We start from the raw sequence: 129175 nt of genomic DNA, 5'->3' as shown, positions 1-129175 counted from the left end.
ACTGCGGTCAGCTATTTAAAGGGCCGAATGCTGGCAGCTTGTAGCACCCGCTGTTGCGTCCTCTGTGCACCTGTGCTGTACCCATGCTTCTACCTACCAGCTACTGATACGTGACACTGGCTGAGTCATCATCACCGCCCTAATCTTGCTCCAGAGGGCTCGGAGGATGGAAAGGAGCCTCTAATGTAACACCGAAACTCCTGAGTTTTATATTAAAGGGGCTCCCTATCTTCTTAGCAAACCTGTCAGACAGCTTTATACTTAAAGGAAATTTTTCAAGAAAATAAACATGGAGTCTGCCATTGCTGATCTCTCCTTTTAAATATGATAATCGCCTGGCTGTCATATTCTTGATTTGATTCTGACTGAGAACCAATTTCTGTTAAAGTACTAAAGTATTGGATCAGTATGATACTAGTCAGCATGAACCTTTTCTGTTGACCACAACATTGGAGTTGTCCTTAGCCTTCTCCTTACCACTTTCCCAATCACTTGCAATGATATCAACTGTTCTGCATTTGCCGGGACAGTCCCACATCTTGGACCTGAGTCCTAATGCTGCTGTGTATTGGGCGATGTCCTGGGATCACAGTGTCACCCTTTTTTAAGCTACTGCAAATGCACAGTAACCCAATAAGGCATATTGAGGCCCACAAGTGGATGGTTCTGCATAATTAAAGGCATGGTTTTGGTGGGCCATTCTGGTAAATGGATGGAGTCCGGGTGGGGTTAACTGTGTCCTGGGGACCACAACTGAAATTTTGGTAAGTATGTACTTGTATCCCCCCCACCCTCCCTTGCAATATGTACTTCCCATCACCAGCACTTACTTTTCTGCTCATCACTGCACAGCCCAATCAGTAACCCCCCTCTCCTGCCAACTTCTATTCCCTTTACTATTACTGCTCCTTTTTTACTTGTACTTCCCCTCACTAGTATAGTACCTTTACCTCTTTGCATTGTATGGCACCTATGGTTCAGTGGTAAAGCTGCTGATGCGCAAGTATCAGGCCGTAGGTTTGAAACCACAATGCAGGTTAATTTTGGATTTCCTATTACTTTCAGTCCCAGTGACAATGGGCACCAATATTAATTGAGAGGGTGACTAACACACCTGGGAACTTGCTAGTGTTTGGCTACACATGGCAGCTTTTGCTTTGGTTGGCGGCTGTGATCATTTCTGCGGTTTCTTTCTGATTGGCAGTAGGGCCGGCAGCATCACTCCTGTGAGGCAAAGAAGGGGCCAGGATAGCTCCTGGAGGGATGTTTTTAATCTTCCCTCCCTCCAATAGCAGCCTACTGTGTGCAGAGCAGAGAGAGGAGGGTGCCTGCTGACAACATACCGCCTTCTCAGTATTGACTGGGGAGTGAGGGTGGACTGCTCTTCTACCTGTTTCATCCTGCCATGTGACATACTGTATGACATGACCAGTAATGGCAAAAATGAGAGATGCATTCATTCCAAGGTGGGTGCCACACTCAGAATGAGGTCTATGAGAACTATGGGGAGAAATTCCACCCCAAAGCTATGTACCCCTGAAAGCCTCAAAATTATCTTTAGCCTCCCTACCTCCCTCTAATCCCTTCAGCCCTGTTCCCTCCTCCAGAGCCACACAGAGCATCCTTAGTTGAGTGCACCCCAAAGAACCCCCAAGCCCAACCTAGCCTCCCAACTTCCCTCCATTATCCCACTGACATGGATGCCCAGATGTAGACCCATTTTTTCCCTCTCACTAACACTAAAGCCCCATACACATGATCAGAAATTCTGCCAGCAAAAGTGGGATGTGAGCTTTTGGTCAGAAATTCCGACCATGTGTATGCTCCATCTGACTTTTTCTGGCAGAATTCCAGCCAGCTAAAGATTGAGAGCAGGCTCTCTATTTTTTGGTCTGAAAAAGTTCCAATCGGAAATTCCATTCGGCTGTACAAATTCCGATGCACAAAATTCCTACGCATGCTTGGAAACAATTTGACGCATTCTTGGAAGCATTGAACTTCATTTTCTCGGCTTGTCGTAGTGTTGTATGTCACGCGTTCTTGGCGGTCGAAAGTTCCGAGAACTTTTGTGTGACCGTGTGTATGCAAGCCAAACTTGAGCAGAATTCCGTCAGAAAAACCATCCAAGTTTTTTCCCGACAGAAAATCCGCTCATGTGTACGGGGCAAAAGTTTTACCTCTCACATTTTTTTACTCAAACCGACACAGTGGCATTGTCACCTCCCACTAATACCAATGCAGTGACATTTTTTTCCTCCCACTGACACTGGCACAGCGGCATTTTGACCTCCTACTGACACAGTTGCAACAACATTTTTTCTTCCTACTGACACCAAAACCAACACAGCGGTAATTTTTACTTCCACTGACACTGACATAGAGGCAGTCAAACCTCCCACTGATGCAGATACAGTGGCATTTTTTTTCCTCCCATTGACACCAACACATCAGTATATTTTCCTCCCACTGACGCTGTCACAGCGGCATTTTGTACTCCGACTGTTGAAGTGACAATTTTTCCTCCCACTGACATCGACAATTTTTCCTTCCCTTGACACTGAAACAACAGCATTTTACCTTCCCACAAAATGTATTCCTATCGATGCAGCAGCATTTACAACCATTGGCACCATTATCCACATTTCAGCCCTACTTCATGTCCCAATCCCCTTCTTTTTCCCACTGATTTGATTTTCAAAAATTCCTAGGTATGGTGACTAATGCCCTGTACACACGGTCGAAAATTCTGTTTGAAAAAGTCAGATCAGATCATGTCATCGGAAAATCCGATCGCGTGTGGTCTCTATCAGACTTTTTCTGTCTGATTTTCTGACACACAAAGTTTGAGAGCAGGATCTAAAATTTTCCGACAACAAAATCCGATCGTTTTAAATTCCGATTTTATGTAGACAATTCCGACTAACAAAGTGCCACGCATGCTCAGAAGAAATTAAGAGACCACAGCTATTGGCTACTGGCCCGTTTATAGTCCCGACGTACGCATCGTACATCACCTCGTTAAGAACGATTGGATTTTCCGACAACTTTGTCTGACCGTGTGTATGCAAGACAAGCTTGGCACAAAATCCGTCTGAAAAAAATCTGACGGATTTTCCGTGGTCCAACCGTGTGTACAAGGCATAAAAGTAACCTATGAGAGCAGATGCACTTATAACGAAGTGCTACGGCACATATTTTTTTAATGGGAAGGCCATAATTTAATTTTAAGAAAAGTGGGCAAGAGACCATCACTCTGCAATGAGAGTGTTGGATATGGGAGTGGATTGTTTTGTGGTCCAAAGAACACATTGCCATAAAAATACAGATCCCAAAAAATATATATTTTTTATTTCTTTATTTTACTGTGCTTGTTATGTACACATAAAAATACTTTTTAGCAGAGCACTAGAAGTTTTCTGGTTCCTCTACGTGTAGCTAAGGATAAGGATAAGGATAAATATTTTAAAGCATCATCATCACACGTTCTTTCCTTTCTAATGAGCCTCTTCTTGTAAAAGGGAATGTATTATCGCCTCACTGGAGGTTTTCGCAGGGGAATAATTGTTTGCCTGGGTCCATTCCTGCAATTTTTTAATGTGAAGGTTTGAGATACTTCATACATCTGCACAGGGACATTTCCGTTCTTCAACAGCAGTAAACACGTTTTTATTCAGGGTTATTAAAAATAAGTTTCTGACGTTTATCGCGGTATGAATTTGAGATAACGTTCTAAGACGCAGGGGAGATATGTTTTGAACACATTCGACTTCCTGTCTAGTATTCATACTGAAAACATGTCGGCTTCTTCTCCGCCGCTGATTACATGGGGCACTGGGATACACAATAACTACAATAATATTTTTTGGAAGTTTAAGATCTTTTTAAGTGAAACCATCATTTGTTTTTAGTTTATACATTTTTTTAGTTGATATTATGTATTAATTTTTTTGGTTTACAAATAATTATTTAATATAGAGTGATGCAAATTTAGCATTTTGAGTTTTATCCAAAGCAACAAGATCACTTTTTGGATTTATTGGCTGTGCCCCTTTCCTTCTATCCTGCCCCCCATTTGCCCACAGGAGTGGAGAGAAGAATCCCTGTGTAAGTTCGGGTCAGTTTACAGCTCACACAAGGCTAAGCACTCTTCCTCTGGTCCCAAGCGATAGTATAGGACCTAGCGATTGGTGACCCAACTATTGACGGCTTGGGAGCTCATCAGGTCAGAATGGGCAGAGAGTGACATGCGGCATCAGCTGCGATCTCCCAATATAATCTGCAGGACTGAGCTATCGGTATGACAGCTCAGTCCTGCACAGTGCAGGAGATGGGCCCGAAATGCAGAGGCTACACCAACCTTGGGCTCTTATTACAGCATGGCTCCCACGGTTGACGACTCTTCTGCTACAGGCCCAGCCCTGGGAGCCCTGACGTAGAAGCATTTGTTTTTAAATATTTATAACCCCCAGCAGTCTCGTGTAATGTGTCTGTTTCCTGAAGAATGTCCACACTCTCCAACAACTCCACTAGCAAGTTCTCATTCTCTGACCATCTCCTATAGCATGCCCACAGTCTCTGACCATCTCCTGTAATGTGTCCACAGTCACTGACCATCTCGTACCATGTTTGCAGTTTTTAACTATCTCTTGTAGCATGTCCACAGTCTCTGACCATGTCCACAGTCTCTGGCCATCTCTTGTAGCATGTCCACAGTATATAACCATCTCCTATACCATGTCTACTGTCTCTGGCTATCTCCTCTACTAGGTCCTTAGTCTCTGACCATATCCTCTACAATGTCCCCAGTCTCTGTAAATCTCATATACCATGTCTGCTGTCTCTGACCTTTAGGTAGGGGTTAGAAACCTTTTTACTGAGGTTCCGCCTCTGGGTGATGCTAGTGGGTGGAGCCCTGTGCCCCTTTATAATCTGGTGAGAGGAGTCTTAGGCAGAAGGAACATGGTAACAGGATGCAGTGATATAAATTATGTAGGTCTGTAACTTGGAAAGAGAGGGCCCTTTAAAGGCTAAGCTGCAGAGTGACTCAGGATAAGGACCCACTGCAGAACCTACAGTGAAGGGCAGGAGAGATGGCTGGACAGTTTTGGCTCAGTATTATTACTCTATTGTGTCCTGTTCTACTGCAACTGAAAGTATGAAGAGGAAGGTGTTCCTGTAGAGTCGTGGAAATGTATTTCTTCAGTAAAATGCTAAAAGTCTACTCAAGTCAACATTCCTTCATTCATGAAGGTGGGCCTCAGGGCAGGAAAATGAGTGCTACAATGAAAGTGGGCCTAAGAATGTAAGTACTGCAATAGTGGTAGCCCTAAAGTCAGCAGAATGCGAGTAACGCAATGGAGGTGGGCCTAAGGCCAGAAGAATGCGAGTGCTACAATCGAGGTGGGCCCAAGGCCAGAAGAATGAGGGTACTGCAATGAAGGTGAGCCTAAGGCCAGAGGAACGTGAGTACTGCAATGGAGGTAGGCCTAAGGTCAGTAGAATGCGAGTACTGCAATGGAGGTGGGCCTAAGGCCAGAAGAATGCAAGTACTACAAAGGAGGTGGGCCCAAGGCCAGAAGAATGTGAGTGCTACAATCGAGGTGGGCCCAATGCCAGAAGAAGGCGAGTACTGCAGTGAAGGTGAGTGGGTACTGCAATGGAGGTAGGCCTAAGGCCAGAAGAATGCAAATACTGCAATGGAGGTAGGCCTCAAGCCAGAAGAATGTGAGTACTGTAATGAAGGTGGCCCTCCAATCAGAAGAGTGTGAGTACAAATATGGTAGAGTTTCTCCCTTTACAGGTTTGTGTGTGTACCCTGAAGAAGAGGTAAGGTGCCTTTGGCCAGCTCAGTGAGAGCAGACGGTGAATCAAAGCTACCAACAGACCTTCTCCTCTACGATGTCCACAATCTCTGACATCTTCTATACCATATCTGCCATTTCTGACCATCTCTTGTTGCATGTCTGCAGTTTGTGATAGTTTTTTTTTTATAGTATTACATCTACTAAATATTATATGCAGCCCCCTGGTGATGTCAGGGACCACACTCAAGGCCTCCTATTTCATAAAAGTTGGCCGCCACTGCCTTGGACCATTTTAAAATCAGCATCCCATTTTCAGAAGAGCTCAGCAATGGCATCTTTATATGTTCTTCTCAGCAGATACAATAAAAAACAAAAACACTATACATTCCCTTTAAAGCCTTCTCCTTATAGAAAAAAAAAAATCCTCGGTGAATAACATCAATGTTTCAACGGAAGAGAAAACCCATTTATTTCCATCAGTAATCTACGGTTTTATTTTATTGAAAGAAAAAACATAATTTGTCAGTATGATGGATAAAGTGTTTGTAAAGACTAAAGTAAAGTATACGGAGGACATAATGGCCATGACGGATTGACGGTCCTTGTGTAGTCATGGTTTATGAAGGATTGCACTGTACACGGAGGTTGCCGATTCTACATCACCCCCATCTTGGATATCTTCGTAACCTTTCTGCAAAGTCAATAAATACATATCACATTGAGAATTCCGCTCCTGACGCCTTTTATTTGCTTGATTTTGTTTTTATTTCGTTGTGGATTTGTTCTAGTCTGTCGGCTTATTGTTATTTATTCAGCTTGATCCCAGCAGCACTTACATGCTGTCATATCTTCCCTGATAGAAAGTGAATCAGTGATTCCGGAGAATGGAACAAGTCTGGATAATGAGGAGCTAAAGATACAAACCTGGCTATTGTTTTTCTACAATTAGATTAAAAACGATGCGCTGCACATACAAGTAGAGTTCAAATTAAAGCTGAACTCTGAGCTAGAAGCTAAATACACAGTTAAAATAGCTATAAAAATGTCTTACCTGACAAAAGGTTTGGAATTCAATTCAATCATTCTTATGATCCAAGCGCTCCTGCCAAAACAGCACAGTCAGGGCAGCGACTACACTTTTTTGCTTGCCATTAAAGGAATGCACCTTGGTTACCTACCTGCACCAGGCTGCTGTTTAGACTATGAAGAAGCATCGCCCTGTTTGTGGTATTCTGGCTGTTCTCCCACAGACCTCTTCTTTGGTCATCAAGTGCTAAAATGGCAGCATTGTGTAATGCAAGAGAGCCCGATTGGCTCATAATGTTGATCCAGCTGGATTCTGAGTGCAGAGATTCCAGAAAGCTGCCAGAAATCCAGTATGCTCCTAACTTCTTAGCCCTTGTACACACAGTCGGACATTCCGACGGAAGGTGTCCGATCGGACCGTGTTGTCGGATAATCCGACTGTGTGTGGTCTCCATCGGACTGTTTCCGTCTTGTCTATAAAATTTTCCGACAACATGATCCGATCGGACTTTGTCCGATCATGTGTAGAGAATTCCGATCGGACAAAGTGCCACGCATGCTCAGATCAAATTCCTAGACCAAAGTTATTGGCTACTAGCCTGAATGTAGTCCCGTCCTAACGAAATAACGTCATCACGTTAAGTACGATCGGATTTTCTGACAACCTTGTCCGACCGTGTGTATGCAACAGTTTCGGACAAAATCCGTCGGACAAAATCCGACGGATTTGGTTGTCGGAATGTACGACCGTGTGTACAAGGGCTTAAAGAGGAAGTAAAGCATAATTATGTGTCACTTACCGGACACAGCGAAAGTGCGCCTGCACGCCGCTGTCTACGGCGCATGTGCCTTAGACAGCGTTGCCTGTCTTTTTCTAAATATCTCCTAAACCGTGCACTGGCAGGCATTACCAATGGAGCACAGACTGGCAGCTAATGGGCACAGACTGGCAGCTGATGGGCACCTCTCATGGGGGCTGCACTGATGATCAATGTTCTGATTATCAGCACAGACCCCCCCCCCCCCCCCACCTCTGACAGGGAGAGCTGCTGATCAGTTCTCCCTGTCAGTGCGAACCGAGGAAAGCCATTTACCGGCACTTCCTGGTTCACACTGTGATCCACTGTGATCGGTCATAACTGATCACGTGGTAAAGAGCATCTGTCAGAGGCTCCTTACCATGATCAGAGATGCAGTGTCAGAGTGCCACACAGCACCACAGATCGCTGTGCTGCGTGCCCCCGCGGGTGCCCACTGGTGTGTTAGCCTGAAAAACGTCATATGATAACAGAAGCACCTGCCTATAGCAGAATGACGGCCGGGCGGGAAGTGGTTAAAGTGTGCTGGCAAATGTCTCTTCTGCAGCAAAATCCAGAGGAGTGTTGCCACCCCTGCCTGGATCCTCCCCAACTAGATTACAGTATAACCTACCACCTGCACTTGTTTCCATAACATGGGGGGGGGGGGTTCTGTTGTCCAGCATGGAAGAGCTCAGGCAAGGCTGACAACACTGCTTGGAATTTCAGTGCAGCAGAGCCAGTGTTGTCGGCTCACTACAGAGAGTTAGGAGCTCACTGGATTTCTGGAAGATCAACAGGTATTTTTCTGTAATTGCAGGTCCGGCTTTTCTATTTTCTCACCACCTCAATATTTTTTGTGGGGTGGTTGCATGCTTATGAAGGTGGACATCTGTTAACCATGCTGATATTGTTCCTGTTCCTCTGAAAAATTGTATGTTAAGGCAGGAAATGTGTTAGGAACTCCCATATTTTCTGTACTTTATCCTGTAGATCAAAAAATGTAGGGTGGCAGAGATGTTAAAGGGCAAAACACACACATCATTATAAAAAGGAACTACTTTATTCAAACATGTATTAAGTTGAAAACACATAGAAAACACAGGCTCATATTTAAAGGGGTTGTAAAGGTTCGTTTATTTTCTACATAGGTTCCTCTAAGCTAGTGCATTGTTGGTTCACCTACCTTTTCCTTCGATTTCCCTTCTAAATGTTTTTTTTCTTTGTCTGAATATCTCACCTCCTGTGTGTCTCCTCAGTAAACTTCTCACCATCATCCGAGCGGTGGTTAGTCAGCCAGAACAGCTTACTGAACAGCTTACTGAGGAGGAACAGGAAGTGAGAAATTCAGACAAAGAAAACAAAGAAAAAAAAACATTTAGAAGGGAAATCAAAGGAAAGGGTAAGTGAACCAACAATGCACTAGCTTAAAGGAACCTATTTAGAAAATAAAAAACGAACCTTTACAACCCCTTTAAAGTGTTTGTAAACCCTTACAAACCACTTTGACCTACAGGTAAGCCTAGATTAAGGCTTACCTGTAGGTCCAAGAAATATCTCCTAAACCTGAATGGTTTAGGAGATATTTGCCCGAAAACAGGCACTGCTGTCTACGGCGCACGCACGCACGCAGGCGCACTGAGCGTGGCATTCTCAACGACGGAGCTGCCGCGCGTGTCGGCTTCCATGCGCATGCGCGGGAGTGATGTCATCGCGGCTTCGCCGAATGACAGCGGCGGAGCTGCGAGACCCCACCAAGAAGATGGACGCTCGGAACTACAGGGGACAGCAGTGACATCGCTGGCTCCTGTGTCAGGTAAGTGACACATAATGGGCTACTATGCGATGCATAGTAGTCCATTATGCTTTACCTTTGCAGGGAATGAAAGAGGAAGTAAACTCATCAGGGTTTACTTCCTCTTTAAGATGTGAACAATAACCAAAGGCTCAAACAGAGCCAGTTGACCATATGATGTAATGCAGAACCCCTTAATATCACATAAGACCCGGAATTGGTTATGGTTCCATTACACGATCTGGACCATAACCAATTTCCCAGCCTATGCTTTGTTAAGGGGTTCTAAATTACATCATATAGTCAGCTGGCTCTGTGTGAGCCTTCGGTTATTGTTCACGTTTAAATTATGAGCCTTGTCTATGTGTTCTTAACTTATTTAGAAAAGAAAGAAAAGGTAATTAGTAAAAGGAAATAATTTGTTTAGACCAACTAGGCCCAAACCAACCATTAAACGTAAAAGTAAACCTGGCTTTATGACCTCTCTCCCACAGGCTAGCTGTGGACCTTAAAGCTTCAGCTTTTAGGATGGGCAATTAGCCGATCTTCCTTTCCCAAGCCAAAAGCATGGGAGGCACAGACTGGACATTTATGCAGTTACACTCTCCCCAAACAGCAGGCCTGGGAGGCAAGGACCTTCATGCCTCTCACATAGACATCCTGTGCAGACATAGCCTAGGGGGCCAGGGCCCTTCAAGAATGTCCCTCCAAAGATTTATCCTCTACTCAGCCCCACATCACTGGCATTAACCCCTTAGTAATTGACCAGAGCAGAATAAATATTCACAACCCAATACTTTTTATATTTTCACTCTGTCTACTTGAGAACAGAAGCAGGACTGTCTACTGGAACCTCAGGAGCAGGCAGAAGCAACCAATGCCCTTGGGTTTTAGGAAAAACTTAACAACCTAGATATTGTAGACAAGTGGTCTCCAAACTGCGGCTCTTTGCTTGCCTTTACCTGGCCCTTGGAGCAATATTCCACCCACTGACACCTACAATGGGGCATAATTCCTGTTGCTAACACCACACCAACAATGGAGCACTATTCCTCCCACTGACACCATTAAAAGGGCACAATTCCTTCCATCAACACCAAGGATGGGGCACAATTCATTCCATTGACACCAATGATGAGGCACAATTCCTTCCATTGACACCAATGATGAGGCGCAATTCCTTCCATTGACACCAATGATGAGGCACAATTCCTTCCATTGACACCAATGATGGGGCACAATTCCTTCCATTGACACCAATGATGGGGCACAATTCCTTCCATTGACACCAATGATGGGGCACAATTCCTTCCATTGACACCAATGATGGGGCACAATTCCTTCCATTGACACCAATGATGGGGCACAATTCCTTCCATTGACACCAATGATGGGGCACAATTCCTTCCATTGACACCAATGATGAGGCACAATTCCTTCCATTGACACCAATGATGAGGCACAATTCCTTCCATTGACACCAATGATGAAGCATAATTCCTTCTATTGAAACCAATGATGGGCCACTTTTCCTCCCACTGGTACCAACAATGGGTCATTATGCCTTCCACTGACACTAACAAAAGGACAGAATTCCTCCAACTTACACCAGCAATAGGGCAGAATTCTTACCATTGACATGGATGGGGCACTATTCCTCCAACTGACATCAACGATTAGGCACTAGTCCTCCCAATGACACCAAATTTAGGGCACTGTTTATTCCCACTGGATGCCAGGACATTTTCTACTCTCCCTGGCCCTAGTCCGGTCCCTCTAAAGTCTGAAGTGTCCTAAACAGGCCTTCTTTAGAAAATTTGGAGACCCCTAATGTATACAAAGCTCAGGATGGCTACAGCCTAGCTGCCAAGACAGAATTCAGACAAAGGACATTCCAATTCATGGCACAATTACATTTTAGGGTTTAGTTGAGGGGAGGGTTTAGCATTAGGGTCAGCCAAGGTTGGGGGTCATGGGATTTAGGGTTCACTTTTTCCAGCCCAGTAATGGCTTACTCGCTTTAAAAATTGCAACATATACAGAGACGCTGCATAACTGTTTTTTCCTCTGGCTTAATGAAAAGAAAGTACAAAATGGTTTCTTGTGGAATTTTCAATTTTAATAGCTTTAACAGTTACACGGCTTGCAAGTTAAATTCACTATAGACATTGCATATATAAATAAATGAACACAATGGATTCTGTAACATAGATTAGTTAGACCAATAAAAAATTACAATGCTGTGTTATTAGGAAGGAAAGGTAAGTTCGTGCTGCTGGAGGGAGTCTGGCAGTTAAGGGCGAAGCTCAGGCTGACGTTAAGTTGACCATAGACATTACAATCTTATTGTACCATCTTATTTAGAGCTACCAATAATTATGTTGTGTGAGCATACCTGGGAACTTTCTGAAATGCCCAAGCTTTCTGGAGAACGGGGAGTTGGTTGGCAGTAATAGCTGAAGCAGGTTATGGTGGGTGGATGGTGAAGAATTAGGGGGATGGTGGTGAAGGAAATGTGTTTGTGTTCCCCCTCTCAGCTGGCATGGAGAATCTCCGGGGGTATATCTCTGAGTGACAGTCCTAAGAAGGGAATGCCCTGCCTTGCTTTCAACAAACCCCAGATTCCATCATAACCCACACTGCCCCCTTCTGACCTATAAGCTTCTGTTATATTAAACTTTTTGACTTGTCCAAGCCAAAGATTTCAGGAGGGTGAGGAGTTGCTTGGCGGCAGTAGCTGATGCAGGTGGGTGGATGAGGAAGAGTGAGAGGGGTGGTGATGAAGGTGGGTGAATGAAAAAGAAGGGGATGCGTTAGTGTTCCCTCTCTGTACTAACTTGGCTGGCATGGGAAATTCTGGGGTATGTCTCTGGGTGACAGTCCTAAGAAAGGAGTGATTGGCCCTGCCTTCACCACATGCCAAATCCCATCATAACCCACACTGCCCCCTTCTGACCTATAAGCTTCTGGTATATTAAACTTTTGGAATTGCCCGAGCCAGAGATTTTGGAAAGGTGGGGAGTTGGTTGGTGGCAGTAACTGATGCAGGTGGGTGGACGAAGAAGAGTGAGGGGGGTGGCTATGAAGGTGGCGGTGAAATTTGGTGAATGAAGAAGGGGATTGGTTTGTGTTCCCTTGCCTTGCCTCCACCAATCCCCAATTCCATCATAATCCCCACCACCCCCTTCTAACCTATAAAATGCCAGAATGTTAAATATCTGCGACAGGCCAGTAAACCACACGAAAAGCCAGCATGTCCGGGATGATATCCGGCAAGTTCCCAGGTACGGTACGTGTGTAAGGACTTGCCTGTTTGCATAATTAATTGATTATATAGGCCCTTACATTAGAACTCTAAAGGAGATTACACAATCCCTGTATAATCAGATTCTAATGGATTGGACAGATTTATTCGTGAATCAATAACACAAGATTATCCACATTTCTGACAAATTTACATTGAAAACAACCTAAAGGTTGGAGCTTAATGAAGAATAGGCAACTGGTGAATCCCCCAGCCTGAGAGACATTGTTGGAGGTGACACAAACCGATGCAAAACCTTGCCGCCAACCAGCAGCCACTCAAAACTGACATTGGTATTTGGAAGTGTTGACTTATAAAAGAAAACTACAGTCAAAACCAAAAATCCCTGCAATGAGTACAGAGAGCACACCCTACCTGATCAGTAGTTTCATACAGGCATTGCTGTAGTGTCCCAATCCACCCCAGTTCCTCCCACTCTCTTTTGCCAGCAAGCTGTTGATCTGAGAACAATTATGATGCAGGAAATGAATTGCCATTTCCCGTACACACTCCCTACAGGCTTTTGGTTGTCTGTGCCCAAAAAAAAAGAAATTATATTATATTATAATATATACACACACACACACATTATATTTATATATATATATACACACACACACACACACGCACACATTATATATATATATATATATATATACACACACACACACACACACACACACACACACACACACACACACACACATACACACACATGTATATATATATGAATTAACCAATAAATATGTTATCAAGTACTAATAATTTTACCAGTTTTGTGCCAACCTTCCTCGTTATTTTATTTCAGATACCGGGAAAGAGGCACATGACTTTAGGTATTTATGGCTTCAAGGGATTATAAAGTCTCGTTTTTTTTCTCTCTCTAAAAATAACAAACATGTCATACTTACCTGCCCTGTGTAATGGTTTTGCACAGAGCAGCTCAGCTCCTCCTCTTCTTGGGTCTCATGTCAGCGCTCCTGGCTCCTCCCTCCTGTTCAGTGCTCCCACAGGAAGCAGCTTGCTATAGGGGCACCCGAGCCGAGTCACAGCTCCCTGTGTCCATTCAAACACGGAGCCCCGGTTCGGCCCTGCCCCCTCTCTACTAATTGGCTAAATTACTTTGTTTGACAGCAATGGGAGCCAATGGCGCTGCTGCTGTGTCTCAGCCAATCAGGAGGAGAGTCCCGGTTGGCCGAGGCACTCGTGGACATCGCTGGATAGGGATGGGGCTCAGGTAAGTATTAGAGGGACTGCTGCACACAGAAGGTTTTTTATCCTAATACAAAGAATGCATTAAGAAAAAAAAGCTTCTGACTTTAAAACCACTTTCATTTAAAGTCCCAAAAACCCCCTCTTTTCATTTACTTTGTATTTATCAGAGTTGTCTGATGAGCATTTGGTAGTGGGGACTACAATGAGTACAAGGAGCTCAAGTTACTGATCTGCAGAACAGAGAGTGGCATCCAGCCATTCAGAAGAATACGGCTCACCGTTAGGGATGAATGGGGCCGTGGTCCCGAGGACCCGACAGGGATACACTCTTTGCAAAGACTATGCAGTGCCAGACAGGACCACTTAATAAATATCACTGGAATAGGGAGGCAGGTAATTATTATAACAGGCGGGGGGCGGGGTTGTCCTTTAATTTTTAGAGTCCATATACACATAAGAGATTAAGAAATGTAATATATATGTGCAGTAATGAATATTTCACTGCTCTGATTCAGAATTCAGAAGTAGCCTGAAAGGTGGAGTTACACTATAAGTACACCCTTTAGAACTCAGAACTTAAACAGATGGTATTAGCAGCAATATTTACTGTATGCATGGGCAATTAAAAAGCACGGTAATGGTAATTGACATTGTAAGCAATGTAAAAATACAATTGCAAAGAAACAGTGATTAGTCTGTTTTAGGTGGAGTGGGACAAGGGTTCAACCTCTACTCAGTGGTATGGCTGTGAGGCAAGGCTGTGTTCTCCTTATATTACTATGGAAAACCCATTTAGTAGGTCAGAAATACAGTATCATGTGTCCTCCATATAAATATACAGTGACACGAGTAGCTTGGCTGAAAAAAAGTAAAAATTTTAGATGTGGTGCGAGGTGAGGAAAAAACCTTGCGCCACTCCACCTAAACCAGAGAAGTATATTTTGGGTGAAGTTGTTCTTTGAAAGGTCGGTCCACGCAAAACTGATATTTCAGTTTTTGGTAAAAGCTTATGGGTTAAACCATATTTTAATATATCTCAGATACTCCAATGATTGGATCTCTGCACATCTGCTGTGGTCATTATTGGGGGTTCCGTTCTCTCTCTGTTGTATTTTGTATTTTTTTTCTTTTGTTTTAAGGGGGAAGTAACAGGAGGAGCTGGAACACAAAAAGGTGGGCAAGAACCCTTACTCCCAAGTGGACAGGAACAAATTATGGCAAGGAGATCTTGCATTTAGTTTCCAAAACACATAGTAAACCAGAGGCCTACAAAGCCCACCAGGCTTCACCTGCGCCTAAAATATCCAGTTTGAGTGGACTTAACCTTTAATAACCTAAGCACGTGACTGTGCTCGGGCAAGTACCCGCTGGGCATCCTCTGACATGGCCTGCAGGCAGCGGGTAAGTACTAAATAACTGGCATGGAAAGCGATTCCTCCGGTAGCCAAAGGACCCAACAATGGGAATCTATGTAAAAACACTCCTGCAACTTCCAACCCAATACCCGTGGAAGAGCCAAGCATTTTCCCAACAAGCTCCCGTGTTACTCCTTTTCCCGTGGGGCTCTGGATCTCTAACATAAGTGTGGGCACTGGAACCCCTGACTTATGGGACAGATTAGCTAATGAGTCGGCATCTAGGCCCAGTTCTTGGCGATAAGTGTCCAGACGTGCAGTGAGTAAGGACAGGTCGCATGCAAGTGCTACCCCAGGGATGGGTACGGTAGCCACCAGGCTGGAGAGCAAGGCTACCTTCCATACTTCTTGGGAAAGCGCCTCCATTTTCTTCTGAATGACTTCTGCAGAGAGGTTTGGGAGTGAAAGCATGAAGGCTCGCAGCTTCTGGCTGGAGAGCTTCTTCTCTAGAAAACTCAAAAAACTATAGAACTCAGGACCTGGAATTTTACTAGGAGACAGGACAAAGACTTCACTATCTTTTGCTCCTTGCTGGCTATCATCTTCACCACAGTCCTGGACAAAAGCACTTTTCTTTCCTTCTTTCTTCAATTCAAGAACTAAAGATTTGTAACTAGAAGAGGCCTCTTGCCACGGTGTAAGGAACAGCAGTGTGAAGTCATAGAGGTTGATGTGCACACTTTCTAGGTATTTCTTCGGCTGGGACTCCAGACTCTCCATCCCAGGGAGGTCCCACAGGCTGGCCTTGGAGTACTTTAGACAGGGATATTCTATGGGGTTTTCTGGGTTTCCACCACGAGCTACTCCATCCTCCCCATCGATCACTCCCCGAAGGGAGTTTAGAATTGAGTGACGAAACTCAGGGTTACCACCCATCATCGCAAGGTCAAATCTAGTGTCCAGCAGAGAATCCAGGCTGCTCTGGATGAATCTGACCATCTCTGAAATCCCACCTCTCTCCAATGCAGACTGCAACTCTGCAATTTCTTCATAGCCAATCACTTCATAGCCTTGTTGGGCAAGACAAAGAGGTCTGAGGGAAAAGGATATTGCTGTAGGTTATCAAAAGCACATTTTTTAAAAGATATATACGACATACTAGAAAAAACAAGACAGTTAAATAAAATACATGTTCTATGGTCAAAGCTCACACTTTCATTTTTTTAAATCTGCATTACAATAGTTGGCCAAAAAAAAAAAAAGTTAAAATGGTACTGCTTAAACGTCCCCAGTATGTTGCTTCCAGGTGCTGGTTGGGCTGAACACAGGCTTGTCAGACTCAATCAGGACTCATAGACACGACTAGTGCTATAAAAATGAACTGATAAATGTAAAAATAACACTGGCAGGGAAGGGGTTAACACTAGGGGGTGAAGGGGTGAAGTGTGTTACCTGGGTGTGTTCTAACTGTAGGGGGAAAGGGCTCACTGGGACATGACTGAGATCACTGTTCCTGATCACTGGGAACAGAAGACTTCTGACATGTTCCCTGTCAGAACGGGGATCCGCTTGTTTACATTGGCAGATCCCCGTTCTGCCTCTGTACTAGGTGATAGCAGGTCGCCGGCGGAACATCATGTCCCCCCGAACCACGGGCACGCTCCTTCAGCGTGCAGCAGGAGCGAGAGCGTGCCTCCCGTAACTGAGCGAGCCGCCGTACAGGTACTGCCATTCACGCAGCATTGCCAACCTGCAGCAGTAAATGTACGTGACCTGGTCGGCAAGTGGTTAAAGAGGAGTTGTGTGCCCCTACCAAAGAATTAAAAGTCAGCAGCTACAAATACTGTAGCTGCTGACTTTTAATATTAGGACACTTACCTGTTCAGGGATCCTGTGATGTCGGCACCCCAGCTGATTTTCCGATCGGCTCTCAGGTGCCATTCGCCGGCATTCTTGGTAAGGGAAACCGGGAGTGAAGCTTTGCGGCTTCACAGCTGGTTCCCTTTTGCATATGTGTGAAGCACGCTGCGCTAACTGGCCCGGCGGCGGAGGAGAGAGGGTCCCAACTTCAGATGAATCTCCCCATGATGAGGTATCCTGGAAGTGCGGATGGGTACCTGTCAAAAACAGGTACCTGCTCCCCCCCAAAAGGTAACATAACACCCCTTTTGGGTGGAGCTCCGCTTTAAGGCTCACCAGCCCTTCTGCCGCACATATGCATTGGTCAGTAGGTAAGAAGTGAACACATGTACAGAAGATCACATAAAATCACAAATTAAAATATAGGCAGTAATAGTAGCCAATCATGCATTGCTAGTAGCCAACTATCCTTTGCCACATGCAATCAGACTGAGAAGACCAAAGTGGGTTGCTGTTCCTTCACTCTCCATTTAGAAGGCTGTGGGCAGGGGGTGGCACCATTGTATTTTTTAGCTCTAAAAGAGAAAGAGGTGTCACCTGCAGTGTCAGCTGCTCAGGGTCTGATTTATAAGGGGGCAAAAGGAGCAATTGCCGCGGGCCCCCCTGACAGAAGGGGCCCCCCTCTATACAAAAATGATATAAAAAAAACATATTAAAAAAAAATTTTAATACTAAAATGAAATAAAAAAAGAAGTTAAAATGTATAATAAAAACGTTTTATTAAATGTATCTTGAGAAGTAATATTTTGCCGGCCATCATCTGTAAAACTCTGGACTGGTATATTGTATCCTTTTTCTAAAAAATTATTTTCGAAGGCTTAGGGCCGGTTCACACTGCGGGCGAAGCGAGGCGACACCGACTTGCCTCGCCGCGACCTGCCGCGACCTCAGCGGCAACTTGCAAATGACTTCTGTATAGAAGTCAATGCAAGTCGCCCCGAGGTCGCCCGAAAGTAGTACAGGAACCTTTTTTCTGAGTCGGAGCGACTCGAGTCGCTCCTCTCAGAATGGTTCCATTGTACAGAACGGGGGCGACTTGTCAGATCGCGGTGAGGCAAGTCGTGTCGCCTCGCATCGCCCTCAGTGTGAACCGGCCCTTAGGCAAACCACATATAGAGCTGCATATGTGTGGGCATGTTTGACCTCAGAATGACAATGTGCCATGCATTTAAAATGTGTGACTGTCACTGAGAATGTAAACCAACTCTGTGTATAAGGGGCCCCCAGAACCTGAAGTGCCCCAGGCCCCCCAAAATCTAAATCTAGCTCTGGCTACATTTTCTGCCTGGGGTATATCAAAAAACTAGCTGGACAGAATTGTAAATCCTTTGGCACTACTGCCATTTCTAAGACCTCCACCCTCCCAGTCTTCTTACCTTCCACATTCTCTTGATGTGCTCTCTACCTCAGCCTTCAGCTTTGGGGTGTCTAGCTTATTTGGCTCAAAGCCAGACACCAAGAACAGCGGTGGAGCCTCTTCCTTGGTCATCTTGCTGAAAGGTTGTATGGTGACCATACGCAACGCAGAAAGCACTTCCACCCGGTTGTACTCCTCCTTCATCCTCCTCTTCAGGGTATGGAGGTTGCAGTCCACTTTAGTGCGTACAAGACAGAGCCGTTTGCCCTGGTTGAAGGCACTGCTAGCCAAGTCAACATGAGCTTGTGAGAACTGACCGTCGGTAACCAGAAGAAGAAGGTCCGCTTCAGAGATCCACTTTTCAGGACAGCCGTCTTCTAGAGGAAGCTCCCAGAGAGTCAATCCCGGGTGGGAAGGATGAAGGTAAAGCAATGGTCCACCAGGCCTAGTAGGATGCAGGAAAGCTGCTCTTGAATGTTGACTGTTCTCAGTGAAGCCCAGAAGGGCCTGTATCAGGACAGTTTTCCCCACACCAGGACCACCTGCAACCGCCACTGAAAAGTCCCAGCAATCTTCAGGAGGAGAGCCATCAGGATCATCAGACTCTTCTCTGGTAGCCACAACTATCTCAACTTCACGTTCCGTAAGACTTAGCTCACTGAAAGTTTCCATAACCTGCAAGAAAAAAAAAATTTTTTGCAAAAAAATACTATTTTGGAATAAAACATAAGAATTTTTTTTCTTAGCCATGTTACTGCAACAAATCTGGATAAATACGTTTTTAGGAACAAGAAGATGTGTTCCACCAACAATATTAGAAAAGGTTTAACCAGTTGAGCTCGAGAAGATTTTACCCCCTTCATGACCAGGCTTTTTTTTTCTATTTAGCACTGCGCTAATTTAACTGGTAATTGCGTGGTCATGCAACACCGTACCCAAACTAAATTTATATATAGTTTTTTTTTTCCACACAAATAGAGCTTTCTTTCTTTTTTTGTGATATAAATAAAAAAAGACAAAAAAACAAAATATATATATGTTTAGTTTCTGCTACAAAACATATACAATTAAAAAAATATCTTCATAAATGTTGGCCAAAATCCCACTATCGGGGGGGGGGGGCCTGGCACTCCCAAACTTTCAGATCTACTACTGGGCGGCCGTTTTGGTCACAATTCGGTGGTGGTTCTCCCAGCCCACACAGAACCCGGCGGTCACCCTGGAGGCAGCCATCCTTGGCTCCTATGCAGCTCTGAGCAACCTACCATTTCGGGGGCTTAGAGCGAGCTCTTCCATGACGGGCTTGATGCGTACCACGGTGAGGGTCTGGCGGGAGGCAAGGAGGAGCTATGGAAAGCCCAATCACATCTCCCCACATATGCCCCTATGGGGCAACCCCATGCTCCCTCACCTGAATAGTATCCCAGACCCTTCTCTGTGGGCGAAAAGAGGAATCGTCACTTTAAAGCACATAGTTCATCAGGGTAGGCTAATGACTTTCCAAGAACTGAGACGTACATATGTGCTTCCAATTTCTTTCCAGTTCAGATATTGGCAACTGAAGCATGCCTTTGGGGCTCAGTTTCCTGCCCCTCTGACTCTGGAATCGGACTCCATTGAACGCCTACTGACTTCCAGGGTGATGGGGAGAACCCTGTCGACCTTATATCTTTACCTAACGGTGGAACATGATACTAGTTTGACCAAAACCCGGGAGAAGTGGAGTTCGGACATTCCGTCCCTAGGGGAGGAGGAATGGGAGGAGTGCCTGACTTCTTACATTCCAACAATGATAGCCGCGAAAGACAGGTTTATACAATTTAAATTCCTGCATAGGGCCTACTTCACCCCGCAGAGGCTGGCACGGATTTACCCCCAAAGAGACCCTAATTGTCAAAGGTGTAAACAGGAGGAGGGCACTTTCTGGCACATGGTCTGGTCATGTCCCAAAATCCAGCCCTACTGGGAGGAAGTGGTTTCTACGCTGAATGCTGTGACCGGGTCGAACCTCCAGGTCGACCCTCAAACCCTACTATTGAGCCATTTGGCAGACGTTGAGGGGGACAGGTACTGTAAACTGTGCCTTACCTTCGCATTGTATTATGCCAGACGCGAGATTCTATTGAAATGGAAACTCGAAGACCCCCCTACCCCTGCCTTGTGGAGGAAATCAGTGAACCTGGTGCTCCCCCTGTATAAGTTGACCTATGAAAGCAGACAATGTCCGGGGAAATTTGATAAAATTTGGTCATCCTGGATAGATGCGTCCGCTGATCTTGGTTCCCCCTCCCCCTAACTTTGAGTTGAGCTGAGACGGTGGTGATCCCCCCCCCCCCCCCGGTTGACCGCCCTGTCCTCTCTCTCCCGACCATTTCCTCCCTGGCCCACCCCCTTCCGCGGGCTCGCGCGGATGTCAGGTACCTGTATGATGGCTGTGAAGTTCCGCTGGGGATGTCCTGTATTTATGATAGAGTAATGGATGCTCCTGTTATCTGTACTGCTGGATTATTGATTTAAGAATGGTTACTGGATGAAGGTGTTTTTTTCTTTTTTCCTTTCTACATCTGTGTACTATTGGATACTGTACTTTGCAATGTAATGCTGATTTGTCTAATAAAATTTTCTGTCAAAAAAAAATGTTGGCCAAAATGTATTCTGCTACATGTATTTGATAAAAAAAAAAAAAAAAAAAGGAAAAGAAATGTAAAACAAAATATAATATATATATATATATATATATATATATATATATATATATATATATATATATATATATATACACACTAGAATTTTTATTTAACACTAGTAATGGCAGTGATCAGTGACTTATAATGGGAACACAAACGGACGCTGGGGGGAAATGACACCACCAGTGACACTAATACTGTGATAATACCAGCCCCCAAAATTTCCACTCACCTGCTCTCAATAGGCGAGTGGAAATAAGCCGAGGGCGAGTGTGGAGGCTGGAGCCGCAGGCGGGGTTGCTGATTCTCCTCCTAGCCTCTGCCCTGCCATTCTCTTAGCAAGGCCTGGCATACAGCGGGAGTCTGCAAAGAACTATATGAGGTGGGGGCGGGGAAGGGGGTTGGGTAGGAGCTGCCAAAGTTTACTTTCCCTATTAACAAGCTGGTGATTAGTTGCTCAGACTGCCTAACAACCAATCACCAGATTGTTTGTAGGAAAAGTTAACTTTGGCAGGTCCCGCTCCCCTGTCCAGTGCCATGGTCGGCTCCAAGTCTCTCTGCATCGTAAATCAGTAAAAGTGTCATTTATTGGTTTTAAAGTTTTTAATGCTATATTTAATATAGCATTAAAATATTTACTTAACAAGACAGTATTGATGTATACAGTGCCTATAGTAGCCAATCACATTTTATTGTTATTTTTATTTTATTTTATCCTTATTTTTATTTTATTTATCACAGTCAGATCGATTAAATATCCTTTATGTTAAAATTGTTATTGTTAATATTTACCTATATACGTACCTTAACCACTTGCTTACTGGGCACTTAAACACCCTTCCTGACCAGACCAATTTTCAGCTTTTGGTGCTCTCACATTTTGAATGGCAATTACTCAGTCATGCAACACTGTACCCAAATGAATTTTGTGTCCTTTTTTTCCCACAAATAGAGCTTTCTTTTGGTGGTATTTGATCACCTCTGGGGTTTTTATTTTTTGCGCTATAAATGAAAAAAGACCGAAAATTTTGAAAAAAAAACGCATATTTCTTTGTTTCTGTGATAAAATTTTGCAAATTATAATTTTTTTTTCATAAATTTTGGCAACAATTTATACTGCTACATATCTTTGGTAAAAATAACCCAAATTAGTGGATATTATTTGGTCTTTGTGAAAGTTAGAGAGTCTACAATCTGTGGTGCGAATCGCACAAAATTGATCACACCTGATGTACTGGTGGCCTATCTCATTTCTTGCGACCCGAACAAGTCAGGAAAGTACAAATACCCCCCAAATGACCCCTTTTTTGAAAGTAGACATTCCAAGGTATTTACTAAGATGCATGGTGAGGTTTTTGATGTTGTCATCTTTTTCCCACAATTCTTTGCAAAATTAAGATTTTTTATTTATTTTTTTTCTCACAAAATTTTCAATGTAATAGGTTATTTCTCTCACATGGCATGTGTATACCACAAATGACACCCCAAAATACGTTCTGCTACTCCTTCTGAGTATTACGATACCAAATGTGTGAGACTTTTACACAGCCTGGCCACATACAGAGGCCCAATATTGAAATAGCACCATCAGGCGTTCTAGGAGCATAAATTACACATTTCATTTCTCAACCACCTATTACAGTTTTGAAGGCCCTGGAGCACCAGAACAATGGAAATGCCCACAAAGTGACCCCATTTTGGAAAGCTAACACCCCAACGTATAATCAATGAGGCATAATGAGTCGTTTGAATGGTTCATTTTTTTTTCAGAAGTTTTGGGAAAATGTGGAAAAAAAATGAAAACGCATTTTTTTTTACGCAAAGTTGTCCATTTATAAGATATTTCCAACACATAGCATGTACATAGCAAAAATGACACCCCAAAATACGTTCTACTACTCCTCTTGAGTATAACGATACCAAATGTGTGAGACTTTTACACAGCCTGACCACATACAGAGGCCCAATATTGAAATAGCACCATCAGGCGTTCTAGGAGCATAAATTACACATCTTATTTCTCAACCACCTATTACAGTTTTGAAGGCCCTGGAGCACCAGGACAATGGAAATGCTCACAAAGTGACCCCACGTGGCACTGACAACACGTGGCACTGACAGATGGCACTGGAGGCAGATGGCACTGGAGGCAGATGGCACTGGAGGCAGATGGGGCTGACAGATGGGGCTGGCAGATGGGACTGGCAGATGGGACTGGGGCTGGCACTGGCAGATGGCACTGGCAGATGGTGCTGGCTATTTGCTCTGGCTAATTGCTCTGGCAAATGGGGCTGGCAGATGGCACTGCGGCTGGCAGATGGCGCTGGCAGGTGGTACTGGCAGGTGTCATTGGGGCTGGCGGCACTGGGGCTGACGGATGGCACTGGCGCTGGCAGGTGGCACTGGCGCTGGCAGGTGGCACTGGCGGCACTGGGGCTGACGGCACTGGGGCTGACGGATGGCACTGGCGCTGGCAGGTGGCACTGGCAGGTGGCACTAGCAAGTGGCACTGGCGGCACTGGTGGTGGCAGGTGGCACTGGCAGGTGGCACTGGCACTGGGGCTGACGGATGGCACTGGCGCTGGCAGGTGGCACTGGCACTGGCAGGTGGCACTGGCAGGTGGCACTGGCGGCACTGACGGCACTGGGGCTGACGGCACTGGGGCTGACGGATGGCACTGGCAGGTGGCACTGGGGCTGACGGCACTGGGGCTGACGGCACTGACGGCACTGGGGCTGACGGACGGCACTGGGGCTGACGGACGGCACTGGGGCCGACGGGCGGCACTGGGGCTGACGGGCGGCACTGGCGCTGGCAGGTGGCACTGGCGGCACTGGGGCTGACGGCACTGGGGCTGACGGCACTGGGGCTGAAGGCAGGCGCTGGCAGGTGGCACTGGCGGCACTGGCACTACTGGCAGATGGCACTGGGCTGACAGATGGCACTGGGCTGACAGATGGCACTGGCACTGGGGCTGACAGATGGCACTGGGGCTGACACAGGCACTGGGGCTGACACTGGCACTGGGGCTGACACTGGCACTGGGGCTGACACATAGATCGCTCTCCCTCCTCACACGCTGTCTCTGTGTGAGGAGGGAGAGACACGGCAATGGGAGATGATCTCATATGTTTACATATGAGATCATCTCCCATTGGCAGCTGCGATCGCGCTGTGAACGGCCGCTTTGATTGGCCGTTCACGGCGATCTGTATTTGCCTGTCTCCGGGAGACACGGCAAATACAATACTTCCGCGATGCGCGCCCCCGGCGGCGCGCATTGCGGAAGTAAACACCAGGCCGTCCAGGGACGGCCAGGCGAAGGAAGCCGCCCGCTCTAAGGCCGTCATTCGGGTATAGGGCGGGCGGGAGGAGGTTAAATTCTGCATAAAACATTTAATGCCGCGTACACACGATCGGAATTACGGCCAGAAAAAGATTGATGAGAGCTTTTCATCGGAAAATGCGACCGTGTGCATGCTCCATCGGATATTAACTGTCCCAAGCCAAAAATTGATAGCATGTTCTCAATTTTCCCGATGGAAAAACTTTCTATCGGTAATTCCGATCGTGTGTATGCAATTCCGATACGCCAAAAATCACGCATGCTCAGATTCAACTACAAGACAGAAGCTATTGGCTACTGGCTATTGAACTTCCTTTTTCTAGTCCCGTCGTACGTGTTGTACGTCACCGCATTATAAACGATTGGAATTTGATGTGACCGTGTGTAGGCAAGACAGCTTGAGCCGAATTTCGTCGGAATTCCGTCGGGAAAACCATCAGAGCTTATTCCGATGAGAATTCCGATCGTGTGTACGCGGTATTACAGTGTAATTTCATTAAATAATTTACGAGGTCATATTTAGGGGCGGGATTAGGGGTGGGGCAACTGGTGGCGAGTAACTCTTAAGGCCTGACTAGTAGCTCAGGACTTGAAACTGTGAGCCCCTTGAGCGTTTGGCTCACAGTTGTGGTATACGGCCCTATTGATCCCAATGGTCGAATGAAATAATGCCGTGGATGTGTATAGTCCTGTCAGGCTGTAATGGTGGGTGGTCGTTGAGGTGGTAAAACCGTGGCTCAGCTCAGCCATAACAGGGACTCAGACAGCAACATATACCTGATAGGTGTTCTAATCCCTTGCCACTCCATCCAACACTATAATAAAATTGCCTTTAGTTTAAGTGCCCGCTATATTTTGATAGATAAATTGGCTCCTTGGATTTGTTCACAAGGCAATACATTTTATTTTCCAGGAACCAGGTAACATCTGCTTCCAGCGACGGCTGGAATGAAACAAGTCAACCTACATAATCGTGACTGATGGGTGAAAGCCATAGCATGGAATTTAATTAAAAGTAGCAATCCTCAACTGCAAAACTTCTCTTCTCGTCTTCTCGTGGGATTTGTCCATCTCCGTCTTACACCAGCTACTTCATGACTGGTGGAGCTCAACAGGTTCCGAATTCTCAGAGGGTTTGGCTCATAGTCTGTTCAGTCTATAAACAGGAAAAGCCTGTATATTATATATTATTCCATCCAGAGTTGGACAAATCCCAGGAGCCTAGTAAGCAATGCTCATCAAAAATGAATGCCATAACCTCCTCACTCTTCTGAACCTTACCTATTGTTATCTAAGGTCCTGGTTCATTACAACCACCTGCTGGGTAATCATCTGGACTGAATCATGGTTCCCGTATTCTACAATCATTTTTCCACCTCTGGGGAATTTCTATCCAGGGGAGCAGTTACATTTTTTTTTCATTTTTCGACAGAGCAGGAAAAGGTTAGAGCTCCAGCCAGACATATACCGATCAGCTATAACATTATTGAATAACATTGATTATCTACTGTAGTTACAATGGCATCTGGACATGGATAGTATATATTAGGAAGCTAGTAAACGTGTTGTCCCTCAAGTTGGGGGCTGTGTAGCCACAGACTGGTTAGTGTGCCCATGCTGACCCGTGTACACAGCCAAAAGTGCCTACATTGGGTATGTGAGCATCAGAACTGGGCCGCAGAGCAATGGAAGAAGGTGGTCTGTTCTCATCAATCATATTTTGTGGATGGCCGGGTGCATGTGCGTCACTTACCAAGGGGAGAGATGTCACCAGGATGCAGAATGGGAAGAAGACAAGCCGGAGAGGATGTACACCCTACCTAAACATTGTTGGTGACCAAGTACATCTCTTCATGAAAACGGTATTCCATGATGTGGCCTGTTTCAGCAGGATAATGTGCCCTGCCGCACTGCAAGAATGGTTTGCATAACACAACAATGAGTTTGGGGTGTTGACTTGGCCTCCACATTCTCCAGATCTCAGTCCAATCAAGCCTCTGTGGGATGTGCTGGAAAAACAAGTCCGGTTCATGGAGGCCACAGTTTGTTGTGTATGGAGCCGCATAGCTGCAGAGTGGTCAGGGTCAGGGCCGTCTTTAGGGCAGGGCAAAAGGGTCAGGGCCCTGTCATTGTTGTGGGGCCCAAAGCAGCTGCCTCATATTTGCCAACTATCCCAGTTTACATTCCCTTGAAGTTTTAGTACTGTGCTGCTGCTAATGCTGCCCAGCTCTGTCCTATTTTTATGTACAGATGACTCACCTGCAGACCTGTGTTTACCTATAAATACTGGCATTCATATGTAAATAGCAGTCGCATGCATATGTAAATAGCTGAGGCCAACGGCATTGCTATGTATATAAAGGCAGCATTCATAGGTATATCATGCCCCCCTGCAGTGAGGAGAAGATGTGCTGTAACCTATTGCAACCAGTGAGCAGTATTACTGTACAGTAATCTTTAGCAGCCAATCAACAAGCAGAAATGTGCTGTAACCTCTAGCAACTAATCAGTGAGCCTTAAGGAGTGCTGTAACCTCTAGCAACCAGCCAGTAAGCAGTAATAATATGCTGTAACCTCTGGCAACCAATCGCAATCGCTGCCTGATCTGATACAGTAAACTGATTTTAAGTCTTGCTGCTATTTATTGTATGTCTCAGAGAAGGTGGAGAGCGAAATTGCATGGGGGGAGGCCCTAAGAAAATCTTTGCCCAGGGTCCAATCAATATTAAAGGCGGCCCTGGTCAGGGTGCCCATGCTGACCCGTGTCCACAGCCAAAAGTGTCTACAATGGGCCCGTGAGAATCAGAACTGGACAACGGAGCAATGGAGGAAGGTGGCTTGGTCTGATGAATTACATTTTTTTTTGAGGAACACAACAACGTGAAGTGTTGACTTGGTAACTAAATTCTCAAGATCTCAATTCAATCGATCATCTGTGAGATGTGGTGGAAAAACAAGTCTGATCCATAGAGGCCCCACCTCACAACTTACAGGACTTAAAGGATCTGCTACTGACGACTTGGTGACAGATACCATAGCATACCTTCAGAGGTCTAGTGGAGTTCATGCCTCAATGGGTCAGGGCTATTTTTGTGGCAAAAGGGGCTCCTCCCCAGCCACACTCCCCTCTGATGCGTTTCGTCCAGTGTCAGGGGACGTGGCTGGAGAGGAGCCGAGGCTGAGGTTGTTCATTACTATCCTTTGAGACTGGCAGAAAAGGGGGAACTACTCGATATTAGATGGGAAATAATAATGTTATGTATGATCGGTGTATACTTCCATTGGTCATCCTTAGGTCTAATACACTTGGGCAGGTTTGGCCTATCAGTGCCAAATCCTGGTGTTTTTGGGCGCACGGGAGGCACAGGTGCTGCATCCAGCTCAAATATATGACAGGCTATGTGGGAGCTGGATGGGGCACCATGTGGTATGTGCATTCAGGGCCATGTTCAAGGTCGTATCCCCCCAAACACTGGAATTTGGCTTTCATGCCATACATTGTACATCTCTGATCACATATGGGGTAGGGCGTTGCACCTATGTCGGATCAGGCTCCCAAAACATGGGATTTGGTGGGGACAAGCGAAAACTGCCTGTGTGCCTTATTGGGGGGGTCGAGTTGGTGGGAACTCTCTCCAATGGGGGCCAAAAGTGCATTGAATCCAGTGAACGTCTTAAAACCATAAACCTCTACAAGGACGGGTGCTATGGTGAGCCACTGATGGATGGCACTGTCAAAGGAGTCCAACAAACAAACAGTGAAATGTCATCAGAACGCCACGCAGAATACATAACAAGCTTTTCCTTTATTTATTGTCGCAGACCAAACGGTGATGTTTCGGTCTACCGAGGACCCCTTGCTGTCACTACTGCCGGAGGAAAGGGTCCTCAGTGGCCCCGAAATGTCGCAAAATGTCCCGATTTGTATTCTATATGGCGTTCCGATGACATTTCACTGTTTGATTCTCTGCAATAGGGGCACAGACAAAAAATAAATAAAAACACACAAATTTTGATTTTTAGTAGAGTGATGATGTGTTAGGAATTCTAATATTTTAAATGTTGTCTATGCCTTCTTGTCCTAGTCACTACCTCCCCGAACAGAAAAACAAAACTGGAAGATATTTTCTTCCCCAATTGATCCAATGCCCAAATAAAGTTGGCTGGAAACGTGCGAATGACAGCGGTGCTAGCCATTGATCCGTCCCGAGTACAAATCTGACAGCCGCCATAACTATGTTTTATATACATTGTAACTATGTAACTATATTTGTACACATTGTACCTATATAACTATGTTTGTATACATTGTGTGTACAGCATTGAGCTCCGTCAGCAAAAAACGACTGATTCTCACTGACGGCCACCCATATGAATATAGCTGCACCCTCTTCTACAAGCAATGTAAGACTGCGGCACTCCTGACAGCCCAAACTCAAAAGGATAGTAAGGAACGGCCTCAGCCTTGTTTTCTCCCCAGCCATGCCCACTGACGCATTTCACCCAGCATCGGGGGGGCGTGGCTTGGAAGGATCCAAGACTGAGGTTGTTCATTACTATCCTTTTGAGTTTGGGCTGTCAGGGGTGCGGCTCTCTTACATTGCTTATACATGCTACTTCTGGATGAGTACAAGAGATGCCAGCACCATAGGCGTACGCATGGGGTGTGCCTGGGCACACCCTAATTACCCCCGTGGGCATTAGCATTATTCGTTATCCCCCCGAAGACGTCATTGGACAAAATGTGTTGGGGCGGAGCCTTTGGCAGCGACGTCCTCACGTACGGCCGCAGATTCAAGCAGCGTGCGAGTCTTGTGTCCTATCCTTAACGCCATACTTGTCTACACTATTGGAAGTGCATAAACATTTAATAAATGATTTGTATGCCTGGTAATGCACTATAGTGTGCTTAATTTCTTGCATATCAAAATACCTGTCAACGTGGTTGCATCTGATCGAGTGGTGAGCAGCCATTAAACAGGGGCACTTAATGTCCAATGTGCATTAACCCTCGAGGCTCAGTCTGGCAGAGGTACTGGATGTCATTTGGATGCGAATAAGCATATAGAGCCCTTTTCCTATGTAAATACTCTGGCACGTGTCTATATTATTATTTAAGGTACTTATATAGCGCCAGCGCTTTACATATACTTTGTACATTCACGTCCGTCGCTACCCTCAAGGAGCTTACAATCTAAGGTCCCCAACTCACATTCATATACTGTACTGGGGCCACTTTAGACAAAAGCCAATTAACCTAACAGCGTGTCTTTGGAGTGTGGAAGGAAAGCGGACTACCCGGAGGAAACCCACACAGGCACAGGGAGAACATGTGACATTTTCACTTAGGGGTGTACTCGCTTTTGTTGCCAGCGGTTTAGACATTAATGGCTGTGTGTTGCGTTATTTTGAGGGGACAGCAAATTTACACTGCTATACAAGCTGTAAACGCACTACTTTACATTGTAAACAAGCGTCATTTCTTCAGTGTTGTCACATGAAAAGATAAAATAAAATATTTACAAAAATGTGAGGGGTGTACTCACTTTTTTGAGATACTGTATATATACAGTGCCTTGAAAAAGTATTCATACCCATTGAAATTTCCCACATTTTGTCATGTTACAACCAAAAATGTAAATGTCTTTTATTGGGATTTTATGTGATAGACCAACACAAAGTGGCACATAATTGTGAAGTGGAAGGAAAAATGATAAATGGTTTTCAACATTTTGTATAAATAAATATGTGAAAAGTGTGGCGTGCATTTGTATGGCGCCCCCCTGAGTCAATACTTTGCATTGCATCTTTCATTGCAATTACAGCTGCAAGTCTTTTTGGGGATGTCTCTACCAGCTTTGCACATCTAGAGAGGGACATTTTTGCCCGTTCTTCTTTGCAAAATAGCTCAAGTTCTGTCAGATTGGATGGAGAGCGTCTGTGAACAGGAATTTTCAAGTCTTGCCACAGATTCTCTATTGGATTTAGGTCTGGACTTTGACTGGGCCATTCTAATACATGAATATATGGAAAGAACCGGCACGCTGGAATCCAGACATGTTTCGGTGAAGAGCTGTGAACAAGACTCTTTGCCGAAACATGTTAGCAGTTAGTTTGTACTTGGTGATTATCCAATAAAGAATTTATATGGATTCCAGAATGCGGGTTCTTTCCATAGATCTATATTCCGAGTGTGTGACTAGTGGGAGGTTGTCTGAACCTGACACCTGGAGTGAAGGTACAAGTAACCAACACGCATATTTGGAGGTTTTCACAGTTAGAGCGGTGCTACCCTGTGTGTACATTCTAACACATAAATATGCTTTAATCTAAACCATTCCATTGTAGCTCTGGCTGTATGTTTAGGGTTGTTGTCCTGCTGGAAGGTGAACCTCCATCCCAGTCTCAAGTCTTTTGCAGACTCCGATGGGTTTTCTTCTAAAATTGTCCTGCATTTGGCTCCATCCATCTTCCCATCAACTCTGACAAGCTTTCTTGTCCCTGCTGAAGAAAAGCATCCCCACAACATGATGCTGCCACCACCATGTTTCACAGTGGGGATGGTGTATTCAGGGTGATGTGCAGTGTTAGTTTTCCGCCACACATAGAGTTTTGCTTTTAGGCCAAAAAGTTAAATTTTGGTCTCATCTGACCAGAGCACCTTCTTCCACATATTTGCTGTGTCCCCCACATGGCTTCTTGTAAACTGCAAACAGGACTTCTTATGGCTTTCTTTCAACAATGTCTTTCTTCTTGTCACTCTTCCATAAAGGGCAGATTTGTGGAGAGCACAACTAATAGTTGTCCTGTGGACAGATTCTCCCACCTGAGCTGTGGATCTCTGCAGCTCCTCCAGAGTTACCATGGACCTCTTGGCTGCTTCCCTGATTAATGCTCTCCTTCCCCGGCCTGTCAGGTTAGGTGGACGGCCATGTCTTGGTAGGTTTGCAGTTGTGCCATTCTCTTTCAATTTTCGGATGATGGATTGAACAGTGCTCTGTGAGATGTTCATAGCTTGGGATATTTTTTATTTTTTTTTATAACCTAACCCTGCTTTCAACTACTACACAACTTTATCCTTGACCTGTCTGGTGTGTTCCTTGGCCTTCATGATGCTGTTTGTTCACTAATGTTCTCTAACAAACCTCTGAGGGCTTCACGGTAAAGCTGCATTTATACAGAGAATAAATTACACACAGTTGGACTCTATTTACTAAAAAGGAGACTTCTGAAGGCAATTGGTTCCCCTAGATTTTAGTAAGGGGTATCAGAAAAGGGGGCTGAATACAAATTTACTACACACTTTTCACAAGAAAAAAAGACTTGTGGCTGTAATTGCAGACAAAGGAGGTTCTACAAAGTACTGATATACAAATGCACACCACAATTTTCACATATTTATTTGTACAAAATGTTGAAAACCATTCATCATTTTCCTTTCACTTCACAATTATGTCCCACTTTGTGTTGGTCTATACCAGTGATTCTCAACCAGGGTTCCTCCAGAGATTGCTAGGGGTTCCTTCAGCATTGGGCAATTTCTGCCTCTCAGATATGTTCCCACTGTCATCATTGATCTTTTTAGCTATCTGTAAGGAGGTAATTCTTCCCAATGACCACAAGTGTAAGGACAATTCTTCCCACTGACCATCACACTAATGTATCATGAGTTGTAGATTTCTAATTTTTAGCCAGGGTTCCCTGAGACCGGAGAACTATTTCAAGGGTTCCTCCATGTTGGAAAGGTTGAGAAAGGCTGATCTATACCATAAAATCCCAATAAAATAAATTTTCGTCTTTGGTTGTAACATGATAAAATGTGGAAAATGTCAAGGGGTGTGAATACTTTTTCAAGGCACTGTATATATACAGTATCTCACAAAAGTGAGTACACCCCTCACATTTTTTAAAATATTTTATTCTATCTTTTCATGTGACAACACTGAAGAAATGACACTTTGCTACAATGTGAAGTAGTGAGTGTACAGCTTGTATAACAGCGTAAATTTTCTGTCCCCTCAAAAAAACTCAACACACAGCCATTAATGTCTAAACCGCCGGCAACAAAAGTGAGTACACCCCTAAATGAAAATGATTGGGCCCAATTTTCCCTCCCCGGTGTCATGTGACTCATTCGTGTTACAAGGTCTCAGGTTTGAATGGGAAGCAGGTGTGTTAAATTTGGTGTTATCGCTCTCACTCTCTCATACTGGTCACTAGAAGTTTAACATGGCACCACATGACAAAGAACTCTATGAGGATCTGAAAAAAAAAGAACTCTTGCTCTACATAAAGATGGCCTAGACTATAAGAAGATTGGCAAGACCCTAAAACTGAAAAGCAGCACAGTGGCCAAGACCACACAGCGGTTTAACAAGACTCAGAACAGGCCTCGTCATGGTTGGCCAAAGAAGTTGAGTGCACGTGCTCAGTGTCATATCCAGAGGTTGTCTTTGGGAAATAGATGTATGAGTGCTGCCAGCATTGATGTACAGTTTTAAGGGGTGGGGGGGGGTCAGCCTGTCAGTGCTCAGACCATAAGCCACACACTGCAACAAATTGGTCTGCAAGGCTGTCCTCTCAGAAGGAAGCCTCTTCTAAAGATGATGCACAAGAAAGCCTGTAAACAGTTTGCTAAAGAAAAGCAGACTAAGGACATGGATTACAGTAACCATGTCCTGCTGTCTGATGAGACCAAGATAAACTTATTTGGTTCAGATGGTGACAAGCGTGTGTGGCAAGAACCAGGAGAGGAGTACAAAGACAAGTGTGTCTTGTCTACAGTCAAGCATGGTGGTGGGAGTGTCATGGTCTGGGGCCTCATGAGTGCTGCCGGCACTGGGAAGCTACAGATCATTGAGGGAACTATGAATGCCAACATGTACTGTGACATACTGAAGCAGAGCATGATTCCAACATGATAACGACCCCAAACACACCTCCAAGAAAACCACTGCCTTGCTAAAGAAGCTGAGGGTAAAGGTGATGGACTGGCCAAGCATGTCTCCAAACCTAAACCCTATTGAGCATCTGTGGGGCATCCTTTGTGGAGGAGTGCAAAGTCTCTAACATCCTCCAGCTCTGTGATGTCATCATGGAGGAGGGGAAGAGGACTCCAGTGGAAACCTGTGAAGCTCTGGTGACCTCCATACCCAAGAGGGTTAAGGCAGTGCTGGAAAATAATGGTGGCCACACAAAATATTGACACTTTGGGCCCAATTTGGACATTTTCACTTAGGGGTGTACTGACTTTTGTTGCCAGCGGTTTAGACATTAATGGCTGCGTGTTGAGTTATTTTGAGGGGACAGAAAATCTACACTGTTATACAAGCTGTACACTCACTACTTTACATTGGATTGAGGGGTCTAGTCACTTTTGTGAGATATAGATATAGATATATATATATATATACACACACACACACACACACACACACACACACACACACACACACACACACACACTATATAACAAAAAGTATTGGGGCGGCTGCACACAAGGATTAGGAGTGTGTCTATAGGAATGTTGGCCATTCTTCCAGAAGCACATTTGTCAGGTCAGGCACTGATGTTGGATGAGAAGTCCTGGCCCGCAGTCACCGCTTTAATTCACCCCAAAGAGATTCTATCGGGTTGAGGTCGGGACTTTGTGCAGGCCAAAAAAGTTCCTCCATCCCATCCATGTCTTTGGGACCTTGGTTTTTGCACTGGTCCACATTATTTAGTGGAGGGGGGATTATGATGGAGGGTTGTTTCTTAGGGCTTGGCCCTTAGTTCCAGTGAAGGGAACTCTTAAGGCGTGAGCATGTAAAGACATTTTGGACCATTTCATGCTGCCAACTTTGTGGGAACAGTTTGGGGATGGCCCCTTCCAGTTCCAACATGACTGCACACCAGTGCACAAAGCAAGGTCCATAAAGACACAGATGAGCGCGTTTTGGGGAGGAACTTGACTGGCTTGACCTCAACCAATAGAACACCTTTGGGATGAATTACAGCGGAGACTGTGAGCCAGGCCTTCTCGTCCTACATCAGTGCCTGAGCTCATAAATGCGCTTCTGGAAGAATGATCAAACATCCCCATAGACACGCTACTAAAATTTGTGGACAGCCTTCCCAGAAGAGTTGAAGCTGTTACAGTTTCAAAGGGTGGGCCAACTCAATATTGAACGCAATAGACTAACACTGGGATACTGTGAAAGTGATGCTATAATTTTTTTTTCTAGGGTCCCCCAGCGGCGCTCCTGGCTCCTCCCTGCATCGTGAGACCCGCATTCCCTGGGGGGCACGCATGCGGACACACTCCTGAGTCCTGCTGCTGCGTCCATTGACACAGAGAGCAGGACTTGGCCCCGCCCCCCGTGTCACTGGATTGCACGGAGTCCAGACCTCAGCCCGAGTTGAAGCTGTTATAGCTGCAAAGGGTGGGCCAACTCAATATTGAACCCTACGGACTAAGATCGGGATGCCATTAAAGTTCATGTGCCTGTGAAGGCAGGTGTCCCAATACTTTTGGTAATATAGCATATATCAGAGTATCAAGCATAGATATGAGATTATAGGGTCACCGGAGGAAATGAAGATATGTAATCAGAATACAAGGAGATTATTACAGGCCGGGTACAGGATCACATCAGATTATTGAGTATAGGTAGAAGAGTAAAGCATGCCGAGGAGGAAAACTACATATACAGTATAATATAACACTAATCATAGTCCAGGAGATGGTTACAGGATGAGTGCAGATTACAGCAAATATATCAGATTATGGGATACATGGAAGGAAAAAGGACATATATAATATTGGAGTACAGGGGATTATTACAGGCGGGTGCACAATTATATGGAATAATGCAGATTATGGGATGCAGAGGAGGAAAGGGACATCTATCAGAGTACAGGGGATTATTAGATGCTGGGTGCGGGGTTATAAGAAATATAATATATTATGGGATGCGGAGGAGGCGAGGGATCATATATCAGAGTACAGGGGATTATTAGATGCTGGGTTATAAGAAATAGAATATATTATGGGATGCGAAGGAGGCGAGGGATCATATATCAGACTACAGGGGATTATTAGATGCTGGGTTATAAGTAATATATTATGGGATGCGGAGGAGGTAAGGGACATACATCAGAGTACAGGGGATTATTAGATGCTGGGTGCGGGGTTATAAGAAATATAATATATTTTGGGATGCGGAGGAGGCGAGGGATCATATATTATAGTACAGGGGATTATTAGATGCTGGGTTATAAGTAATATATTATGGGAGGTGGAGGAGGCGAGGGACATACATCAGAGTACAGGGGATTATCAGATGCTGGGTTATAAGAAATAGAATATATTATGGGATGCAGAGGAGGCGAGGGATCATATATCAGAGTACAGGGGATTATTAGATGCTGGGTTATAAGAAATAGAATATATTATGGGATGAGGAAGAGGCAAGGGACATCTATCAGAGTACAGGGGATTATTACAGGCGGGTGCACAGTTATATGGAATAACATAGATTATGGGATGCAGAGGAGGAAAGGGACATATATTAGAGTACAGGGGATTATTAGATGCTGGGTTATAAGAAATAGAATATATTATGGGATGCAGGGATCATATATCAGAGTACAGGGGATTATTAGATGCTGGGTGCGGGGTTATAAGAAATATAATATATTATGGGATGCGGAGGAGACGAGAGATCATATATCAGAGTACAGGGGATTATTAGATGCTCGGTTATAAGTAATATGTTATGGGATGCGGAGGAGGTAAGGAACATACATCAGAGTACAGGGGATTATCAGATGCTGGGTTACAAGAAATAAAATATATTATGGGATGCAGAGGAGGCAAGGGACATACATCAGAGTACAGGGGATTATTAGATGCTGGGTGCGGGGTTATAAGAAATATAATATATTATGGGATGCAGAGCAGGTGAGGGATCATATATCAGACTACAGGGGATTATTAGATGCTGGGTTATAAAAATATAATATATTATGGGATGCGGAAGAGACAAGGGACATCTATCAGAGTACAGGGGATTATTACAGGCGGGTGCACAATTGTATGGAATAATACAGATTATGGGATGCGGAGGAGGAAAGGGGCATATATCAGAGTACAAGGGATTATTAGATGCTGGGTTATAAGAAATTGAATATATTATGGGATGCGGAGGAGGCGAGGGACATACATCAGAGTACCGCCGATTATTAGATGCTGGGTTATAAGAAATAGAATATATTATGGGATGCGGAGGAGGCGAGGGACATACATCAAAGTACAGGGGATTATAAGTAATATATTATGGGATGCGGAGGAGGTAAGGGACATATATCAGAGTACAGTGGATTATTACAAGCAGGTGCACAGTTACATGAATGGTGGGGGAAGGACAGGGACACATACAACACTGTGGTGAGCAGGGTACAGGAAATGATCACATGCTAGGTCTACAATTACATGAAATATAACATATTATGGGATGCTGGAGACACACATAACACCGTAAACAAATTAATGGGAATTATTAGATGCTGGGTGTGGGGTTATAAGAAATATATTATGGGATGTGGAGGAGGAAAGGGACACATATCAGAGTACAGGGGATTATTACTGGCGGGTGCACAATTTAATGAAATATAATATATTATGGGATGCCGGGGAGGATAGGGACACATATAACACCGTAAACAAAGTACAGGCCATTATTGGATGCTGGGTATAGGATTACATGAACTATGGCATATTATGGGATGGAGGGGAGGACAGGGACACACATAACACTGTGATCAGAGTAGAGGGGATTATTAGATGCTGGGTATATATTACAATTACATGAAATATAACATATTATGGGATGGGGGGGCACATATCACACTGTGATGAGAGTACAATTACATGAAATATAACATATTATGGGATGGGGGGGGCACATATCACACTGTGATGAGAATACAGGGGATTATTCCAGAGGAATATATGGGGTGGGATAGGAAGAGGTGATCACAGGGCAGGGTGGGGTGCAGGTTATGTCTATATCAGAGCCCCCCCTCCCCTCCTCACTGGTCATAGGGTGCAGCAGCTGGTCCTCCTGATGGATGGAGGGGCCCCCTGGATTTTTAGGGCCCGGATTTCCTCTGCAGGCAGCTCATATACAGGTTTGCTGTGTCTGTGCTTCTCTCCTCCTCCTGCCTCTCACATGTTCCTGTTTTGCTCCCTCCTCTATGCAGTGTCATTGTATTCCCCCTCCCAGATCAGACCAGGCCTGTCTGCTTCTCTCTACAGTCTCCCCATCCAGCTCTGCTCAGCAGGCAAGTATATGACAAAAACATGCATGCCATGGGAGGGGTATATGGTATATATAGCATCATCCTCATCCTCTTCCCTGTCCCTGCTGCTATAGCATCGCTTGCAGGTTTTTTGAGGCCCATGGCAGGTGCAGATGGGTCCTTTGGTCTGTCTTATGGAGGCCTCTGGTGCTGTTTGCATTTTGCTGTTTCACCCTCCCATCATTGGGGCAGCCCATAGAATTCTGTTGTCACCATAACAGGATTGTTTTGTCTTCCTCTTCCTCTGGATCATCAGAAGGTTTGTAAATATGTAAATATTGTCAGTTGATGTGTGTACCTATTTGTATGTAAATATTGGCATCTAATGTCAATATCGGCACTGGTAACTCCTATGTTGTAGATCATCGCCCCCTTTTTTCACTTAAAGTGACACGAATGCCTCGTACACACGTTCCGATTATCGGATGATAAAAATCGCTTTCGGATCAATCGTTTGATAATCTGATCGTTGGTAACCCAGCTTTCGACAGCCGATCAATACAGTCCGTCCAATAAAATCCGAAGGGACAAACACGAAAATCTTTCTCGGACGACAGCCCATCGTACGACAATTGTTTAATCAGTACAGTATGCGTCCGCTGAAAATCGATAGACAAACACAACGCATGATCGGAAATAAGGATGAGCTCAGGCGTGTTCGCATGCTCCACGTGCGGAGCCCGCCAGGAAGTCGGCGCAGCTCTGCGCTAATCGCAGGCAGTGAGACATTGCCACGATGCCACGGCTGCAGAGATCGGGCAATGTCTCGCTGCCTGTAATAAGCGCAGTGCTGCGCCGACTTCCTGGCGGGCTCCGCACGTGGTCCATGCGAACGCGCCGGAGCTCATCCTTAATCGGAAACTAAAATAAACCAGAGCTATTTGACATCATTTCAAATACGTAGCTACGCACAGCGGAATGTTTTTCCAGAATCGTACGGCAAAAATCGTACTTTTTGTTCAGCACGTTTTCCACTGTTGTATTTGATATTAGTTTTATGCAACAAAATGCAAACGATACATCGTACGATAATCAGAACGTGTGTATGAGGCATAAGGGCCGGTTCACACTGCAGGCGAGGCGAGGCGACTCCGACTTGCCTCGCCGCGACCTGCAGCGGCCTCGGCGGCGACTTGCAAATGACTTCTGTATAGAAGTCAATGCAAGTCGCCCCGAGGTCGCCCGAAAGTAGTACAGGAACCTTTTTTCTGAGTCGGAGCGACTCGAGTCGCTCCTCTCAGAACGGTTCCATTGTACAGAACGGGGGCGACTTGCGGGAGCGAGGCGAGGCGAGTCGTGTCGCCTCGCATCGCCCGCTGTGTGAACCGGCCCTTAAGGTTTGTGGGGGTTTTTTTGTTTCTTTTTTTAAAATAACAAACATGTTATTCTTGCCTCCACTGTGCAGCTCGTTTTGCACAGAGTGGCCCTGATGCTCCTCTTCTGGGGTCCCTCGCGGCTCCTCCCCACATCTGATAACCCCCTAAGAGAAGCGAGCTCCCGAGTCCAGCATTCGGCATCCCTAGAGGCCGAAGACAGGACTAGGCTCCGCCCCCGGTGACTGCCTCATTGGATTTGATTGACAGCAGCGGGAGCCAATGGCTGCGCTGCTATCAATCTATCCAATCAAGAGCCGAGAACCCCGGGCAGAGAGAGAGCGTGTCCCCATAGGTCAAGTGTGAGGGCCTGGTCGCTGACAGGTGTTTTTTCACCTTAATGCATAGGATGCATTAAAGCGGATTTCCACCCAAAAATTTTACTTCCGCTTTTCGGAATCCTCCCCCCCCCTCTGGTGTCACATTTGGCACCTTTCAGGGGAGGGGGGGAGCAGATTCCTGTCTAATCCAGGTATTTTGCTCCCACTTCCAGGCATAGATAGTCGAGCCACCCGCAGGTATCTATGCCACTTCCGGCGCCTTCTGTCCCATTGCCCCAACCCCCCCCCCAGGGACACACACAGGTCCCTGAAGACAGCAGGGACCAGTGGAATTGCGCAGCGCTAGTTGCAAATGCGCAGTAGGGAACCAGGAAGTGAAGCCACTTCCTGATTCCCTTACTGAAGATGGCAGTGCCTCCATCCGAGAGCCGAGGGATGGGTCGGCTTTGGGTGCCGACATCGCGGGGGCCCTGGAGAGGTAAGTGTCCTTATTTTAAAAGTCAGCAGCTGCAGTATTTGTAGCTGCTGACTTAAAAAAAAAAATAATAATTAGGCAGAACTCACGAACCTTTACAACCCCTTTAAATTGTGAACAAGTTAGGCCTTTTTCACACTGGAACTAAGGGGCCAAGCCCAACACCTAGGAAACAACCCCACACCATAATCTACCCTCCAACAAATAATGTGGACCAGTGCACAAAGCAAGGTCCATGTTTGGGGTGGAGGAACTTGACTGGCCTGCACAGAGTCCTGACCTCAACTCGATAGAACACCTTTGGGATTAGGGATGAGCTCAGGCGTGTTCACATGGAACACGTGCTGAGCTCCCCAGGAAGTCGGCGCAGCGCTGCGCTAATCACAGGCAGTGAGACATTGCCCGATATCTGCAGCCGCACATCGGGGCAGTGTCTTACTGTCTGTGATTAACGCAGCGCTCCGCCGACTTCCTGGCGGGCTCTGCACGTGTTCCATGCGAACACGCCTGAGCTTATCTTTATTTGGGATGAATAAGAGCGGAGACTGCGAGCCAGGCCCTCTCACCCAACATCACTGCCTGACCTCACAAAACCTCACAAATGCGCTTCTGGAAGAATGGTCAAACATTTATTTTTATATATATATATATATATATATATATATATATATATATATATATATATATATATATATATATATATAAAAATAAATTTCTCCAAAAAGAAAGTACAGGTCCTAATCTGAACAAACCTCACTAAAGGGATCATTTGAACACTTCAGATATCTTCTAAGGCCTCATGCACACAGGACGTTTAAAAAATGGCATTACTGCTGCCAGGAAAAAGCAGCATTAAAAACACACTGTTTTGTCGTTCACACCCCGGTGTTGTCAAATCACGGCCAGATCTGCGGCAAATCTGCCCGCGGTACCCTAATGTAAATGCAGCCTGAAGGTAGGCCAACTTTTATATTTTTACAGTGATATTTTATTTTATGTTTTACCATATTTTTCTAAGACTTTTTTCATTGATATTTAGTTATGCCTTGTTTGTTAATGTCTAAAGAAAAAAAAAAGGGCCCTGAAGCCCGGTGATCTTTGATCTCTTTCATGCTGTTCAGGTAGATCTCCACCTCTCAAAGGTTGCCTACCCCTGGTATAGATTGTAAGTATGTGTATCCCAAGTATCTCCACCAACATTGCCCAAGTCTTGCTCATTTACTTCTACATGGTAGCTTGGCAGGGTCATGGTTGAGCATACTCTGGAGACAGGGGCGGGCTGACCATTTGGCCACTCGGGCACTGCCCGAGGGCCCCCGGGCCACTAGGGGGCCCCATCAGGGTTGCCAGCCTCAGTAAAAACAGGGACAGTATGTAAAAACCTGTGGGGTTTTTTTTTTCGTTTTTTTTTACATCTGTCTCTGAAATGTCCCTTACCGACATCCTTTTTAGTCTAAAAATCCAGAGATTATAGCTGCCCCACCTCTCCAGTACCTTCTCATCCAATAGAAACATGTCTGTGTATACTATATGTACATGTATGTGTATACTGTGTGTGTATACTCTGTGGCCCCATAATCTCTGATTGCCTGGGGGCTCCATTATCTCCTATTGCCCAGGGGCCCCATGAGTTGTCAGTCCGCCCCTGTCTGGAGATCATACCCTTTCTGTTCCCGGCCAACATCACTTCTTCAACCAAGGCATGCACCGGTAACACCAGGGAGGAGGAGCGGGCTTGAGCCCATAAGGCATGCCGCAGCTGAAAATATTTGTTATGCAAATCTAGAGTACTATGGGCAAAAGCTTGGGCCTAACTGAGAGAAATACATAGGCTGCCATTGCTGACCTCCTTCTGAAAATGCTAGCTGCCCGACTCTCTCTCTAGCTTCAATATTCGCCTTGTATAAGCAGCCACAGAGGTCATAACTCCTGAGCGGCATACATATTCTGGGTCATTGACACAAAAACTCACAAAATCAATTGCTCTGTATGACAGCCAGACAAACAGCATTTTTCAGGAGATCGGCAATGACAGCCTACTTATTTCTTCCAATACAAGTTTACTTTAGATAGCTTCTGCATGTCTTACTACTTGGAAGTGACTACAGGATCAATTGAGGGACCAGGACTTAGCATTGTCATCCTATATCAGGAAGTTCCTGAAAAGGGACCCTTATGCTAGGATCTCCAGGGATAAGTTTAATGGAGGCTACAGATTTTAAGATCTTAAAAATGACATGCAGCATAAAATTTCCCTTTGGCATTAATAAAGTATTCTGAATATATACAGTATGAGGCCTTATTCACATGGACGTATCCATATTTTATCTGTACCTTTGCATCTTTTTGTTCTTATCTTCCAGAAAGGAGTAGACATGGCTGAAGTGGAGATAGCTACAGAGGCGTTATCTGGAGCTCTGGACTCGCCGGCTGCGCCAGAATCGCTCAGTTTAGGTATTGCCATTATCGGGCCACGAGGATCAGGAAAAACCACGCTAGTCCGATCCCTTTGCCACCAAACTGAGCACTTCAGTCCCAAGTTCTTGGACTCCTATTTTAAAGGAAATGAAGGATCTCATGAAGTCACATGCCATACTTACCCTTCTCTACCCAATGTAACTCTTCTGGATTACCCAGGGTATAACCCTGGCGATTCTCCCACTGCGTACCTGGAAGGCATTAAAACTGAAAACGTCCACTGCCTGGTGATGACAGTCGGGGAGGTCATCTCTGATGCTGACTTGCAACTTTTAGGAGCCCTAAAACATTTAGGGAAACCCTATTGTGTGGTGCAGACCCATGTTGACCTGATATTGCACACAGAGAAGAGACAGCAGGGGAAGAATTACTGGAGAGGCCAAACGCTTTTGGGCCTAAGGGGGGCAACAGAAGAGAGGCTGGGTGGAAGTGGGCCTCAAGGAGCCCACATCTTCCTGGTGGCCTGCCTGGAAGCCCAGAACTATGACTTTGTGGAGATGGTGGATTTTATTGAGAGGGAGTTGCTACAGTGGAAGAGGTAAGAGATTAGATTACACTGGCAGAATCTTTTTTTTTTAATGTGTGTCGGGGTGGCCCAACTGGGTGATGTGGGGAGGACAGAGCAGACACAACAGGCTTCAGTACTAGCAAGGTCCAATTCTCGTTGATTAGGAAATTGTAAGTGGTAGCAGTAGTTTTGGTGCAGGTGCGTACGTACAGGGGTTGCGACCAGGCTTCATGCACCAGGGGCTCATGTGGCCCCCTTGTATGCCAGGATAGGAGGGCAGCGGCATGTAGAGTAACCAATCCTTCCATGTAGGCACTGAATGCCCGCTTCTCCTCCTTCCCATCCCACAGACATTCGGCAGCTGTAGGTGGGAAAAGGAGGGCGTTGGTTCTTCTACATGCCGCTCCTGAGGCCTCCCTATACCTGTCCTGCTGCCCTGGACCCCTGTGTGCATTACTGCCCTCCCGCTCACAGGAGAGTGGGGAAGGGGCCAGTAAATGTATCATTTACCAGTCCCATCCTTGTCTTAATTAATGGAATGGAGTACCGATCACTGACTGTGTTTTTTTGTTTTGTTTTTTGGGGGGGGTTATTCCCTCAAAGCTGAGGCATAGTAACTGTGTTTTACTACTCTTCAGCATGTGAATGAATGGGAATCTCTGTACAGAGCTATTCCTGTTCATTCATTCTGTGCAGCTGAGGCTGAGGAATCTGTCCTTCAAAAGTGAGACATCAGGGGTCTGTTTAGGCCCCTGATATTTCACCAAAGCCCCCCAACGGGTGTCCTAAAAATATGTAAAAAAATAAAATTTTAAAAATAAATAAGAAAAAATGAAATAAAGCGGTAAAAAAATAATAGGAAATAAACAAAAATAATAGAAAGCACCTGTGTTACAAAGGTCGCACTTAGGCCTGGCATTCCGCCACTGTTGAGGGACCCCAAGATGGCAAGAAGTTGGCCCGCTGCGGGACCATACTAAAGGGTCCCATGATGGTAGTAGAGGGCCTGATATTCAGTGGGAAGGGCCCTTGTCAGGGGTCAGAGGAGCTCTTCATGGTTTCTTGCGCTGAGCCCTGAAAGTTCTAGTTACACCTTTGGTTTGGTGGCCATTTTTCTGCTTCCACAATGGATAGAAGTATATAACTTTTAATTTCTATTCTGTGGTCACCAGTTTGCCAGATCTTGGTCATTAGCTGGCTTTGGACCTCGGGGTGCCTAATGAGGCCAATAAAAATTGTATAACATAGTGCAGGATGTATTTATAGTGTACCAATAATGTAAAAAATGTAGGTATTCTTGGGGTTATGCCTTAAGCTCTCATTAGACTACAATGGCTACTTACATAGGTCAGTAGACCAGCTTCTGTGCAATTTGAATGTTAACATACATATATTTGTGATATTTGACAGGTAAAAACAGAAAATGTTGCCATTATCCCTAATTCAACAGTTGCATTGAGTAGTGACTTCCATTTTTTTGTAGGCAACATAGTAAAAATATATAAAAAACATATCAAACATTATTATAAGAGAACATGATAAAAGTCTATTGGAAAAAATACAATAGCGACTGTATATATTTGAGATACATATATAACATGGTGCTACAAGGTTTCAATACAGATGGTACCCCTCATCCCTATAGCCAAACAATATGCTAAAGTTGTAGCTTGTTGGTAGGGAAGATTCAACGCATTTCAGAAAGGTTGCATTCCTTCCTCAGGGATGTACAAAATAAGGAAGTAGGGTCCTTTGTGTTAAGAATTAAGCTACAAAATGTACAACCCTCTCTCTCATGAAATCAATATGCTGCCATGCATCTGTGCAACCCCAGGTTGTCGCCACCACTCCCAACCGGAGAAAGAGAGGACACGCTGAGGCCACCTAATATACGCTGCCCAGGGTGGCTTGCCCGTTGAAGGAGTGCTATGGAAGCAGCCTCAGTTCTCTTGCATGTCACCCTATATGGCCCTTATAGAGGCGTGTGGTGTGTTCTCTGCTCCCATAGCTCTCTTCTCCTTCAAAGGGCATTCCACCCTGGGAGGCGCATATTAGTTGGCCTCGGTGTGTCCTCTCTTCCTTCGGGTGAGGGTGGTGGCGGCAGCGACCCTGGGTTGGACTGATGCATATTGATTTTATTAGAGAGACGGCTGCACATTTCGTAACATAATTCTTAACACAAAGGACCCAACTCCCCTATATTGTACACCCCCCCCCCCTCAATCTATCTGAAATGCATTGGGTATTCCCTACCAAACTACAACTTCAGCATATGGTTGGCCATAGGGATGAGGGGTACCGTCTATAATGAAATCTTGTAACACCATGTTATACTATGTTATAATGTTTGTCAAATATACAGCCGTAATTGTCTTTTTTTCCATTGCACTTTTATAATTTTTCTATTATTATAATAAAGTTTTTGATACTTTTTTTTTTTTTTCATATATTTGTACTCTGTTGCCTCCAAATCTCATAACTGGGGTCACTACATAATGCAAAAAAAATTTTTGTTATGATATTTATAACTTTTATATTTGATTGTTTACTACTTGTTTATTCCATGTCCCGACGATGTGAAATATTATTATTTAATTTATTTATTTTTTGCATGGGAAATTTGAATTTCTAACACAGATATCTACTTTTGGTTACAGGCCGGTTAGTCACACAGCAGATCCTAAAACTCAAGAACTAGCGTCAGTATTCGAAGTACAGTGCGATCAAGAGGGACTTTCAGAATTCTGCTCTCTCCTCAGCATCTTTATAGACAACCCTCCTCCGGTGTCTGCTGTGGTTGGCGTAACTGGCACTGATAAAGATGGTATTCTTTGTGCCCTTTGTGAACCCCCACTTTCAGGACTTATTGTGAGATCCCTTCCAGGTCCAGGTACCCCACCGATGTCCGTGGAGCAGTACTTGCAAAACCTACAGACAGAAGCTTGTGATGTCTACTTGATTGTAGGCTCAGGGATGGACAACAGCTCTCGTGCCACCCTGGTTGAAGCCTTGGTCGCTGCTGGCAAACACTGTATGCTGATTGGTGGCGATGAAGAAAGGAAACATAGACAGGAGGCCAAAGGGCAGGTAGAAGGAGGAAAAAAGTCAGAACGCCATGGGTCTGATTTTCCTGGTCTAAGGGTAGCTTTAGAGAAGGGAGCTCCTCAGTTAGTTAGAGAAAGGCTTCTGCATTCCATCCCACCCATAATTGTTCAGCTAGTAAGGAGAGAGCGAAGAAGAGTAATGATGGGCATATACGATCTCTGCCTGGACATATGTGCCCAGTCATGTCAAGGGGAGCTTCCTGAAGCTTTGTGCAAACTTTTGTCCAGTCTTACATCGTTCCGTGCCCGCTTCGGGCTAGATGACGACTCACTAACCCTAATATCACAAGTGACTGGATGCAGCTCTGAGGATTTGCGCACCGAGATACAATGCCCCCTGGCACAAGACCCAAGTGCAGAACAACTGCTGCAGATGGCATCCCAGCCCCTTTCTTTATCTGAGCTGGTCTGGAGCTACATCCCACACTGGGGAGGAGGAGAGGAGGCCCCCACCAAATTGTCTCACGAACGCACCTACCGACTTCTGGTGGAAGCCGTCTGGGGGATGGCAGAGGATGCCGAGAGGGTGCTGCTTCATGGATGCACCAACCAGAAGGTGGCCAAAGAACGGACTGCTTTCTGTCACTGGCCCTGTGTGTGATCTTCCAAGACCACTCCTGGACCTCCACCTTGCTAGGTCAATGCACTTGCACACCATTATACATATATGCTTTGGTGCATTTTTGTCTAGGTGGGAAGCATGGCGCTGTCCTTCACCCCGAACTATGTGGTAGTTTTAAAAAAAAAATAATCTTAATCGGCAGTTTTTGGGTGCAGATTGTTTTCTCAGCCTAAAAGTATATTGTGACAAATATTGATGTATCAAAATAAATGGTCTATCGTAGAATTTCTATTAGATGAAGTGGCTCTTTGTGTAAGTTAGGGCGTGCCACCTATAGGCAAGGAGCTATCTCCCTTTGGCAAGAGGGATTCCTCTTGGTGGTAAAGAAGCTCTCTCTGGGCAAGAATCTTCTCTTATAGACAGGATAACTCTTCCTGTAGGCCCTCTTTATAAAAGTAGTAATGTACCTGTGAATATAGGAGCTCTGCTGTGAGCAAGGGCATTATCTTGTAGGCAAGGTAGGTCCTAATGAAGGAGTTGTTGAAATTCAATTTAACAGTAGTTGGGGCTTCAAATTTCTATAAGGGCTTATTTACACTTGCTTCAAAATGTGGCATTGGACACACTTTTTTAAAGCCCTCTGAATGCCAATCAAAGCCCCTGTCACTAAATAAAATGGTAAGCTTGCAGTCCTGTTTATGCGTTGTGTTTCTTTTGCTTTTCTTCAAAAATTATACCCCATCTCGTTTTCTTGTTGCTTCTAAAGCCTCCATAGAAGTCTATGACAAAGCTGGCTTACAGCACCTGAAGCTTTTAAGGGGCTTTTATTCAGCATGAGCTTGACTTTGTTTTGGAGTTATTGCAGATATGAGATATCCCAGGATGCACTGGGAAACCAACAATCAAATCAGAAAGACGCCATCAGCAGTCACTTTTGGTTCCTGTCTGGTCTGGTGTGGAGCAGCAGGAAGGTGAGTGGGGTCCAGACTGGAGTGGAGAAACCAGCAGACGACACATGTGGTGTGTAGCATGGGAACACTATAGCAGAAGGTGAGCAGCAGAGGATCAGCAGAGCTGGGGGACCAAAGCAGAAGAAACTAGCAGATGTCACATGTGTTGAACAGCATGAGTACAATATAGTGGGAGGTGAGCGGGGATTGAAGAGAGAAGAGTTGAGGGTTACTACTGTGGGGGCGATCAGCAGACTTGGGGGTTACTACTGAGGGGGCGATTGGAAAAGTTGGGGGTTACTACTGACGGGGCAATCGGCAGAGTTGGGGAGTTACTACTGGGCAGGGATTCTACTGAACTAGAGTACTAATAGCCTGAGGATATGCTACATGAGGGTACTAATAGGCTGGGGATCCGCTCAACAGGGGTACTAGTAGGCTGGGAATCTGCTGAACAGGGGGTGCTAATAGGCTGGAAATCTGCTGAACGGGGGTACTAGTAGGCTGGAAATCTGCTGAACGGGGGTACTAGTAGGCTAGGAATCTGCTGAACGGGGGTACTAGTAGGCTGGGAATCTGCTGAACGGGGTTACTAGTAGGCTGGAAATCTGCTGAACGGGGGTACTAGTAGGCTAGGAATCTGCTGAACGGGGGTACTAGTAGGCTGGGAATCTGCTGAACGGGGTTACTAGTAGGCTGGGAATCTGCTGAACAGGGGGTACTAGTAGGCTGGGGATCTGCTGAACGGGGGTACTAGTAGGCTGGGGATCTGCTGAACGGGGGTACTAGTAGGCTGGGAATCTGCTGAACAGGGGTACTAGTAGGCGGGGGATCTGCTGAACAGGGGTACTAGTAGGCGGGGGATCTGCTGAACAGGGGTACTAGTAGGCGGAGGATCTGCTGAACATGGGTACTACTGAGTTGGGGTTCTACTGGGCCCCTTTAAAACAGAAAATCAAAACACGCACAGGGCATTTGCCAAGCTTTATTAAAGCTTCACAAAGCATCAAAAACACATTAAAAAACACGTTGAAGCGGTAGACGCTTTAATGTGTTTTAAAGTTGAAGCAAGTGTAATTGAGTCCCTAGGGGGATCCTAAATGGGTGGGGCTTGTATATAAGTACACAGGGCCTTGTGTGTCTAATAAGACCTGTCTGTATTGGCCAACGATATCCAAGCTATTACTCTACGGTTGTCCTTTTCTAGCACAAGTTTCATTTTTAAAATAGTTCTGTCAATTCAGTATAAAAATTAATAAAATGGCCCATGATGAAAGGTGGGCAAGAAACTCAAGTCATTATAGCTTGCGGAAAAACTAACTTAAATAGTGGATACCCCAAAAATTCAGTTGAACCTCTAAATCTATATGTGTGGGTACTTAGGGACCCAGCTAACCTTTATTTTGCACCTGAGCATGTATGACAATGGTTATATGTTTGCACTTTTAAGTCTGTAAATAATATTTCTGCAATACCCTGTGTCTGGAATAGTGGATGAGGAACAGCAGGCAGATGTAAAAGGCCATATAAATTTTTTTTTTTTTTTTTTTTTTTTTTTAAACTGATATCATTTTTTAATAGCGGCATCAGCCAATTAGTTTAATGCAGTTTTGAAATATATATACAGAAACGGTTTCACCTGCAACGATAACTGCTTTACTTTCACATATATACATCCTGCCCACCACCATATGAAAAGGACACTCCCACTGCAAGCCAGATATTAGACATGTGCACCAACACTGGTTTGAACTGTAAGGCCCCTTTCACACTGGGGCGGTGCGGGCGTCGGCGGTATTTTTAGCAGCGCTTTACCGTCGTTTTAGCGATAGTGGGTCGGTTTTAACCCCCGCTATCGGCCGAAAAAGGGTTAAAACCGCTGGCGGTATAGCCGCGCTGCCCCATTGGTTTCAATGGGTAGGAACGGTTTAGGAGCGGTGAATACACCGCTCCTTCACCGCTCCAAAGATGTGGCTAGCAGGACTTTTTTCACCATCCTGCTAGCGCACCGCTCCAGTGTGAAAGCCCTCCGGCTTTCACACTGGAGTGAAAGAGGCCATTTTTTTTCAGGCGCTACACAGTCCCTATTTTTAGCACTGTAGCGCCTGAAAACTGCCTCGGCGTGAAAGGGGCCTAAGCAAAAATTGTATCCAGAGTGTGTTTTATTTATTTTTTTGGTGCAAACCACAACCTCCTCTTTTTATTTATTTTATTTATTTATTTCAGGTACTTATATAGCGCCATCAATTTACGCAGCGCTTTACATATACATTGTACATTCACATCAGTCCCTACCCTCAAGGAGCTTACAATCTCTTTTTAGCCACATACAGTCCCTCCCACCAACTATAATCTGCCTGCATTACATAAAGAAGCACAGAGACTCAGTTTAGGCCGATATGTATTCTTCTACATATTTTTGGTAAAAAATAAATAAAATAAAAAACGCAATAAGCGTATATTGATTGGTTTAAAAGTTATAGCGTCTACAAACTAGGGGAACGTTTTATGGCATTTTTATTTATTATTATTATTATTATTATTATTTTTTTTTTTTACTAGTAATGGCAGCAATCTGCATTTTTTATTTATTTTTATTTTTTTAAATCGTGACTGCGACATTATGGCGGACACATTAGACACTTTTGACACATTTTGGGACCATTGGCATTTATACAGCGATCAGTGCTATAAAAATTCACAGATTATTGTAAATATGTCACTGGCTGTGAAAAGCTCAACACTACTGGGGCGATCAACACGTAGACTAGTCTCTCCTGTATACAGTAAATACATCTGTGTACAGGGCTTATACATACCTCCCAACTTATTGAGATGGGAATGAGGGATACCTATCGGCAAAAGTATGCAGGCATAGGACACGCCCCTTGTCACGCCTCCATAAAGGAGAATTGTACAAAAAAAAAAAAAGATTGGTTAAACCCACAAGTGTGTTTTTTTTGTTGTTTTTTTACCACTACTATTCCTTTTATATTGGCTTTTGGAATTTACAAATGCAGCAAATTAGAAATCAGATGAAAGGTTTAGCACTGGAAAACGTTTTTTGATAGATAAAAAGTGCAATTTATATACAACTATATAGATCAGACCAAAATGAGGGGGAATGGGGGACAGAGGGACATTGCTCCAAATCAGGGACAGTCCCTCGAAATCAGGGACAGTTGAGAGCTATGTGATATCAATAAGTCTAAAAAAAGAGATGTAATAAAATTAGAAAAGTTTTATTTAACAATAGCATGTTGATGATGGTAGAAAGTGGGAACCAGAGAAGGCAAAATACAAGCAGATTAAACTTTGCTTTAAACTGTTATATGAGAAACTACCCATAATACTCCTTCAATTGGATTCCCAATTCCCATGATCACTTGCAAACCGGCTGAAGTTTCCTACTAGCAAGTGGAATGTCTATATATTGGTTCATGAAATAAAAGAGAGCACAAACGTCCATCTGCCGTTTATTTTTCCTGTATGTGGCATCATATGTCATGTTGTAAAGCGCTGAGCAAACTGTTGGCGCTATATAAATCCTGTATTATAATAATAATATGTCCTCAAAGTTCAGGAAAATTAAGTTTAGCTATAGAAAAAATTCACAATGATAGGCTATGGTATTATTATTTATTTTTTATTATATTATTATTATTATTATTATTATTATTATACAGTTTGCTCAGCACTTTACAACATGAGGGCAGATAGTACAGTCACAAAGCAATTCAATACAAGAGGAATCAGGGGGCCAAGAGCTTACAACCTAAAAGGGAGGGTGAAGCTATACAAAAGCTAATAACTGTGGGGGATGAGCTGATGGAGAAAATAAAAATACAGTTGTTGGGTGGAGGCAGGATAGGCTTCTCTCTAGAAAAGGGTTTTCAGGGGGGGCCTTAAGGTGTATATTTTTATAGGCAAACGAGGAACCCCTTAATAATTCACTGGTATGGCTGACCAATAATTGCCCACTATTGTTCTGCATCTTTTAATCCTCACTTGCATACATCGGCACCCACCTTCCATTATAACGGCTCTATAAGATGAGGGCAAAGCCACCAGATTTAAGTAGTAGAAGGTTCCCAGCTGAACCCCCTTCTCGTATACGTGCCCCTTAAGCCCCGATCACACGGGCCGAATGTAAGGAGACATCAGCCGGTTCAATAAAAACCAGCTGACATTCAGCCCGTGTGTATGTCAGTGGGTCAGACAGAAGCTGGTCGCTTGGCTGGCTTCTATCGGAGCATGCTGGAAAACCAACAGCCGACCGACTCCTAATTCAGCACCCTCAGCGAATGGCTAATAATGCTGATCGGAGTATTCTGGTGGGGGGGGGGGGGGGCAGAACAGCTCAGCGAGGGGGGATTACTGTACTAATGTTGGAATGTTAGTACAGTGGCTCTGACCGGAGCTGTCAGGTTGTTTTTTTCGGGTTGAACCAAAAATAAATAAAATTGTTAGTGTGTACCAGGCTTAAGTTTTATTTAAAGATCAGAGGAAGTTATTCTCTGTTACTCCATGTAAAACATCACCTAACAAAGGGGAAGGAGGAGACTGGAGCGGTCCAATGAGTATGACTTTTATGGCCCTTTTAAAGTATTTATTATGATTATTATTGTTTTTGATTTTATATACTGTATTTTGACAACTATTGAAAGGGGGGGGGGGGGCTTAGATTTAAAAGTATATCCCTCACTGGAGTAATGCTTTAAAAAAAAAATTAAATTAAGCTCTACAAGGGCCCCCCCATTTACATGTCTTCACTTTACACAGTATTTATTCATTTATTTGCTTTGTATACAATAGGGAAAAGTTAGTAACCTTTTTTTATTTTATTTTTTGGTCCATGACCCCCAAGAGTCACGCTTTTTGGCCTGGTGATCATTGTCAGCGGGACTAAAGGTGAAAGAATATCCAGAGTTTTGAGTGGTTTTGAGTGGTCACCAGAACGGGTGGTGAAGTGTAGTCTTCGGAGAAACTTTTTGCAGCGAAGATTCTCTCACTTCGAAGGGCTTTCCTCTGACTTCCTGTAAACATACATAAAGATATTACTGCTCTGGGTAGTCTTGCAGGTCATCCACTGCATACCTACAATACCGAGATCAATTTCCTCCCCGTATATCCAGATACCCTATTTTTCATATATTTTTTTTTATTTTTTTGATACACAACAAGCTTTATTGCAAGAGCTACAAACTCACACAGCCAGACTGTAGCACATTGCTCACAGCCAGACCCTCTCTTATTGGTTCCATGTTTTTCTCTAATAGGTGCTTAGTCATGAAGTAAATAAGTAATAAGTAAAAAAGATCTTGGCCATAATTATGCCCCTATTGGAGAGAAACAAGTGGAAATAGTAGGAAAGGGTCTAGGTATGTGCTACAGTCTTAATCGTGAAGTTCTAAGTTCTAATTCTAAATCTTCATCTTGGCCATGAAGGCTTTAGTCATAACCCCTATTGCAGAGAAGCAAGTGGAAGCAGTATGAGAGGGTCTAGGTATATGCTACAGCCTTGGCCATGAAGGTCTTTGTCATAACTGCACCCCTATTGGAGAGAAACAAGTGGAAGAAGTCGGAGAGGGTCTAGCTATGTGCTACAGTCTTAGACATGAAGTTTGTAGTCACAACTATGATCATATTGCAGAGAAACAAGTGGAAGTAGTAGGAGAAGATCTAGCTATGTGCTACCATCCCAGTCATGAAGATCTTCGTCATCTAGCTATGTGTCTTGGTCATGAAGGTCTTGGTCTTAGTCATGGAGGTCTTAGTCATAACTACGCCCCATTTGCAGAGAACCATGAGGAAGTAGTAGGAGAGGGCCTAACTATGTGCTACAGGCTTAGCCATGAAGGTCTTTGTCATAACTATGCCTCCATTGGAGAGAAACAAGTGGAAGTAGTAGAAGAGGGTCTAGCTATGTGCTACAGTCTTAGTCATGAAGGGTGTAGTCATAGCTATGACCCTATTTTAGAGAAACAAGTGGAAGTAGTAGGAGAGGATCTAGCTATGTGCTACCATCCCAGCCATGAAGGTCTAAGCCCTTGTACACACGGTCGGAGAATCCGTCGGAATGTGTCCTATCGGACCGTGTTGTCGGATAATCCGACTGTGTGTGGTATGCATCGGACTGATTCCGTCGGAATATCCGTTGGACCCAATTTTCCAACTTGTTGGAAATATTTTCCGACCAACTGGTTCGATCGGACATACTCCAATCATGTGTAGAGAATTTTGATCGGACCAAGTGCCATGCATGCTCAGATCAAATTCCTACATCAAAGCTATTGGCTACTAGCCTGAACGTAGTCCCATCGTAACGAAATTACGTCATCACGTTCTGAATGATCGGATTTTTCGACAACTTAGTCCGACCATGTGTATGCAACAGTTTCGGACAAGATCCGACGGGCAAAATCCGACGGACAAGATCCGACGGATTTGGTTGTCGAAATCTCCGACCGTGTGTACAGGGGCTTAGTCTTCTAGCTATGTGTCTTAGTCATAAAGGTCTTAATCATAAATATGCCCCTATTGGAAAGAAACAAGTGAAAGTAATAGGAGAGGGTCTAGCTATGTGCTACATCCTTAGTCATGAAAGTCTTCATCATAACTATCTCTCTATTGGAGAGAAACAAGTGGAAGAAGTTGGAGAGAGTATGTGCTACAGTCTTATTCATGAAGGTCTAAGACATAACTATGCCCTTATTTAAAAGAAGTAGGAGAGGGTATAGCTATGTGCTACAGTCTTAGTCATGAAGGTTGTAGCCGTACCTATAACCCCATTGCAAAGAAACAAGTGGAAGTAGTAGAAGAGGATCTATAGCTATGTGCTACCATCCCAGTTGGGAAGATCTTGGTCATCTAGCTATGTGTCTTGGTCATGAAGGTCTTTGTCATAACTAGGCCCCATTTGCAGAGAAGCAAGTGGAAGTAGTAGGAGAGGGTCTAGTGATGTGCTACTAAGTCATGAAGGTCTTAGTGATGTGAGTTTGCATCCTTCTGACTTGTATATACACACAGACAGCAATAAAACAAAAAGCAAGCTTGACAGGGTTTTTAATCATTCCCTACTCTAGCCAAAAAAAAAAGAAAATGTTTTGGCTTCAGATATACCTTTTTATAGTAGCTCTAAAGGTAACTTTCTTCTAGGCCCCTCGTCTGGTATTTAAACACAGCGGTATAAGTGGCACCCTACCCTTTCCAGTAGCCTGATCCATTTCCTCCAGGTCACAGCCACAGCAAGTGGTAGAATTTACGTGCTATAGAGTCACCAATTGGCTGCCTTGCATAAATCCAGTCGCTGCAACTCTAACCAGGAAGGATTGAGCCACTGGAGACATGTCTTCCATTGGTATGAATGACACTGCATGTAAAAATTGCATTTACCTGCGCCTTAAAAATTGCAGCTGCATGCAAAAAGTTTGGTCACCTCCTTCCCAAGAAATGCCCGTGACAATGCACAGAATAAGGCACAAGAAACAGTATATTAAAAAGGCACGCATTTTTTAAGTACAGAATGTAAATGGGCCCAGTACATGTGTGACACGCCTATTATTACTGCTCTTTCAATACGTGTCTCTGTGTTTTCTATATTAAAGATTGTCTCTCTACAACAGCATGTCCGTGTAGGGGGGCTGGGAATATCGCTAGCAAACAGATGTGCGCTGTTGTAAGTACGCCGACGATATGGCTGTCTGGTTTTCGTCATGTTTCTCGTCATGGTAAATTGCTTAATAAAGAAGTTGCTGTTAAACATGACATGACTGCGGTGTTTACATTCTGTATGTGTGTATAGCATGTTTAGGTGTGTGATTCCGGTGTGTAAGCATATCATTAGACTGCTTTCAGGGCAGCACAGCGGTTTATTCATTTCTGCCTTGCAGTCCTGGTATCCTCACTTCGAATCCCAGGTAGGATGCTATCTGCTCGGAATCTTCATATTCTGCCTGGGCTTGTGTGGGTATCTGCCATTTCCTAGCCCTTGGCCCAGTAAGGGTTTGCTTACATGAGCGTCACTCTGAAAAGCGATTCGCAGTGTTCACTTTTCAGAGGATGGCAGAGAAGTGGCTACTGCTACAGTGATGTTTTCCGCCTACTGAATGCCTGGTTATATAATTAATAATAATAAAAATATATATTATGAAATATATTATAGTGAAGGGAAAAAGTATTTGATCCCCTGCTGATTTTTGTGCATTTGCCCACTGACAAAGAAATGATCAGTGTGTATAATTTAAATTTTAGGTTTATTTTAACAGTGAGAGACAGAATAACAACAAAACTATCCAGAAAAACACATTTCAAAAAAGTTATAAATTAATTTGCATTTTAATGAGTGAAATAAGCATTTGACCCCTTCACAAAGCATGACTTAGTACTTGGTGGCAAAACCCTTGTTTGCAATCACAAAGGTCAGACATTTCTTGTAGTTGGCCACCAGGTTTGCACACCACTCAGGAGGGATTTTGTCCCACTCCTCTTTGCAGATCCTCTCCAAGTCTTTAAGGTTTTGAGGGTGGCGTTTGGTAACTCAGACCTTTAGCTCCCTCCACATATTTTCTATGGGATAAGGGTCTGGAGGCTGGCTAAACCACTCCAAGACCTTAATGTTCTTCTTGAGCCACTCCTTTGTTGCCTTGACCATGTGTTTTGGATCATTGTTGTGCTGGAATACCCATCCACGACCCATTTTCAATGCCCTGTCTGAGGTTAGGAGGTTCTCACCCAAGATTTGACATTACATGGCCCCGTCCATCGTTTCTTTGATGCAGTGAAGTTGTCCTGTACCCGCAGAAAAACACCCCCAAAGCATTATGTCTCCATGTTTGATGGTGTTCTTGGGGTCCTAGGAGGCATTCCTCCTCCTCCAAACACGGAAAGTTGAGTTGATGCCAAAGAGCTTGATTTTGGTCTCATCTGACCACAACACTTTCACCCAGTTCTCCTCTGAATCATTAACCACTTGCCGCCCGCCCTATAACAAATTGGCGGTGGCAAAGTGGTTGCATAATCCTGATCGGACGTCATATGACGTGATCAGGATTATGAGCCGATGCGCACCCCCGGGGGCGCGCATCGCGGCGATCGTTGTTGCGGGGTGTCAGTCTGACACCCGGCAACTACGATCTCGGTAAAGAGTCTTCGTCTGAGACTCTTTACCACGTGATCAGCCGTGTCCAATCACGGCTGATCACAGTGTAAATAGGAAAAGCCGGTGATCGGCTTTTCCTCACTCGAGTCTGTCAGACGCGAGTAGAGGAGAGCCGATCGGCTGCTCCTCTGACAGGGGGGTCTGTGCTGATAGATTATCAGCACAGCCCCCCGGAGGATGCCCACACTGGACCACCAGGGATGCCACCAGACCACCAGGGATGCCCAGGACAAGGTATGCCACCCTAGACCACCAGGGATTCCAGTCAGTGCCACAATGGATGCCAATCAGTGCCCATAATGGATGCCAATCAGTGCCCACAATGGGCATCACTGATTGGCATGCATTATTGTTTGGCACTGATTGGCATCCATTAGTACAATATATTTTAATACAATGCCGCCTATCAGTTCCCATGTGTGCCGCCTATCAGTGCCCATCCATGCCACCTATCAGTGCCCATCCATGCCCACCTGTGCCGCCTACCCATGCCCACCTGTGCTTCCTACCCATGCCCACCTGTGCCGCCTACCCATACCCACCTGTGCCGACTAACCCATGCCCACCTGTGCCACCTATCCATGCCCATCCATGCCAATCCGTGCCAGCTATCAGTGCCAATTTGTGCCACCTATCAGTGCCCATCCGTGTGGCGCCCATCGGTGCCGCCTATCAGTGCCACCTATCAGTGCCACATATCGGTGTCCATCAATGCCACCTCATCAGTGCCACTTCATTGGTGCCACCTCATCGGTGCCCATAAGTGCCGCCTTATCATTGCCCATCAGTGTAACCCCATCAGTGCCCATCAGTGAAGGAGAAAACTTACTTATTTGCAAAGTTTTGAAACTGAAACAAAAAGAAAACATTTTTTTTTTCAAAATTTTCTGTATTTTTTTATTTGTTTAGCAAAAAATAAAAACCGCAGAGGTGATCAAATACCACCAAAAGAAATCTCTATTTGTGGGAAAAAAATGATAAAAATGTCATTTAGCTACAGTGTAGCATGACCGCGCAATTGTCATTCAAAGTGCGACAGCGCTGAAAGCTCAAAATTGGTCTGGGCAGGAAGGTGTTTAACCACTTCAATACAGGGCACTTAAACACCTTCCTGCCCAGACCAATTTTGAGCTTTCAGCGCTGTCGCACTTTAAATGACAATTGCGCGGTCATGCTACACTGTACTCAAATGAATTTTTTTTCCCACAAATAGAGCTTTCTTTTGGTGGTATTTGATCACCTCTACGGTTTTTATTTTTTGCGCTACAAATAAAAAAATACCGAAAATTTTGAAGAAAAAAATGTTTTTTTTTTGTTTCAGTTTCAAAACTTTGTAAATAAGGCGGCACTGATGGGCACCAATGAAGTGGCACTGATAGGCGGCACTGATAGGCGGCACGGATGGGCGACACGGACGGACACTGATAGGTGGCACAAATTGGCACTGATAGCTGGTACGGATGGGCGGCACAGATGGGCGGCACAGATGGGCATGGATAGGCGGCACAGATGGGCACGGATAGGCGGCACAGGTGGGCACTGATAGGCGGCACAGGTGGGCACTGATAGGCGGCACAGGTGGGCACTCATAGGCGGCACAGGTGGGCACTCATAGGCGGCACAGGTGGGCACTCATAGGCGGCATTGGTGTTATACTATAGTAATGGATGCCAATCAGTGCCAAACAATAATGCATGCCAATCAGTGATGCCCATTGTGGGCACTGATTGGCATCCATTATGGGCACTGATTGGCACCCATTGTGCTGACTGGCATCCCTGGTGGTCTAGGGAGGATTACCTTTTCCCTGATGGTCTGGTGGCGTCCCTGGTGGTCCAGTGTGGGCATCCTCGGGGGGGCTGTGCTGATAATCGATCAGCACAGACCCCCCCCTGTCAGAGGAGCAGCCGATCGGCTCTCCTCTACTCGCGTCTGACAGACGCGAGTGAGAGAAAGCCGATCACCGGCTCTTCCCATTTACACTGTGATCAGCCGTGATTGGACACGGCTGATCACGTGGTAAAGAGTCTCCATTGGAGACTCTTTACCGAGATCGTAGTTGCCGGGGGTCAGACTGACACCCCGCAACAACGATCGCCGCGATGCGCGCCCCCGGGGGCGCGCAGTGGCTCATAATCCTGATCACGTCATATGACGTCCGGTCAGGATTATGAAACCACTTTGCAGCCGTCAATTGCCTATAGGGCGGGCCGCAAGTGGTTAAGTGCCCTGTATTGAAGTGGTTAAGATGCTCATTAGCAAACTTGAGACTGGCCTGTACATGTGCTTTCTTGAGCATTGGGACCTTGCGGACACTGCAGAATTTTAGTCCTTCATGACGTAGTGTGTTACCAATTGTTTTCTTGGTGACTATCGTCCAAGTTGCCTTGAGATTATTGACAAGATTCTCCCATGTAGTTCTAAGCTAATTCCCCACCATTCTCATAATCGTTGAAACTCCACAAGGTGAGAGCCTGCATGGAGTCCCAGACCGAGGGAGATTGACAGTTATTTTGTGTTTCTTCCATTTGTGAATAATCACACCAACTGTTGTCATCCTCCCACCAAGCTGCTTGGTGATGGTCTTGTAGCCCATTCCAGTCCTGAGTAGGTCTACAATCTTGTCCCTGACATCCTTGGACAGCTCTTTCGTCTTGGCCATGTTGGAGTTGTTAGAATCTGATTGCTTCTGTGGACAGGTGTCTTTTATACAGGTAACAAACTCAGATTAGGAGCACTCCCTTTTAAGAGAGTGCTTCGAATCTCAGATCGTTACCTGTATAGAAGACACCTGGGAGCCAGAAATCTTGCTGATTGATAGGGGATCAAATACGAATTTCACTCATTTAAACAAAAAAACCTGCAGTTGTCCTCACGAGACCAGAACCAGAAGACCAAACGAGCACACAGAATGCAATGTATGAGAAATTGAAAAATGTATTGGTTTATTAGTAATAAACTATCATAAAACTCCACAATAGGAGACAAAATTCTAAAGAAAGACACTGGAAATTTGACAAAAAAACAACCAGAAACATCAGCATCAAGGAATGTCTCTGGTTGTAACCATTAACAATACACAGCACAGGACAGGACACACAATAATGGGGTACACATAAACATTCGTCCGGACGCCACAAATCTATACATGGGTGGTCATGCCATGGCAAAAATGCCGTATAATGTGTCCTAATAATTAGTATAATAAGGCATGGACATCCATGTAGAGGTTTTGGCACCTATTGTGGAGTTTTCTGATAGTTTTTTTACTAATAAACAAATACATTTTATAATTTCTCATACTTTGCATTCTGTGTCACTCATTTGGTCTTCTGGTTCCTTCTCGTAAGGACAACTCCAGGTTTTTTTGTTTATATGCAGTATTTTTTTGACTAGAGTGATACTACCCATATGGGTATACAATGTCTTTGAAGAGGAAGTAAACCCTGATGGGTTTACTTCCTCTTTCATTCCCTGCAAAGGCAAAGCATAATGCATCGCATAGTAGTCCATTATGTGTCACTTACCTGACACAGGAGCCAGCGAAGTCACCGCTGTCCCCTGTAGTCCGGCGCATCCATCTTTTCGGTGGGGTCTCGCAGCTCCGCCGCTGTCATTCTGCGGAGCCGCGATGACGTCACTCCCGCGCATGCGCACGGGAGCCGACACGCGCGGCAGCTCCATTGTTGGAAAAGCCGCGCTCAGTGCGCCTGCGCGCCGCTGTCTACGGCGCATGCGCCGTAGACAGCGGTGCCTGTCTTCGGGCAAATATCTCCTAAACTGTATAGGTTTAGGAGATATTTCTTGGACCTACAGGTAAGCCTTAATCTAGGCTTACCTGTAGGTCAAAGTGGTTTGTAAGGGTTTACAACCACTTTGAGAAAACAATAGTGTGTTATTTACACACATATACATATGCCCTTCTTTTTCTTTTTTGTTTGAATTATTTCACTTATTAACCACTTAAGGACCGAGCCTCTTTTTGAGATGCGTTGTTTACAAGTTAAAAGCAGTTTTTTTTGCTAGAAAATTACTTAGAACCTCCAAACATTATAAATTTTTTTCTAACACCCTAGATCAGGCTTTCTCAACCTTTTAACCCTAGAGGAACCCCAAAAATAATTTTGAATTCTCGAGGAACCCTTACTAAAACCAAATCATCAGGGCTCAATAAGAACAATGCTGCTTATATTTGTGGTCAAAGGAAGAATGTCCTCCTCAAAGTGGTGTTTAGAATGCCACCCTTAAAGCGGTTCTTCACCCTAAAGGGGAAGTTCCGCTAGTATTATCCCTCCCCCCCTCCGGTGCCACAATCGGCACCTTTCGGGGGGGAGGGGGGTGCAGTTACCTGGATAATCCAGGTATCTGCACCCACTTCTGGCCAGACCGCCGCATGGCTCCACCCACCGCCGCATGGCTCCGCCCCCCGTTGTGTTCTGGGAAACACACAGTTCCCAGAGACACAGCGGGGAACCAGCGCAGCGCGACTCGCGCATGCGCAGTAGGGAACCGGGCAGTGAAGCCCTCTTGCTTCACTTCCCGATTCCCTGACAGAGGATGGCGGCGGTGGCTGCAGCGAGACGAGCGATCGCTCGTCATCTGCCGCCGACATCGCTGGAACCTGGGACAGGTAAGTGTGATATTATTAAAAGTCAGCAGCTGCAATATTAGTAGCTGCTGGCTTTTAATATTTTTTTTTTTCGTGCAGCTCCTCTTTAAAGACAGCTAAAAAGATATTTGGTGTCATGCTGCTGGCTTTGCTAAGTGGTGCTGAACCTTGAACTCTGTAGGCATCATCAAATAGGTGGTTCATCAGCCACAGCTCAAGGAACCCCTAGCAACCTCTGAAGGAACCCCAGGGTTCCAGGAAACACTGGTTGAGAATTGCTGCCCTAGAGAATAAAATGGCAGTCATTGCAATACTTTCTGTCACACCGTATTTGCACTTACAAGAGCACTTTTTTTGGAAAAAATACACTTTTTTGAATTAAAAATAAGACAACAGTAAAGTTAGCCCATTTTTTTTATACTGTGAAAGATAATGTTACGCCGAGTAAATTGATACCCAACATGTCACGCTTCAAAATTGCACCCGCTCGTGGAATGGCGACAAACATTTACCCTTAAAAATCTCCATAGGCGTTGTTTAAGCCCTTGTACACATGAAAGTGGTGTTGCATACACACGGCAGGACAAAGTTGTCAGAAAATCCAATCGTTCGGAACGTGATGACGTTCGGTCGTTGCGACGGGACTACGTCGCGACTAGTAGCCAATAGCTTTGGTCTCGTAATTTGAGCTGAGCATGCGTGGCACTTTGTCCGATCGGAATTCTCTACAAACGATCGGACAAAGTCTGATTGGATCAAGTTGTCGGAAAATTTTAAATCCAGCTCTCAAACTTTGTTGGTCGGACATTCCGACGGAAAAAGTCCAATGGAGCCCACACACGGTCGGATTATCCAACAACGCGGTCCGATCGGACTGTTTCTGTCGGAATGTCCGACCGTGTGTACAAGGGCTAAAAAATTCTACAGGTTGCATGTTTTAAGTTACAGAGGAGGTCTAGTGCTAGAATTATTGCTCTCACTCTACCGATCGCGGCAGTACCTCACATGTGGTTTGAACACCGTTTTCATATGCGGGTGCTACTCACATATGCATTCCCTTCTGCACACATTCTGTAAACATCCCTTGTAATAAAAAAAAGCATGACAGGACCTCTTAAATATGAGATTGGGGTCAAAAAGACCTCGGATCCCATATTTACACTTGAATGCAATAAAAAAACAAAAAAATTCCCATTTAAAAAAATAATTTAAAAAAATGACCCTTTAAGAGCTGTGAGCGGAAGTGACGTTTTGACGCGCTGCATTGGTATGAAGACGGGTGGGGGCTATCTTCCCTTCACTCGTCTCAACGCCAAGCCAGAGTGAAGATCCGATTGCCACCGCCACCGTGAACAGATCCGGTAAGTGGCGGATGGCCCACTTACAAAGAAATTAAAGTGGAGGGCCACCCTGAAAAACAAAAATACATTAAAATTTAGCAAAAAATCAGAAAAAAAAAATGAAATTTTTTTTTTTTTTAACCACTTTCAGACCGGACCATTTTGCTGGTAAATGACCAGAGGTCTTTTTACACTTTGGCACTGCGCTGCTTTAACTGGTAATTGCGCGGTCATGCAATGTTGTACCCAAACAAAATTTGCGTCCTTTTCTTCCCACAAATAGAGCTTTCTTTTGATGGTATTTGATTGCCTCTGCGATTTTTATTTTTTGCAATATAAACGTAAAAAGACCGCAAATTTTGAAAAAAAATGATATTTTCTACTTTTTGTTATTAGAAAAATCCAATAAACTCAATTTTAGTCATACATTTAGGCCAAAATGTATTCAGCCACATGTCTTTGGTAAAAAAAAAGTCAATAATTGTATATTTATTGGTTTGCGCAAAAGTTGTCACATCTACAAACTAAGGTACGTTTTCTGGAATTTACGCAGCTTTTAGTTTACGACTGCCTATCTCATTTCTTGAGGTGCTAAAATGGCAGGGCAGTACAAAACCCCCCCAAATGACCCCATTTTGGAAAGTAGACCCCCTAAGGAAATTGATAAGAGGCATGTTGAGCCCATTGAATATTTTATTTTTTTGCCTCAAGCGATTGAATAATGACAAAAAAAAAAATTTTTTTTTTTTTTTACACAAAGTTGTCACTAAATGATATATTGCTCACACATGCTATGGGCATATGTGAAATAAAACCCCAAAATAAATTCTGCTGCTTCTCCTGAGTACGGGGATACCACATATGTGGGACTTTTTGGGAGCCTAGCCGCGTACGGGGCCCCGAAAACCAAGCACCGCCTTCAGGCTTTCTAAGGGCGTAAATTTTTGAGTTCACTTCTCACTACCTATTACAGTTTTGAAGGCCATAAAATGCCAAGATGGCACAAAACCCCCACAAATGACCCCATTTTAGAAAGTAGACACCCCAAGCTATTTGCTGAGAGGCATGTTGAGTCCATGGAATATTTTATATTTTGCCACAAGTTGCGGGAAAATTACAAACTTTTTTTTTTTTTTTTCACAAAGTTGTCACTAAATGATATATTGCTCACGCATGCCATGGGCATATGTGAAATGACACCCCAAAATAAATTCTGCTGCTTCTCCTGAGTACAGGGGTTACCACATATGTGGGACTTTTTGGGAGCCTAGCCGCGTACGGGGCCCCGAAAACCAAGCACTGCCTTCAGGCTTTCTAAGGGCGTTACAGTTTTGAAGGCCATAAAATGCCAAGATGGCACAAACCCCCCCCAAATGACCCCATTTTGGAAAGTAGACACCCCTAAATTTAGGGGTACACTAGTGAGACTAGGTAATAAATGGCGGGTGCCCTGAAACTATAAAAAAATAACTAACCAACCAGCGTCACCTGTAACAGTTATATGGTGATCACTGGTGAATGGGTTAACTAGGGGCAATCAGGGGGCTTTATGCGGTAGTATATGGGGGTCCCTGGCGGGTGCGACACGAATTCAGCCATACTATCTGTATAGCTGAACTCGAATCGCACAGAGATCGGATGTGATTTGCACTGCAGTGCGGTGCGAATCACATCCGTTCTCATAAACCGCTGCAATGTGAACCCAGCCTTAGTGACACTGGCGACGGGGGGTGATCACGGGGTTAAACCTTTATTGGGGGGGTTAGGGGGGTACCTTAGAACTAAAGGGGGCTAACCCTAACTGCCCTAACAGTTATTAGTCACAAATGACACCCGCCGGGTGATCAGGGGGTTAAACCTTTATTAGGTAATAAATGGCGGGTGCCCTGAAACTATAAAAAAATAACTAACCAACCAGCGTCACCTGTAACAGTTATATGGTGATCACTGGTGAAAGGGTTAACTAGGGGGCAATCAGGGGGCTTTATGCGGTAGTATATGGGGGTCCCTGGCGCTATAAAAAGCTGCGGCGAACCTAAATACCTACCTGCCTAACTAGCGTCACCTGTGACACTAATACGGCGATCAGAAAAATGATCGCTTATTAGGCTGGGTTCACACTGGAGCGATGCGGAAACACCGCGAATCCGCGGCGGGTTCCCGCATCGCATGCCTCCCGGCGGCAGTTCACACTGCCCTATGCGAACTGCTGGGAGTGTCAGTGAAATGTTACTGACACCCCCAGATCAGTTCGCATATCGCAGTGCGATCTGCAAACTCGGATCGCATGGTGTGAACACCCATGCGATACGATTCTGCTGCGGGCCAAAAAAAGGGTCCCGTGCGAATTTGCGGCGGGTGCGGCGGGTGCGGCGAATGGCTGAACTCGAATCGCACAGAGATCGGATGTGATTTGCACTGCAGTGCGGTGCGAATCACATTCGTTCTCATAAACCGCTGCAATGTGAACCCAGCCTTAGTGACACTGGCGACGGGGGGTGATCACGGGGTTAAACCTTTATTGGGGGGGTTAGGGGGGTACATTAGAACTAAAGGGGGCTAACCCTAACTGCCCTAACATTTATTACAGTCACAAATGACACCAATGCAAAAAAAAAAAAAAATGACATTGGTGTCACTGTGACTGGGGGGCAGGGGTAATTGGGGGGTGATCGGGGGGTAAAGGGGGGGTGTGAGTGTGCCTGGCATGTTCTACTGTGTGTGTAGAGTGTTGGTGCAACTCACCGATCCGCTCTCCTCCGTGTCGGAACGAAAAATACCGACACGGAGGAGAGAATACATCACTTCCTCTCCTGTGTTTACATTACAGGAGAGGAAGTGATGTCACGGGGGATTTCTATTCGTCGGGAGCGATCGCGAGGGGGTGGCCATGAATGAATGGCCGTCCCCTCGTCCGGGATCGCTCCCGAACGAATACCGACCGCCGCAGGCACCGGGCGGGGGCCCGATCGGGCCCCCGACCCGCGGGAGGCAAGGGACGTACATGTAAGCCCTTATGCCTGCCCGTGCCATTCTGCCGACGTACATCGGCGTGCGGCGGTCGGCAACTGGTTAAACTTACCAGAAATGCCTGTTGCCAGGCATATCGTCCTAATCTGCCTCTTCCTCCTCCGCGGTGATCTTCGGTCTTCTCTCTTCCGTGCGGCATCTTCTGGGTAATGGGGCGCTGTGTGTTCTGGGAACTGTGTGTCCCAGAACACAGCGCGCCCCATTCACAAAGCGCCCGAGAGCCGAGGGATGGGTCAGCCGAGGGCGGCCGACATCGCGGGCGCCCTGAACAGGTAAGTCTGCTTATTAAAAGTCAGCAGCTACAGTGTTTGCAGCTGCTGACTTTTAAAAAAAAAATGTTTAAAGCTGGCTCTCCTCTTTAAGGGTCTATAATTTTATTGTAGGTGTATAATAAATGATAGAGACAGAATATCAACCACATCAAGAAAAAACACGATAGAAATGTTATAAATTGAGTTCAAATTTGATCCCTGAGCAAAACATGACTTCGTACTTGGTGGGAAACCCTTGTTGGCAAGCACAGAGGTCAGACGTTTCTTGTAGTTGGTGACAAGGTTTGCACACATCTCAGGAGGGATCGTGGTCCACTCTTCTTTACAGATCTTCTCTAAATCCTTAAGGTTTCTTTGCTGCTGCTTGGCATCTCAAAGTTTCAGCTCCTTTCATACATTTTTTATAGGATTATGGCCTGGAGACTGACTAAGCCCCTCCATGACCTTAATGTGCCTCTTCTTGAGCCACTCCTTTATTGCCTTGGCTTTATGTTTTGTGTCATTGTCATGCTGGAAGACCCATCCATGACCCATCCTCAGTGTTCTGGCTGAGGGAAGAAGGTTCTCATCCAAGATTTACAATACATGGCCCCGTTCATTGGCCCCTCAATGCGGCAAAGTTGGCTTGTACCTTTAGCGGAGAAACAGTCCCAAAGCATCATGTTTCCACCTCCGTGCTAGACTGTAGGGATGGTGTCATAGCTAGCATTTTTCTTCCTCCGAAACACAGCAAGTCCAGTTAATGCCAAAGAGCTACATTTTTGTCTCATCTGGCCACAGCAATTTCTCTCAATTCTTCTCTAAATTATTTAGATGTTCATTGGCAAACTTCAGACGGGCATGTACATGTGCCTTCTTCAGGAGAAGTATTTCAATCCATGGTGGTGTATTGTGTTACCAATGAAGCAGCATTGATGGTTACAGGTAGGGTGCATTGTTGGACACAGGTGAAGCCGCATTGATGGACACAATTAAGCGTATATTGAGTGGTTTTCTCAAAAGTTATAGTGTCTACATACTATGGGATATATATATATATATATATATATATATTTTTTTTTTTTTACTAGTAATGGTGGCAATTAGTGACTTATAGCAGTACTACAATATTGCAGCGGACAGTCAGACACTAACTGACACTTTTTGGGGACCAGTGACCCTAATACAGTGATCAGTGCTAAAAATATGCACTGTCACTGTACTAACACACTGGTTGGGAAAGGGTTAAACAGAGGCAATCAAAGGGTTAACTGTAAACCTAGCCAGTGTTTTAGTATACTGTGTCTTACTAAGGGAAGACATGGATCCTAGTCCCTGCTTTGCAGCAACACAGAATCCATGCTTTCCCTCCTGTCAGGCTAGCTGCTAAAATCTGTTTACATAGGCAGACTTCCATTCTACCTCTGTGCTGGATGATCGGCGGGTGGCGGCAGTACATGCAGGTCAGCTCCGCTGTGTAAAATCACAGCGGTAGTGGCCCGCCAGTGGTGTGCGTGTCATAGCTTCCAACAGTCCCAATTTTCCCGGACATTCAGGCCCTTTTCCCCGGTCTGTCTGTGTCCCGGGAAAAATCAGAGGGAAATTGGCATTGTCCCGTCAATCCATCACCGGCCGACCAGTTTCCAGCTGTAATAACATGGTCACCGGGGATCTTCCATGTGGCTAGCAGGTCTCTTCCGTGTGTTTACTGTGGAGAGGGGATGGGCCTCCGACCAGGGCAGCTAATCGGCTACTCTCTTCAGAGCAATTTACTTGTACACTGCAGCTGATTGGCTCCAAAGGTCGGAGGCCTCTCCCCTCTCCACTGTACACATGGAAGAGGCCTTCTAGTTGCATGAAGAACCCTCAATTCTCAGTGAGCTGTCACCCAGAGGTGCAGGGAGGGAGGCTGCAGGCACCAGGATGTTGCAGGTGAATGGCCATGTCTGGGGTGATGATGATCTGCTGGACAATCTGTGTGTTGGGGGAGTACAGAGCGCTGTGTTGGAGGTGCACATCATGTCCTGTACCATGTCTGCACCCTCTCACCCACCATGTCTACACCCTCTCATCCCCTCACGTACCATGTCTGTACCCTCTCACGTACCTTGTCTGCACCCTCTCCTGTACCATGTGATACCATGACATCATATAATACTGCATGACATCCTGCAATACGCCGTGACATCATAGAATATTGCATGACATTCTGCAATACGCCATGACATAATAGAATATTGAATGACCATGTCTGCACCCTCTCACCCACCATGTCTGCACCCTCTACCCACGTCTGCACCCTCTCACCCACTATGTCTGTACCCTCTCACCCACCATGTCTGCACCCTCTCTCCCACCATTTCTGTACCCTCTCACCCACCATGTCTGTACCCTCTCACCCACCATGTCTGCACCCTCTCTCCCACCATTTCTGTACCCTCTCACCCACCATGTATGCACCCTCTCACCCACCATGTCTGTAGCCTCTCACCCACCATGTCTGCACCCTCTCACCCACCATGTCTGTACCCTCTCACCCACCATGTCTGTACCCTCTCACCCACCATGTCTGTACCCTCTCACCCACCATGTCTATACCCTCTCACCCACCATGTCTATACCCTCTCACCCACCATGTCTGCACCGTCTCTTGTATCATCTCCACACACTCTCTGGCCCTCTCCCTTTCTCCCTCCCTCTCTCTCCCTCCATATTGCTTTCATCTCAGACTCTTACTACACCCTCAGTTTCCAGGTCAGCTAGGCGTCTCTTAGCGACGTCCTAGAAGTTTTCCAGTGAGGCTTCATGAGGTAAATAAATGGCCTATACCTATAGCAGGGGAATTATTCAACTTTGGTCAAAGTCGTACAGCTTTTTCTTTTTTTATCTTCGCTGCACCTCAGGCATGTCCATTAGGCGCAGTAGAATTCGCTTCTATGTGTATTACCTGCTAAGTGCATAATGACTTATTTTTTTTACTCTGTCGCTGCGCCCAGTACTGGTGGTGTGTATGCGTACATCCAGCAGCACTGTGCCAGGTTTTGACACGCAGATGAGGCACCTGGATTTGCCACACGACTGTGCCCACATGAAAGGAGGCCTTGCGGAGGCTTTTGGGCCCATGCTTGGTGGACGCTCGCTGCAATGCATGACACATCACTTGTTTTTATTTAAAAACTTTATTACAAATCTAATGCCCTAAATAGAATGCTGCCAGACACCACATCTCTCCTGCCTATATCGTATTTTACAGCCTATGTTCTGCACAATACAAATTTCCCACAACCAAGATGGCCGCCGAAGCCGGACGATCGCAAGACGCAGAGCCTCTTTACGGCGTGCGGCGTGACGTCCCGGGCGCTGCCAGCACAGTCCCGCCCACCGCCGAAAAAATCGGCTCAGGAGCTGGAGAGGTAAGAAGGGCGGAGTCACGTGATCTGGGCTGTCAAACCGTGGGATGTCAGAGGGCGCGAGGTGATTGGGAAAAAAGGGGGCGGGGTCACAGCGCTGCTCTGTACTAAGTGCTCATCAGCGGTCCGCCCTGTGATCAGTCACGTGATCCTTGGAAAGGTGAGTGTGTAGGGTGCATAGTGGGATGTGACAGGTGACAGCTTACTGTGTGATAGTCTGCAGTACTGCGTGACATCATAGAATACTGTATGATATTCTACAATACTGCATGACATCATTTAATACTATATGACTTTCTTGAGTATGACTTGACAGCTTATAATACTGCAAAGCATGCTGCAATACACCATGACATCATAGAATAATGCATTACATTCCGCAATACGCCATGACATCATCCACTATTGCATGCCATTCCGCAATATGCCATGACATCATAGAGTATTGCATGACATTCCGCAATAGGCTGTGACATCATAGAATATTGCATGACATTCCGAAATACGTTGTGAAATCATAGAATATTGCATGACAATCTGCAATTCGCCATGACATCATAGAATACCGCATGACATTCTGCAATACGCCATGACATTCTGCAGTACGCTGTGACATCATAGAATAATGCACAACATTCCGCAATGTGGCGTGACATCATAGATTAATGCATGACATTCCGCAATACGCTGTGACATCATAGAATAATGCATGACATTCCGCAATACGCTGTGACATCATAGAATAATGCATGACATTCTGCAATACGCCGTGACATCATAGAATATTGCACGGCATTCTGTAATACAATGTAACATCTTAGAATAATGCACAACATTCCGCAATACGCTGTGACATCATAGAATAATGCATGACAACCTGCAATTCTCCATGACATCATAGAATATTGCATGACAATCTTCAATTGGGCATGACATCATAGAATATTGCATGACGTTTTGCAATATGCTGTGACATCATAGAATAATGCATGATAATCTGCAGTTCTCCATGACATCATAGAATATGTCATGATATTCTGCAATACGCTGTGACATCATAGAATATTGCATGACAATCTGCAATTCTCCATGACATCATAGAATATTGCATGACATTCCGCAATGCACTGTGACATCATAGAATATTGCATGACATTCCGCAATACGCCGTGACATCTTACAATATTGCACGGCATTCTGCAATACGCCGTAACATCATAGACTATTGCATGATATTCCGCAATACGTCATGACATTCTGTAATACACCGTGACATCATAGAATATTGCATGACAATCTGCAGTTCTCCATGACATCATAGAATATTGCATGACATTCCACAATATGTCATGGCATTCTGCAATATACCGTGACATCATAGAATATTGCATGACGATATGCAATTCTTCATGACATCATAGAATATTACATGACAATTCACAATATGCAGTGACATCATAGAATATTGCATGACAATCCGCAATACGCTGTGACATCATAGATTATTGCATGACAATCCGCAATACGCCGTGACATCATGGAATACTTCATGACATGTAATATTGTATGGCATCATACAGTACTGGATTACATTTTACAATAGGCCATAACATCATACAATACTATATGACATATTGACATTATTTGCTAAGATGCATGCCTAATATTTCAGGTTCCTAGGGGAGGAGGCAGACCTTGCTACCTAGCATCCCTGGTGCTAGGATGCGGGCTTAATGTCCCTGGTTGTTACGGAAGGAGGAAAGCCTTGCTATCTAGCATCTTTGGTTACTAGGATGCAGGCCTTATATCTCAGGTTGTTAAGGAAGGGGGCAAACCCTGCTGCCTAGTGTCTTTGGCTACTGGCCTGCGGGCCTAATGTCCCAGGTTGCTAAAGAAGAAAGCAGACCCTGCTGCCTAGCATCCTTGGTTGTTAGGGTGCAGGCCTAATGCCCCAGGTTGGTAGGGAAGGAGGCAGACCCTGCTGCCTAGTGTCCTTGGTTGCTAAGGTACAGGCTGAATGTCCCAGGTTGCTAAGGAAGAAGGCAGACCCTGCTGCCTAGCGTCCTTGGTTTCTAGGATGCGGGCTGAATGTCCCAGGTTGCTTAGGAAGGAGGTGGACCCTGCTGCCTAGCGTCTTTGGTTGCTAGGATGCGGGCTGAATGTCCCAGGTTACTCAGGAAGAAGGTGGACCCTGCTGCCTAGCGTCCTTGGTTGCTAGGTTGCAGGCCTAACGTCCCTAGTTTCTAGGTTAAGGAGGTGGACCCTGCTGCCTAGCATCCTTGGTTGCTAGGATGCAGGCCTAATGTACCCGGGTTATTAGGGAAGGAGGTTGACCCTGTTGCCTAGCGTCCTTGGTTACTAGCATGCAGGCCTAATGTCCCAGGTTTCAAAGGAAGGGGGTAGACCCTGCTGCCTAGCATCATTGGTTGCTAGGATAAAAGCCTAATGTCCCAGGTTGCTAAGGAAGGAGGCAGACTCTGCTGCTTAGTGTCCTTGGTCGGTAGGATGCAGGCCTAATGTCCCTGGTTGCTATGGAAGTGAGTGGACCATGCTGCCAGTGAAGTTCCATGTGTACTTTGAGTTTGGTTATACTAGGCACATGTAAACATTGCAAAAGCATTACATATATACAGCATACTGAGAAGATTTTACCCTGCTGCCAGGGTAAATAAATATACCTGCCTAAATGGGCTCTTGAACAGCAGCTACCCTACTGAGGAAGTCCACCCAGTCACGTGACCTGTGTTAGACAGAGAGTTCTCCGTGAAGTACTACAGGCTCACTACTGCCACCTACATTTTATGAATTGGCCGCAAAATGCGGGCTGTGGGATTGGACTGTAGAGTATAACTAAAAGCTGATAACGATATCTGCTTTACTTTATAAACTGGCTCCTTAGTCACTGACCTGGACCAGATATATATCCAGGGATCTCACTTCACTGGTCGCATGCTTGTTTCAGGTCATTGACTCAAAGTATTGACAACACCAGATTATCTTGATAGGCAGGCAACATGCAATACGGGCCCATTCACACTCTCACATCCAATTCAAACAAATCCATCCTGAAAGGCATCCCAATGCACCTTGCCAATGGACGTGCGTTGCCGCAAACATATCATGTAGCAGCACACTAACGTGTTGAGTTGCACTACACTGTTGAAAATACTACATGCACTACTTTTGGCCCGTGATGAATTACATGAGTTGGTGCGACGCTGTATCCTAAACTTTTACACCTGCAGTCTACTGCACAGTCAGTACCACAGAGCTCACGCTGGGGGATGAAGAAGCAGCACAAAGAGCCAATCGGGTGCGTTGCTTTACAAGGAACATGCTGATAGGAGGATTGAGCAGAGTAACAGAGAGATGAGCCCATCGGCATGTTGCTTCTTCCTTCACTGTCCAGTAAAAGGGTTGGAAGGGGGCCTGTAAGCGAAAATGAAACGGCAGAGAAAGATCAGGTCCCAACATTTTGCAGGAGTGTCAATCTCCAGTGCCCACCTGTTACAGTACTGGATTCCTGCCAGGTCTTCCGGGATTCCTCACAGGATCCCCACCAGAATTCTAACATCCTTAAAACCTCCAGAGCTTCCAGAGTTCCTAGTAACAATGCTAGATGTGTCCACCGACCAGAAGTGCTCGTGATGTATCTTCTGGCCAGCTACCTGAGAGCAAAAACACTCTAATGCCCCGTACACATGATTGGATTTTCCAACAACAAATGTTGGATGTGAGCTTGTTGGATGAAAGTCCGACCGTGTGTATGCTCCATCGAACATTTGTTTGAGCTTTGAATGTTGGCTAGCAGGTTCTCAAATTTTCCGCCAACAAAACTTTGTTGTTGGAATTTCCGATCGTGTGTACACAAGTCCAAAGTACAAAAGATCACGCATGCTCAGAATCAAGCAGAAGAAGCCGCACTGGCTATTGAACTTCCTTTTTCTTGGCTCGTCGTACGTCACCGCGTTCTCGCGTACGGAATTGTTGGCCAACATTTGTGTGACTGTGTGTATGCAAGACAAGTTGGAGCCAACAACCTTCAAACAAAAATCCACGATTTTGTTGGCGGAAAGTCCGATCGTGTGTACCGGGCATAATACTTACTTGCCAGTTGCCTGTTTGTTCTCAATCTGGATTGACCGGCCTATTTGCTTGCCAACTGTGGAACCTGACTATTCTACTCTCACTTGCTGCTGGCCTAGACCTCTGCTCTGACTTGACTACTCTCCTGCCTGCCACAACCTTTGTCTGGACCTGACTACTCTCTTGTCTGGCACAATCTTTGCCTGTACCTGACTACTCTTTTCTGTGAGGCCTGCCATGACTTCTACCTGGACCTGACTACTCTCTTGCCTGCTGCCTGTGCCTGGATCTGACTTCACTCTTGCCTGCTGCCTGCCACAACCTCTGTCTGAAACTGAATAAGCTCTTGTCTGCCATCTGCCACTACCTGTCTGGACCTGACTACTTTTTTGCTTGCCAGGTCTCCTGCCTGGAGCTGGCTACTCTTATCTGCTGCCTTAAATGACCTCTGCCTGAACCTGACCACTCTCTGCCATGACTTCTTTCTGGATCTGACTACCTTCTTGTTTGCCGTCTGCCATGACCTCTGCCTGGAACTAACTACTCTCTTGTCTGCTGCCTGCCACTATCTCTGCCTGGACCTGACTACTCACTTGCCTGATAGTGACCTCTCCCTGTACCTGACTACTCAATTGCATGCTGCCTACCACAACCTTTGTGTGGACTTGACTACTGACTTTCTTGCTGCCTGCCACGATCTCTGCCTGAACCCAACTAATCTCTTGTCTACCACCTCATAAAAAGTCTCTACACCATAGCCCTTCTGTTCCAGCAACCCCTTGGTGGAGTTATCCCAGGGGCCACGACCTGCTGCCCTTTTCCATCAAAGAAAACCAGGGCCCTCTAGGGTTTCCAGCCCATCTCCACCATCAGGAGCTATGGTGAAGACCAACAGGTAATGAGACTCCACAGCTTAGATGGGGCACTATAATACCTTGTAGCTCTCATCGGTATCTTCCTCTGACCTCCACCCATTACAGAAAACCGTAGTGACTGAATGACACCGTGCCAACAAATGGAATGTATCACAGTGCCACCTTGGTGCACCATGCCAACGAACAAATGATGCAGCTCAGTGCACTAATCCGTGCTGTTCAAAATGCTGCTTGCAAAAATGTAACCCATTCAATATATCGGATTGCCCCAACACAACGAGCATGCGTTTAACCCACCACAGCGGACGGGGCTGGTGTAAAGGGGCCTTTATAGAATCCGGTCTGCAGTGCATCGTCCTCCCAGCACAGACTGCAACATAGCTTTTTTCAGCAAAGCGCCCAGACTATTGTAATGTTATGAGTTGGTGCATTTTTTTTTTTTGCTTTTCCGTAAAACATCAAATTAAAAATATCCCCCTAAATGCAACAAGCTTGCGTTTATAGCGGCTCTTAAATATCCATACAATTCCCAATAGAGGCTCTTTCTATAAGCAGAATGCTGATTTTATGCGGTTCTGCTGGCGATTGTATAAAAGATTTATGCGGATACTTACACGCCTTATGTCCTCACATCAAACAGGTTCTCGGAAGCCGCGGCACCGGGCCGCCAGCGCTCGGAGTGAAGTCTAATTACAGCGAATGGGAGACGGTGAGGAATTTTTGCTGCTACATTAACATTCTCGGGGAAATTTTCACAGCTGTCTGCCGCTTGTCAATATCCAGATCACACAGTCTCCACTAAGCAAATGTTATTTTACTAAATGGGAGGCGGCATCATTACCGGCTCGCTTCCTGCGCGCACAAACATCTTCTATAATTGGAACGTACGTGATGGGGGAAAAAAAATAAATGTTATGCAAAATAAAATGATCTGCACCTTTTTCGGCAGTGCTGCAGAGCGGGGATTAAAGGGAAAGTCGGAGAGAGGATGATTGTTCAGTAGATGTAATGACCATCGTAATCTCAATTGTTCGGTTGGTGTACGCTTTTAAGGAGACCTCTGTGCTATAGAGCTGCTTTGCCCAGAAAGTGAGACTCACTATTTCTGATCCTGTAGTTTTTTGTCGTGTTTTTTTTAATTTTTTTTTTAAATCTGACACCTACAAATATAGATGAAAGTATAGTCAGGGGGATTTGTCTCTGTGAGATAATCAATACCTGGATGTGGCTTCAGAAAACCAGAGATGCAGCTCCAGTCTCCTTCATCCCCATCTGATGGCTCACACTGTGGGTGCTGGCTGCCTAGAGCCCGTCCTGGCTCTGTGTACTTAATCTAGCTAGATGTCAGAAACCATGAATCAGACTGAGACAGAAGTACAGTTAAATCACACTTGTTTAATAATAATAATAAAAAAAGATAAACAAAGTAAATGTAGTCCAAACATAGCCAAAGTTCAGGAACCAGAACGGATAGTCAGACAAGCCAAAACGTCAGGGAGCCAGAGAACAGCGTAGTAGAACAGCAAGCAGGATCTGGAGCCAGAAGGAATGTCAGCCAAGCAAGTCTTTAACAGGAACACAGGAGAGCGTCTCTAGAGATGTGACCAAGAGATCATCTGGACTGGACGGTTTAAGTAGACAGGACTGACGAGCAGGATATCATCAACAGGTGAGTCACTGTGGAGAGATAGGAGCTGGCAATTAGCCGACAGCTGAGTTGCCAGCTCAGAGAAGGAAGGGCTGAGCCCAGCTTTGACACTAGAGAAATGTCCTAAACGCTGCACACCAACAAGCCCAACAGTCACCTTAGTAAAGCAGCCTCAGCCCAGCTCTGTTCAACCCACGCCTCCGACGTGTTTCGTCTTGACCACAGGGCTTAGTCATGGAGGTCATGAGTAAGCCCTCGTAGGTGGGGGGAAACACATTGGGGGAGTGGCCTGGACTGAGCAGGGCTGAGGCTGGTTTACTAAGGCGACTGTCGGGCCTGTTGGTGTGCGGCGTTTGGAACATTTCTCTTGCTTAATACAGGAATGTGTTATACTTACACGTATATTATTTAACATGTATGCTCGGTCCACTTTAGCTCTCCTCCAGTACAGGTAGAGCTGCACGATTTTTCGTTAAAAAAATTGCAATCTCGATTTAACCCTCACGATCCTAATCTAGCATTTCCACGATTCATGAAAACGGTGCAGTTCTCCTGCTCACAGCTGTCAAAAAAAAAAAAAAAAGCAGCCGGCAATGTTTGTTTATCAACAACCAGAGAGAGAGAGATAAAAAGAAATATTTTATCTTTCTGTTCTTTTAGAGATCAAAGGAATGAACTTCGGTCTGCAAATGAAGTCAATTTAGCCTAAGCCTTTTTCTGATACTTGTTGCTTACAAGTTAAAATGTGTATTTTTTGCTAGAAAATTACTTAAATAAATATATATATATATAATTTTTTTTTTTTTTTTTAGCAGAGACCCTAGAGAATAAAATGGCGGTCGTTGCAATATTTTGTCACACTGTATTTGTGCAGTGGTCTTTCAACTTAATTTTTTTGGGAAAAAATATACTCCAATTAATAAAAAAAACAAAAGACAAAACTCTAAAGTTAGCCCAATTTTTTTGTATAATGTGAAAGATGTTACGCCACGAGAACCGTGAGAGAATTGTGGTCTTTATTCTAAGCAAAGAAAATTGTGATTCCCATTTTTATGCAGAATCGTGCAGCTCTAGCAGTCCGCAAAGCGGTTAAAAAAAGCATGGTAATCAGACTGCGTGGTACTACTGTACCATGTGATCTGGTGCAGGCAAATGCAATGCGATTGCAACCTGCATTTTGGGGTGTTATTAAGCTAACATTGACACCCACTACACATCACAAGTGCAGTGCGTTTTCAAATACAGACAGAATGCTGGTTTCCTGCACTGCGTTCTGGTGCGATTGGGCCCTAAATCCATTGGTTATGTGTATTCTTCCTGGAATCTTGGTTTGCTTTGTGTATTTCTTCCAGATCTGTGCTGTGCTCACTGCTGCTCTTTTTCCTTGTGCAGGGTGACTGGTCCTGTCTCCGCCCCCTCCTGCTGTTTTCTACAGGCAGCCTGTAGTGGGTGGAGCCTGCTGGGCCCCTCTCACAGCTCTGCTCGCTCTCCTTGTGCAGGGAGACTGGTCTTGTCTCCGCCCCCTCCTGCTGTTTTTGGCAGACAGCCCTAGTGGGTGGAGCCTGCTGGGCCCCTCCCACAGCTCTGCTCTCTCTCTTCTTGTGCAGGGAGACTGGTCTTGTCTCCGCCCCCTCCTGCTGTTTTTGGCAGACAACCCCTAGTGGGTGGAGCCTGCTGGGCCCCTCCCACAGCTCTGCTCTCTCTCTTCTTGTGCAGGGAGACTGGTCTTGTCTCCGCCCCCTCCTGCTGTTTTTGGCAGACAACCCCTACTGGGTGGAGCCTGCTGGGCCCCTCCCACAGCTCTGCTCTCTCTCTCTCTCTCTCTCTCTCTCTCTCTCTCTCTCTCTCTCTCTCTCTCTCTCTCTCTCTCTCTCCTTGTGCAGGGTGACTGGTAGTTTTCTGCAGGCAGCCTGTAGTGGGTGGAGCCTGCTGGGCCCCTCCCACAGCTCTACTCTCTGCACTGGCTATGTACAGCCCAGTGATGATGTTGCAGTTCTTTTTGCATTGGGTACATACAAAGTGGATTTATATCCCCTGTGGCTATTGAAGAATATATTTTAAATGATTGTAATCTCTAATGAGCAGAGCCCTCTGATCTCTCCTGTATTGATTTGTATAAGTGTACTGTCTGCCCTCGGTTTGTAAAGTGCTGCGCAAACTGTTGGCGCTACATAAATCCTGTATTATTATAATAATAATAATAATAATAACTAGAAAAGCTACAATTTCTGAGGAAATTGTGTGAAGTGTTCTTGCCTCCACCTACATTTTTGGAAAAAAATTTGATTTTTTTTTTTTTTTCAAAAATTTTTTATTTTTCAAAAATTATTTTTTAAATGAAAGAATTTTTGAAAAATTATTATTTTTTTAATTATTTTTTATTATTTTTTCCCAACAGAGCTGTGTGGGACTAGCTATAATTCCCATCAGAGCTGTGTGGGACTAGCTATAATTCCCATCAGAGCTGTGTGGGAGGAGCTATAATTCCCTGCAGGGCTGTGTGGGAGGAGCTATAATTCTCCGTAGGGCTGTGTGGGAGGAGCTATAATTCTCTGCAGGGCTGTGTGGGAGGAGCTATAATTATCCACAGGGCTGTGTGGGAGGAGCTATAATTCTCTGCAGGGCTGTGTGGGAGGAGCTATAATTCTCCTCAGGGCTGTGTGGGAGGAGCTATAATTCTCTGCAGGGCTGTGTGGGAGGAGCTATAATTATCCACAGGGCTGTGTGGGAGGAGCTATAATTCTCTGCAGGGCTGTGTGGGAGGAGCTATAATTATCCACAGGGCTGTGTGGGAGGAGCTATAATTCTCCGTAGGGCTGTGTGGGAGGAGCTATAATTCTCTGCAGGGCTGTGTGGGAGGAGCTATAATTATCCACAGGGCTGTGTGGGAGGAGCTATAATTATCCACAGGGCTGTGTGGGAGGAGCTATAATTCTCTGCAGGGCTGTGTGGGAGGAGCTATAATTACCATCAGGGCTGTGTGGGAGGAGCTATAATTACCCTCAGGGCTGTGTGGGAGGAGCTATAATTCTCCTCAGGGCTGTGTGGGAGGAGCTATAATTATCTGCAGGGCTGTGTGGGAGGAGCTATAATTCTCCTGGGGGCTTTTGTCACCTCCCCACTGTAGTTTTGAACATTTCTCCATTCATTCCTATGGGACAAATTTTGGCGCAAAAATGACGATATTTGTTCCACAAAGTAATAGCACACCAATCGGGAACAACCCGCACGTTTCGGTATATTTAGTGTAAAAGCTGTGGGAGGAGTTGGGGTGGTAAATTTGGCTATAATAATAATAATAATAATAATATATATGTGAGATAACAATAAGTGGTCTTGCTATACAAGACCACTTAATAAATGAAAATATTTGCGCTCGGAGTTCAGCTTTAAATGAAAATGCACAGTAATTCCTTTCCATCCCGTTTTTGGGCAAACATTCAAAGCCCGCTCTCTTCTGCTTGTCGGGCCGAACCCAAATCTCCATAAATCACAAATACATGTGTCACAATAGCGCGTTCACCCACCGCCATGATCCACCGCCGCCCAGGAACCACTGTACTGGAGCCGGGCGCTGTCACTCACAGCGTGATGACTCCATTAAAGACCTGCAGATCAATACCCTTGTGTGTGAATGTGGTCTTCATTAGGTCCAGGGTGAGACAGCACTGTGCTGGCAAATGAATGGATCTTCAAAACTCCCTTCTAAGCCGAGCGCAGCTGACCGGGGCGCCTGACATCGCAGTGATCATCGTTTTAATGATAACGAAGAAAAGGCTAATTGCTCCGAATGCCTCGTAGGACCCGATCTGTTTGGTAACTAATCGCTTTATAAAATATTGAGGTCTTTCTTTTTTTCCTTTGATTGTACAGTTACTTTTTGTTTTGTTTTTTGCTGTACAGTTCTTTTTTTTTTTTTTTTTTCTACTGGCCTGTAAGGGCCCCCGTTTACACTTGTGAGTGTGTTTTTGGTGCATTGATAAGGTCTGCATTCATCATACTCATTAACAAGGAGCTGCAGTCTGCTCACATAATTTGTAATAAAAACATCTTTGCCATTCTGAAGCTTCCCTCCAACCACTTTGCATATTATTTTATATATACTGTGATTCTGTACTTGCCAAATATGCTGCAGAAATCTCCCTCCACTGAGTCTGGCTGCTGCCATTTTGACTGTGGGCAGCTGAAGCTGCTGCCTGTTCACTTCCTAGATTGACACACAGAGGCACACCTCCAGCTCTGCAGCTCTCATTAGCCCTCTTATGACTCATGCCCTCTCCCTTCTTGGCAAACTCCCACAAAAGTGAGAGAGAGAGCTGTGCATGATGTCATAAGCCTAGGCTAATGACCAGACAAGAAATGGGAAGTGAGCTGTATAAGGGATTTACTGGCAGAAAAAAAAAAGTTTTTATTATCCAAAGCTAAAACAACAACAAGGGCAGAGGATTTAATAGATGGAAAGTTGAAAAAACGACTGAAGTGATACTAATGTCTCATGTTTTAAATAATAAAAAAAAAAAAAAAAGTTATATTTACCTGTTCGGTGAAGTGGTTTTGCACAGAGCAGCCCTGATCCTCCTCTTCTCTGGTCCCTCACCAGTGCTTCTGGCCCCTCCCTCCTGCCCCCACAGCAAGCAGCTTGCTATGGGGGCTCCCAAGCCGAGTCGCTGTTCTGTGTATCCATTCAGACACAAAGTTCGGCCCTACCCCCTCTCTCTCCTCATTGGCTCACTGACTTTGATAGCAGTGGGAGGCAATGGCTCCCCGCTGCTGTCTCAGTCAATGAGGAGGGAGAGTTCCCAGCAGCCGAGACTCTTGTGCAACCTCACTGGATCAATAGGGGGCTCAGGTAAGTATTAGGGGGGCTGCTGCACACTGAAGGTATTTTATTTTATTTTTATTTATTTTTTTATCCTAAAGCATAGAATGCATTAAGATAAAAAAAAAAAATCATTCTGACTTTAAAACCACTTTTTAAGGTTTTTCACCTTAAAGCAGATGTAAACTGTTTTTTTTTACCTGCAAGGCAAAGTCATAATGTACTAGTATTCATCACATACTAGCACATTATGAACGTACCTCATAACGCAGCCTTCTAGCACTGGAGACGGTGTCTATCTTCACCCCGTCTACCTTCCGGGTTTGTGGCATGCGCGCGGGAGCCACCGGTCACGGGACAGGGCTCTGAAGGAACAGCATTGGGCGGGGGCTGTTCCTTCAGAGCGCATGCGCCAATGATGTCACTGGCTGCTTGTACTGTAAATATCTCCTAAACGGTACACTTTTAGGAGATAATTACACTACTTTATTATAGGCTTGCCTATGGGTAAAACTTAACCACTTGCCGACCAGCGCACGACGATGTACGTCGACAGAATGGCACGGGCAGGCAAATGGGCGTACATGTACGTCCCTTTAAATTTGCCGCCCTGCCATCGGGAGCACGCCGGCGGCGGCGCGCTTCCGCGCTGGTCAGGACCTCCGTGAGTCCGGTCGCGGGATCTGCGGGCTCGATCGCCGCGGGCATCCCTGCGATCGTCTCACGGAGCGGCCGAATTAAGAAATGCCGTTGTAAACAGCATTTCTCCATTCTGCCTAGCAACTAGTGACACTGATCTCTGCTCCATGTGATTGGAGCAGAGATCAGTGTTCACTAAATGAAAGCCCAACCCCCCCACAGTTAGTAACACACCCCTAGGAACACTTAACCCCTACACTGCCACCCACTGGTTAACCCCTTCACTGCCAGTGTCATTTACACAGGAATTTATATAGCAGCGATTACTGTATAAATGACAATGGTCCCAAAAATGTCCGATGGGTCCCCCACAATGTCGCAGTCACAATAAAAATCGCTGATCGCCGCCATTACTAGTAAAAAAAAATAATAAAAAATTATTAATAAAAATGCTATAAAACTATCCCTATTTTGTAAACGATATAACTTTTGCGCAAACCAATCAATAATCGCTTATTGCGATTTTTTTTTTTTACCAAAAATATGTAGAAGAATACATATCGGCCTAAACTGAGGAAAAAAATGTTTTTCTTTATATTTTTGGGGGATATTTATAACAAAAAGTTCAAAATAATGCGTTTTTTAAAAAATTGTCGCTCTATTTTTGTTTATAGCGCAAAAAATAAAAACCACAGGGGTGATCAAATACCACCAAAAGAAAGCTCTATTTGTGGGAAAAAAAGGACGTCAATTTTGTTTGGGAGCCACGTCGCACGACCGCGCAATTGTCAGTTAAAGCGACACAGTGCCGAATCGCAAAAAGTGGTCTGGTCTTTGACCAGCAAATTGGTCCGGTCTGAAAGTGGTTAAAGTGACACTAAAGGTTAGTTTAAAAAAAATAACAAACATATAATACTACTTACTTGTGCAGCTCATTCGTGTCCACGTCTTCTGGGGTTCCCCGGTGGCTCTCGCGACTCCTCCCCACATCAGTGCTTCTCCGGGGGGGGGGGGGGGGGGTGTTACCTTGCAGGCGCGCTCCCGAGTACAGCATTCGGTGTCCATAGAGGCTGAATGAAAAACTTGGCCCCGCCCCCGGAGTCTGCGTCATTGGATTTGATTGACAGCAACAGGAGCCAATGGCTGTGCTGCTATCAATCCAGTCAAGAGCAGAGAACCACGGGCAGAGAGACAGGGCGATGCATAGGATGCATTAACCACTTACAGACCGGACCATTTTTGCTGGCCAAAGACCAGAGCACTTTTTTTGCAATTCGGCACTTTGTCGCTTTAACTGACAATTGCGTGGTCGTGCGACGTGGCTCCCAAACAAAATTGATGTCCTTTTTTTTCCCACAGATAGAGCTTTCTTTTGGTGGCATTTGATCACCTCTGCTGTTTTTATTTTTTGCACTATAAACAAAAAAAGAGCGACAATTTTGGAAAAAAACGCACTTTTTTTTACTTTTTGCTATAATAAATATCCCCCAAAAATATATAAAAAAAACATTTTTCTTCCTCAGTTTAGGCCGATATGTATTCTTCTATGTATTTTTGGTAAAAAAAAAAAAAATCAAAAAAAAAAAATCGCAATAAGCGTTTATTGATTGGTTTGCGCAAAAGTTATACCGTTTACAAAATAGGGGATCGTTTTATGACATTTTTATTGATCTTTTTTTTTTTTTATTACTAGTAATGGCGGCGATCAGCGACTGATCGTCACTGATCACCGCTCCCGATCACAGGGATCAGAGATCAGTGACAGTGTCAGTAGGGAGAACGGGAAATGCTTGTTTACATTACATCTCCCCGTTCTTCCTCTCTGTGAGACGATCACAGGTATCCCCGACCCGACTCACGGAGCTTGCCGCAGGCACGCACGCAGGCCGCCTCTTAAAGGGCAAAGTACAGATACGTTAGTTTGCCTATATGAGCCATTCTGCCGATGTATATCGTCGTGAGGTGGTCGGCAAGCGGTTAAAATTTAATTGAACTAATAAGGAAAAAAATCCACATTTAGCTAGAATAATTTACAGCGACTTTTCTGTCCGATTCACGAGTCTCTGGCATCCTTTGTATAAAATGTACGGCGTGAATTATAATCCGGTTATTGTATCGCTGAAAGTAAATCCAAACCAGGCAAGTCTCCCCCTTTCTCTGCCTGATGGTGGACATTTGTTCAATTCTAATATTCTTCAACGACTCTTGTATTCTCTTCTGCCCCTCCTCTTTTTGATTTCTCCGTTACGTTTTATTGAAATTCAATAAAGTAATTTCTCTGCTTTTATTGCAGGAAAGACGAGCAAGGATCCGTAGGAGGATTCCTCATCCTGGAACGGTAAGAAGTGAGAACAATGGTTGTTATCTGTCGGAGCCGGTGCCATGGTAAGAAAAAGTTTTGGCCATGTAGCCCGTAGCATGACACGCGTGCCATCCCTAACAAGGCTTCTAAGGGCATTTTCACTCCAGCAATTGTAGGGCAGTAAAACCTTGTGGTTGAGCCTCAGTTTTAATGTGGTCTTGTAGCCCATTTCAGCCTTGTGTAGGTCTATAATCTTGTCCCTGACATCCTCGGAGAACTCTTTGGTCTTGGCTATGGTGGAGAGATTGGAATCTGATTGATTGCTTCTGTCTCGTAGGTGTCTTTTATACGGGTAACAAGCTGAGATTAGGAGCACTCCCTGTAAGAGAGTGCTCCTAATCTCAGCTTGTTACCTTTTTATAGAAGACACTTGGGAGACAGAAATCTTGCTGATTGATAGGGGATCAAATACTTTTTTTCACTCATTAAAATGCAAATCAATTTATAACTTTTTTTGAAATGCGTTTTTTTGGATATTTTTGTGTTTGTTCTGTCTCTCACTGTTAAAATAAACCTACCATTAAAATTATAGACTGATCGTTTCTTTGTCAGTGGGCACATTTAGAAAATCAGCAGGGGAACAAATACGCCACTAGGGGCGAGCACGCCCGCTGCTCGCCCCCAGAGCATTGATTTTTATCCACCCTGGTGGGCACTGATAAGGCTGCATTTGATGGGCACTGATCAGGCTGCATTGATCGGGAGCATCGATTCACGCTCCCATGCCTCCGGCTGCTGGGGAGGAACTGGAACGAAGCCGTAATCGGCTTCGTTCCAGTATCCTAATAGTAAACACGGAAGCGACGTCATGACGTCACTTCGCGTTTACTCGGCTGCCAATGGCGCCGGTTTTAAAAATATATACGGTATTCTGAATCGCAGTTTTCGGCGATCTAAATACATTGAAGTGTAAAGGAGGGGTGGGGGGTCTTTTAGACCCCCCGATCCCTCCATAAAGAGTACCTGTTATTACTGTCACAAGGGATGTTTACATTCCTTGTGACAGCAATAAAAGTGATCAAATTTTTATTTTTTTTTAAAAACAATTTATTCATTTTCAAATAAATAAAATAAAAATTTTTTTTTTTTTTAAAGCGCCCGCCGTCCCCGCGAGCTTGCGAAGCAAAGAAAACGCATACGGAAGTTGCGCCCGCATATGTAAACGGTGTTCAAATCACACATGTGAGATATCGCCGCGATCGTCAGAGCGAGAGCAATAATTCTAGCACTAGACCTCCTCTGCAACGCTAACCTGGTTACTGTAAAAAAAAAAATTAAAGCGTCGTCTATTGAGATTTTTAGGTACCGTACTTTGTCGTCAATCCACGAGTGCGTGCAATTATAAAGTGTGACATGTTTGGTATCTATTTATTATCTTTATTATCTTTCACATGATGCAAAAAAATTGGGCTAATTTTACTGTTTCGTTTTTTTTTTTAATTCATGAAAGTGTCCCTTTTCCCAAAAAGTTGCGTTTAAAACACCGCTGCGAAAATACCGTGTGACATAAAATGTTGCAACAATCGCCGTTTTATTCTCTAGAGTCTCTGCTAAAAAAAATATATAATAATATTTGGGGGTTCCAAGTAATTTTCTAGCAAAAAATATGGATTTTAACTTGTAAACACCAAATGTCAAAAATAGGCTTAGTCATGAAAGGGTTAAACCCACAAGTGCTTTTTTTTTTTTTACCACTGCTATTCCTTTATATTGGCTTCTGGAATTTAAAAAATCAGCAATTTAGAAATCAGATGAAAGGTTTAGCGCTGGAAAACACTTTTTGATAGATAAAAAGTGCATTTTATATACATCTATGTTGATCAGACCAAAATGAGGGACAAATGAGGAGGACAGAGGGACATTGCTCCAAATCAGGGACAGTTGGGAGCTATGCATTTAACAAGTACCGGCTTCTTCATATGTATTTAGCGGTTTGCCTGGAGTTTTACTTTTAAGCTCTTAAACATTTTTATTTATTTATTTTTTAGGCCTGTCCCCGGCGCTGGGAGTCCTCAGAAATGTCCTTGTCATTGGAGGATGCTTCGGAATCTTGCTGGGAAGAGAAATCAGATGGACAGAGAGACACCACACCAGGTGAACTGACACACTGTCAGTGGAATCCACACTTGTAGGCTGCATGACTGGGGGTATCCTCGTTTTGGGGGGTATCTTCCTCTAGAGGGGTATCTTGCATGATTGAGTGAGATAATGCCATAGATGGAGCCATACAGGGGAGGGATGTACAGCCAAACAGCACTCAATACATTGAATGGAAAGAAAAACCCAAATGCCACATACCTACTGGAGCCCAGGTATCATATGGGCAAAAGCAGCTTCAGCCTGGATCCATCCAGGCAATGCCCTTTTCAACGCGTTTTGTCCCACCCACAGGGCTTAGTCATGGAGATGAGGATCCACCCTTTGGGCACTTTACACAATATTGGGTTTGATTTACTAAAGCTGGAGAGTGCAAAATATGGTGCATGGTAGCCAATCAGCTTCTAACTTCAGCTTGTTTAATTTAAGTTTTAACAATAAAACCTGGAAGCTGATTGGTTTCTTTGCAGAGCTGCACCTGGTTTTGCACTCTCCAGCTTTAATAAATCAACCCTCATTGTCTTGACTTGGCAACAGTGTTGTATCTCTGCATTATAAACTTTCATATTCAGTGTGCTAAACATATGGCCCTGTCTCCTGGATTTAGTACATGGACCAATAAAGGACAAGAGATAGGCTGAAATACTTATTTTTTGGGGGGAAAATGCTGCTATAGTCTCCCTATAGTGTTTGTCACCAAAAAAAAAAAACTGGGCATTTGGTCACATGACCAAGTGAAATCTGGCAGCCTTACTCTGATACTCTTTTATCGCAGGGAATACATAATCAATAACCAAGGCTGTTGGCTTTGGGGGCAGTACTTGAGGGAGCCAGGAACAGCATTGTCTCCAGCAAAGGCATTTCGGCCCATCTTCCTCTCAATTAGGCTGCATGTTGTATTTAAACCAATCAGCCATAACATTATGACCACTGACCAGGTAAAGTGACTAACATTGAATTTCTTGTTCCAGTGACACATGGACGTGGGTGGGATATATTCGGTAGCAAGTGAACATGCTGTCTCCGAAGTTGATATGCTGAAAGCTGAAAAAAAGGGGCACGCGTAAGGATTTGAGCGACTTTGATTAGGGCCAAATTGTAATGGCTAGATCAGGGGTCTCCAAACTTTCTAATCAAAGGGCCAGTTTACTGTCCTCCAGACTGTGGCCATTGGGAGGAGAAATTATCCTGGTGTTAGTGGAATTAATGCATCTTTGGTATTAGGGAAAGAATAGTGCCCCATCGCTGGTGTCAGTGGAAGGAATAGTTCCCCATCATTGGTGTCGGTGGGAGAAATGTTGCCCCATCATTGGTGTCGGTGGGAGGAATGGTGCCCCATCATTGGTGTCGGTGGGAGGAATAGTGCCCCCATCATTGGTGTCGGTGGGAGGAATAGTGCCCCATCATTGGTGTCGTGGGAGGAATAGTGCCCCATCATTGGTGTCGTGGGAGGAATAGTGCCCCATCATTGGTGTCGGTGGGAGGAATAGTGCCCCATCATTGGTGTCGGTGGGAGGAATAGTGCCCCATCATTGGTGTCGTGGGAGGAATAGTGCCCCATCATTGGTGTCAGTGGGAGGAATAGTGCCCCATCATTGATGTCAGTGGGAGGAATAGTGCCCCATCATTGGTGTCAGTGGGAGGAATAGTGCCCCATCATTGGTGTCAGTGGGAGGAATAGTGCCCCATCATTGGTGTCAGTGGGAGAAGTAGTGCCCCATCATTGCGGACAGTGGGAGGAATAGTGCCCCATCATTGGTGTCGGTGGGAGGAATAGTGCCCCATCATTGGGGTCGGTGTGAGGAATAGTGCCCCATTATTGGTGTCAGTGGGAGGAATAGTGCCCCATCATTGGTGTCAGTGGGAGGAATAGTGCCCCATCATTGGTGTCAGTGGGACGAATAGTGCCCCCATCATTGCGGAGAGTGGGAGGAATAGTGCCCCTTCATTGGTGTCAGTGGGAGGAATAGTGCCCCATCATTGGTGTCAGTGGGAGGAATAGTGCCCCATCATTGGTGTCAGTGGGAGAAGTAGTGCCCCATCATTGGTGTCAGTGGGACGAATAGTGCCCCCATCATTGCGGAGAGTGGGAGGAATAGTGCCCCATCATTGGTGTCAGTGGGAGGAATAGTGCCCCATCATTGGTGTCAGTGGGAGGAATAGTGCCCCATCATTGGTGTCAGTGGGAGAAGTAGTGCCCCATCATTGCGGACAGTGGGAGGAATAGTGCCCCATCATTGGTGTCGGTGGGAGGAATAGTGCCCCATCATTGGGGTCGGTGTGAGGAATAGTGCCCCATTATTGGTGTCAGTGGGAGGAATAGTGCCCCATCATTGGTGTCAGTGGGACGAATAGTGCCCCCATCATTTCGGAGAGTGGGAGGAATAGTGCCCCATCATTGGTGTCAGTGGGAGGAATAGTGCCCCATCATTGGTGTCAGTGGGACGAATAGTGCCCCCATCATTGCGGAGAGTGGGAGGAATAGTGCCCCTTCATTGGTGTCAGTGGGAGGAATAGTGCCCCATCATTGGTGTCAGTGGGAGGAATAGTGCCCCATCATTGGTGTCAGTGGGAGAAGTAGTGCCCCATCATTGGTGTCAGTGGGACGAATAGTGCCCCCATCATTGCGGAGAGTGGGAGGAATAGTGCCCCATCATTGGTGTCAGTGGGAGGAATAGTGCCCCATCATTGGTGTCAGTGGGAGGAATAGTGCCCCATCATTGGTGTCAGTGGGAGGAATAGTGCCCCATCATTGGTGTCAGTGGGAGAAGTAGTGCCCCATCATTGCGGACAGTGGGAGGAATAGTGCCCCATCATTGGTGTCGGTGGGAGGAATAGTGCCCCATCATTGGGGTCGGTGTGAGGAATAGTGCCCCATTATTGGTGTCAGTGGGAGGAATAGTGCCCCATCATTGGTGTCAGTGGGACGAATAGTGCCCCCATCATTGCGGAGAGTGGGAGGAATAGTGCCCCTTCATTGGTGTCAGTGGGAGAATTATTGCTCCATTGTTGGTGTCAGTGGAAGGAATAGTACCTTGTATCAGTGGATGGAAAAGTGCCCTAAGGGCCGGATAAAGGCAAGCAAAGGGCCGCATCTAGCCCCTGAGCTGCAGTTTGGAGACCCCTTGGGTAGATGATGGGTCAGATCAACTCCAATACGGCAGTTCCTGTGGGATGTTCCCAGTCTGTAGTGGTCAGGACCAACCAAAAAGGGTCCAAAGAAGGAAAACTGGTGACCGGGTCATGAGCGGCCAAGGCTCATTGATGCACATGGGGGGGGGGGGTCTGGCCCTTGGCCCTTGTAGTCCTATCCAATAGAAGAGCTACCAGAGCTCAGATTGCTGAAAAATGCTGGTTCCGATAGGTGTCAGAACACACAGAGCATCACAGTTTGTCGTTTATGGGGCTGTATAGCCACAGCCTGGTCAGGGTGCCCATGCAGACCTGTGTCCACAGCTACCAGTGCCTACATAGGGTAAATGATCATCCAAACTGGACCATGGAGTAATGGAAGAAGGTGGCCTGGTCTGATGAAACACATTTTCTTTTACTTCATGTGGACAGCCGGGTGCGTGTGCGTCATTTACCTGGGGAAGAAATGGCACCAGGATGCAGTATGAAAAGGAGGCATGCCAGCGGAGGCAGTGTGATACTTTGGTGGAGTCTATGCCTTGATGGGTCAGGGCTGTTTTGGCGGCAAAATGGGAACCCGCTGATTAATTACTGGGTGGTCATAATGTTATGGCTGATCGTTTCACCTTTTCTGGATTTACCCAATAAAGTCCATAGTCTTGAAATATCATGGAGAACCTGAGAGGCCTCCAGCTTGCCTTGCTACACTTTGGACAGTTTGGCAGCTGATCCTAAACCTAGTTTTGTGCTGCTGTGATCTGGTTGGAGGGTGGCTTTGTTTGTTCTCTATGGTCCCACTGTATGTAGGAACAGTCCTAGCCCACTGTCGACTGATGTCACAGACCCAGTCCAGGCTATTCGGGGGATCCCGATGATAATGTCGGGATCCACCAAGGTGCATGGCTGATGCACTGCTGAGATTCTGAGCCAGCTGCTCCCGCCCCCTCCACAATCCAGGGCTCCAGTGAGCTCTCAAGGGGCAGAGCAGAGAGTCGGTGACTTACAGTCACCGGCTCACTAAAAAACATGGACTGAGCGATCAGTGGTCTTTGATTGCTCAGTTGTCGGTGTAGAGCCATTGGGGAACAGCACTTCTCTTTTAACCACTTCTTGACCATGCTATAGCCGAAAGATGGCTACAGCATGGTCGTCTTGGACGTCCTCCCAAAACCATGCTGCGGGGGGGGGGATCCTTCAAACACAGCTGATTACAGGTAAGGGTAAAGTGCCAATCGTAATGGCCCTTTACCATGTGTCCAATCACAGCTGATCACATGTAAACAAATGTGCAGATTTGTTGGCATTTCTTTACTCACGCTAACCGGCAAGCACGACAGGACATTTACACTGATTATCGGGGCACTGATCATCAGTGTCTTGATGATCAGTGCAGCTCCAACAGTGCCCATCAGTGCCGCATATAAGTGCCTCCTCATCCGTGCCCATCAGTGCCGCATATAAGTGCCTCCTCATCCGTGCCCATCAGTGCCGCATATAAGTGCCTCCTCATCCGTGCCCATCAGTGCCGCATATAAGTGCCTCCTCATCCGTGCCCATCAGTGCCGCATATAAGTGCCTCCTCATCCGTGCCCATCAGTGCCGCATATAAGTGCCTCCTCATCCGTGCCCATCAGTGCCGCATATAAGTGCCTCCTCATCCGTGCCCATCAGTGCCGCATAGAAGTGCCTCCTCATCCGTGCCCATCAGTGCCGCATAGAAGTGCCTCCTCATCCGTGCCCATCAGTGCCGCATATAAGTGCCGCCTCATCAGTGAACTTATTTGCAAAATTTTATAACCGAAGCTAAGAAAGAGAGATCAAGATAAACTTTTCATTTGGGTACAGTGTTGCATGACCGTGCAATTGTCAAAGTGTGACAGTGCTGAAAACTGTAAATTGGCCTGGGCAGGAAGGGGGTAAAAGTGGCCAGTATTGAAGTGAATAAGCAACACTGCTTGATCACCTCCCTGCCCTCAGCCTGTGATTGGACAGTGGGATCGGATCATCCCTGTGCTTTCTCCTCCTGTCAGCATGTTTCTTATTAGCACATTTGCACACAGTATACCTGATTGTCTCCTGGTACTGCCCCTCACTCTTCCAGCCATAATGTGTTGTCGGTATATAAATGTATATATGGCAAAATATGAGATAAACAAACCCAGACAGGGAAAGAGGGATGGGAGGAGGGACTGAGATTATCCCTAATATAAAAGGTTCCATCATTTTTATTATACAGGAGCTGTATAGGGGAGCTTGCTGATCATTGTAGTTCCTCCTGTACTAGGCAGTCAGCAGGTTCCCTGTGTCTGATTTACAGTAAAAAAAAAAAAACTCCTAATTAGCATTAATGAATTCAGGTTCTCGCAGCATTCCACATTCTGATGAGCATAATTGCAATCTGTTCTTATTATCGACTGCTAAATTCTGCTTGACTGCAGATCTCGACGGAGGGCCTTGTTAATTCCACCGAGTGACATTTAAACAAAGAAGTAGTTTTAAATAATTGATGTCTTTGTTTATAAAGTTTATCCTGGGTAACGATGTCACGGGACACATTGTTAATCGCTACCTGAAATATGAAGTCATGGCGCTCAGGTTAGGAAACTCTGCTCTAATTATGGTACACAGCAGGATGTTGTTTTAATATGGAGGCAGCCTGGATTGCTAAAATAGTAGCAACTAATGGTTTTGCCTTGCAATATTAGGGCGGCTAATGAGCAGATCTGACACCCTTACTAAGTATGTGTCCATGCATATGACTGGGGATGAGCAGGCTGATTCTTGAAAATTGAAGCTCAGTTCCAGGCTACACTTTCATTTTTAAAAAGGTGCTCCAGGTGCAGCAAGCTCTGGCTGCAGTACTTTCTAAAGTGGAACCTCATTGGTGTCTGGATGTGAAGCCACACAGACATGCAGTAGATGAGCTCCGCTTCTACCTAATCCTTCTGACCATCCTGCTACACTGGCTGACGCTTCTATACTCACATAGCGGTGTCCGAATGGTGCTTCCCTGGTTTCCAGCTACTCCTGTCCTCCTAGATGGCTCCGGGTAAGAGAAAATATGGCAAGTACACAGCGTCCCAGGCCCGGTCTCCTCTTATGGTCGCCATCTTGCCCACGCGCTCTGCCCCCTCCTCCCCATCCTGTCTGACTGCGAGCACCCAGACAGCACCTGCAAGAATGGGAGACTCGGAGCCTTCCTTGGCGGACCCGATGGCGGCTATCCCCTCCCTGAAGGAGACCCTTACCGCCAAGATTGACACAGTGACCACAGAGGTCAGCCTAATTTGGCACGATATGGACAAATTCCGGTCCTGGATGTATGAGGCGGAATCCCGCATATCTCAGCTAGAAGACACGGTGCACAAGGACTCCAAGGAGCTGAGAATCCTCCAAAAACAGGTACTATCCTTACATGAAAAAACAGTGGATATGGAGAACAAGCTCCGTCGTAACAACCTGCAGGTGGTGGGACTCCCCGAACATGCGGAGGCGCCAAACCTGCTGAATTCGCTGAGGGGTTCCTCGCCACTCTGCTAGGCCTCACAGATCTCCCACCCACATTTGTAGTGCCCACTACACCATCTATTCCTGGGGCTCCACCTAGACCCTTCCTGATTAAGCTCCTCAACTACTGTGACAGGGATAGACTGCTGGCAGCCGTCAGAAATGCAGTAGAGCTATCCTTTGAAAACGCCAAGATCTCCCTGTACCCAGACTACTCACCTGAAGTGCAGCAACGTTGTTGCTCCTTCATGGAGATCCGCAAGCACCTCCAGGAGAACGGCCTGAAATGCAGCCTCCTGTACCCCAGCAAGCTCAGGGTGGTGGATGGTAGTTCCACCCGCTACTTTGAAACCCCTGCCACAGCTGTCTCTTGGTGCGATGTCCACTGATTCTTTGCGTGACAACCACACTGAAATACAATTCTGCCTAATACTGTCATTTATGGAGGCTGGGATCCTGATATTAGCCACATGTTCCAGAAGTAAAGCACTTACTCTACGAGACACACTACTAAAGTTCACCCCTTTTTTCCCCTCACCCACCTTGTGTCTGGATCTCACCCAGGTACTGTCAGAAGTTTTGTTGGGATGTGCTCCATTTTGCTCCAGCCCTTTGTACAAAGTTTCTCGAGCTCCTAGTGGCCTGAAGCTCTTCACCTTGTTGGCAAGTTATTGGAACATACCCTGCATCAATTTGTGTTTTTTTTTTATTTAATTTAATTTTTTTACTTTTTCTTTTTGGCCATTCTGCTCTCTTGTTTTGTTTTTTTTGATGCTAGGGTAGGGAGTTATTTTTTGGGAGGAGAGGAGGACGTATGTTTTAGAGATGTAATTACTATTGCTTAAACACGTGTTACTTTGAAGACTCACACAGGCAATGCTCTTATCTATGATGATTTTACTGCGGAGAGGCATGCCGATCTCATCCTGGTCCTGCGCCCCCCTGGCATTCAATGATGTCTAACTCTGGCAAAGAGTCCTTGATTGTCTTGTCGTGGAATGGCAGGGGGCTCAATTCCAAATACAAGAGGTCACTACTGTTTCAATATCTGAAAATGCACAACCCCCCCCACATAGTATTGCTGCAGGAGATGCACTTAATGGGAAGCAGAGTAACGCCTCTTAAGAAACCGTGGGTACAAAAAGCATTTCATTCAACCTACTCCACATACTCCCGTGGGGTGTCTATTCTGATCAGTAAACGATTACCGTGTATAATACATGATGTACATCTAGACCAGCATTTCTCAACCTTTTCAACACAGAGGAACCCTTGAAATAGTTCTCTAGTCTCAGGTAACCCCTGCTAAAAATTTGAAATCTACAACTCATAATACATTAGTGTGATGGTCAGTGAGAAGAATGGTCCTTGCGCTTGTGATCATTGTGAAGAATTGCCCCCTTACGGATAGCTGAAAAGATCAGTGGTGTCGGTGGGAACTTATACGAGAGGCAGAAATGTCCCAATGCTGAAGGAACCCCTAGCAACCTCTGGAGGAACCCTAGGTTCCACAGAACCCTGCTTGAGAATCGCTGATCTAAACCCTCATGGGAAATATGGTATGTTGGTACTGACCATATACAACAAGAACTATGGTTTTGTAAATGTCTACCTGCCCCCTCCTAGTCAGGTGCATTCCCTCTACACTCTATACGAAAGGTTGGCTCCACATTGCCCTGCGCAGATTCTGTTCATGGGCAATTTCAACGCCACCCTATCATGAGATTTGGATAGGTCCTCACCTCAAGCTAATTTTAACTCCGATTTGGGCACCTGGGCACATGCCACAGACTTTACTCAGATATGGAGATGTTTACATCTTCATGATAGACCTTACTCCTGTTTCTCTACCACCTTTTAAGACCTCAGCCCGTATAGACCTGGCATTTGCAAACACTGCCCTCCTTAGTAAGATCCAAGAGGCATGTTATCTTCCCTCTGGCCTCTCAGATCATAATCCGCAGAAATTGACCATTACAACCCCAAAAATGCACAATGGAGCCCTTTGGAGACTGTAACCTCATTGGATCAAACATGAATCAGTTCAGGACCGAATCCCCCCCCCCCCCCAATTGAAGGAATACTGGGTGGCTTACCCATTGAATTCTATAGAGACCACATCGAACTGCTTGCCCCAAAATTAGCTGAGTTGTTCTGTTCATATCCTGTTTACAAACAGGCTCTTTGCCCCCATCCATGAAAGAAGCCCAAATTATCCTAATGTCTAAGCCCAATAAGGATCCCAAGCTGTGCGCCTCATACAGACCAATTGCACTTCTCAGTTGTGATCTGAAGATCTTACCAAGTTGTTTGCCACCAGGCTGAACAAAGTTATAAAAGCCCTTGTAGATCCAGATCAAATGGGCTTTATGCTAGGAAGGTCCACATCAACATACGCAGACTATTCTTCAATATCCATGCCCCCCACACAAACCACTGCAACAGAATGATTGCCATCCTAGATATAGGAAAGGCATTATTGACTAGGTATGAACGCTCTACAAGGGCCCCCTGGCAAACATAAGGCTTAACGGATTGCTATGCTATGCCCCTTTCCCCTGCAGAATGGTACTAGACAGGGATGCCCACTCTTCCCAGGCCCTCTTCGCCCTGGCCATGGTACCCATCGCTGAAGCCCTCAGAATTTCACCTGAGATTCGCGGCCTTCGGGTGGGATGGCTGGAGGAGAGAGTGGCTCTCTATGCCGACAATTTATTACTCTTCTTGAACGGTGCTGGAGCTTCTCTGCAGGGTGCCCTCAGTATAATGAACACCTTCTTAGCCTTCACAGGATTACGGGTGAATTGGCACAAATCCCAGTTCCTGGTGGTCGAGGGCTAGATCCTCCTCATCCCCATCTCTCCCGCTGTAGTGGGTGGATCACTTTACTTATTTGGGAATTGTGATATCCAGATATAGTAAGGACTATGTGAGCCTCAACCTGAATCCAGTAATAGCTGGGATTAAAACGAAATTAAAAGCATGGAGCAACCTCCCTCTCTCACTAATTGGACGTATTAACCTCCTAAAAATGAAGGTCCTCCCCAAATTCACATATATTTTTAGGAACTCTCCTCAGTGGCTCTCAAAATACATTTTAACTCAATCAAACAACTTTTCATGTTCTTTATCTGGGGATCAAAACCTCCCAGATACAAATGCACTACTTTGACCAGGCCTGTGGATGGGGGGGGGGGATGCCTTTCCCGACTACTACAAGTTTTTCCTGGTTGCCCAGCTGCTGACTGCCCATTGGTGGCTTCAACCTGACCTAACCAATACCGCTATAGTGCTGGAGGCAGCCATAGTCAAATCCCTGGAGGGCTTACAGGGGTTGTTGTTTAGGGGTCTACTGACCCACCATTCCAGAGCATCAGAGTTCAGTTCAGAAAGACTACTTGTAAAGTTGGAGCTGTAGAAGGGAACAAGAGCCACATAAGCCAATGCCTTCTCTTTCTCTGTAGTGCAGGCTCCTGTCCCATGTGGAGTGATGCCAATTGCACTCCACCTCTTATCCCAGCTAGCGGTCTCCAGAGTGGTGACAGCAGCTAGAAAGAAGAGATCTTCATATCAATGTGAAGCAATACACTGGGTATAATGGCATAGGGCTGCTTTCACATTGATGCACTGCGGTTTAACCACAAAGCGGGTGCAGTGTACTTCCTGCAGGTTTGCTGCACTTAGCCATAGACTTCTATTATATCCTGCTGTTTTACCAACCCCTAACTTTAGTGTGAACGAGCTCTAAGGGTGCTGCTGCCAAATGCAACTAATGGCTCAATTAACAAGTGCAACAGACACTGCTTCTCCTCTGAAAAGTGATCTGAGTTTGTGCGTTGACAGGTGGTGAGAAGGCAATATATTGCTTCTTCACCACTTGATTTAAATCCATGAATGTTGTGCAATGCATGCAATTGCAACATGGCGGTACGGCAATTGGAGGCTTAAATCAGGTGTGATGAGGTCAGGGTTGGTGCTACCACTAGGCAAACAAGGCAGTCGCCTAGGGTGCACTGCTGCCTAGGGTGCCCGGCCACTGGTGTTCCTACTCTCTTCTCGCTGAAGCAAGCAACTAAGTCTCAGCATCAGCAGGCTGCTGCTGCTCCGTTTGCACATTGACAGTGTCGGAGGCACAGCGGAGGACTGTGTCTGTGTCCTGACTCCCAAATGAATGGAATCAAGCAAGCATTCATTGATGGGCTCTGGTGAGGCTGCTTTTGATGGGCGCTGGTGAGGCTGCTTTTGATGGGCGCTGGTGAGGCTGCTTTTGATGGGCGCTGGTGAGGCTGCTTTTGATGGGCACTGATGAGGCTGCGTTTGATGGGCGCTGATGAGGCTGAATTTGATGGGCGCTGATGAGGCTGAATTTGATGGGCGCTGATGAGGCTGAATTTGATGGGCGCTGGTGAGGCTGTGTTTGGGCGCTGGTGAGGCTGCGTTTGATGGGCGCTGGTGAGGCTGCAATTGATGGGCACTTCATTAAAAAGGTGGGGTATACATGGGCAGGGCAAAGGGGGTGTAGTCAGGGTGGAGCAAGGGGGGAGGGGTTGACAAAAGCAGGCTTCGCCTAGGGCAGTGATGGCGAACCTTGGCACCCCAGATGTTTTGGAACTACATTTCCTATGATGCTTATGCACTCTGCAGTGGAGTTGCGCATCATGGGAAATGTAGTTCCAAAACATCTGGGGCTCCAAGGTTCACCATCACTGGCCTAGGGTGTCAAAAATCCCTGCACCAGCCCTGGATGAGGTGACACTGTGCCCGGTGATCTTTTGACTTTCCCGTGTTGTTCAGGTAGATCGCCACCTTTTTAAGGTTGCCTACCCCTACTGTAAACCATCAGTAATTGTAGATTTTGACCACTTGATATTTTGACACGACACCGGCAACTGTATACACTCCGGTACATGATATTATGAGCGGACATTGTTAGTCCGCTCCGATACAACAAAATGTCTGCCTCCGAGGCTGCTACAACCTTTCCCTCATTAGCCGCTGTTATGTCAAAACACCAAAGTCTTCGTGTACTGAAGTGTATACGGTTGCTGGTGTTGTTTCAAAACGGCAAGTCGTCGAGATCTGCAATTACTGATGGTTTTCAGTAACAGGAACTGATGTAATTGGAGATCTCGATGAACTGACTATTTTGACAGAACACTGGCAATTCTTTGGTTTACATTCAGCTGTCAGCAGGAAACAACTGACAACGGTTACTATGCAGAGTTGCAGCAGGTTTTGCACTCCCCAGTTCTATTAAATAAACCTTTGTTCTGTCATGCCTCAGCATCAGGACCTTTCCAGCCCAGGGAAGAGGTGGAGATGAAGAGGACCCTGCAGTGTTACTTGACCGGCCTGAACACTTCAGAAAGGGTAAGTATAAAAATGAAAATAGCATAAAATATGGTCAACAGGGGCCACAAAGGCAGGAGAAGGGTTGAGTAAGGCGGAGCGTGATAAAAGGCCAGAGTTTAGCTTTAACCTCTGCTTGGAAAAGTTGCCTTTAAAAAAAAAAAAATGTTCCTTGCACCATAGAAGATTAAAATAAAAGTTTTGGATATGGATATATATATATATATATACACATACATACCTTATCTGTGTTTGTTTTGGCCTTAGTTGTCATTTGGCTGTCCATTTGTTTTGTTGCAGAACTATTAATGGACCATCAAGATGGCCATTTGGCACCAGAAGACTCCCCAACTCATCCTTGCCCTGACTGCGGTCGGACGTTCCAAACCCTTCGGGCCCACAACCTTCATCGGCGCAACCACACCGCTGACCTCTCCTACACCTGCAAAGACTGCGACACAGCTCGGGCCGGTGCTACAGAAGGCAGTGAAAAGCCCTATGCCTGCTCTCATTGTGGACGGCGTTTCTGCTGGTTACTAGCTCTACACAGCCATCATGAACAGCAACACACGGGACAGAGAGGCTACCAATGTTCACAGTGTGGCAAGCAGCTGCCCAGCCAGCCAGCATTCCGTAGACACCAGCAATCTCACCGCAAAGACAGGACATGCATCTTCTGTGCCAAAGCTTTCAACTGCTCGGCAAAACTAACAAGGCATATGCGTATTCACACGGGGGAACGACCCTATCAGTGTCCAGACTGCCCTCAGGCGTTTACGCAGCTTGAGACCCTCCGTGTTCACCAGTGGACTCACGAGGATCCCAAACCCTACCAGTGCAAGGACTGCGGGCGAAGGTTTCGGGCCCAATGCACTTTCGAGAAGCACAGAAAGTTGCACATTTCGCGGAAGCCGCACACTTGTCCCGTGTGCGGCAAAACTTTTTTCTTCTCCTCTCGCTATAAGCGGCACTTGCGTGTTCATACAGGGGAAAAACCCTTTCAGTGCCAGCAGTGTGGAAAGCGATTTAACCAACGGTCCAATTATCAGCGGCACTGGGCTATTCATGTAGGCAAGAGGCCATTTCCATGTGACTTGTGCGAAAAGAGTTTCAGCCAGGCCTCAAATTACCGGCGGCATCTGAGAACTCACCGCAAGGAAACGGATAGGTGGGAGGAAAAGGGGGACTTTAAATGTATTGAGTGTGGGGTTCACTTCCAGCATGAAGGTGGGCTGCATGAGCACTACATACAACATGCCAGAGGGGAGGTGAGACCAGCACACTGAGTCGTTGTCTTGCCCACTTTCTGTACACCCTATTTAATGTTCTGTACCACCCAGAAGGATATTTCAGGTCTGGTGTCATGGACTTCAAAAGACCTACAGGGTCAAATTAACAGACAGGTGCTAGAGCTGTAAAAGTCCTCAGATGGATGGTCAGAGCTGGCGCAGACAAACCAATCCTAAACAGATTTTAACTACAAGACAGGTAAGGGTGGAAGGTCTGAGTAGTGGCCACCTAACCATATTTAGGATAGAAGGTTTGGGTGGTTTCCAACCACTTATATTTGGGGTGGAGGATTGGTGCCAACCTTCAGGGGGCAGATTTGGGTGGCAACCACCCAACTATATTCAGAGCAAAAGGTCTGGGTGGTAGCCAACCACTCATATTAAGGATGGCAGGTCTGGGTGGTTGCCAACCACTTATATTTGGGGTGGAATGCCTAAGTAGGGGCTACCCAACCATATTCGAGATAGAACGTCTCGGTGGTTGCCGACTACTCCTATTCAGGGTGGAAGGTCTGGGTGGTTGCCAACCACTCATATTCAGGATGGAAAGTCTGGGTAGTTGCCAACAACTTATATTCAGGGTAGAGGGTGTGGGTGGTTGCCAACTACCTATATTCAGGGTGGAAGGTTGGTGCCAACCCACACATATTCAATGGGGAAGATCTGGTTGGCAACCACCCAATCATATTCAGCATGAAAAACCAAATGCTTATATTCATGGCAGAGGATTTGTATAGCTGCCAACCACCCATATTCAGAATGGAAGGTTTGGGTGGATTCCAAAGACTTTTATATTCTTGATAGAAGGATTGACTGGTTGCCAACCACCTATATTCACAATACTAAATTCACTCATACCATTCAGGAAAAAAGTAAGAATGGCTATTCAAAATCCACATATCAGACAGATGCCAATAGACCTCAAAGGTTATGAGCAGCCTAAAAACATGGTGGCTGGTTGTATGAACAGGCAAGTTGTAGCAAAGAATTTCTAAGCCGACCTTTCAGATAGTTTGTCATGAATCAGTCTAGACTGTCTAGGCATAAACTCAACACCTGCCAAACAGATGTCCCTGTCGGGGACCTGGCTCGGCAAGAAAACCACCTGGTATCACATCTTATTTCTTTGGGACTCTAGTAGGGATTTCCCCACTGAAGCTTCCGACTGTTCTCACCCGCACCATGGAGGCTTACCGTTTCTGCTGAATTATTGTAAATATAAAAAAATTCAAAGGGAACACAAGGCCTCCTAATGATCAAGGCAGTTGGGTGAAGCTGGGAACTCGAGTTCAGAGACCTCCTCTCAGGAGAGAATGGAAGCTGGTAAGATACTAGAAGTGATATTTTGTTTATAGATGAAGTAGAGTTACCTAAAGCTCTCCCATCTCTTAAAATCTTGCAGTCCCTGCCCACCCTCACTTTTGACCAAAGTTCCTAATTCTTTCCTGACCCACCTTAAAGTTCTGGGCATTCCTGTCCCACCTTGGGTTGTTCCCATGCTTCCTGGTTCTTCTCATCTAAAGTGGTTGTAAACCCTCACATCTACTCAGTGAAGTGACTGGCCTCAGGTGATACACAGAGATGAAACAAATAAATTGTACCTGTGTATCTACTGCCATCTTTTTCCTACATCCATTCAAGGTGCAGAATTTACACAGGATCTCTCAGCTATAAAAAGCAGCGGATGGGGAGCCGAAAGTTACATCAGTGAGGATAGCTGATTGGAGGCAAGACCCCCCGCCCCCTTTCACACAGCACACAGGAACAGAGCTGAGGCTGTCAATCACATACTGTGCCCTCCCCTGTCACCATTTTTCTCTTGGTGTCAGGAAAACTCATTAGAAGTGACTAATACTGATAGCAGAGGAAGGAGGCAGCAGACAGAAATTACACTCAGTGCTCTGGATTGAGACAAGTACACACTATAGAGCAATCTTTCTCAACCTTTTCAACAGAGAGGAACCCTTGAAATGGTTCTCTGGTCTCGGGGGAACCCCTGCTAAAAATTAGAAATCTACAACTCGTGATACAATAGTGTGATGGTCAGTGGGAAGAATAGTCCTTACACTTGTGGTCATTGGGAAGAATTACCTTCTAAAGCCCCATACACACTATCAGATTGTCTGCTGAGTTTTTCCTTCAGAATTACCAAAACCATATAATATGAGGTCAAACCTTAGGAGTTTCAATGTGTATGTAATCAGGTAGGCCCTTCCACTACATGGTTTTGGTAAATCTGAAGGAAAAACTCAGCAGAAAATCTGATAGTGTGTATGGGGCTTTACAGATAGCTAAAAAGATCAATGGTGTCGGTGGGAACTTATCTGAGAGGCAGAGATTGTCCAATTCTGAAGGAACTCCTAGCAATCTTTGGAGGAACCCTAGTTGAGAATCACTGCTATAGAGGGATATGTTTTATTCATATATCATGACTGAGGTTTACAACCACATTAAGTAAATAGGCTGTAGAACAGGGAGGGGACCCTCTTATGATGGCAGAGTCACTTCGGCAAACCAAAAGTTGAATGGCTGAGTATTATAAGAAGATGTAAGGGATTTGTTGCTCCAGTTACCAACCAAAGACTGAAATATCACATTTTGGGTGGACTGACCAGCTAAAATGGCACTACCACTCCTGCCCGTTCTGCACCTCCTCATTGTATAGAAGATGCATATAAGCACACTGTGTCAAGTGAAATTTGCACTGCTATTGTCTGTACGGTTTACTGTATTTCTATGCCAATTGAAAAATTGATACAAAATAAATATGTAATGTGTAAGAAATAAAGTCAAGAAATCAGATATTTGAGTTACTCATTTTTATATATGTAGTCATTTCCTGCACCTTGTCATAAGCTGATACTATTGAAAAGCTTGATTCAAAGGATACAATAACCCGACATTTCATATTCCTGATATGTGCCTGCTGTACCATGTACTTGTATGAACAAGTCTCTTTGTATTGCTTCCTTTGTTTGAAATCCCTGGTGTTTCTTCCAGTCCCTCTGCTTTCCTATTAACCACTTGACCACCGGGCACGGGAGTCCGGGACTCCGCGTTTTTTTTTTTTTTTTTTAAAGTCAGCAGCTACAAATACTGCAGCTGCTGACTTTTAAAATAGTGACACTTACCTGTCCAGCGCGCCCGCGATGTCGGCACCCGAAGCCGATCTCTAGATCGACACTCGAGTGCTGCCGCCGCCATCTTGGGTATGGGAATCAGGAAATGGAGCCTTTCGGCTTCATTTCCCGGTTCCCTACTGCGCATGCGCGAGCCGCGCTGCGCAATGAGGACGGTCCCCGCTGCCTCTGGGATCTGTGTGTTTCCCAGCAGGCAGCGGGGCACTTGCGGAAGGGGGCGGGCACTTGCGGAAAGGGGCGTAATGTACGCCCCTTTCCGCAGAGAGCTAGCCCGGAAGTGGGTGCAGTTACCTGGATTATCCAGGTAACTGCACCCCCCTCCCCCCTGAAAGGTGCCAATTGTGGCACCGGAGGGGGGGAGGAATCCGATGAGCGGAAGGTCCATTTTAGGGTGGACCTCCGCTTTAAACCCCCTTCCTAACCAGACCAATTTTCAGCGTTCGGTGATCTCACATTTTGAATGACAATTACTCAGTCATGCAACACAGTACCTTTATTAAATTATTGTCCTTTTTTTCACACAAATAGAGCTTTCTTTTGGTGTTATTTGATCATCTCCTAGGTTTTTTTTATTTGTATCCAAATAAAAGAAAAAAGACCAAAAATTCTGTAAAAAAAAAAACAAAAAAAATAATTTTCTTTGTTTCTGTTATACATTTTTGCAAAGTGGTAATTTTTTCTTTATACATGTTGGCCAAAATTTATACTGCTACATATCTTTGGTAATAATAACCCAAATTGGTGTATATTATTTGGTCTTTGTGAAAGTTAGAGTCCGCAAGCTGTGGTGCCAATCTCTGAAAAATGATCACACCTGATGTACTGAAGGCCTCTCTCATTTCTTGAGACCCCAACAAGCCAGGAAAGTACAAATACCCCCCAAATTACCCTTTTTGGAAAGTAGATATTCCAAGGTATTTAGTAAGACACAGGGGCGGACTGACAACTCATGGGGCCCCCAGGCAGTCAGAGATTATGGGGCCGCACAGTATACACAAACACACACAGATACAGTATACAATCACACAGCAGGGGCGGACTGACCACTCGGGCACTGCCCGAGGGCCCCATGCCACTAAGGGGCCCCATCAGGGTTGCCAGCCTCAATAAAACCAGGGACAGTATGTAAAAATCTGTGTGTGTTTTTTTTTTTTTAATCCCAAGATTATAGCTGCCCCGACTCTCCAGTACCTTTTCAGTGTGTGTGTTTCATAGTTTCATAGTTAGTAAGGTTGAATAAGGACACCAGTCCAACCTGATTGAGTGTCTACAATTGTCCCTGTACATTGCACACTCACATTGATCCCTACCCTCAAAGAGCCCACAATCCAAGGTCCCCATTCATATACTAGGGCCAATTTTGGACAGAAGCCAATTAACCTACCTGCATGTCTTTGGATTGTGGGAGGAAACCGGAGTACCCAGAGGAAACCCACGCAGGCACAGGGAGAACATGCAAACTCCAGGCAGGTAGTGTCTTGGTTGGGATTTGAACCAGTGACGCTTCTTACTGCTAGGTGAGAGTGCTAACCACTGCACCACTGTGCCGCCTGTGTGTATATTGTGTATCTGTGTGGATACTGTATGTGTGTATACTGTGTGGCCCCATAATCTATTGCCTGGGGGCCCCATAATCTTCTCCTATTGCCCGGGGGGCCCCATAATCTTCTCCTATTGCCCGTGGGCCCAAAAAATCTCCTATTGCCCGGGGGCCCCATAATCTTCTCCTATTGCCCGGGGGCCCTATAATCTCCTATTGCCCGGGGGCCCCATAATCTTCTCCTATTGCCCGGGGGCCCCATAATCTCCTATTGCCCGGGGGCCCCATAATCTTCTCCTATTGCCCGGGGGCCCCATAATCTTCTCCTATTGCCCGGGGGCCCCATAATCTCCTATTGCCCGGGGGCCCCATGAGTTGTCAGTCGGCTCCTGTCACACAGTATAAACAGACATGTTTCTATTGGCTGAGAAGGTACTGGAGAGGTGGGGCAGCTATAATCTCAGGATTTTTAGACCAAAAGGATGTCGGTAAGGGACATTTCAGAGACAGATTTAAAAAAAAAAAAAAACACTAATTTTTACATACTGTCCCTGGTTTTACTGAGGCTGGCAACCCTGATGGGGCCCCCTAGTGGCATGGGGCCCTCGGGCAGTGCCCGAGTGGCCAAATTGTCAGTCCTCCCCTGGTAAGACACATAGAGGGGGTTATTTACTAAAGAAAAATCCACTTTGCACTGCAAGTGCACTTGGAAGTAAAGTCGCTGTAGATCTGAGGGGGACATGCAAGGAAAATAAAAAAACAGCACGTTAGCTTGCACATGACTGGATGAAAAAAGTTGCAGAGCTTCCACTCATTTCAGATCTACCCCTCAGATTTAGAGCGACTGCACTTCCAAGTGCACTTTCAGTGCAAAGTGGATTTGCCTTTCGTAAATAACCCCCATGGTGAGTTTTTTGAAGTTGTAATTTTTTCCCACATTGAGACACCTGCCTTTAGAGGGCTTTCATACTGCGCCGCCCATACCGTCGGATTTGCGGCGCATTTCGGCCGCTAGCGGGGTGCTTTTACCCCCCTGCTAGTGGCCGAGAAAGGGTTAAAACCACCCGCAATAGTGGCATTTTGCCAGCGGTATTGCAGCGCTGCCCCATTGATTTCAATTGGGAGCAGCGGTGGAGGAGCGGTAAACACACCGCTCCATAGAAGGTGCTGGCAGGACTTTTCCTGACGTCCTGCCAGCGCACTGCTCCAGTGGGAAAGCCCTCGGGCTTTCACACTGGAGACAATGGTGCAGCAGTTTGAGGGCGGATTGCAGGCACTATTTGTAACGCTATAGCACCTGCAAAACGCCCTCGGCGTGAAAGGAGTCTTATACGCACATAAACTTTAATGGCGTCCCAGTCTTAGTTCATAGGGTTCAATATTGAGTTGGCCCACCTTTTGCAGCTATAACAGCTTCAACTCTTCTGGGAAGGCTGTCCGCAAGGTTTAGGAGTGTGTCTATGGGAATGTTTGATCATTATTCCAGAAGCGCATTTGTGAGGTCAGGCGCTGATGTTGGACGAGAAGGCCTGGCTAGCAGTCTCCACTCTAAGTCATCCCAGAGTGTTCTATCAGGTTGAGATCAGGACTCTGTGCAGGCCAGTCAAGTTCTTCCACCCCCAAACTCGCTCATCCATGTCTTTATGGACCTTGCTTTGTGCACTGTTCTAAATCATTTGGTGTGTGTATGTGTGTGTGTGTGTGTGTGGGGGGGGGGGGGGTTATGGTGTGGGGTTGTTTTTCAGGGGTTGGTCTTGGCCCCTTAGTTCCAGTGAAGGGAACTTTTAAGGCGTGAGCATGTAAAGACATTTTGAACAGTTTCATGCTCCCAACTTTGTGGGAACAGTTTGGTGATGGCTCCTTCCTGTTCCAACATGACTGCACACCAGTGCGCAGAGCAACTTCCATCCAAACACGGATGAGTGAGTTTGGGGTGGAGGAACTTGACTTTCCTGACCTCAACCTGAAAGAACACCTTTGGGTTGAATTAAAGCGTAAGCCAGGCCTTCTCTCCAACATCAGTGCCAGACCTCACAAATGCGCTTCTGGAATAATGATCAAACATTCCCATAGAGTCTGGAAAATAACAAATATGCAAAAAATAAATAAAGATTTGCTTTTTATGTTTAATGATCCATAATGGACTTGCAATCAACTATTTGCATGTATAGACAGTGCAGCGTAATCTCCCAAAACTCTTCTACCGTGCTACACCTCGAGTCCTCCACCATATCTACTCCTGAGGTTCACCAGAGGGTGTGAGACACCTGAGAAGTCAAACAGCGCTTGTTAAAGAGAATGTCGAGATAGCACTCCAAAGCTTATATCCCCACTTTTCCTCCAGTGACACAGCAGCATAGAAGGCAATATACAAAGAGCAAAATGCTCCCAATAGTGTAAAATCAGCATACAAAAATGTTATACTTATACACGTGAACTGTATACAGCGTCCTACAGAAATGACAACTGCCAGAAGTTTGAGTATTGAAGCGCGCATGCGCAGTGACATCAAGGCTTCCGGCTCCACCCAGAGCGTTTGGTCAGATTTGATGTCATTAGGAGCCAAAAAACTGAGCAAAGCAACAGGTTTGCTTTAAAGCTTCCTCCTCCAGCTACCCAGACTCATCTTTCCTGTGCCTTGTTCAACGCCATTGTTGGGGCATAGAAGTTCTAGGTTAGCTCCAAGTTGCTCGGTTTGGACCTTACTTGGGGACAGGGGTCAAGTCCTGGGGAAAAAAGTGTGGGAACTCTCACCCAAGATCCACTCCCCCACCGAAAAAAAAAATGATACGCTCATATGCACAAACGCTTCAAAAGTGGTATTTTTCATCCAATTTTCGTATTGTGTTTATGAAGCTTAACTGTTAGTACATAAAAAAAACAATCCTCAATAAACATAAATACGGTAATTCTCTGAATAATCAGCATTCATTCAATTGTGCTTCCATGCAAATGTGAACATCGTGTTCTGATCTTTATTGGGGAATTTTATTTTGTATATAGAGTGTTTATGTGGTGAGTTTACACTTTTCATACAGACAGAGTTTGGATAACACAGGGTTAAATGGAAAGGACATAAATTAACTGCACATTATCTGGACAGAATGCTTGGGGAGATAGTGATGTGTTCCTGCTTAGGAGATGTATGTTAGTTTGGGGGCTGCAAACTCTGCAGGGCTCCAACACACACTCGCTGCTATTCCAACCCTTCACATATTTCCACATAAACTTCCCTCCTGGCATTAAACTTTGCCAGGTATTGTGCTCAGCTTACCACCCCAAACTGATGTTCCTCCCTTAGCTCAACTCTCTCCCTGCATGTCCTGTGAGCAGAATAGCTGTGCTCCTCCTCTGGGTTCTCTCATCATATGGCACTGAAGATAGAGGAGGAGGGGATTCAGCGGGAAACACAGAGCAAGTATGCAGGAGACTGGTGGGGGGGGGGGGATGAGTAGACAGAAAATCAGGAGGGGGCGGCGGGGGGGGGGGGGTGCATCACAAGAGGTCTGACTAAATACAATCTCTTAGCAGCAGGGACCTGATCTACCTGTCAGCTAGCTGCGATTGACAGGTAGATCGAAGCGGAAGGTGTCATGGGGCCCCCTACTGGCAATGCCTGAATGGTCAGGTGTGCGGCACTTACTATTGCAAGCTGTGACGGTGGCTGCTGGTGTAGCACCTGCCATACAGCTCGCATACTTCAAAGTCTTGCAGGACACGGCTGCTAATGGGAACTGAGTTCCTGTTGTGGAAAAAGTACAGGAACTCCGTTCCCGTGAGTTCCCAAAGGACTTGAGCCCTGCTTGGGGATGATGATTTTCTCTGCCCCATGTGACAGCGATGAGCCAATCTTGAAGCACCAGTGCTGTCAGATGACAGAAAAGAGCATGAGTAACCTACTCCTCTCTACCTGCAAGTGCCAGGTTGTCTCTGCTCCCAGTAGCTGAACAGAATAGAGGGGAAGTAAAGTAAAGGTGAGCTTGTACAGGTTGGGAGGGGGGCATTAAATGAAGCCATTACTGTACCCTGCAGGATAGCTATAAGCCATGCACAGAATGCAAATAGCAGTTCAGCACAGGTAATCCCAGAACTGAAACTGCTCCCTGTGAGCCTGGTGTTGAGGGTATGTTCTTGATGCTAGATGTCAGACTTCCAAGGTTCTGCTTAACAGTCTAATAGGAACCCTTCCATCTATTTGGTTTGGCCCCAAAATGTGCTGAATGTCTTCTTCTTCTTGTGATTTGAATTGTAATAACAAATAAATGGTATGGACTGTTAAGAATGCTGTGTGTTGCTCTTTGTTTATCTCACTTGGATTTCCTAGTGGAGGCCCTTGCTCGGTATCTGGGAGGCACACACATTGTGGTAGAGCTGCCTAGGTGCAGTCCTCAAGTTTTATCCACTCCCTTGGATCCTGGTCCCTCATCCAACTTCTTGGATCCTGGTCCTTCACCTTCTTGGATCCTGACTCTTCATCCACTGCCATGGATCCTGGTCCTTTAAACCACCTTCTTGGGTCCTAGCCCTTCTTTCACCTTCTTGGATCACAGCCCTACATCCACCTTCTTGGAACATTACCTTTTAATCCACCTTCTTGGTTCCTGGTTCTTCATCCACCTTCTTGGTCCTAGTCCTTCACCCATCTTCTTGGATCCTGGTCTTTCATCCACCTTCTTGGATCCTGCTCCTTTATCCACCTTTCTGGTTTCCGGTCCTTCGTCCACCTTTTTGGATCCTGCTCCTTCATCCAGCTTCTTGGATCCTGGTCCAGTAATATTACTGTCACCAACAGGAATTATGCCCCATTGTTGTTGGCAGTGGATGGAATAGAGCCCAGAGGGCTGGTCCTTCATGCACCTTCTTGGAACCTGGTCCAGTGGTATTAGTGGGAGGATTTGTGCCCTTTCCTTGGTGCCAGTGTAAGGAATAGTGGCCCATCATTGGTGCCAATGGAAGGCATTGTGCCCCATCATTGGTGTCAATGGGAGGAATTGTGCCCCTTTGAGGGCATCAGTGGGAGGAATAGTGCCTCATTGTTAATGTCACCAACAGGAATTATGCCCCATTGTTGTTGGCAGTGGATGGAATAGAGCCCAGAGGGCTGGATTAATGCAAAGGGCCACATCCAGTCCCCAGGCCGCAGTTTGGAGCCCACTAGTTTAGGGGTTAGCACTCCTGCCTTACAGCACTGGGGTTCTAGGTTCAGATCTCAAACAGCTGCTACCTGCTTGGCGTTTGCCTGTTCTTCCTGTATTTATGTGATTTTCTTCTGGGTACTCCAGTTCTCCCCCAGCCCCACACTCAAAAGACATGATTGGAGGGTTAATTGGCTCCTGTCTAAATTGGCCCTAGTATGGGAGATAGGGATCTTAGATTGTAAGCGGATGTGAATGTACAGTATGCATAGCACTGTGTAAATTTTTGGTGCTATATAAATACCTGTAATAAATAATATACTATACATATACCTCCCCCCAGCACCAAGTAAAACATTCATTTGGACACAAGTGAGAATACAGTAGTCTCTTGCTCAAATAATAATCTGCAGATCTTTCAAAATTTTGAAACATCATCCATGCGGAGGTGCAGATCAATGACAGAGTTAGCTCCAAGCTGCTAGGTGACCACGGCTGCCTGTGGTGTCTTTTGAAATGTAAACTCGGCGTCTGGTGTGAGTTTAGTGGATTGCGGATCTCTAGTCTCCAAATGACATCAAGGTGAGTTTAAAATTAGATAAATGCCTGGAAGCATCAAGAAGGGCGGTTTGAAGTCCCAACTCGCACTGACCAGCATTAAAAGGGATACACGGTGTGTCTTCTTTACACCAAGCCCTCCCATGATGCCGGGGCGGAAGGTTGTATTGATCCAAGCCATTAAATGCATGGAGGCTTTAGCAAAGCTTTGACACTGCAACACCTATTGTTTTTACCGACCCACATGTGCTCTTTATTCTCCATGTGGGGAATCGGGGACCAAAAATAAAGCGGGCAAATATGTCCTTGAACATTAAAGGCTAAGGTAAGCTTTGTAATAAATTGCACTGTGCAGGAGCTTCACAATGTGGAAGTTAATGGAAGGGCTGTGCCTGTAGGCCCATTGTCTTACCCACAGCCTGGCTGAAAACAAATAATGGGAGAGATCGGTACCGTCCTACCTATGATCTGGGAAGCTCCATACATGGGGCGCACTCCCAGCATTACTAGAAAAAGCCATTTCTGTCTTTAGTTCAGGGGTCTTAACAAAGAGCCAGTTTACTGTCCTGATGACTTTAGGGATGCCAGTGTTCTGCCATATAGTGTCCTGGCATCGGATACTGTCCGCCCCGTACTGCGCATGCGCAGCACGGAGCAGAGGAAGCTTCGGAAAATCTCCGAAGATGAACAGCGCCTGCGTATCACCATCCAAGTGGACATAGGGCTGGTGATATTAGAGGGCCCCTTGCGAGCTCGCTTCGCTCGCCACGCTTCGGGCTCGGCCTCGCTGCACTCGGCTCTTTTATATTCCAACTCTATGGGCGGCACAGTGGTGTAGTGGTTAGTACTCACACCTAGCAGTAAGAAGGGTCGCTGGTTCACATCCCAACCACAACACTACCTGCCTGGAGTTTGCATGTTCTCCCTGTGGCTGCGTGGGTTTCCTCTGGGTACTCCAGTTTCCTCCCACAATCCAAAGACATGCAGGTAGGTTAATTGGTTTCTGTCCAAAAATTGGCCCTAGTATATGAATGGGGACCTTGGATTGTGGGCTCCTTGAGGGTAGGGACTGATGTGAGTGTGCAATGTACAGGGATAGGGACAATTGTAGACAATCACTCAGGTTGAACTGGATGGACTGGTGTCTTTATTCAACCTTACTAACTATGTAACTATGTAACTATGTCCACTTGGATGGTGGGGCTAGAACCTGGACTCATGGCGCAGGCGCCGTTCATCTTCAGAATCTGTGTGTGCTGTGTACTGCGCATGCGCAGTACACAGCGGACACTATCCGATGGGGGACTCTATATGCTCTACACTGGACTGTGGCCATTAAAAGTAGAAACCATCCTGGCATCAGTGGGAGTAAACAGTGCATCTTTGGCATTAGGGTGAGGAATAGAGCCCCACTCGTCGGGTGTCAGTGGGAGAAATAGTGTCCCATCACTGGTATCATTGGGAGGAATAGTACCCCATCATTGCAAATATATATATATATATATATATATATATATATATAAAAAATATATATATATATATACACATACACATATTTTTTATATATAAGGGCACAAAGGAATCAGTAAAAAAAAATCAAATGCCAAATAAATAATATACACTCTGTATCTAATTAACCGGTTCCCGACCAGCGCACGTCGATGTACGTTGGCAGAATGGCACGGGCAGGCATATTGGAGTACAGGTACGTCCAATCTTTAATGCCGCCCTGCCATCGTGCCGGTCGGGACCCCCGTGAGTCCGGTCGCGGGTCCTGCGGACTCGATCGCCACGGGCATACCCGCGATCGTCTCACGGGGCGGCTGAACGGAGAAATGCCGTTGTAAACAGCATCTCCCAGTTCTGCCTAGTAACTAGTGACACTGATCTCTGCTCCATGTGATTGGAGCAGAGATCAGTGTTCACTAAATGAAAGCCCAACCCCCCACAGTTAGTAACACACCCCTAGGAACACTTAACCCCTACACTGCCACCCACTGGTTAACCCCTTCATTGTTAGTGTCATTTACACATGAATCACTGCATTTATATAGCAGTGATTGCTGATCGCCGCCATTACTAATAAAAAAAATTATTAATAAAAATGCTATAAAACTATCCCCTATTTTGTAAACGCTATAACATTTGCGCAAACCAATCAATAATCGCTTATTGCGATTTTTTTTACCAAAAATATGTAGAAGAATATGTATCAGCCTAAAATCTTTTTTTATATATTTTTGGGGGATATTTATTATAACAAAAAGTAAAAAATAATGCGTTCTTTTCAAAATTGCAGCACAAATGGGCACTGACAGGCGGCACAGATGGGTACTGATAGGTGGCATGAATGGGCACTGATAGGTGGCACTAATGGATGGTACTGGTGGATGCCAATCAGTGCCAAACAATAATGCCTGCTACACAGTGATGCCCATTGTGGGCACTGATTGGCATCCCTGATGGCCATGGGTGGCATACCTAGCGGTGACTAGTGTTGGGCATCCCAGGTGGTCCAGTGTGAGCATCCTCGGGAGGGGGGGGGGCTGCGCTGATAATCGATCAGCATAGACCCCCCCCCCTCCCCGTCAGAAGAGCAGCCAGTCGGCCCTCCTCTACTCGTGTCTGACAGATGCGAGTGCGAAAAAGCTAATAAACAGCTCTTTCTGTTTACATCATGATCAGCTGTGATTGGACATGGTTGATCACGTGGTAAAGAGTGCCTGTCAGAAACTCTTTACCTAGATCGGAGTTGCGGTGTGTCAGACTGGTCTAAATTGATGAAGAAATTCGATTTTTTTTTATTGGGTATGTTTTACTTTTTTCTACTTTTAATAAGTAAAAAATACTTTTTGTTTTTTTTAGCGCAAAAAAAAATAAAAAATGCAGAGGTGATCAAATACCACCAAAAGGAATCTAGATTTGTGCCGCATGTTCCATTTCTGCCCAGTTGCCAACGCGGTACGTTGGTGGAACTGGGACTATTGGAAACAATGGATTCCGGCTTGTCATTGCATAGACTGAATATGCATTGAGCAACGCAGCCCTATACACATGGTGTGAATGAGCCCTTAAGCCCCATGCACACTTGCACATGGGACCATTTGCGATTATCCGAGGGAGACTCAGCAGGGATCCCTGTGATAAGTCCACAGAAAAAGCTGGCACTCCGATAAGTCATCACAAATTGTTATTCTTTATAGTCTAGTAAAGTCGATAAAAAAGCCAATGCGTTCCAGATCCAGCCATGAGGTCTGAGCCACGACTAAGACCTGACGGCCGAAACGCGTTGGTATTTTTATCATCTGTACTCCACTATTTTGTAATAAAGGATAACCATTTGCGCTGACTTATCGGAATGCCAGCTTGTCCTATGGACTACATAGTGCTGGAGGTTATCAGTGCAGTACCTGGAGATGTGGATGGAAGAGGTGGTTGTAGCACTGCTTCCTCTATTCTAGTTCCCTGTGACAAGTTTTGGGCAGGAAACCCCACTGAGTCAATGGGAGCCTGACATCACCTGCTGGTGATTGGCCCTAGAAGCAGACTGTCTCCATTCAAGTCCGATCATCCACAGCTCATACAGCGATTACCTGCGGATGATTGGCCCTAGACGTAGGCCAATCATCTGCAGGTAATAACTACATGAGCAATTACATGCAAATGGCCGCAAATTGCTGCGGGACCTGTCAGGCCCTTATTGCTTTCAATAGGGCTTTCCTTTCACAGGGAACCCTGCTGAGTCTCTTGTAGCCATTTGCATGTTATTTGCTCATGCATTGATTATCTGCAGACCGTCAGCGTCCAGGGCTAATCGTCTGCAGGTAAGCGCTACATGAAAATGGCCACGGGAGCTGTTAACCCCAATTGCATTCAATAGGGCTTCTTATGCCGGCCATACACGATGCGAATTCCGAACGAAAATCCGAGCGAAAGTAAAATCGACCGATTTTCGTATCGTTAGTGTGGTATGCGCGTCATGCGATTTTCGTACGACAGGGCAAATTGACAAATCCAACATGTTGGTTTTTTTTTCAAAAATCGTCCAAAAATCGTATCGTTAATGGCAGAGTTGGACGATTTGACATAAGAAAATGAACTGCGCACGATCTCTGGAAAGTTTGAACCAGAAGGAAACCATATAAAACAACGAACGAATGGTCGAACGCAACACGGAATAAAAAAAACCCGTTAAAACATAGTGTTTTAACGTACGATTTTCGTACTTAATTGATGGCACATTCGCATGTTGTTGTGAGTGCCGCTTTCGTTTATCGTTCGACGGGTCGTTCGGAATTCGCATCGTGTATGGCCGGCATTATTCTCAGGGAAACCTGCTGAGTCTCCCTCCGGTAATCCCAAACAACCCAAATGTGAATGGTTTCTAGGAGCAGTTGTAGCCTATTACCTGTCTGTGTGATCCTTCCCTGCGTCCCATGAACAGTAGGTCACCCTACACTATAATTTTTTACCAATTGTTCTGCCTAACTTGCAGTTTTTCCTACTGTTATTGAATATTTGTACTTCTTAAGGACTCAGACCTTAAAAATATCCTTTGGAGCTGAAGTGTGTTTTAAGGGCTTCATAAGAGCCATGTGGAGCTCGATAAATGCTTTGTAATTGCAGGCTGAATCAAATGCTCAGCAAACTAGCCTTTGCAAGCTGACATTAAACAATACCTGTGTCTTACTAATGTACCTGGGAGTCTTGCAGCTTTTACCTTAAATTATTTTGGTTGTAGACAGAAGAGTATAATTGTAAGGTTGGATGTCAAGGTACCAGTCTTACCACCCTTTGTGTACAGTGTTCTCCATTTATAGCTCTGGAAAGTGATGGACAAGCTCTCTAAGTGCAGAAGTGCAAAATAGGCCTGGGTGGGTCTTGCTGATAGTATGGGAATCCATTCCTTTTGTTGGTAGCCATCCATTAGGGTGTTGAGAGGTCTAACCAGGAAAAAATAATGACCATATGGATGGCAGAGGAAGAATGTGTGCCCACTGTGGGCAAGCCCAAGGAGGAAGGCTTTGGTAGTGAATTTGGGCGGTGACTTAAAGGACCAGGATCCAAGAAGGTGGATGAAGGGCCAGAATCTAAGAATGTTGATTAAATGACCAGGATCCAGGAAGGTGGATGAAGGGCCAGAATCCAAGGAAGTAGAAGAAGGACCAGGATTCAAGAAGGTGAAAGAAGGACTAGGATCCAAGTAGGTGGATGAAGGACTAGGATCCAAGAAGGTGGAAGAAGGACTAGGATCCAAGAAGGTGGATGTTTGCTCAGTCTGCCTTCTACTAGTACCTCCAGATTCTTCTCCATGCTGGAATCCACCAGAGGTTATCCCCCTAGTGAGAACCTCTGGGGAATTAATTCCACCCTGTCTCCACCCAAAGACTGACCACATCAATCAACTTGCAGGTCGACATGCAGAGAGGGGAAATGTATTATAGCCAAAACCAGGATGTGTCACGTACCTGGTTGGAGGCCGAAATGCCGAGAGGGCTCCCCTTGCGGCTGAGTGCAGTACACCCCTAAAGTTGGGTACAGAGGGTGTAGTGCCCAGAGAAGCACAGGTTGCCAGATGGATTCCGGAGATAAGAGCTGGTGGGCACCTGAAGGACACCAGGTAATGCAGGAAGCACAGCAGAGTTAAAGTCTATAAGAATCCAAGGTGTGCGTAAGGAGCAGTAGTGGAAGCCAGGCCAGGGGTCAAACACAGTAGATCGAGCAGGAGGATGAGGCAGGTTGCAGAAATGGGGACAAATCAAAGGTCTGGTATCAGGAAGCAGGCAGGAACAGGCAACTGTAGCAAAGTCCGTGATACTAGCCGGGATCAGGTATAGGAGAAGACAGCAAGTCGGTAAAGCAAGCCAGGGGGTCAAAACCAGAAGAGCAGATCAGACAGGTCAGGAACAAGCCGGGTCACAACAGGAATCCAAATAGTACTTTCACAGAGGTTCAGGAACACAGGAAGACTGACAAACCAGCAACTGCAGACACCAGCAGACTTCCTTATATAGGCCCATGTGACCTGCTGGTAGAGATACTGGGTCCTAAAGTCCTTCTCCTGCCAGAGATTCTGGGTCCTAGAGCCCTTCTCCTGCTGATGGCTCCCTGACAATTGACACTATAGCCCGTTCTCCTACGGCCATTTCCCTGACAGTGCCCCCCCCCCCCCCAAGGGGCAGCCTCCGGATGCCCCAACGGGCCAATGCATCGGGATGTCTTCTGTGAAAGTCTCGCACAAGTCTAGGAGCATGCACATTGTTTTCAGGCTCCCAGGAATTGTCTTTGGGAGGGTACCCCTTCCATTTGATAAGGTACTGAACCTGTCTACCCCTCCTCCGGGAATCCATAATGGCTTTGATCTCAAATTCTGTTTCCCCTTCTACCAAGACTGGAGGTGGAGGTGGCTCTTCTCTTCCAGGGAAGGGACTGGGTACAGCTGGTTTAAGCAGGGATATGTGGAACACTGGATGGATCTTGTAAGTATTGGGTAGTGCCAGCTCAAAATCCACCGGATTTATCTCTCTTTTGATTTCAAAGGGACCGATGAATTTGGGTCCGAGCTTCCAGGAGGGACATGAGAGCTTGAGGTTTACTGAAGAAAGCCATACCTTGTCCCCAATCTTAAAGACAGGATTCCTTCTTCTTCTTTTATCATGGAACTTTTTATAGTCCTCTTGGGCTTTTCGCATGGCCTCCTGTAGCAACTTATAGTTGGATTGAATGAACCTTAATCGATCCTGGACAGCGGGAGCAGAAGTTTCAGGTATAGTATTTGGAAGGAAGGAGGGATGGAATCCATAGTTTGCCCAGTAAGGGGACTGATTGATTGCTGCATGCAAAGAATTATTGTATGCAAACTCTGCACAGGGAAGAAGGGAGATCCAGTCATCCTGCGAGCAAGTACAGAAACACTGAAGGTACTGTTCTAAGGTCTGGTTAGTCCTCTCTGTTTGACCATTGCTCTGAGGGTGGTAAGCTGAGGAAAGACACACTTCTATTGATAGAGATTTGCAGAGATCCCTCCAGAACCTGTAGGTGAACTGTACCCCTCTATCGGAGACAATACTATCGGGTAATCCATGTAATCTGACAATCTCTTTAATGAACATGTTTGCTGTGTCTGAGGCGGAGGGTGTGCCACTCATCGGAAGGAAGTGTGCCATTTTGGAAAGGCGGTCTACCACCACCATGATGGTGGTGCATCCCCCAGAGGGGGGCAGGTCTACTATAAAGTCCATGGATATTTCTTTCCAAGGTTGTTCAGGAATGGGTAATGGCCTCAAAAGTCCCCATGGCTTGGCATTGCAACCCTTGCTGCGCTGGCATATGGTGCAAGAGTTCACATACTTTCTGCAGTCCTGTCTTAGGCTGGCCCACCAAAATGAGCGCTGAACGAGTTCAGTGGTTCTTCGTATCCCAAAATGCCCAGCAAGTTTATGGTCATGTGACATTTTTAGAACCTGGAGTCTGACTGGCTGGGGAACAAAAATTTTATCCTGGTGCCACAAAAATCCATCTTGATTTCTCAGTGAGGACACTTCTGATCCAGAGCACTGGGTTGAGGCTTGCTTGATTAAGGTCTTTAAGTCAGGTTGGATAAGCAAAATATTCTGGGTAGATAGGATCGTACTTGGCTCTGTCATTTCAGGGGTGTCCGGAAACATTCGGGAGAGTGCATCTGCCTTCCCATTCTTGGAACCTGGCCTATATGTAATATGGAAATTGAACCTGGAGAAGAACAGAGCCCAGCGGGCTTGCCGAGGTCTTAAACGCTTGGCTGTCCTGAGGTACTCCAGGTTCCTTTGGTCTGTAAAAATCATAATGGGATGAGCGGCGCCCTCCAATAAGTACCTCCATCCTTCTAGGGCAGATTTAATGGCCAGAAGTTCTCTATCTCCCACGTCATAATTTCTCTCTGGTGGGCTCATCTTTTGAGAGAAAAAGGCTACGGGGTGAAGAAGAGCCTTAGGTCCCTGCCGTTGGGACAGGATTGCCCCTGTAGCTACTTCAGAGGCATCCACTTCCAATACGTAAGGCAGGGTTGGATCTGGGTGCCGTAGGATTGGGGTGGAAGTGAACAGATTCTTTAATTTGTCAAAGGCTGTCTGGGCTTCTGGAGACCACTGGAACCGGACCTTCTGGTGGGTCAGCTGAGTGATGGGTGCTATGGTGGTGGAGAAATCCTTCACAAACCTCCTGTAGAAGTTAGAGAACCCCACGAAGCGCTGAACACCTTTCTTGTCTGAAGGAGCTGGCCAGTCTAGTATTGCTTTCACCTTCTTTGGGTCCATTGAAATTCCTTCTGTGGAGATAATGAGACCCAGGAATTGAATAGATGTTTTTTTCAAAATCACATTTGTCTGCCTTAACATATAGTCCATGTTTTCTCAAGGTTGAGAGCACCTTTTTTACGTGGATTCGATGAAGCTCCAAAGAGGCAGAAAAAATTAGGATATCATCGAGGTATACGATTACAAAGTAATCCAGGAATTCCCGAAAAATGTCGTTCACTAGATGCTGGAACGTGGCTGGGGCGTTGCATAACCCGAACGGCATCACAAGGTATTCAAAGTGGCCGAACCGTGTCCGAAATGCTGTTTTCCACTCATCACCCTGGCGTATGCGGACAAGGTTATAAGCGCCCCTCAAATCCAATTTAGTGAAAATCCGGGCGGTTCGGAACCTTTGAAAGAGTTCAGGAATGAGAGGGAGTAGGTATCTGTTCTTTACAGTGATTTTATTGATTTCTCTGTAATCTACACACGGCCGCAATGTACCATCCTTCTTCTCCACGAAGAATATACCTGCCCCAGCAGGAGAAGAAGAGGGTCGGATAAACCCCTTTTCTAGGTTCTCGTGAATATATACTCGTAGGGTCTCCAGCTCGTATTCAGATAGGGGGAAGATTCGTCCAAACGGGATCTCGGCCCCCGGGAGGAGTTCAATTGGACAGTCATAAGGCCGGTGAGGTGGGAGGACATCGGCCTTTTTCTTGTCGAAAATGTCTATAAACTCATGATAAGCTGGAGGAACATACTGGAGATTACTGAGAGCAGGTTGCACCGCCAGACAGCTAACAGGCTTACTGGAGCTGGGAGTAAAGCAATGCTGCAGGCAATATACTGAAGAAAGAGAGATTTCCTTCTTGGCCCAATTGATCTGTGGGTTATGTGCCTGCAGCCATGGAATTCCCAAGATGATGGGAAACATGGGGGAACATAGGACATCAAATCGGACAAATTCTTGATGGCCGGTATCTGTGGTAGTGAAGATGGGCATGGTTTCCTGGGTGACAACTCCAGAACTGGGCAGGGAACCATCAGCCAACAGAACCTCAAGTCTTTGCTTTTTTTCGTAGAGAGGCACACCAAGTTTCTTAGCCAGAGATAAGTCCATAAAACAGCTACATGCCCCAGAATCAATGATTGCTTGTAGCCGAATCTCCCTTTCTGCCACTTGTAAGGAGATGGGAAGAACAAGGTAAGAATGGCAGGATCCAGAGACTTGGAGATACAGTGGTGTGAAAAAGTGTTTGCCCCCTTCCTCATTTCCTGTTCCTTTGCATGTTTGTCACACTTAAGTGTTTCGGAACATCAAACCAATTTAAACAATAGTCAAGGACAACACAAGTAAACACAAAATGCAATTTGTAAATGAAGGTGTTTATTATTAAAGGTGAAAAAAAATCCAAACCATCATAGCCCTGTGTGAAAAAGTGATTGCCCCCCTTGTTAAAACATACTATAACTGTGGTTGTCCACACCTGAGTTCAATTTCTATAGCCACACCCAGGCCTGATTATTGCCACACCTGTTCACAATCAAGGCATCACTTAAATAGGAGCTGCTTGACACAGTAAGGTCCACCAGAAGATCCTTAAAAGCTACACATCATGCCGAGACCCAAAGAAATTCAGGAACAATTGAGAAAGAAAGTAATTGAGATCTATCAGTCTGGAAAGGGTTATAAAGCCATTTCCAAAGCTTTGGGAATCCAGCGAACCACAGTGAGAGCCATTATCCACAAATGGCGAAGACATGGAACAGTGGTGAACCTTCCCAGGAGTGGCCGGCCGCCCAAAATTACCCCAAGAGCGCAGCGACGACTCATCCAAGAGGTCACAAAAGACCCCACAACAACGTCCAAGGAACTGCAGGCCTCACTTGCCTCAGTTAAGGTCAGCGTTCATGCCTCCACCATCAGGAAAAGACTGGGCAAAAATGGCCTGCATGGCAGAGTTCCAAGGAGAAAACCACTGCTGAGCAAAAAGAACATCAAAGCTCGTCTCAATTTCTCCACAACACATCTTGATGATCCCCAAGACTTTTGGGACAACATTCTGTGGACCGATGAGACAAAAGTGGAACTCTTTGGAAGGTGTGTGTCCAAGTATATCTGGCGTAGAAGGAACACTGCATTTCATAAAAAGAACATTATACCAACAGTAAAATATGGTGGTGGTAGTGTGATGGTCTGGGGCTGTTTTGCTGCTTCAGGACCTGGAAGACTTGCCGTGATAAAAGGAACTATGAATTCTGCTGTCTACCAAAAGATCCTGAAGGAGAATGTCCGACCATCTGTTCGTGTACTCAAGCTGAAACGAACTTGGGTTCTGCAGCAGGACAATGATCCTAAACACACCAGCAAGTCCACCACCGAATGGCTGAAGAAAAACAAAATGAAGACTTTGGAGTGGCCTAGCCAAAGTCCTGACCTGAATCCTATTGAGATGTTGTGGTATGACCTTAAAAAGGCCGTTCATGCTCGAAAACCCTCTAATGTAACTGAATTAGGACAATTCTGCAAAGATGAGTGGGCCAAAATTCCTCCAGGACGCTGTAAAAGCCTCATTGCACGTTATCGCAAACGCTTGGTTGCAGTTGTTGCTGCTAAGGGTGGCCCAACCAGTTATTAGGTTTAGGGGGCAATCACTTTTTCACACAGGGCCATGATGGTTTGGATTTTTTTTCACCTTTAATAATAAACACCTTCATTTACAAATTGCATTTTGTGTTTACTTGTGTTGTCCTTGACTATTGTTTAAATTGGTTTGATGTTCCGAAACACTTAAGTGTGACAAACATGCAAAGGAACAGGAAATGAGGAAGGGGGCAAACACTTTTTCACACCACTGTATGTGGAAGTTGGTGGGTAGACCTTACTGGGTCTTATGGGGCAGCTGCGCAAAAAATGTCCGGCCCCTCCGCAGTACAGGCAGAGATTGGCCTGCTGGCAGTGTTGTCTCTCCTCAAGAGTAAGGGAGGAACGGGCCAGGCCAACTTGCTTTGGTTCCCTTTCAGAAATTGCAGGGCAAACAGATGTGGGTGCTACAGCAGGAGAAAACTTGGGTAGCATCTGTGTAGGCTGGAAGGATTGAGCACGTTCAGACCGCCGCTCCCTCAGGCGCCTGTCAAGCTGAATGGCTAGGCGAATAAGTCCATCAAGAGAGTCAGGAATAGCAACTCGAGCCAGTTCATCCTTCAGGATCTCAGACAGTCCTTGGCGGTACTGGAACCTGAGTGCTGCCTCATTCCAGTTAGTGTCAGTGGACCATCTGCAGAAATCCACGGTATAATCTTCCACTGGGCGTTTTCCTTGCCGTAGAGCAACTAAGGCAGATTCAGCGGAGGCCGCACGCTGGGGGTCATCGTACAACAGAGCCATGGCCTCAAAGAAAGTGTCCATAGTATTCAAAGCAGAATTTTTTTGTTCCAGCAGGTTATGAGCCCAGGCTTGGGGTCCCTCAGATAATAAAGAAATGACAAATCCTACTTTCACAAACTCAGAAGCAAAAGTTCTAGGTTGGAGGGCCAGGTACAGTAGTCAGGCATTCTTGAAGGCCCTGAACTTTTTCCAGTCACCGGAGAATCGTTCGGGTGTAGGTATCCATGGTTCAGGAGGCAAGGAAACTGGAACCGTATTAGAGGAGGAAGAACTAGAGTCCACCAAGGCTGGAGCAACAGGCAAATGCTGCAGCCGATCCTCCAACTGGAAGTAGCCGTCCTGGAGCTTGTGTAAGGGTGGTGACTTGTTGACACATCATTTTGAGCGGGGAAGCACCTCCGTCGGCCTCGGTCATGGCTGGTTTGTACTGTCACGTACCTGGTTGGAGGCCGAAATGCCGAGAGGGCTCCCCTTGCGGCTGAGTGCAGTACACCCCTGAAGTTGGGTACAGAGGGTGTAGTGCCCAGAGAAGCACAGGTTGCCAGATGGATTCCGGAGATAAGAGCTGGTGGGCACCTGAAGGACACCAGGTAATGCAGGAAGCACAGCAGAGTTAAAGTCTATAAGAATCCTCGGTAATACTTGGCAAGGTGTGCGTAAGGAGCAGTAGTGGAAGCCAGGCCAGGGGTCAAACACAGTAGATCCAGCAGGAGGATGAGGCAGGTTGCAGAAATGGGGACAAATCAAAGGTCTGGTATCAGGAAGCAGGCAGGAACAGGTAACTGTAGCGAAGTCCGTGATACTAGCCGGGATCAGGTATAGGAGAAGACAGCAAGTCGGTAAAGCAAGCCAGGGGGTCAAAACCAGAAGAGCAGATCAGACAGGTCAGGAACAAGCCGGGTCACAACAGGAATCCAAATAGTACTTTCACAGAGGTTCAGGAACACAGGAAGACTGACAAACCAGCAACTGCAGACACCAGCAGACTTCCTTATATAGGCCCATGTGACCTGCTGGTAGAGATACTGGGTCCTAAAGTCCTTCTCCTGCCAGAGATTCTGGGTCCTAGAGCCCTTCTCCTGCTGATGGCTTCCTGACAATTGACACTATAGCCCGTTCTCCTACGGCCATTTCCCTGACAGGATGCTAGAACCAACAACTATGATGAAGCAGGAGCACACATGCTCCTGGCAGATCCATTGGATGGGACTCATGGACTTCACGCTTTATGCCACTGGACTTTGATTGCCACCTACTAGACTTATAAGTAATTGACCCACCTACCCATCACGGAGTTTTGGTCCTTATACTTTTTGCAATGCTCTACCCCAGAATCCCACCCCTCTTTCCATTTCCCTTCACTTTACTACTTCAGTACATCCTCTATGACCCTCAGTTGAGGCTACTTCAGAACTCCAAGATGTCACATTATGCTCTTCCTAGTATGTTGAACTTTCCTAGGCATCTAGAACTGCTGGAGATTATCAGATGTCCAGTGCCTGGAGATGTGGATGGAAGAGCTGGTTGTAGCACTGCTTCCTCTGTTCTAGTTCCCTGTGATATGTTTTGGGCAGGAAACCAAACTGAGTCAATGGGAGCCTGACATCACCTGCTGGTGATTAGCTTTAGAAGCAGACTGTCTGCATTCAAGTCCAATCATCCACAGGATTCCATGTAATTGCTCATACAAAGTTTACCTGCAGATGATTGGCCCTGGACGCCGGCCAATCATCTAGAGGTAATCACTGCATGAGCAATTACATTTGAATGGCCGCAAATGGCTGCGGACCTGTCAGGCCCTTATTGCTTTCAATAGGGCTTTTCTTTCACAGGGAACCCTGCTGAGTCTCCTGTAGCCATTTTCATGTTATTTGCTCATGCATTGATTATCTGGGGATGATTATCCCTGGATGCAGACAGTCAGGAACGGCCCGGGCACAGGCACTAGGGGGAGGGCCCGGCATGACGAGGGGAGGCAGACGTGAGGCGGCGGAAGCAAGGTGAGTATGCTGTGACGTGACGACGTGCGTCGGGGTGGGCGGAGCTTGCGCGCACGCGCGAACAGTCGGCGCCATTTTAGTGATAGTGAAGGAGCTGTTTCCGGAGCTCCGGCGCATCCGACTGTGTTCGCCCCCCTTCCCCCCCCTTTATTTCGGCGTACGGTGGCTACGGGACTATGGGGGATATTGAGGCCCTGTTTCTAAGGCTCCGGGAGGAGGCCGCGGCGCGGGGTGCTGGCTGGCTGCAGGCCTCAGTTGACGGCCTACTACAGGCACCCAGCCAGGCCTCTGCTAGTGTGCCCGCCGGCCCCCCTCCCCCGCCTAGGACACGTGCTCGGAGGTCCAGGCCTCCAGAGCGATACAGCCCGGAGGCAGCCAGCGTGAGGGATGGGGTTGGGAGCCAGGATCAGGCCCTGCAGACCCCGCCGGCCAAGCGGAGGCATCCTGGGGCTTGCTCGGCGGCTGGTCGGACCCCCCAGAGGCGCCGGACGCGTGGTGGTCCAGAGGACGACGGGCCTGCACCCCTTTATCCTGCGGCTGATGGTGGACGGGAGGCGGCTGTCTCGGCGGGTCACCGACCTGGCCCGGGGGCGGCTCGGCGGGGGAGAGGTGCCTCGGCGGGTGATGGCCACGCTCTCGGAACGGCCAGGGCCTGTATTCCGGCGGAGAGAGGGAGGAGGAGGCCTGAGGGGACGCGGCCGCGTAGTCGTAGGGACCTAGCCGAGGTACGGTCCAGAGAAGCGGCCAGGCGGGCTTCACCTGCCCGGCCCAGGGCTCAGCGTGGCGTTGATCCCGAGCGTGTGGCGCGGTTCAGTACGGCGCGCAGTGAGGTCGTCTCTGCTGAGCGCCCGGCGGCCGTTGAGGATCCAGAGCGGCGGCCTGCGGAGGAGGATCTGAGGGAGGCCGGGAGTTCCCAAGACAGCCTGTCGGAGGGCGAATTGGTCGAGCGGGACGAGGACGAGGTGCCGGAGATGTCGCAGGGAACGGGACATACGGCTGGATGTCCGTTGGGGCACCGACAGCCAGGTAAGGTTTCTTCTTCTGCTCTCTCTTCTCCCTGTCCTGTGCTAGATAAGGGGGTTTCTGTGGGTGGTTTTCGGGTTTTGGACGCACCTGTAGTGCGGGGGGTGGGCGCTGGCGGGGCAGGTTCTGGTATTGGTGCCGTATCCCCTGGGACTGCGGGGCCCCTTGATGGGGGGATGATTCAGACTTTGCTGGCGGGCCTGCGGGAGGTTCTGGCACGGTGCGAGGCTGGTGCGCTGCCTGCGGCTGACGCTGCTCCGGTGGCGGCGTGGGCTGCTGCTCATACCTCTGCGGCGCAGGGGGCGGGGTTGGGCCAGGCTGTGGCGCTGGGGGCCGCTGTGGGCACTGCGGCGGCAGGGGTGGCCGCTTCTGGGGCTGCGTCTGCGTCCTCGTCGGCTGTGCCGGTGACACCAGCGCCTGTCGGGGAGGTCGCGGCGAGTGGGAAGGCGGTTGTTGGTGCTGATGGTGTGCGCCTGGCGGACGCCGCAAAATGCGAGGTCTACGTCTGTTTTGAGGGGCCTTTGGGCGCTCACTTGAAGACTGAAGTGAAAGACCGCATTTGGAAAGGGGAGTATGTCGAGATTTTCTCCTTATTGCCTTTGGAAAAGTTTAACTTGGATAAAGTTAAGCCCGACGAGAGCAAGAAGGAGGAGGAGGAGAAGCGGCGCTACCGTCTGATTCCGCGTACGTTTGCTAATTGGCTGCAGGCGTTTGCGATATTGGCGAGTGTTATCGGTGAAAAGGCGCCGGAAAAACTGCTCCCCCCTTTTTTGCTATCTCGATTCCATCGGGGAGGCCCAGAGAGTTTATGGGGGTACCGCTTGGTTGCGCTATGATGAGCAATTCAGGCAGAGGAAGGCGGTGCGTCCGTCCTTGCGATGGGATCACAAGGACATTAGTTTGTGGATGAAGTTAATGTCGTCTCCGCGCAGTGTGTTGTCTCCCTTTCAGGGGGGGGGCGGTGGTCAGGCAGCTGCCGGACAACCGGCCGGCAATCGCCTGGGTTTCTGCTGGCAGTTTAATGCAGGTTCCTGCAAATTCGGGGCTAAGTGTCGGTTCCGACATGAGTGTTCCTCCTGTGGGGGCTCCCACCCGCAGTCTAGGTGTTTCAAGCAGGGTCGCGGGAGAGGGGGTGATTCTGGAAAAAGGGAGGACGCCGGTGAGGGTAGGAAGGATGGTTCCCTTCCTAAGGCGCTACCCTGATCGGGCTGCGGCACAGTTGCTGGAGTTGGGGTTTACCGAAGGCTTTCGGTTGAACCGTCAACTCCGGGTGGTCCCGCCGGTGGCGGATAATTTGAGGTCGGCAAGGGAACAGGCTGGCGTTGTGACTGAGAAGTTGCTAAAGGAAGTTGCTTTGGGGCGCATGGCTGGCCCCTTTGGGCGGCCGCCGCTTCCTGATCTTGTTATTTCACCGTTGGGTGTGGTTCCAAAGAAGGAGCCGAACAAATTTCGGCTCATTCACCATTTGTCTTACCCGCGCGGGGGTCGGTCAATGACTCCATTGATCCGGGCCTTTGCACGGTGTCGTATACTTCTTTTGACACGGCGGTCGCTTGGGTCCAACGTTTTGGCAAGGGAGCGTTGCTGGCGAAGACGGATGTTGAGTCGGCCTTTCGCCTTTTGCCGGTTCATCCCAGCTGCTGCCGTTTGTTGGGTTGTCGGTGGCAGGGTCAGTTTTTTGTTGACTTATGTTTGCCCATGGGGTGCGCTATTTCTTGTTCTTTGTTCGAGCAGTTCAGCTCGTTTTTGGAATGGGCGGTCCGGGATGTCGCAGGCTTGCCATCCGTCATCCATTACTTGGACGATTTTTTGTGTATAGGGCCGGCAGATAGCCTGGTCTGTGCTTCCCTGTTGGCGACGGTTCAGCAGCTTTTCGATGTTTTCGGGGTACCGTTGGCTCCCGATAAGACTGAGGGTCCGGCCACGGAGCTGCGTTTTTTGGGGATAGTGATTGATACAGTGAGGATGGAGTGCCGTTTGCCTTTGGACAAACTGGAAGGTCTGCAGTTGGAGGTTGCGGGGGCGGTGAGGGTGAAGAAATGCAGCTGCGGGATTTGCAATCCCTTCTCGGGAAGTTGAATTTTGCTTGCCGCATCATGCCGATGGGGCGTGTTTTTTGCAGGCGCTTGGCGGCGGCCACGGCCGGTGTTAAGGCGCCGCATCATTTTGTTCGGTTGGGGCGGGAGCATAGGGCAGATTTGAGGGTGTGGGACTCCTTCCTTGCGACGTATAATGGCCGCTCTCTCTGGTTGGGGCAGGTGGTGTCGAATTTTGATATGGAATTGTTCACCGATGCGGCTGGTTCGTGCGGCTTCGGGGCTTTTTATCGGGGTCGGTGGAGTGCGGGTGAGTGGCCGGAGGCTTGGAGGGTGGATGGTTTGACTCGCAACTTGGCGGTGTTGGAATTGTTTCCCATCGTGCTGGCGGTTGAGCTGTGGGGTGAGGAGTTCCGGGACCGCCGCGTGCGTTTTCATTGTGACAATATGGGGGTGGTGCAGGCCATTAATAATAACACGGCCTCCTCCCCTCCGGTGGTGCGCTTGTTGCGACACTTGGTTCTAAGGTGTTTATGCATTAATTGTTTTGTGACTGCTGTACATGTTCCGGGGGTTGATAATTCAGTGGCTGATGCGTTGTCTCGTTTCCAGTGGGACAGATTTCGTCAATTGGCTCCGGATGCGGAGGTGAGCGGGATTCCTTGCCCGGATTGGTTATGGGACATCGTGTTGCCACAGCCCAGATGTTGATTCGCAGATCGGTTTCCGAGGCTACTTGGAGGGCGTACAGCAAGGTTTGGCTGGAATGGGTGCCCTGATGCGGGAAGTGGGGGACTGTGCTCTCGATGAGGACAGGGTTCATGTGCTGCTATATTTTGTGGTAGGAATTTCGAGAGTGGGGTGTCGGCATCCCATATGTCCAAAAAATTGGCCGCTTTGGCCTTCATGTTCCAGTTGGCGGGTCAGCGGGATGCTACTAAGGCTTTCATGGTCCGGCGCGCCATGCGTGGCTATCGCTCGGGTCGCACGGCAGCTGACAGGAGGCGCCCGGTTTCTTTTCGGATTTTAGGGGAGGTGGTGGCGCAGTTGGGGGTTGTTTGTTTTTCGCAGTTTGAGAGGGTTTTGTTTCGGGCTGTCTTTGTACTGGCCTTTTTCGGGGCCTTTCGGGTGGGCGAGTTGGTGAGTAGGAGCAAGAAGGGGGTAGGTGGTCTGGATGCGGGGGATGTGTTGGTGCGTGACGATACGCTGAGGGTGTTCTTGAAGAGGTCAAAGACCGATCAATTGGGCAAGGGGGCCTGGGTGGAGCTGAGGTCGATTCCGGGTTCTCCCTTGTGTCCGGTGGCGGCTGTGGGGGAATTTTGTCGGCTCAGGCCTCCGGTTGGGGGGTTTTCTTCCAGCACGGGGATGGCTCTGCTGTGTCCCGATTTCAGTTTCAGGCGGTGTTCAAGAAATGCTTGGCGGCTGCGGGATTGCCGGCCGCGAATTACTCTTCTCATTCGTTCCGTATCGGGGCAGCTACAGAGGCGGTTCGGTGGGTCTGGATGACAGGGTGGTTCAGAAAATCGGTCGCTGGGAGTCAGCGCGGTTTAAATGATATGTGCGCCCCCATTTGTTGTGAAATCTTACGTACGGTCGGGCACGGGGGTAGGAGGTGCTTTCCGGTTGTGCATTTTTTCACCTGGTTTTTCCTTCTTTTTGTCTCTTCCTTTTCTGTTTATGTTGTAGCGGGTGGGAGCTGCCGTGTGACATTCCCCCCCCCTCCCCCTCCTCCCCCGTCCTATTTCTGTGTTTTTCTTTTTTCTTGCAGATTCAGACTCCTGCCTGGTTTGGATCATGGGACATTCTTACGTCTATTGGGGGTGCCAGGAGGGCGGATGTCAGAAGAGATGGCAGGCTGTTGGGTTTGTCCAGGGAGGAGGGCACGGTGCGCTGGTTGGGAGTCCCGGGTATGTTGTGGTCCAGGGTGGTGCCCGAAATGCACCGGTACGCACGGTTGGACCGTCCCCCTGATGTGGTTCTTTTGCATGTTGGGGGTAACGATCTGGGTTTGCGCTGCGCGCGGGAGTTGGTGCGGGACATCAAATTTGATCTATTACGGCTGCAATCTTCTTTTCCAGACACTATTTTTGTATGGTCTGACATTGTGGCCAGGACTGCTTGGCGCTTGGCTCGCTCTGTTGCGGGCCTGAACAGAGCTCGGGTTAAGGTGAACAAAGCGGTGGCCAAGTTCTTTGCGCGGAACGGGGGTTTGGCGGTTCGTCACCGGGATTTGGAGGAGGAGACTTGGCGTTTTTTGCGTACAGATGGTGTACACCTGAATGCCATCGGGATTGATCTTTGGCAGCTGGGTTTGCAGGATGGCATTCAGCGGGCGTTTAGGATGTGGAGGGCGACACGCACGTAAGGTTTTCACGTGCGCGTGCTGTGGCATTGGGTCTATGGGGTCTTTGAAGGTGGTGCTAAAAAATAATGGAGGTCTAGGGGAGTTGGGCTCATATGGAGATATGGGTGTCCATTCCCTTAAATGGTAAAGATGGTGCAGAAGGTTGTATCTGGAAGGAAGTTGATGGTTTTTTGTCCCCGAGCTTTCGTAATACGCGGCGGGGGGCCTGTTCATGGGTGTACCGATACAACTAGTTGGTTGAAAATGATAATTTACCTTCAAAGACCTCTAGATCAAAATGTGTAATACTGGGTTATTTATATATTTGGTTTATAATGTTTTTGTTGTAAAATGTATTTATATGCATTAAGTTATGTTTTTTATAAGATTTTTGTATTTTCATATGTTGATAATAATAAAAAGAAGGCTGCTATGGCCATTCGACTC

General features: G+C 46.2%; 3 protein-coding genes and 1 long non-coding RNA gene across 6 annotated transcripts; 2 read left to right on the top strand and 2 right to left on the bottom strand.

The window, feature by feature from the left end:
• Positions 1 to 11519: 11519 nt before the first annotated feature.
• Positions 11520 to 37821, bottom strand: LOC143933703 (interferon-inducible GTPase 5-like). Its single transcript, XM_077456692.1, has 3 exons — positions 37686 to 37821; positions 18593 to 19248; positions 11520 to 16389 (listed from the first exon to the last, which is right to left on the bottom strand). The coding sequence occupies exons 2-3, from the start codon at positions 19243 to 19245 to the stop codon at positions 15276 to 15278; spliced, it is 1767 nt and encodes a 588-aa protein (XP_077312818.1). The 5' UTR covers positions 19246 to 19248; positions 37686 to 37821; the 3' UTR covers positions 11520 to 15275.
• Positions 37721 to 49374, top strand: LOC143933702 (uncharacterized). The gene is made up of 3 exons (XM_077456691.1): positions 37721 to 37933; positions 42444 to 43096; positions 45724 to 49374. The coding sequence occupies exons 1-3, from the start codon at positions 37721 to 37723 to the stop codon at positions 46769 to 46771; spliced, it is 1914 nt and encodes a 637-aa protein (XP_077312817.1). The 3' UTR covers positions 46772 to 49374.
• A 1534-nt stretch (positions 49375 to 50908) lies between these two features.
• LOC143933706 (uncharacterized) lies at positions 50909 to 75190 on the bottom strand. The gene is made up of 2 exons (XR_013263140.1): positions 75058 to 75190; positions 50909 to 52718 (listed from the first exon to the last, which is right to left on the bottom strand). It is a non-coding gene; the product is annotated as an uncharacterized LOC143933706 (long non-coding RNA).
• On the top strand, positions 69452 to 102087 carry LOC143933704 (uncharacterized). Of its 3 annotated transcripts, XM_077456694.1 has the most exons (5): positions 69452 to 69642; positions 75084 to 75152; positions 83843 to 83887; positions 85900 to 86005; positions 98297 to 102087. In XM_077456694.1, exons 4-5 carry the CDS (start codon positions 85930 to 85932, stop codon positions 99280 to 99282), a joined length of 1062 nt encoding a protein of 353 aa, XP_077312820.1. In that variant the 5' UTR covers positions 69452 to 69642; positions 75084 to 75152; positions 83843 to 83887; positions 85900 to 85929; the 3' UTR covers positions 99283 to 102087. The 3 variants fall into 3 exon arrangements, with proteins under 3 accessions (XP_077312820.1, XP_077312821.1, XP_077312819.1); XM_077456695.1 differs by lacking the exon at positions 75084 to 75152; XM_077456693.1 differs by lacking the exon at positions 69452 to 69642 and having other exon boundaries at positions 74923 to 75152.
• Positions 102088 to 129175: the final 27088 nt, after the last annotated feature.

The sequence above is a fragment of the Lithobates pipiens genome, unplaced genomic scaffold (genome assembly GCF_037356315.1).
Source record: "Lithobates pipiens isolate NorthernLeopardFrog02 unplaced genomic scaffold, aLitPip1_a1.2 Scaffold_27, whole genome shotgun sequence".
NCBI lineage: Eukaryota > Metazoa > Chordata > Amphibia > Anura > Ranidae > Lithobates > Lithobates pipiens.
Note: the sequence above shows the minus strand (reverse complement) of the source record. Positions and strands in the feature narration are given on the sequence as shown.

Coding starts and splice junctions, on each gene's coding strand:
- LOC143933704 (XM_077456693.1), top strand. CDS start 75,000: ATGCTGATTTTATGCGGTTCTGCTGGCGATTGTATAAAAGATTTATGC. Junction 75,153..83,842: donor ATTACAGCGAATGGGAGACG/GTGAGGAATTTT, acceptor CTTTTATTGCAG/GAAAGACGAGCAAGGATCCG. Junction 86,006..98,296: donor ACAGAGAGACACCACACCAG/GTGAACTGACAC, acceptor GTTTTGTTGCAG/AACTATTAATGGACCATCAA.
- LOC143933703 (XM_077456692.1), bottom strand. CDS start 19,245: ATGGAAACTTTCAGTGAGCTAAGTCTTACGGAACGTGAAGTTGAGATA. Junction 16,390..18,592: donor ACATCAAGAGAATGTGGAAG/GTAAGAAGACTG, acceptor CTTTTCCCTCAG/ACCTCTTTGTCTTGCCCAAC.
- LOC143933702 (XM_077456691.1), top strand. CDS start 37,721: ATGGAGGGGCCCCCTGGATTTTTAGGGCCCGGATTTCCTCTGCAGGCA. Junction 37,934..42,443: donor CATCCAGCTCTGCTCAGCAG/GCAAGTATATGA, acceptor CTTATCTTCCAG/AAAGGAGTAGACATGGCTGA. Junction 43,097..45,723: donor GAGTTGCTACAGTGGAAGAG/GTAAGAGATTAG, acceptor TTTTGGTTACAG/GCCGGTTAGTCACACAGCAG.